The 144,179-nt window shown below is 43.5% G+C and overlaps 1 protein-coding gene and 1 pseudogene across 8 annotated transcripts; one reads left to right on the top strand and one right to left on the bottom strand.

Moving 5' to 3' along the window:
• The first annotated feature begins 21,706 nt into the window (after positions 1 to 21,706).
• LOC113035431 (uncharacterized) lies at positions 21,707 to 24,230 on the top strand (annotated as a pseudogene).
• Positions 24,231 to 50,696: 26,466 nt separating this feature from the next.
• hspa12a (heat shock protein 12A) lies at positions 50,697 to 123,059 on the bottom strand. 8 transcript variants are annotated; one of them, XM_026191209.1, is made up of 13 exons: positions 122,633 to 123,059; positions 91,174 to 91,250; positions 90,595 to 90,719; positions 85,512 to 85,698; positions 76,438 to 76,542; positions 75,353 to 75,469; positions 70,474 to 70,645; positions 70,314 to 70,322; positions 60,395 to 60,484; positions 58,788 to 58,892; positions 58,452 to 58,710; positions 56,474 to 56,577; positions 50,697 to 54,792 (listed from the first exon to the last, which is right to left on the bottom strand). In XM_026191209.1, exons 1-13 carry the CDS (start codon positions 122,670 to 122,672, stop codon positions 54,161 to 54,163), a joined length of 2,022 nt encoding a protein of 673 aa, XP_026046994.1. In that variant the 5' UTR covers positions 122,673 to 123,059; the 3' UTR covers positions 50,697 to 54,160. The 8 variants fall into 8 exon arrangements, with proteins under 8 accessions (XP_026046994.1, XP_026046992.1, XP_026046993.1 ...); XM_026191207.1 differs by having other exon boundaries at positions 90,595 to 90,722; positions 122,633 to 123,058; XM_026191208.1 differs by having other exon boundaries at positions 60,395 to 60,481; positions 90,595 to 90,722; positions 122,633 to 123,058.
• Between the last annotated feature and the right edge of the window lie 21,120 nt (positions 123,060 to 144,179).

Raw genomic sequence — 144,179 nt, 5'->3', positions numbered from 1 at the left:
AGTTGGTAGAGGAATCATCGGCCTTATCGTCAGCTCGGTTTCCAACTTTACAACCATCACGGCAGTCCCCAGTGCAGTCCCCAGTGCAGTCCCCAGTGCAGTCCCCAGTGCAGTCCCCAGTGCAGTCCCCAGTGCAGCCTCCAGTAGCACAGTCACCCACTCAACCACCAGCACCACAACCGTCACTACCTCTAGTTCATTCCCCTGTGAAGTCATTAACTCCACCACCTACTCCACTCTCACCACCACCGTTACTACAGACATCAGTTCAGTCCCCTGTGCAGTCATTTACTTCTCCACCGTTAGCAGCTCAGGTCCCCGTGTGTCCAGCAGCTCAGGTCCCCGTGTGTCCAGCAGCTCAGGTCCCCGTGTGTCCAGCAGCTCAGGTCCCCGTGTGTCCAGCAGCTCAGGTCCCCGTGTGTCCAGCAGCTCAGGTCCCCGTGTGTCCAGCAGCTCAGGTCCCCGTGTGTCCAGCAGCTCAGGTCCCCGTGTGTCCAGCAGCTCAGCTCGCACCTGAACCATTGGCCCAGTCCCCGATAGCAATACGGTCTTCTGTTCGGCTTAACATTCAGCCAGGGGTCCCAAACCTCTCTGGCTCTACATCAGCTCCTGCTGGAAGCTCGGATGAGCTCATCCAGGACTCCGCGGCTCCCACGCCGCCATCTACCTCGTCCGCTGGGGGTTCCAGTGAGCCCGGCCAGCACCTCCTCGTCTCCGCTGGAGGGTCCGAGAGGCCCGTTCAGCCTCCTGTCTCCGCTGGAGGGTCCGAGAGGCCCGTTCAGCCTCCTGTCTCCGCTGGAGGGTCCGAGAGGCCCGTTCAGCCTCCTGTCTCCGCTGGAGGGTCCGAGGGGCCCGTTCAGCCTCCTGTCTCCGCTGGAGGGTCCGAGGGGCCCGTTCAGCCTCCTGTCTCCGCTGGAGGGTCCGAGGGGCCCGTTCAGCCTCCTGTCTCCGCTGGAGGGTCCGAGGGGCCCGTTCAGCCTCCTGTCTCCGCTGGAGGGTCCGAGGGGCCCGTTCAGCCTCCTGTCTCCGCTGGAGGGTCCGAGGGGCCCGTTCAGCCTCCTGTCTCCGCTGGAGGGTCCGAGGGGCCCGTTCAGCCTCCTGTCTCCGCTGGAGGGTCCGAGGGGCCCGTTCAGCCTCCTGTCTCCGCTGGAGGGTCCGAGGGGCCCGTTCAGCCTCCTGTCTCCGCTGGAGGGTCCGAGGGGCCCGTTCAGCCTCCTGTCTCCGCTGGAGGGTCCGAGGGGCCCGTTCAGCCTCCTGTCTCCGCTGGAGGGTCCGAGGGGCCCGTTCAGCCTCCTGTCTCCGCTGGAGGGTCCGAGGGGCCCGTTCAGCCTCACGCCGCATCAGCTGGAGGGCCCGAGGAGCCTGTCCAGCCGCCATCTGCGACCGCCTCGTCATCACCTGGCCCGGCTACATCCGCCTGTGCTTCTGCTACGCCTGGCCCGGCCTCAGCCTCTGCAACCTCGCCTGGCCCGGCCTCCTCTTCAGAGCCTTCGTCTGCCGCAGCCTCCTCTTCAGAGCCTTCGTCTGCCGCAGCCTCCTCTTCAGAGCCTTCGTCTGCCGCAGCCTCCTCTTCAGAGCCTTCGTCTGCCGCAGCCTCCTCTTCAGAGCCTTCGTCTGCCGCAGCCTCCTCTTCAGAGCCTTCGTCTGCCGCAGCCTCCTCTTCAGAGCCTTCGTCTGCCGCAGCCTCCTCTTCAGAGCCTTCGTCTGCCGCAGCCTCCTCTTCAGAGCCTTCGTCTGCCGCAGCCTCCTCTTCAGAGCCTTCGTCTGCCCCAGCCTCCTCTTCAGCTGCTTCGTCTGGTCCAGCCTCCTCTTCAGCTGCTTCGTCTGGTCCAGCCTCCTCTTCAGCTGCTTCGTCTGGTCCAGCCTCCTCATCAGCTGCTTCGTCTGGTCCAGCCTCCGCATCAGCTGCTTCGTCTGGTCCAGCCTCCGCATCAGCTGCTTCGTCTGGTCCAGCCTCCGCATCAGCTGCTTCGTCTGGTCCAGCCTCCGCATCAGCTGCTTCGTCTGGTCCAGCCTCCGCTTCTGCCTCGTCTGGCCCTGCGCCCACCAGGCCATGGCCAGCACGCCTGAGACTGGAGGGCCGCCGCTGCCTTCCGCGCGGTCGGCCCCCTGAACTGCTCCGCCGTCTCCTTCGCCGCCGCCGCTGCCTTCCGCGCGGTCGGCCCCCTGAACTGCTCCGCCGTCTCCTTCGCCGCCGCCGCTGCCTTCCGCGCGGTCGGCCCCCTGAACTGCTCCGCCGTCTCCTTCGCCGCCGCCGCTGCCTTCCGCGCGGTCGGCCCCCTGAACTGCTCCGCCGTCTCCTTCGCCGCCGCCGCTGCCTTCCGCGCGGTCGGCCTCCTGAACTGCTCCGTCGTCTCCTTCACCGCCGCCGTTGCCTTGCGCACGGCCGGCCTCCTGAACTGTTTCCGCGTCGCCGCCGTTGCCTTGCGCACGGTCGGCCCCCTGAACTGCTCTGTGTTTGGGTTATTTTCTTGGGCTCCGGTGTTTGCTGTGCTCTTTTGTTTTCTGTTCCGGGCCCTCCGTCCTGGGCCCCCGCCGCCCGCCCTGGGTTGTTTTCTGTTTGGTTTTGTTTTTCTGTGTTTGGGCTGTCTGGAGCCAGCCCTTGAGGGGGGGGTACTGTCATGGTCCTGGGCCATGTTGGCCCAGTGTTCTTAGTTTCCTTGTATGTTTGTATTTTATTCCATGCTTCCCCTGCCCATTATGTCTAAGTTCTCCCCGTGCTCTCTCTTCCCCCTGTGTGCCCTCTATGTATTTATGAGCCCTCGTCCCCTTTCGTGTTTATTCCATGTCTCCCCTGCCTGTTACGTTGGTGTTCTACTCGTGCTCTCTCTCCTCCTGTACTTCCTGTTTCACCTCTCCCGTCAGTGTTCAGTTCACCCCGCCCTGTCTCGTTATGATTATCAGTGTCACCTGTGTTCCCCGTGTGTTCCCACTCCCCTCGTTAACCCTCTGTGTATTTCTGTCTGCGTCTCCCTCTGTTCAGCGTGACGTCGTCCCTCATGTTGTGTGGATCTCCCTGTGTCTCTCTGCGTATGTTAGTTTACTTTTCCCAGTTTAGTTTTGTATTTCCTATGTTCTGCCATTCCAGCATTAAAGCTGTGATTTTTGAGTTCATCCCCGTGTCTGTGAGTTTTGCGTTTGGGTCCTCCTCCAGCCTGCCACACAGCGATCCTTGACAAAACCAACATTAAGACAAGACAGACAATACGCTAACTAAGAATAGTACAATATATACATATATATACATACATAAGTCACTTATAAATAAATAGTTGGAAAAGAAACATGTGTAGCTGTAGCAGCAAACAGTGTGTTAAGTGGATGCGTTGTACAGGGAGATGGCCACAGGCAGGAATGATTTCCTGTGTCGTTCAGTGGTGCTTTTCGGTAATCTCAGTCTCTCACTGAACGTGCTCCTGTGACTGACCAACATGTCATGGAGTGGGTGGGAGGTGTTATCCAACATTGTCTTTATCTTGGACAGCATATATATATATATATATATATATATATATATATATATATATATATATATATATATATATATATATATATATATATATATATATATATATATATATATATACCCGTACCAACAAACCCGTGCATGCGCACACACATGAAAATATTAGACAAGAACACCCTACCTTTTCCCTGTACCCTGTAAAAACCATATCCTTAAACCGCTTTTTAAACTGCGCCATGCTTGGACATTGCTTCATATCTTTACTTAGTCTGTTCCACAGCTTCACTCCACACACAGAGATGCAAAAACTTTTTAATGTTGTACGGATACGAGGATGTTTTAAATTTAATTCCCCCCTCAAATTGTGTCCCCGTTCCCTTTTATAAAACATTTTTAGAATATTGTCAGGAAGCAGGTTATTTATTGCTTTATATATAATTTGTGCTGTGAGAAAATGAACCAGATCTGTGAATTTTAGAATTTTTGATTTTAAGAATAGTGGATTTGTATGATCTCTGTAACCAGTTTTATGGATTATCCTTATGGCCCTTTTTTGTAATATAAAGATTGATGATAGCGAACATTTGTAAGTATTGCCCCAAACCTCTGCACAGTAATTCAAATACGGTGCAATCAGGGAACAATAGAGAATGTGGAGTGTTTGTGGTCCAGAATGTGTTTTACTTTACTCAAGATTGAGACACTTCTTGAAATTTTGTTATGTATATGATTTATATGAGACTTCCAGTTTAATTTATCATCTATAATCACACCAAGAAACTTATGTTCAAGTACTCTTTCAATTTCCACACCATCTACATGAATCTGCACTTGTGCATTTCTAAGGGAATTCCCAAATAAGATAATTTTAGTTTTACTTAGATTTAGCGATAGTTTGTTCCTGTTAAACCATTTTTTAATTTTGCACATTTCTGAAGTAATTGTATCCAGCAGCTCCTTTAGATTCCCCCCAGAACAAAAAATATTTGTGTCATCTGCAAATAATACTAATTTTAATATATCAGATGCCTTACAAATATCATTTATATAAATAATAAATAATTTTGGACCCAGTACAGAGCCTTGTGGAACACCACAAGCAATGTCCAAGCATGATGAGGAATGGACACCCAGCTTCACAAATTGTTTCCGGTCACTTAAATAATTTTTCACGCAGTGCAGTACAACCCCCCTGATCCCATACCGTTCCAGTTTATTAATTAATATGTCATGATTGATTGTGTCGAATGCTTTCTTGAGATCCAGAAATACTCCAGCTGCATACTGTTTCTGATCTATAGCATTCGTAATCTCCTCAACTGATTCGATTAATGCCAGAGATGTTGATCTTTTTGATCTGAATCCATATTGACTGTCAGAGAGTAATTTATATTTATCTAAGAATTTGTCTAATCGTTTATTAAACAGGTTTTCTAGGATTTTGGAGAATTGTGGTAGTAAAGAAACAGGCCTGTAATTTGTGAAGTGGCGTCTATCCCCGGTTTTATACCTGTACCTGCTGCGGAGACTCAGGTCGTTTGGAGTGGAGGGCCCACTCCTGAAGACCTTCTATGACTCTGTGGTGGCTTCTGCTATCTTTTATGGCGTGGTCTGCTGGGGCGGCAGCATCTCTGCTGGGGACAGGAAGAGACTGAACAGGGTGATCCGAAGGGCCAGCTCTGTTCTAGGATGCCCTCTGGACCCAGTGGAGGTGGTGAGTGACAGGAGAACGGCGGCTAAGCTGTCATCCCTGATGGACAACGTCTCCCACCCCATGCAGCAGACTGTGACAGCACTGAGCAGCTCCTTCAGTGGGAGACTGCGGCACCCACGGTGTGGGACGGAGAGATTTCGCAGGTCTTTCCTCCCCACTGCTGTCAGACTCCATAATAAAGACTTTAACTGAACAAACACACACATCCACACATGTGCAATAATACTAAGTGCAATAATCCTTTCTGTCATCGTTGTATTTTTACTCAGTTGTATATAGCATTCGTATTCTATTTTTATCTTATTGTATATTTTTATTCTATTTTATTCTACTGTATATAGTATATTATTTTATTCTATTCTGTACAGCTGTGTACTGTATTTATTCTTATTGTATTCTAATTTTTGCGTCATAACTTTTGCACTGTCCACTTCCTGCTGTGACAAAACAAATTTCCCACGTGTGGGACTAATAAAGGTTATCTTATCTTATCTTATCTTATCTTATCTTATCTTATACAGCGGCACAACTTTAGCTATTTTCATTTTGTTTGGCACTTTTCCCGTCTGAAATGATAAGTTGCAAATATATGTTAGAGGTCCTACAATTCCTTCAATGACCTTCTTGACGATTTTCATGTCAATATCATTACAATCAGTGGATGTTTTATATTTACACATGTGTACAATGTCAATTATTTCTTTTTCCTCCACTGATGTGAGGAACATTGAGTTAGGGTTCCTATCAATCAGGTTTTCACTACAGTCTACTGATGGCAGTGACTCAGGAATTTGTTCTGCCAGTTTTGGTCCAATATTTACAAAATAATGATTAAAGCTGTTGACCTTATCAGCAGTGTTTTCCATAATATTGCCATTATCGATAAAGTATTGTGGATAACTTTGTTGTCCAGAATTATTTTTAATGATACCGTTTAAAACATCCCATATTCCTTTCATATTATGTTTATTGTTGTTCAATATTTTACTATAATACTCCTTTCTACATACACGTATAATATTGGTCAACTTATTTTTGTATTTTTTATATTTATTTTCAGCATCTTTTGTTCTTTGTTTTAGGTATTCCCTATAGAGTGTATTTTTCTTTTTACATGCATTTTGTAAACCCTTAGTGAGCCATGGTCTATCTGAATATTTGTGCTTTCTGTTGTATTTTATTGTTGGACAGTTTTTATCGTACAACTCCATGAATATTCTTAAAAATATGCCATATGCAATATCAATATCAGCTTCTTTGTACACATTGTCCCAGTCCTGATTTAATAGATCGTTCTTAAATGCAGTCATAGTTTCTTCTGTCCTTACACGTCTGTATCTCAGTTGTTCTTCATGCTGATTTTTCTTATAATTAGTGTCATAAACTGCAAAAACTGGTAGGTGATCACTGATGTCATTAATTAATATTCCGCTCACAATGTTGTTTTCCATATTGTTAGTGAAATATTGTCAAGTAAGGTGGCACAATGTGGTGTAATTCTGCTAGGCCTGGTTATTTTAGGATGTAAACTCAAACTGTACATAGTGTTTAGGAATCCGTCGGTCATTTTATGCTTTTTTGGATTCAACAGGTCAATATTAAAATCACCACAGATAAACATAACTTTTTGATTTGTTTTAGAGAATATTTCCTCTATGAAGTCATTAAATACTTGAATACTAGAGCCAGGTGTTCTATATATACAGCTAATTATTACATTTTTCTCTTTTTCCTTATAAATTTCAATTGTTATACATTCTAGTAAATTATCAGTTACAGTTGTCATACTTTCTACCACCTTGTAGTTTAGGTTTTTATCCACATACACAGCTACTCCCCCTCCACTCTTGTTCCTTCTATTTACAAAATTCACTTCATATCCCTCCAGTCCAAAGTCCATTCCTTTCTCCGCATTGATCCATGTTTCAGAAATGGCAATAATTCCAAATGGATTTGTCAACTCATTTAGATATTCCTTTATATTGTTGAAGTTGGCATACAGACTTCTGCTATTAAAATGGATTATTGATCATTTATTTTCCGTGTTGATGGTGTGCTTAAACTGTTCATCAGTGAAGTAGCAGCAGTTACAGCTGATGTTGTAGAAGAAATTATTTTCCGGGTCTATATCCTTTTCTAAGTCTAGAACATTATGGTCTGTGTATCGAAATGTTCTCAGTTCCAGATTATCATAAAGAGAATTCCAATGAGTTATGTTGATATTGTTGCCGGATGCAGATGAAGTTCTTTTGGACTGTGCCATGTGTTGTGTTGTGTGTCACGTCACATGTGTATTCATACCTCCAGAGTAAGTTGACCTCAGTATTTGTCCAGCTCTTCCATATTTCTGATGACCAACACTTTGGCTTGTTCCGGTGTTCCATTGAGTTTAATGAATACTTTGCAGTTGGTGGTCCATGTATTTTGAATTTTTCCCTGTTTCTTCAAGTAACGTGCTTTCCTGGCAATGTCCGCATTTCTTTTTATCAGATGTTCGTTCATGAAGACATCGGATCCTTTCAGTTTCCTTCCTTGTTTTAACAGTGCTGTTTTCTGTTTTCTGTTTGCAAATCTCACAATGATGGCTGGTTTGTTACTGTCATTTTTTCGGGGTAGAGGGTGGCAAGCCTCAATGTTGTTATAATCCACTTCCACACCTTTGGACCGTAGAAAGGTAACCACTTGATGCTCCGTGGAGTTGACATCTTCCTCTCCTGGCCCTCCTACATTGTCAGTGGCGACCGCCCGGGCGTATGACCGGGGTTTGATGCGAAGCCCCGTGATGATAACATCGTTCATCCGGGTGTCCTGCTCCAAATCCGCCACTCTGTTCTCCAGGTACGCCAGCCGCCGATCCTTCTCGGCGTTCTGGATGCGGAGAGCCTTAACTTCCTCGACCAGGACCAGGATGGCTTTCTGCTGCAGTTTGACAGTAGAAATCTCCTCTGTCATAAACTCCAGCGACTTCTTAATATCGTCTCCTTCCTCGGCTGACAGAACTTTTTTCGGGCCCATGCTGAGAGACGCTCTTGTAGCTTTGCCGTGACGACCGGCTAGCTAGTTGATGCTAGCGTCCTTCCTCTCACTCCTTCCTCACGTGGGTAACACGTTGAACCAAAAGAAATCTGTTCTTTTACTGATGTGAGATTTTTATAACTGTTAACATTTACAGGAAGAGCTGCAGCAAGCTGCACATTTGTGGAACACCAACAGAATACGCAGAAGCAGAGATGCAGTTGCTCCAAGTGGATGCGTGATTCCCACGTACACCATCCCTCATGGTTTTGGAGGACAGGATCCTCTGAAACAGTTCCTCGGGAGGCAGTGGATGCCAGCAGAGAGGACCTTATACCTGTGATGAACCCATTCTCACCTTGTGTTGCCTTATCATGTCAGAGAACCTCTTACTTCAACCAAGCACAGCAGATGAACCCAATGAATATCTTTTCCTATAATACAGAATGACTTATAAACCTGCTTTGGGAAATTTTGCTAACAAAAATGATTTTTATTATTTGTTTTGATTTTGTGTTCAAGATTGTAGCAAATGAATATGTTTAACCAAATCAATGTTCTCAAGTGAACGATCAAAGTTGAACCAGGTCCTTGACATGAACTGCCCCACGCCCACCCGTGACTACGGTTCCTGCACTGTTACCTTTCCATCCTTAGCTGAGATCTTTAGTTGCAGTGACAGCACTACAATCCAGTTTCTGGGACAGACACGGCTTATTTTTATTCTTTAGTTTTAAACAAAGAAAGAATTCATTGTTTTTATCTGATGTTAAAAACTGGTTGATTTGGGGATGTTAATTATTAATTTTTTTTACTACAGATAGCTTTATAAAAGTAGTATTGTTTTTCTTTTTTAATGTTTTGACTGACATATTTATGCAAACAACAGGCGTTTTTTTCCAGCTAAAGAAAACATTTTAAACCTGTTTATTAGGTGAAATGAAAACTTTGTAAATATTTAAATACTCAAAATGTTTAGAAAATAAAAGAATAGAAAGAAATGCATTTGATCCTGTTTGATTTCTGTTTTCAGATTAAACTGCTGATTTATACATTCGTTCATGAATTCTTGTTACCAGTGTTTTCAATATGACTAAACATGCTGTACAGCTGCTGCACACCCTTGAACAGTTTCTTGTAAACTAGTAAATGTAAAAGTTCAGGATTATTTATCGATAAACAAACACTGTTAGATATTAACCTGCATTTTATTTGTGTTTGAGGAAGAGAAAACATGACTCTTGATAAACACTACAGAACTTAGATGCCAGCCTTCTGTGTATTTTATTCTGGTCAACTATTGCATCGAACACACTCCGATGCAAATAAGTTATTCCTCGATACATGTTCTAAAACAGATGACTGGTGTAAAGGTTAAAAACACTTCATATTAAATCTCTTAAATTATGACTAAAACGAGATCCCCTCCAGCAGACATGTTGCACAACACAGACCCGGCTTTGACACGTCATCAGAACTCTGTCAGAATAAACACAGTTCCAACAATATGAACTGATTAGAGATGCTTAGTTAACATTTCAACTAGTAAAACTTTGAAGTATGAAACTTTAACATTTATGTTTTTCATGATGAACACAAATTGATGTTATTCCCCATTTTTGAAAAGAAATTCAAATAACATAAAAAGTTCCTGTGGGTTACTACAAAAACACATCCCTGAAATTTAAGCTCCTTTTTAATCCAATGATGTGTTTCCTATATGTGGGTGAAAACAAACAAATTAGCACCTCATTGTTCCCTCAAACCTGTCATCCAGAAACAACAAACTCTTATCCTTTGGGCAACTGAAGAACACTTGGCTCTTTGAAGCTACAGTCACTGGTGCAAATACGCTGATTACATCTGGGTCAAAATCAAAATCCATGAAGTAGAGTCGTTCACTGCTCACATTTACTCAGTGGATAGAAGGCATATTCGGAAAAGCACATGTCGGTGGACTGTGTGTTTACATCAACACAGAATGGTTACCGAGCACTGCTGATGGAATTTATCTATTTCTCCTGTTTTGGCTTCCCTTCATTGGCTTCCTGTTAAATCCAGAATTCAAAATCCTGCTCCTCACATACAAGGTCTTAAATAATCAGGCCCCATCTTATCTTAATGACCTTGTAGTACCATATCACCCTATTAGAGCACTTCGCTCTCGCTCTGCAGGCCTACTTGTTGTTCCTAGAGTATTTAAAAGTAGAATGGGAGGGAGAGCCTTCAGTTTTCAGGCCCCTCTTCTGTGGAACCAGCTTCCAGTTTGGATTCAGGAGACAGACACTATCTCTACTTTCAAGATTAGGCTTCAAACTTTCCTTTTTGCTAAAGCATATAGTTAGGGCTGGATCGGGTGATCCTTCCAGGTTTCTTCCTGTTAAAAGGGAGTTCTTCCTTCCCACTGTCGCCAAAGTGCTCGTTCATATGATTCTTGGGTGTTTCTCTGCATACATTATTGTAGGGTCTACTCTGCAGTATAAAGCACCTTGAGGTGACTGTTGTTGTGATTTTGTGCTGTATAAATAAAACTGAATTGACCTGAATTGAAATTGAGCTATGAATACAGTGTAGAGGAGTTTTTGACCATACTTCCTGGGAGATAGTTGATTGAATTGCTCTTGCTCCTCTTTGAGAAAGAGGGCACATTGTGAGCCTCGGCTGAACGAGAATATTCATTCTCTGACGTATCTGCAGACAAGCGCAGTGAAAATGAAAAGAAGAGGCACTCCAAGATCCTCTCCGGAGTTTCCTGAAATTCTTTGAACATAATGTTTAGTATCAAAGAGCTGTAAAGAAGACAAATCCTGAGTTTTTGTATCACCACCCAGGTCTCAAGTTCCTTGTATGGTTTTTTTTTCTCTTATTGATCTTCTGACTACAGATCAATATCTGTAGTTACATTAAGCAATATAATGTGTGAGATCTTATTGAAAAAACTTGTAACCTTATGCAGAGAACCTGTTGTTATTGACCTCTTAATATCCCCTTTATGTCCTGCTCTTTGTGATGAGTGTAATTATTATGTTCCCCTATTTATCTTATTTAATCCTGTTTTTATCACTGTTGGCTGTCGTATTTTAACTGTGGTCAACACATCTCTTAGTTCACGTGCAGTTCTCACTTTCTTTAAACATGCTATTGTGCAACCACTCTTAAACATGCATTATATAAACATTATTTACAAAACAGAACTCAGAGCTCAGCATGATAACATTCACAGAGTCCTGAGAAACTTTGAAGGCAGGGGACGGAGAATGTTACACGAGGGGAACACACAGGAAGTGATGTAACGGGGAGCCAGTGAGTCCTGGGGGAGATGTCCATCAGAGTGTGCTGTGGGGTGAGCACAGTGAGGGAAGGATGCAAGGTGAAACTCACATACAACCTCATCTTATCTTTGTCTAACATTTTAATTTGTTTGATCTGAAACATTTAAGTGTGACAAAATCAGGAAGTGGGGCACTTTTTCACACCAGCACATGATGCCATCTCTGACCTCCACACAGCACATCCAGTGTTTTCAGGTCTGTATCTTGATATTACTTACTACACATAACAAAATGACTCATACTTTCTTAATCGCGCCACTTAAAATGTAGATTGTCCTGTGGAATACTGGACTTGTCCCAATGGAAAAGCTGTAAAGAAATCCCAGGCTGAGTTATTCCAGATGGACCATTCTGCGCAGATATTTTTGATAAGGGATGATGATGCCCTTCTGAAATATGCTGCTGAGCAGAGAGGCTCAAGTGACAGCATTGGTGCCATTCCTGGGTCTGGAATGGAGGAGATGAGGGTGTTGTCACAGTGGTGACTCTGCCACTTTTGATCCTGTGGATAAGAGCGGGTGAGTGGGAGCTGGCGCTGCATAGTTCGAGGTCTTGGAGTGCCTGTTTTTCCCCGTACTGGAACAGAAAACAAAAGGACCCCTGACCTCTTTCTATGTCTGTCTCTGCACTGCACTGTCTCACATTCTTAGTCTGACTCTCAGATTAGTTTTAATGTTCCTACTCCTCTGTGAAAATAAAACTGAATTGGTAGATGTGAGTCATCTAAAATGCCAAGTGCTGCTCAGCGCTCAGAAATACTGATTTAAATTGGCTGTGAAACTAGAAATAATTCAGTTGATTCAAACTGAACTCATATTTTGCTAAGTGAAATTCAAGGCTTTAATAGTGTATGTATTTCTGTCTTTAAATATTGCTCCTTACCTGATAGCATCTCCGTCTCAAACTGATCGTTAAACACACCACGAGTTAGATCATTTTTATTTCTAAGACCTTTGAGCATTTTTACCCTCTTTAAATATATTCTGATAATAGAAAGAAAAGAGAGAGAGAACCCACTCAGTAAAAACATGCTTAAAAACCCTGAAGAGAAGTGAAAGAAGACTTTGCCAGATGTCTAAAAATGTTGAGATTGGGATTGCACCTCTGCAAACACCTCATAAAACAATCGATTCAAACTCCGATCTGTCCTGCTGTGAGGCAGTGTTGCTAATCACTACACAACTGCACATATATGAACCCATAAATGTGCTTTTTTATATTGCCATCTGGAAAGCTATGTTCTCCTATGCTCAGAGTTGTGTCACTGTCTGATAACAACCATTTCGCAAATAAAAACAAAAGTTCAAGTGTTTGCAACATGTACGTGTCATAGATCGGCTGTAGGCTGCAGGGTGGACTGAAATGCAGGAGACATCAGAATCCTGTCAGGCAAAAATAAACAAAGTCTAAAAACACGAGGAAAGAGTCGGAAAACATGGCACAAGGACTTGAAAGGAATTAAAACTAAACATCAAGCACAAGAAACAAAGACTGCCACGAATGAAATGGGAAGTAACGTACCACAGAGATGAAAATGAACAAGGATGCAGGAATATACAAGAACTTAAGGAATTAAATATACATCCGACCGTTACCATGAACAGAATTAGATGAGAAACTAAAACCACAGAATATAAATATAAAGAAAACAACCAGGAAACTATGTTATAAGAAAAATACTTATCATATAAAGCAGACCCAAGTCTGCCAGGTCCAAAGTCAGGGATCTTAATCGTAGGTGTTATGTAGGTGTCCCCTTAAATGTAACTTTTAAACCAAATAAAACAAAATTTTAGCTTTGATGTTGACAGTGCACCATCACTTTTCCCTTGACTGGAAGTCTAATCAAGACAAAATTGCTCAGTAGGTAAGTGTGAATTCAAATTTAGCTGATTTCAGGTCTTTGAACAACATCACACCCATGGCTTCATTACCCATGAATGCTAATTTCAGCCCTAAACACATGCTAGGCTTTGAGGCAACAATTCTAACAACTACACCATCATGCTAGCCAACCACTGGTGCTTCAGGGGACATGATCATAGACTGGGAATTATGAAACTATAAAATAGTGATCAGTTTAGTCGTCTTTGGAGACCACTCTCTCCTTATTTGTCACATAATGAGACTTGGTCGCTGCCCTTCAGTGTCACATTTGAAAGCACAGAGTATCACAGTAGATAACGTAATATTTCACTGACAGGCAAACAGGTGTATTGAATTCAAACCACGATGTAATCCCAACAATAACCTGCAATCTATGGTTGAACTGCTTGCAGGGGCCGCTGTTATTTTCATGGTGCTGGGTGTCTGACCTGCATCTTAAAATTCAGGCCTTGTAGAGTTTTTGCTTCTTTGAGTTTTATATTGTAGGTCATTGTTTTGCTTTTTGTACTTTAGCTCGGGTTACTTTTGTAGTGTTTCAGTTTAGTATAGCCTCCCCAGTGTCCTTCTGTTTCTTGTGAAGTCCTCATATCTGTTTCCTGTTTGTTACTTCCTGCTTTATTTTGGTAGTCTTTTGTCTCCTGTGCTTTGTATTGATTATTCAGTTCCTTCTTGTCTTGCTACCCAGATTCTCTTCACCTGTACATTATTTTCCTCAGCTGTGTTCACTTCCTCTAATTTGTGGACTTTGACTTAGTCCAAATCGTAAAATAAAGGCATGTTAATAGTTTATTCTGTTGCCTCAAAAGCCTGCATTTGGGTCCTCCTCCTGCAAATCCTTTATGCCTATCACCACTGACCAAAATATACTTCCTAAATATACTTTGGACCAAACAATTTTGTGTGTGCACGCATATTTCCAGAGGTGAGAAGTAACAAAGTACAAATACTTAAGTAGAATTTTAGGCGTCTTTAATTTTCTGCCAGCTTATATTTTACTCCCAACTACTCAGTGATGGAGAAAGAGGAAGATGTAAGAAACAGGACAGGAAAGAAAGAATGGAGATTGGACTGATTTTTGTGTGTGGTGGATGGGTTAATGTAAACGGGCATCCCCCATGGATGGTAGGGACAAATGTCCATGTTAATGACACTATATCCTTGCTTTGGACATGTGTCCCAATCAACAAAGAGCAAGAATGGCCTCATATGTATTCTACCATTCTGAGAGATGATAGCATCTCCTCGTTTATCTCACAAATGCTCTCTGCTGTTATTCCAGCAGGCCCAGCTGACAGCTGCACAGTCAGTCTTCTCCTATAGAGTAACTTACTGCAAAAGCATGAGACTTCCCCACATTTATATTTATAGGGTGGAAATCTGTAACATTTGAAGGAGTAAAAGGCCAAAGGTCTTTCAGAGTTGTCACTTTTTCCTGGACCGTTCACTGACAGGAGAAAATTCCTACACTCGATCACAGGATGAGCTCATTCTTGACACCTCACGATGCCCTTGTCTTCAAAGGGAAAGTGTTTCCCATGTGCAGACAATAATTGTCCACTGATGAGCCATTATGTTGACAGGTTTACTGACTGATGGCATTTTCAAGATGAAGTACTTCCTCAGCACAGACAGTTCAAAGCCCTGTCCTTTCTCCAATACAATATATAGATTTGACTTTCACACAGTTTGTAAGAACTCAGTGTTTAGATTTCACTATAAAAAGAGATGGAGATATACCTGCATTGTTTTCCATTCTTTAAGCTCAATGATGACGGACACTAATTCCATTAAATCAATTTTGTCACTTCAGGAAACTTTGCACAGTAAGACCAAGGCCCTCAGGAGCACACATGTAACAAAACACTAAAAGGAACCAAAACATGTCATGTTAATTACATTTAGGGACTTCCAGTAATGGCAGGTGAAACAACTGCTGGAGATGTAAGGTAGAGCAGAACAGAAGCTAAATATAGCCTAACTTTGTGGTAGTACCAGCTGAACATATGGGGGGGGGGGAGATGAGCAAGAGTTAGTTCTCCATCATCAGCCTGACAGTAACCAACTGTCAGGTGATATTTCTAATGAGAAAAGTCAGCTGCTGCTCTATGCTGCTGACTATGTTGCCATCAGTTTCACCGGCTCTGCAGACCCAAGTGGAAGATGATGCGGTGGACAGTGGGAATGAGCATGCCTGAGCAACATCTGGGGATGCCTATGTAGGATGCCCCCCTCAGTACCTGGCTACGCAAACCAGGGGTCTCACCTGTGGCACCTCCTTCATGTCTCTGGTCCTGGTCCAGCGGATCCAGCAGCATTGCCCAAGACTCCCTGCTCAGGAAAATGTCGGGCCTGGTTAATAATACCTGTGCATACTGGACCACAATGGGCAGTGCATTACCAACAATCCTGTTGTGTTTTACGTTGCACTGTTGTTATTTTCACAGTTTGGCAAGTGGAATAGGTCAGGCCCCCCAAAATTGCGTTATGGAGTTTGTTACAGACATGCAGTTACAGTTGGGATGTTCTGAATGTTTTATTTACATAACTGAAATCATCTTGTTTGTACAAAACAAATGCTGGGGTGCCAGCATAAATAAAGTGCAACTATGTACATTAGCTGTCTGTGAACATGACTCAATCCTTTTTCTGCTCCACTGGCTTCTCAAGGACACCTAGCAGCCTGTCCATCCTCTCGGCTCTCCGTTCCTCCATTTGACGTTGCTGTGCCATGTCCTCTTTTATTAGAGCAATGAGTTCATCCTTCCCATCCCTCCTCCTTTTTTGCCACTCGTGCCTCGTGCAAACTGCAATGTCAGGCAAAAAATTTCTTGTGGGACAGGGGCAGCACTGACTAAGGCCACACATTTACTTTTTCAGGCCCTAGGTTGGGGTCAGGGGGTTCTGACATGGCAGGTGTGATAACCTTTGCAAATATATGATGTGCTGCAGACACAGATATTTGGCGTGTACACAGCTACATTCCTGCCTGGTATATGTTGACATTTCTGTTTGTGGCCCAGGAAGGGTCATATTAGTACAATTGATTACACGTGTAGTGGTGATACTTCTATTCACACTGCCTTCTGTCTGGTAAATGATTCACGGATTTGTGGGACTGTGCATTTACGGTCACGTGGGTCCGACAGGTGTCACAAGATTCACCTTGACATTTACTGTTCAACTTCCACTGACTTTTACATCTTGGTATTTGTTTCGCTCCTTCACACATATCTTACATTTTAGGGTGTTGCTGTCCTCTGCCGCCGTTTCAACCTCCTCCGCCGCTGATGCCATCATTACGCACTGACCTGGCTGCGTCGCGCTATGCATTGTGGGATATATGGGACCACAAAGCGTGCACCGGACCACGCTTGAAATTTGGGGAAACCGACGGCACATTTGGAGTACGCATTTGGAGTACACTTCGAATTGGGACAGCCGACGTTGTGTCGCTGTGACGTAATAGGTCTCAAAATGCGTACTCCGGAGCGTGCGGTCGCTGAATTGGGACACAGCCTATCTCTCCACACCGTTACATATTCCATATGTACGGGTTACGAGCCCCCTTGTCCGTGGCTTGTGGATATTTCTTTAAGACACTCCGGCACACCCGGCTGTGCAGACATGACACCAGTGATTGTTTGACCTCCACTTGTGTTGTGTGTGTGTGTGTGTGTGTGTGTGTGTGTGTGTGTGTGTGTGTGTGTGTGTGTGTGTGTGTGTGTGTGTGTGTGTGAGTGCCTTGAGAGTGCTGTATGTATGTGCGTCCGTTAGGAGCGTGCTTCGGCATCCTCCGTGGGCACTGCCTCTCCCCCGGTATTCCCCTGGTAGCCCCGGTATTTCCGGTATGCCCTGGTATTCCTTAGCTTGGTTCCCCCTAGCTGGCCCTTTTCTTCCCCTTGGTTGGTCTCTCTTCCCCGGCTTATTGCCTTGAAAAATAGGCTTATGCGCCGGTCGGACCATGCTGTGCGGCTGCTGGCTAGCGAGTAGCTTGGTTACAGTGAGCAAACACAGCAGGGACACAGCTTCAGCGTTCAAGCATACGCTGTTGCCCGGGCACTGTGCAGCTCGGCTGCAAAGTATGTAAACACAGAGGGGCTTCAGCATTCCAAGTGTTCGCTGTTGGCCTGCTTAAAACTGTGGGGAATGAACAGTGGGGAATTAGGCTACGGTTCGTGCTGGCTAATTGTTAGCCGGCCTGCGAGTAGCATTCCAGCCAGTTAGCCTGTTTGGCGTGTCGCCGGCACTAGCGACACTGCTCGGTAGCAGAAGTATGGCAGCCCACACGTCCCAAACATGTCTGTGTATGGCACTTTTGCCTTTTGACGATAGGCATGAGCAGTGTTGCTGTGCCTGGGTGAAAAAGGGAAAATAACTAACTACATAAAAGCAGCCTAGAGCATGCTGTGCTGGCTAAAGAAACTGAGGCTTGCATGCACTGCTTTGTTGCCAGCACGAACTAGGCAGACCATGCTTGGTCTTCTGACATCATTAAATGGCCTGCCCCTCCCCCTTCTCCTGCCTCCAAAAATGAGAGAGCAGGCCACTATGGGGAACATGGCTGCCACTGCTGTGCCACCAGTTAGGCAGGCCATGGGTTGGGTCCCCTCCCTCCCACACCTGTTGCTGATTCACTGCTGGCCCCTCCCACAGCGTACCTCCCATGGCTCCGCCTCTGTGAGGCCTTGGCTGGTGGAGGTTGACTGCCAGGTGGCGGATGTTGAAGAAGCTTCCATCCTCTCCTCCGGTGTTGCCCACCTGTCCCTGGGCTGCCCCCTGCTGGTCCCCAGGCACAGTGTCGGGCGAGATGGGTCCCTTCAGCTCTTGATTGGAGCATGCCGGGTGTGGGAATTAGCCCTTCCTGAGGTGCCATCTAGTAGAGTGGAACTCAAGGTTGATGCTGTCACGCTGCCTCAACGCCTCCTGTCTAAGGTGCCGCTGCTGCCTGGTTGGCCTGGTTGCAGGCAGTTGAGTGCCCTGCCTCCCAGCATTTATGGTCCCCTGCCCGCAGTTGGTTGCTGCCGTGCATGGTGGGAGTAGTTACCTTTGGCCCCTCCCCAGATAGCCCTCCCCCAGTCCCTAGTTGCCCCTTCGGGCCTTTCGTGGGCAGGGGGCGGCATGCCCTAACATGGGCGTGAGGGTTACTTATGCCCTGCTGGTGGCCAATTTGTCGCTCCCTCTATGGGATGGAGCTTGACACGACAGCTTCAGGTGGGCTGGGCATGGAGAGCCCGCCCCAATCCTGTGCCTCTCAGGCTAAATGAGGTTGATGGCTGCAGCGTTCCATCCCATGGCACCTCCTCTGCGAGGCTTGGGCTGGTGGCGGTTGACTATCGTGGGGTGGATGTTGAAGAAGCTTCCATCCCCTCTGGCTGCCACTGGAGTGGGGCCCCAGACGAGTGAACCCATTTCTGGGTCGCCTGATTCCGGGCCCCTCCGACAGCATTCCCTCCCATGGCCCTGCCTCTGTGAGGCCTGGGCTGGTGGAGGTTGATTATCGTGAGGTGGATGTTGAAGAAGCTTCCATCCCCTCTGGCTATCACTGGAGTGGGGCCCCAGACGAGTGAACCCATTTCTGGGTCGCCTGATTCCGGGCCCCTCCGACAGCATTCCCTCCCATGGCCCTGCCTCTGTGAGGCCTGGGCTGGTGGAGGTTGATTGTCAGGAGGTTGATATTTATGACGCTCACTTGGGCCCTCAGTGGTCTGAGCCACCAGCCCCTCCCGTGTCGTGGATGGTGCAGGTCAGCTGCTCTGCTCCTGGGACAGGCCCTGGGTCTCGTCCTACCTCGGCCATCCACTGAGTGGCCGAGCTGCTGCAAAAGGCTCTCTCTCCCTGGCACTGTGTCACTGCCTAGTGCCAGGTGGGTATCTGTTGTGTCTTGACATCTCCAGCCTTCCCGTATGGAGCGTCATCCTTTTTTTTTTTTTTTGTATGGAGCGTCATCCGCATATAGCGGCTTTCTGTCACAGCGATAGCCAGCTGCTGTGCTCGAGTGGCTTGGTAGGCTGTGTTCCCCTGGCGGTTCACCCGCGTTCGCCGGGTTACACGCCAGTCTCACCTCGCTGGGGGTGAAGGAGGCAGGACAAAAGACACGCTGTCCAGGAATAAATAACTGAATGAAAAGAGGTAAGAAGAAACACCTCAAGTGCATCATGGGAATCCCCTGGCAGCTGATCCAGCCCTAACTATATGCTTCAGAATCAGAATACTTTATTGATCCCTGGGGGAAATTATTTTTTGTTACAGTGCTCCATTTTAAACCAACATTAAGACAAGACAGACAATACGCTAACTAAGAATAGTACAATATATACATATATATACATACATACATACATAAGTCACTCATAAATAAATAGTTGGAAAAGAAACATGTGTAGCTGTAGCAGCAAACAGTGTGTTAAGTGGATGCGTTGTACAGGGAGATGGCCACAGGCAGGAATGATTTCCTGTGCCGTTCAGTGGTGCTTTTCGGTAATCTCAGTCTCTCACTGAACGTGCTCCTGTGACTGACCAACATGTCATGGAGTGGGTGGGAGGTGTTATCCAACATTGTCTTTATCTTGGACAGCATCCGCCTAAAAATAATTTCCCCCAGGGATCAATAAAGTATTCTGATTCTGATTCTGATTCTGATTCTGATGCTTTAGCAAAAAGGAAAGTTTGAGCCTAATCTTGAAAGTAGAGATAGTGTCTGTCTCCTGAATCCAAACTGGAAGCTGGTTCCACAGAAGAGGGGCCTGAAAACTGAAGGCTCTGCCTCCCATTCTATGTGTGTGTGGAGCAGGATTTTGAATTCTGGATTTAACAGGAAGCCAAAACAGGAGAAATCTGCTCTCTCTTTCTAGTCCCTGTCAGGACTCTTGCTGCAGCATTTTGGATCAGCTGAAGGCTTTTCAGGGAGTTTTTAGGACTTCCTGATAATAATGAATTACAGTCGTCCAGCCTGGAAGTAATAAATGCATGAACTAGTTTTTCAGCGTCACTCTGAGACAGGATATTTCTGATTTCAGAGATGTTGCCTAAATGCAAGTAAGCTCCCCTATATATTTTTTTAATATATGAGTTGTGTCATAGCCCTGGACCTCCCAGTGGATTTTTCCTAGAGCCACAAGGTGAAGGACATATGGTGGCTAAAAATGACTACACTTTCACACAGTGTTACTGGAGGCCAAAGTAATGCCATCCAGTGTAAGGGTCTGGTTAGATATTGTGTTTTGAAATTTTTTAGGTTCAAGGTTTACAATGACCTCAGTTTTATCTGAACTTAGAATCAAGATATTAAAGCTCACCCAGGCCTTGATATCTTTAAGACATGCCCATAGCTTAAATAATATGTGTGCATCTGTGAAAATGTATGCTGTGACTTCTAATAATATTGCCCAAGGGAAGCATGTGAGCTCCTCCACAACTAACTCCTCTGGGTTAAGAGATTCCCCATTTCCACCTGGTGTAACACATGGTGCTCCGTGGTGTACTGACGTATGGAAAGTGAAAAAGAGGTGAATGAAGTTTATTAGATATGAGTCAACACATGAAGCACAATTCCTTTAATAGCTATGGTATGTTGTACTATCTGTAGTAAAATATTGTGGTCAGTGGCATCAATGCTGCAGTGCAGTCTACAGAGGTCCATGGTCAGAGACCATAAAGAGGATATTAGTAATTTTCACCAGTGCTGTTTCTATACTGTGACCAATTCTGAAACTTCAAGATTTTGTATATAAAAGGAAAGCTGAAGGTTGGTTTATAATAACAGCAGGGCCAAATAAAGGCCTTTTTAAGTAATGGGTTAAATTATAACATCTCAAAAGACTAAGCTACATAGCCCCTAAAAAAGACAGATTAATCACATTAAAAATGTATTTGTAATTTGTAAAATTGTATTTTGAAATGGATTTATCTGATAGGATACATCACTGAAGATGCATACCAGTGCATCTAGGAGATGTGTCTTTATAGTTAAACTCTGGCTGAGCCAGTGACGCTTAGGAAGAGTCTAGGTGACAACCAAGAAAGTTTGGTGACTACTGGAGAGACAGATGACAGCTCCGAAAGACGGCTCCAGGGGTAGGGTGGGCTAGCATCCCGGTCTGCAGTTTTCGTGAGAAAGCACCCCAAAAAGCTATGGAAAGCCCTAAAGAAAGATACCCCCAGGAGATCCCGAGAGGGGGGGAGGATGAGGTCTCCAATCGGACGGACTCAAGGTTAACGACCAACGCAATGGAAAGGACTACGAGTAAGACATGTATCTGCGGCAAGCTGTGTAAGAACCAGCTTGGCCTAAAGGTCCATTAGGCTAGAATGAAATGTTTGGAGCGGGAGAGTGAGGTGCAACGCACAGGTCCTGAACCTGGTGAGACGCAGGAGGTGCCCGGCCAGGAGGCACCCCACAGAGCCCAGTCCCTCCATGCACTGGACTCTTCCAATCCAAGCAGTGTAGTTCCACAACAGCAGATTAAGTGGCCCCCAGCCAGCAGCCGGAGCGAGTGGCAGAAGTTTGATGAGGATGTCTCCAACATCATACAAGCTGTGGCCAAAAGAGATGCCGACAGCAGGCTTAAAACAATGACCACCATCATAGTCAGCTACGCCTCAGAAAGGTTCGGCCTGATCGAGAAGTGTAACAACAAGACCCCTTACACCATGAACCGCAGTGCCATGAAGATTCATCAACTGCGCCAGGAGCTCAGGAGCCTTAAGAAGCAGTTCAAGAATGCTGATGTGGAGGAGAAGCAAGCTTTAGAGGAACTGCATAACATCTTGCGGAAGAAGCTGATTACCCTCCGTAGAGCAGAATGGCACAGGAGGCGAGGAAGAGAGAGAGCCAGGAAACGTGCAGCTTTTATTGCTGATCCCTTTCGCTTTTCCAAACAATTGCTTGGGGTTAAGCGAAGCGGGCAGTTGGAGTGCTCAGCAGAGGAGGTGAATAACTTCCTTCATGAGACCATGAGTGACCCACTGAGGGAACAAGACTTGGGACCAAACGAAGCTCTCATCAACCCTGCCCCACCATCAGTAGAGTTCAAGTTGACGGAGCCAAGTTTGAAGGAGGTGTGTGAGGTCATCAAAGCAGCCCGCTCAGCATCCTCCCCAGGTCCCAGTGGCGTACCCTACCTTGTTTATAAGTGCTGCCCAGAGCTGCTTCACCACCTGTGGAAGATCTTAAAGGTGATATGGCGGAGAGGGAGAGTTGCTGATCAGTGGAGGTGCGCAGAGGGAGTCTGGATTCCCAAAGAGGAGGATTCGAAAAACATAAACCAGTTTCAGAGCATCTCGCTATTGAGCGTGGAGGGGAAGGTGTTTTTTAGCGTTGTCTCCCGGAGATTGACCGAGTTTCTCCTTAGAAACAATTACATTGATCCATCAGTTCAGAAGGGGGGGATCCCAGGAGTTCGTGGTTGCCTAGACTCATTAAGTCTGGCTCATTAAGGTGGATAAGTCCGGCCTGCCTGGAAGATTTAAAGCCTGGATCTACCAGCATTCCATCCTGCCCCGAATCCTGTGGCCCTCGCTTGTCTATACAGTTCCAATAACTACTGTGGAATCCCTTGAAAGAAAGATCAGTGGCTTTCTTCGTAAGTGGCTGGGACTTTCCCGCAGTCTCACCAGCGCTGCCTTGTATGGGGCAAGCAACAGCGTGCAGTTACCCTTCAGTGGTCTCACAGAAGAGTTCAAGGTGGCTCGCACACGAGAAGCCCTACAGTACAGAGATTCTAAAGACTGCAAGGTGGCATCAGCAGGTATTGAGGTAAGGACAGGAAGAAAGTGGAAGGCTGAGAAGGCAGTTGAGGTGGCGGAGTCACGCCTAAGGCAGAAAACACTGGTGAGGGTCTTAGCAACAGGGGGAGCAGGCTTGGGGTACGTCTCAAAGGCCCACGTCAGCAGGGCACAGGGAAAGGAGACACACCAGCGACTCTAGGAAGAGGTCCGATCAGGTGTGGAGGAGGAGTGAGTAAGTAGAGCTGTAGGCCTTAAGCGGCAGGGAGCATGGACAAGGTGGGAGAGCACCTTGCAGCGCAAGGTCACCTGGGCAAACATCATGCAGGCAGACTTCCACCGGATCCGATTCCTAGTGCAGGCAGTATACGACACTCTGCCAAGCCCAGCAAACCTCCATCTGTGGGGAAAGAGCGAGACACCTGTCTGTCCCCTGTGCTCTAGAAGAGGCAACCTAGAACACCTCCTTAGCAGCTGCCCAAGGGCCCTGGCCGATGGTCGGCATCGTTGGCGGCACGACCAGGTGCTCAGAGTAGTTGCTGAAAAGATTGCCTCAGCAATCAGCACCAGCAAGCATCATCATGCTCCGAGGAAGGCAATCTCTTTTATTAAAGCTGGAGAGAAACCCCAGGTGCGCCCACATTTGACAACTGGCCTCCTCAACACAGCCTCTGATTGGCAGCTACAGGCTGACCTGTGTAAACAACTAACTCAGAACATTGCAAAAACATCACTCTGGCCAGACATGATAATTATTTCTGAGGCATCAAAACAGCTGATCATGCTGGAACTCACAGTGCCCTGGGAAGAGCGGATTGAGGAGGCCAATGAAAGGAAATGAGGAAAGTACCAGGAACTAGTGCAGGAGTGCAGGGGAAGGGGCTGGAAGACTTTCTATGAGCCCATAGAAGTGGGTTGTAGGGGCTTTGCAGGACGATCACTCTGCAAAGTCCTAGGCCGGCTGGGCGTGGCTGGGGCAGCCAAGAAGAGGGCCATCCAGGCTGTGAGTGAAGCGGCAGAGAAAGCCACAAGGTGGTTGTGGATCAAGAGGGCTGATCCGTGGGTAGCTACTGGTACGCAAGTCGGGGCCTGATCACCCCCGGCTGGGTCGCCTGGGCAAGGGTGTATGATGTTGTGAGACCCGAAACACCTGATGACCCTAGGATACATCACTGAGATGTGAGATGTGTCTTTATAGTATAGATCTGAAAATGGTTTTTGAAGTGAGGTTACTATTGAGAGCTTTATCCTGTTTTTTGTGAAATCCATGCACCATTTGAAGCATTTATTAATGGAGTAATAATTACATCAAAATATTGATTTATAATTAGTGATTTTAAATACATTATTAAGTAATACATTACTTAAGTAATGTAAATGAAAGAATTAAAAAATTTATTTTAAATAAATTCACTAATGCATATTTTATTGCACAATTCATTATTGAAGCATGAAATTCTTTATTTTGGTGTGTGTTACCCTTCTGGTCAGGCTTTCAGATGAATATAAATTTTATCGAGGTTTCTGATCAAAGTGCTGGAGGTAAAAGCTGCTGCCCTCCTCAGCCTGTGCTGTGAGAATTCTGCAGGCTAGCAGGACTTGTGGGTGTTGATTTGTGGGCCCTGATAATGACACCCTGTGAGCCACTGCACCAGCTCCTGGTTGATGGAGCAGCACACCAGGCAGACCAACCTGAACACTGGACAGACTACAAGAAAGACCAGTAGTGGCTCACGCTGATATTGGAATACAAGGCAAATAGTGCACTCATGGCATTCATCAAGCACTCAATGGGACTGTGAAGACAACACTGGAGGCCAACTCAAGAATGGATAGAGATATCGATTCAGGAGAGGACATGGATTGATTCTTACAGAGTGCTTTTTCACTCAAAGTGCTTTACACAACATGCCACATTCACCCATTTACACCAGCACTGTTTGAATACCATCAGAAACCTCCTGTACATGGATGATATTAAGCTGTAAGCCAGGACTGAGCGACATTTCGACTGACTGATCCATCATGTCACCATCTGTATCGAGGATCCGGGAGGGCATTTGAATTGGATAAGTGTCACCAAATGGTTGCAAAGAGAGGGAAGGCAACACAGCTGGACTGATTTTTTATGTTTGTTTGTTTTCTTTAATGGTATAAACAATGAAAGGTGGTGGATTTGCCAATTGGTCATGATGGGCTCTGGGCAGGACCAATTACAATACATCATTACTGAGGTGAAGAGGAAGCGATTGGTCCTGTACTTCAGCTAGAATGAAACCAAGACACAAAGCTGGATTTATTCTGTCTTTGCTGCGCTGCTGCCTCTTCTTCTCCTCCCCTCCCTCTCCTGTTCATACATCATGAAACTGATTAATGATCAGCTGATCGGCTTTTCTCTCTCATTTGTTTATTGCCCACTTTGCGTCAGAAAGAGGAAACCAGCGGATAAACCACAGCAGCACGTTTAAGCTTAATAAGCTGTTGTTAGAATTGATTTAATATCACTGTCTAGTATCAGCTGATGTTTGCTGGAGCCACAGCCCTAAAGTTGCTGGTCATGATGTCGGTTTGGATATGTGGTGAGAGGGAAACATGAAAATGAACCCAGGAGATGTCCTTAAGTGGCCATCTGGTGTGAACTGTATAGAAATCATACATAAATACCAACAAGACTGTACGTCACTGTCACAACAGCGTTTGTTTTCATTCAAAGGCTTTATGGTTTTTCCTGTAAACCTGGTGGGCCGGTCTCTAGGGCCAGCCCAGCCCTGGAACGTGATCTGGATTTAAGGGGTAGAAAAATTACTCTATTAAACTTTATTCAGTTGTATTTCTATACTTTCAAATCACAACATCAGCTGCCTCAAGATGTTTTCTATCATAAGGTAGTGTAAGGAAGAGGCCTCCCTTACTACTATTTATTTATAATCTGTTCAGCACCTTAGAAGCACCTTTCACTTTATTAGAAGCACCTTATCTAGCACTTTATTTAGCATCGCACTTTAAGCATAGATTTGTACAGGAAGAACAGTTGCACACAAGGAGTTTAATTATTTATTGAATATTTATTGGGTATTTTAAAATCAGTTGGTAGCCTTGTTTCAGGTCCTGCACAGCTGCTGCTTATCAAGGATTGTGGTGGTTGTCTTTAAAAAGGCAAAGGTTGTGATTGAGAGTAAATAAGGTTTACCAGTAAGGAGAACTAATGCATGTGTGTGTGTAGAAGTCTAGAATTAAAGGGGGGGCAAAGAAATGATTGTAAGATGTGATTACTCACCTTTCTTTCCTGGTGTTTGGGCAAATTCTTCCCCGGGGGTCCAGACACCATGGGTTAAGAGAGTGTGGGGAATCTCTGGTGCTTGGGTTTTGGGGGTTTTATAATAATGGGTGTGGTGTCTGATTAAAGTGTAAAATATTTAATAATATGGAAATATGAAATGTATGTATATCTTTATTCAAATTGTGTTGTATACTGTGGTGGAAGGTTGGGATTTAAGAATTTACCTGTGAGTGGAACAATGTCTGTGACAGCTGAAGGTATTTAAGGCTGCCAGTTGTCATTAGAGAGGGTGTTTTGTTTGGGAGGAGAGCTTCATGTTTGTTCCACTAACACTTGTCTTGGTCTGCCTTGCAGTAACCCTACGATATGAAGGATAACTAAGATCCCAAAGGGGTATGTTCCCCTGACACATAGAGGAAGTGGCAGTGATGAATGAATCCATCATTGACTAGAAAAGGTTAGAACAAAGGCTCTAATAATGGCAGCACATGAACAGGCACCAGATCTATGGAGGCATAGGCAAACCACATCCCACAGGACGCAGGTTGCAGACTGTACAAAGGTACGCTATAGACTATCTGACACATAGCAGCAGGATGTGAGATGCAAACTGAGGCAGGGGACACTGAGAGGCACAGCCAAGCGGCTGGGATAGTGTACAAGAAGATCTGTGCTGTATGTGGACAACAAGTCCCAGCGGGAGACGCCACCAAGAGTGACTGAGAACAAAAGGGCTCAGGTGTATGGGACTTTCTGTGTCAATCCCCCGAAACCCAGGTACAGTGCTTCCGAGGTGGAGCTGCAGATAGGCAAAGGAAATAAGACGTGACTTTGTCTTTTCTCTTCATGTCACAGAGTGAAAACAAACCCTGATTAAAGATGAAGAGAAGAGATTTTACAGTTTGGATATAGAATTGAAAAAATGATTTACTTTGCAATGAGGAAAAAATCCATCATTTATTAAACTAACACACTTTTTCTCATTTTAATCCATGGCCACATTCAGCCCACTGATCTCCAAAACAGAAAACACAGTCACCTGCTGCATAATAACCTGAGAACAAAAAGCAAAATGCCCAAATGTTTGGGAAATGTTAAAAATGGATAGCAATGAATAATAATAAATAAAACAATGTTATCGAGTTTTACTCGGCCAAAGAAGAGTGCAACTGCTTATTCTAAATGGTAAATGGTAAATGGCCTGCATTTGTATAGCGCTTTTCTAGTCCCTAAGGACCCCAAAGCGCTTCACACTACATTCAGTCATTCACCCATTCACACACACATTCACACACTGGTGATGGCAGCTACATTGTAGCCACAGCTGCCCTGGGGCGCACTGACAGAGGGGAGGCTGCCGGACACTGGCGCCACCGAGCCCTCTGACCACCACCAGTAGGCAAACATGGGGTTGGTATCTTGCCCAAGGATATTTGGCATGCAGCCAGGAGGCAGCCTGGGATCGAACCACCGACCTTCTGATTTGTGGCTGACCTGCTCTGCCACCTGAGCTACAGCCACCCAAAATTAGTGGAAAACTTATTTTGTATCTGCTTTTTTCTCTTTTAACCTTTTATAGCTATCAGCTGTGTCCTCATCATCCATTTAATGTTGATAGTACGCCTCCTAGTGGTGTCAGGAATAATTTCAGAATGGAGATTTTAAAGATGTGATTCAGGCCCTTATCTCATTAAATAATGACTTGCTTGTTTTGTTTTTTATGATTTTGTTTCTCTTACATGCCCTTGTATGAACAAATGTACATGGATGCTGTTGGTCCAATAAGTCAGAGACAACACACAGCCAGCATGTTTGTGTCCTAATGCTGGAGGTCACCTGGGCTGTAGAGAGGCTGAGCACCCTGATAACTGTAAGGAAAGCAACACAAATAGATTTATTTGGAATATAGTGAAGGTACTTTTTCCATAAACAACATGCAACATCAGAAGTACTAAAGTAAGTAATGACTATCCTAATATTAATATCCTAACACTATTTGTATGAAATCTAGAGCAGTCATGCACTTCTGAGTTGGTGAAACACCAACGTGTTACTATGGAGTAGGAAAGGGAAACTGGGATGTGTAAACAGAAATCCTGACAGAGCCCCACTGACTCTGTGTCCAACTGCAGCAAGTGCTCTGTCAAATGAACTCACTAGAGGGCAGCATGGGACTGTCTCTACTGCCACCTAGTGGTGACTGGAGCTGGAGGACAGGATGGGGATGGGGTGGTTGATTAGTTTTCATGATTTAATTTCATTGGTGACTTTTTTGTTACAGTACACTTTCAGTTAAAGAAGAAATGCTCGGGGAAAAGATTTAGAACAAATCAATTTCAATTAAAGGTGCATTTGTTATTTTTATAATTATCTGAGTTATTACATCTCAGATTGTGAGCACATGCATATTTCAAACATTTACTGCATAATTAGATTTATTTCTCATAAAAATGTCAGTGTATTATTATATTCCATTGCTATTTATACAACAGTAAATTAAACATGATAGGTAAATTAAAATATTCACATTCTTTGCTGCAAAGTCTTATTCGGTCTCTGTGTATATCTCATTTTATTCCACAATTTCTTCTTTTGTGGATGTTGGGAGAAAACTCTGTAAAAAACCCAGGAGAAATAAAGACACAATGAGACAAAGTTACTTTCTTTGCTAAATGTGTACACGGGTGAGCTGCTGAGAACAACTCACACCATGAACAGAGGCTTGGCACTTTTTATAGGAGAGACAGTGAGAACAGGATAAGAAAATAATAAACAGATAAAATAAACAACTCCATATGTGGTGCTAGTCTCGTCAGCAGAGAGCTGGGAGAGAGCTGTGAGAGATAAAACAATATGTCCCAAAACAATATGTCTTTGCTGGGAAAGTCTAAAAGGATAATTCTAAACTAATCTAACCATAGACAAAGGGCATCTTTGTACATTTAAAAGAAGGTAAAGAAACATATAATCATTTTTCCTGTAACAGTGGAACAGGAAATGTTGAGAATCCAATCCAGCCTGTGTTTCCAAGCCATGCTTAACCAACCACAATCACCATTTCACTTTAGCTTAAGATAATTCATTTAAACATAATGTGCAGTCTGAGTTTCAACCTCATGGATGTAGTAGGTTTATACAGTTACTGCACAATGACACAATGACAGTGGGGTGCAGCGAAAAAGGCAAAGTCAGTCCACATAAACAAACGTCCTTACTGCATCTTTGTCCTGAGGTTGGGTGCAAAAGCAGGAAATGCTTAAAGCTTTGTTGTTTAAAAAACCCAACAGAATAATCAAAATTATTAATAAGCATTCTACTAATGTTCACTGGAAAGCACCAAACAGTTGCTTTCTTTACAGGAAAACTCAACCTGATCTTGGTCTAAACATGTACCGAAAACTTTTAGTGAGAGTACAACCAAAGAAACATGTAGAAGAATATACAGAGAAAACTGTTTTGTGTCATTCCTCCCGCCATGTGGTTAAAATGGAAAGCCTTTCATAAATATGCTCATAGTTGTAGATGTAACATTTTCTGCTATTATATTCTGATTACTACAGGGAGTGCAGAATTATTAGGCAAGTTGTATTTTTGAGGAATAATGTTATTATTGAACAACAACCATGTTCTCAATGAACCCAAAAAACTCATTAATATCAAAGCTGAATGTTTTTGGAAGTAGTTTTTAGTTTGTTTTTAGTTTGAGCTATTTTAGGGGGATATCTGTGTGTGCAGGTGACTATTACTGTGCATAATTATTAGGCAACCTAACAAAAAACAAATATATACCCATTTCAATTATTTATTTTTACCAGTGACACCAATATAACATCTCCACATTCACAAATATACATTTCTGACATTCAAAAACAAAACAAAAACAAATCAGCGACCAATATAGCCACCTTTCTTTGCAAGGACACTCAAAAGCCTGCCATCCATGGATTCTGTCAGTGTTTTGATCAGTTCACCATCAACATTGCGTGCAGCAGGAACCACAGCCTCCCAGACACTGTTCAGAGAGGTGCACTGTTTTCCCTCCTTGTAAATCTCACATTTGATGATGGACCACAGGTTCTCAATGGGGTTCAGATCAGGTGAACAAGGAGGCCATGTCATTAGTTCTTCTTCTTTTATACCCTTTCTTGCAGCCACGCTGTGGAGTACTTGGACGCGTGTGATGGAGCATTGTCCTGCATGGAAATCATGTTTTTCTTGAAGGATGCAGACTTCTTCCTGTACCACTGCTTGAAGAAGGTGTCTTCCAGAAACTGGCAGTAGGACTGGGAGTTGAGCTTGACTCCATCCTCAACCCGAAAAGGCCCCACAAGCTCATCTTTGATGATACCAGCCCAAACCAGTACTCCACCTCCACCTTGCTGGCGTCTGAGTGGGACTGGAGCTCTCTGCCCTTTACCAATCCAGCCACGGGCCCATCCATCTGGCCCATCAAGACTCACTCTCATTTCATCAGTCCATAAAACCTTAGAAAAACCAGTCTTGAGATATTTCTTGGCCCAGTCTTGACGTTTCAGCTTGTGTGTCTTGTTCAGTGGTGGTCGTCTTTCAGCCTTTCTTACCTTGGCCATGTCTCTGAGTATTGCACACCTTGTGCTTTTGGGCACTCCAGTGATGTTGCAGCTCTGAAATATGGCCAAACTGGTGGCAAGTGGCATCTTGGCAGCTGCACGCTTGACTTTTCTCAGTTCATGGGCAGTTATTTTGCGCCTTGGTTTTTCCACACGCTTCTTGCGACCCTGTTGACTATTTTGAATGAAACGCTTGATTGTTCGATGATCACGCTTCAGAAGCTTTGCAATTTTGAGACTGCTGCATCCCTCTGCAAGATATCTCACTATTTTTGACTTTTCTGAGCCGGTCAAGTCCTTCTTTTGACCCATTTTGCCAAAGGAAAGGACGTTGCCTAATAATTATGCACACCTGATATAGGGTGTTGATGTCATTAGACCACACCCCTTCTCATTACAGAGATGCACATCACCTAATATGCTTAATTGGTAGTAGGCTTTCGAGCCTATACAGCTTGGAGTAAGACAACATGCACGAAGAGGATGATGTGGACAAAATACTCATTTGCCTAATAATTCTGCACTCCCTGTAATAGAAAACATGTTGATGCATTCGTTTTAAAATTTGAAAACTCTGCCGTTTGATACCTGAAAACAAAACCTTTAAAATGAGCAGCAGAGCTTACATGCATCAGTTTTTTATAGTGCCATTACTGCAGTGTTATCATTGTCGTTTTAACCACCTCAACAACTGCAGAGTACACACCGCACATGTCCAACTTGCTCCTTCTCTGCTTAACAAAGCCAACGGCCCGCTGATGCCTGTCAGGGCAAATATCATCCTCCTAATGTTGCGATATCGTTTGTGCAAACACAAATCAACAGTAGATTATACGGTGAGGTAGCTGCTTTCTCCTGTTCGTTTGGATACAGAAAGGTGCCAGACTAAATCTTGTCTAGTGTGTCACATATATCTGTAATTCCAAAGGTCCTTTGCATGTATGTGTGTGGATGCAAGTGTGTCTGCAAAGCACTTATTAATCTGTCCATGGCCTTTCCCTAGCTTATGAAGTGCTGATTGTTTGTCATTGTTTTGGCTTCATTTATTTGAACACACACCCCATAATCACGCTTGCAAATATACAGCTTTAAAAAGGCGAGCTGCCATTTTCATCATGGCACTAACAAAGTGCATTTGAAATCACTTTGACTTCCCCTGAGCTGAGCCGTGAGTGCTTGCACAATACCAATCAGAAGAAAAAACTCTCGGCTTCAAAGCTTCAAGCTTGACTACATTAATAATATTAATAAAACAGCAAATTGAATATGTGGGCTCAGAGGTGGGGGGAGAAAACGTCTTAATCCTCTAAAGACATCCATCTTTGTCTGCGACTCTTGTTTCTCTTTTCATTATTGGCTCATTGAAAGTGAAGGCTAATGACAAAATAGCAGGCTAATTCCTGTAATTATCTGTATTTGTCAGAGGAATTTTTGGAATGACAGTGCTTCTTTTTCTAATCTTTAAGCCAGTTGTGAGGGGTGGCATTGTTACTAACAAAGCATTTATAGACAGGTCATGAATTAGCGAGGTATAGATGTAGGTGGCAAGAAAAATAGCTTCCCTGTGGAATGCTTGCACAACAAACTTAACCCCTGGCCGTTAGTGTCTATTGCAACAGGAGCAATTCAACACTGACGGAGAGGTAACGAGAGAGCATTTTTGCAGGAGGGTGCAACATTGAGGAACAACCAATAAATGAATGTTGACTAAAAGCATAACAGGACACATTATGCTCACAGACAAACCTGAAAGGAGCAGAGACCTCACACTGAACAGCAAAACGTTCAACTGTTCACTGTCTTCCCACATTGCCAGCAGAAAGATTAGGTCTGTGTTACCCTTATAATAAAACAATTTTAAATACCAAAATGTGTTTCGATCTTCATAATAAATGATTCCAGCAGTAATATGAGATACACTAAGAAGTCTGCATAGTGAGCAGAGGCTGAATAAAATGTTGTCACACACAGTCAGAGCAGTGTTTTACAGCAGCTGCTGAAATTAGCTTTAACTTGTTTTGTGCTGATACTTGACAGCTTGAGAAGACAACCGTTGCTGTGCTTCTGCAATTCATTCACACATGAGGGTATGTAAGGCTGCACATTTCTGTAGTCTAGATATATATAATCTTATATCTGTGCTGATCTTTATGTCATTGAAGATAATGTATGGCAAAAACTACCGTTCTCCAGACTATGCCTGGACTACTGTAAGTTATTGTGAGAATATCCTAAAAACTCCCTGAAAAGTCTTTCTTCTGTGCTGCTTCTGTGGAACCAGCTCCCAATTTGGATTCAGGAGACAGACACTATCTCTACTTTTAAGATTAGGCTTCAAACTTTCCTTTTTGCTAAAGCACATACAGGTGTGAACAAAATTGTTGGTACTGTTACGTTTCGGTGTTGTCGGTGTGTTGTTTTTGGCGTGACTGTTATGTGTTTCCTGTTTTACTTTGAAAGTCTGTGTTATCTTAGTGTTTTCAGTTTACGTTTCCCTGTCTCGTCAGTTCTAATTTGCCCCAGCTGTGTTTCCCTCCTGTTGTCCATTTTCCTGATTGCTCCCTCTATGTATTTAAACCCTGTGTTTCAGGGTGTCATGGTCGCGATCTCCCCCGTGTTGTAAATAGTTTGGTGTTTTGTTGTAAATAAATAGTTTGTTGTAAATAGATTTGTCGATACTTTCGTTTCGGGATTTTGGTGGTGAGCTTTAGTGGGGGTTTTTTGTGTGTTTTTTTTTTTTTCTTTATTTTTACTTTTTTCGTGTTGCACTCCGGTTGCCTAGGCCGGGGTGTAACATAACGACAGCCACCAGCGAGAGGTCCCGGGTTCAAATCCCGGACGAGCCCCCAATTATGTTACGTTTTTAGTCTAGGCAAGTAATTAAACGCAACAAGAAGTTTTCCCATCCACACCCCACCCAAGCAAGAACACCAACAATGATACCTTTTAAAGTGCTAAGCAGCCATTTATTTACTTCGGCAGTGAGCGATGCCAAAAATAACAAACAAAACTCCCTCGTGGTCCCTGCGCTTCCCTACACAATGTGAAAAAAACCAAACAAAAGACAATTCACTTACCTAGCTTTCTAATGAGAAAACAGGAGAAAACTTATTCAACAAAAATGGCTTCTCACGCCTACTACGCTGCTGCAGTGAAGGATATATACAAAGTGAACAAAACGTACGATCGCTACTTGACAAATCTATTTACAGCTATTTACAAAATGGACATAATAACGCCAGACATACACACGAAAACTCTACACTGCAGTAAATCAACACACAGGTTCTTGGTTAAGTGGTGGAGGTTCGGGGAGAGAGGCCAGGTGGCTGTCATCCGGTAGTTAAATACTGGAGGTGATCCATCAATTATCCAATCCGAGGATAGGCAGAGATTCCACCCAGATCCCTAACAGCCACGCCCAGGTGTCCACCTCCTAGAAAAAAAAGGGGGAAAGATACCCACAGCCATCCTCTGGTGGGAGGAGTAACACAAAACAAACACATCACTGGATCATAACATTTCCCCCCACCCAAAAAAAAAAATCAAACATTTAACCCCACACAAAAATGTTTGATTCAAGACCTAGAGAGGGCATCAGCCATGACATTCTCTAAGCCCTTTTTGTATCGGACTTCAATGTTGAAGTCCTGGAGGAGTAAGGACCAGCGCATAAGGCGCTGGTTGCTGTTCTGCATCCGAGTTAGGAACTGGAGAGGGTTGTGGTCAGAGAACACGACGGTTGGAACAGGACTGGATCCAAGGTACACTTCAAAGTGCTGCAAGGCCAGCAATAAGGCTAAGGCTTCCTTTTCGATCGTGCTGTAATGCAATTGGTGTTTTAGGAATTTTTTGGAAAAGAAACAGACTGGATGGTCAATGCCATTTTCATCCTCCTGCAAAAGCACTGCCCCAGCCCCCAAGGCACTGGCGTCCACCTCAAGCTTGAATGGACGTGCGAAATCAGGGGCGGCCAGCACAGGAGCACTACAAAGGAGAGCTTTGACAGCTTCGAAAGCAAACTGACATGTCTCAGACCATATAAATGGTGATTTTGGACTGGCAAGACTGGTTAACGGGGCTACTACCTCAGAGAAGTTCTTGCAGAATCCACGATAATAACCTGCCATGCCTAGAAAACGCCGCAGCTCCCGACGGGTCTGCGGAGCTGGAAAATCTAATATTGCCTGCACTTTCACAGCAACAGCGAGGACCTGACCCTGTCCGACTTGTTTCCCCAGGTAGGTTACAACAGCCTTTCCAAACTCACATTTAGCCAGGTTTAGTGTCAGAGAGGCATCACGCAGACGGTCAAATATTTCGCTAAGGGTTTTGAGGTGTTCAGTCCAAGTGGATGAATAGGCAACTATATCATCCAGATACACTTCACAATTTCTGACTCCATGTAGCACAGTGTTCATCAGCCGCTGGAAGGTGGCTGGGGCATTCCGTAGCCCGAACGGCATGACGGTATACTGCAAAAAATGGTCAGGCGTAACAAAGGCACTGATTTCGGATGCACGGTCCGTTAACGGAACCTGCCAGTATCCCTTTAGGAGGTCAAGCTTGGTCACGAAGGTTGCTGATCCAACACGGTCGACCAAGTCATCCATGCGTGGGAGTGGGAAAGAGTCTGGTTTTGTAACAGCATTTACCTTTCGGAAGTCATTACAGAAACGGGAGGTTTGATCGGATTTTTGGGACGAGAAGTGATGGTGAGCTCCAAGAGCTATTACTGGGAAGAGCAAAACCATGGTCGAGAAGATACTGGACTTCCTGCTGCATTATGGCACGCTTAGTGGGATTTACTCTGTAGGCATGTTGCTTGATGGGCTTGTGATCACCCACATCAATATCGTGACTTAGCACATGCGTTTGAGTGGGGATATCACCGAAAAGAGTTGAGTAATTTTTAATGAGCTCACGGACATCGGATTTTTCGGGATCAGACAGATGTGCTAAATAGGCATCCAAGTCAGCCAAGATTTCAGAGTTCCTAAGACGCACCCCAGAGACAGAGCTGTTCCTATCCTCCAACCCATCATCGCAGGGACTATATAAGGGTTGAGAGACGGACACCGACACAATAGGTAACACAGCAGGTGACAGACTAGAGCATTCGCGATCAATGTATTCCTTCAACATGTTGATGTGACAGACGCGACTTTTCTTCTTACGATCAGGGGTTAACACAACATAGTCAGTTTCACTTAGTTTGCGCTCAATGACATACGGACCGGAAAACTTTGCCTGCAGGGGTGAACCAACGACAGGCAAGAAAACCAACACGCGATCACCTGACCGAAACATCCGTGCTACAGACTTTCTATCAAAGTGGGTTTTCATTCTGACCTGAGCCTTTGCTAGCGCGCCACGAGCAAAGTCACAGGCATTATGCAGCCTCTCTTTAAACAAACTAACATAGTCCAGAATGTTTTCTTTCGGACGATGTCTATGTGGGCTAACGGAGGTCTGTGGGCTGTGAACAGGGAATGAAAACACCGCTTTGTGTGTCAACACAAACTCATCAGCCTGTACAGCAGCAGCGGCGAGAGTCGTAACCTTCTGTTCATTTAAGTAGGTTACCACTTTGTCTGGGAGTTGACTTTTAAACTCTTCTAACATCACCAACTCACGCAAGTCATCTAATGTTTTTACTTTTGTAGCATGACACCACTTATCAAATAGAGTTTTCTTTTCTCTGGCAAACTCCACATACGTCTGGTTGGCAGATTTTTTCCCATTCCTAAATCTTTGCCTGTAAGCCTCTGGCACAAGCTCGTATGCACGCAGGACAGCAGCTTTCACAATATCATAGTCCAAACTGTCCTCCAGTGAAAGAGCGGTGCATACCTCTTGAGCTTTCCCCACCAATTTGCATTGAAGTAAAAGAGACCATACATTCTTTGGCCAGTGTAGTGCACCTGCAATGCGCTCAAACACTGTGAAATAAGAGTCTACCTCAGTTTCTCTAAATGCTGGCACTAATTTGATGTGTCTACTTACATCAAAGCTGTCTTCCGGCTTAGGGGATGGTGACTGCGGAGCTGACCGAGGTGTAGGAGGACTGGCAGATACAGAGGTTCCCCTCTCTATCTCCAGAGCCCTCACCCTTAAGTGCATAGCTTCCACCTCCACCTGCTGCTTTTTTAACTCCACTTCCCTTATGCGCAGCGTTAACTGCAGCTCTTCCGCAGAAAGGCTAGGTTGAGAAGGGAGATCTTTCAGTGGGGCAGGAATACCAGCAACCGCCCCCAGCTCGACGCCCTCTGCAGGACCCGGCTCACCAAACAACCCCCTTTCATTCAGTTTAAGACACAGGAGCTCTTTAAGCTCTTTTTTCTTTGCATTCAATGGCACAGTCACATCAAAGAAATTGGCAATAAGAATGAGGTCAGCCTTTTTACATCTGTCCAACTTTTCTTCAGTTGGGCCTAAAGTGAAATCCCCCAACTTAAATTCCATTTTAACACACACCCACCCACACAAGAAAAAACTGCCAACCAGAAAAGTAGAGACAACCAAGAACACAGACAGCCGATCCGCGACAACAGCCACGACAAAGAACAAACAAAAAGAACAAACCAAAAGGACACACCAAAAGAACCACAGAAAAGACGAGCCCCCAATTGTTACACCCCGGCCTAGGCAACCGGCGTGCAACGTATGAAAATAAAAATAAGAAAAAAAACACACGAGAAACAAACTAAAGCTCTCCACCAAAATCCCAAAACGAAGGTGTCTCAAACGAAAATATTAACAAACCCATTCACAGCTATTTACAACTACATGAGACAATAAACACCCAGGCTGAGATCTTCCTCCACCTCTCCTGTATCTCCCCCTCCTGCAGAGGGAGCTCCTGAGGAGAGGAAAGCTCCTGCAAGATGTGACAATCTCCCCCACCAGTTGAAGAGCCCCCCAGGTGGCTCGACGCACCGGCGGCACCCTGCTCCAGGGCTGGGCCCCCATGCATCCACCCGCCCACAACCCCGGCAACACACCAACCAGGACCCAAGCCCCCGAGGCCCGGTCCGGGTCCCAGCCCAGAGACGGAGCGCCCCCAGAACCTCACGCCCATCCCGGACCCACCCAGGGGCAGCCAGGCTACCAGGTCAGTAACCCACGTCCGTCAGCACAGACCCTCCCCTAGCCCCGCTGCACGCAGCCGCGCGGAAACAGTCACCTGAGAGCCAACAGAGCCCCTAACCGGACATGACCGCTACCCCGGGTTGAGCCCCCCAAGGAAGATGCCTCTGGGGAACCCCCCGACGCCCTAAGCCTGTCCCTACCCCCACACCAATCACAACAGTGAAGGCGGGACCAAACTATGACCCCCCACCCCCACTAGGTGATGGAGCTGATCAAAGGAGCCCAGAGCAATTGATCTAAAGAACATATTATCAACGTTTGAGGAGGCTGCACCTGTCGCTCTATGTGGGAGCGCCAGTGCTACGGTTGGTTGTCTCAGTTACGGCTGAGTGTACATGACTGTTTGTTGTAGCGTTCGCACGGTGATGAAAAGCTTGAAGAGACACTTCTTGTTCAGACATTTAAACTTATTTCATAAACACATTTTGGTTCATTTTATTTCATGGCAATACCATTGGGTTTAGAAAAGTTCTATACTTTGTTTGGATGTCGATATATGTATGTGTATATATATATATATTTTCTTTTTCTTTTTCTATTTTGTTGACTATTTTTCTTTGTAGGATATGTTATGTCAAGCGGCCAGCGGGAGCCTAAGAGTCTGGCTTATAGTAACCCAAACAAGCACTAGGCTATATGTGTGGATCTGTTTGCAGGGGGTTTGGCAGTCACCATGTTCGATCTGGTGTAATTGCTCATTGTGTTCTTGGTTTGGGCTTCAGCCAGATATGTTTATTTTACTTATCAATGTGGTTTTTTTTTTTGTTTTGTTTTTTTCTTTCTTTTTTTTTTTTCCTTCTTCTTCCTCCCCTCTCTTTCCTCTTCTCCTATGACTGTTGTGCATCTGGAGCTTTCATATTTTACTATTTGAGCAGGGATGAGCACAGCGCGATCATTTAGTGATCGGGTGGTAAATTTTGTAAGCTGGAATGTAAAATCACTCAACCATCCAGTCAAGCGGAAAAAGGTTATTACTCATTTACAACGACTTAGAACGGATATAGCATTTTGGATATAGGAATTTTGTTGCTTCTAATACTGACTGCTTTCTGTCCTGTCCACCACCATCCCTTTTGGATGATATTTTTGATTTTAAGCCAAATGCTAAGCGGGTTATAAGTGATGTTTATGAGCTGTTGAGTAATTTTAGGCTGTCCACATTGCAATCACTTAGGGAACGATGGGGAAGTGATCTTGGCCAACGGATTACAGATGAGACTTGGCACAAGATAATCAATAGCATTTCTTCATCATCTATTTGCCTTAAACATGTGGTGATTCAGTTCAAAGTTGTTCACCGTCTCCATTGGTCTAAAACTAGACTGAGCAAAATCAAGGATGGGTTTGACCCCACATGTGACCGGTGCAAACGAGAGCCTGCTTCCCTATTTCACATGTTCTGGGCGTGTCCAAAACTGGGTAGCTTTTGGAAAAGCATATTTGAAACCATATCCAACATATTTGGTGTTCCAATTGCACCCTGCCCGTTTATAGCTATTTTTGGAGTGACGCCTTGTGATGCCAGTCTTTCCAAATCACACTCTGATCTTCTGGCCTTCTGCACTCTTTTGGCCCGTAGAATGATATTATTGAAATGGAAAGAGCCACTTCCACCTGTATATGGGCAATGGGTTAAGGATGTCATGTACTATACTCAGCTGGAAAAGATCCGCTACACTGTAAAAGGTTCGGTTCAGCGGTTCTATGACACATGGCAACTTTTTCTTACTTACTTTGAAAGATTAAGTCCGGATACTATTGCTTAATGTGCGTGTGAGTGGGGTTTTTTTTTGTTTTTTTCTCTTGCTGTTGTTCATTTATTTTATTATTTACTTTGTATCTGTAACTTTATTTTATTTTATGTTATTTTGTCTCTCCTTTCCTCTCTGGCTGGGTTTTAGTTACACTGTTCTGGGGGGGGGGTGGGGGCACAACTGTTTGTTAATTTTGCCATAATTGTTGTTGGAAGCAATTCTTTGTTCAATAAAAAGACCTTGATCAAAAAAAAAAAGAAATGTATATTTGTGAATGTGGAGATGTTATATTGGTGTCACTGGTAAAAATAAATCATTGAAATGGGTATATATTTGTTTTTTGTTAAGTTGCCTAATAATTATGCACAGTAATAGTCACCTGCACACAGATATCCCCCTAAAATAGCTAAAACTAAAAACAAACTAAAAACTACTTCCAAAAACATTCAGCTTTGATATTAATGAGCTTTTTGGGTTCATTGAGAACATGGTTGTTGTTGTTCAATAATAAAATTATTCCTCAAAAATACAACTTGCCTAATAATTCTGCACTCCCTGTAGTGTGTAACTTGAAGGCCCTGAGTACTTTCTCCCACACTGAAAACACTGGGATGATCACATTATTTGAACATTACCTAATAAGACTGATTCAGCACAGACAGTTATGTTAAACTTTCCTAGCAGTCCTTCACAAACAGGGAACAGTCTGTCTATTCTCTCCATCTGTCAGCTGCTGCTGGCTCTTCCTCCTCCTCTTCCTCACATACTGCTGAGTTTGTCCTGGTGGATCATCAGGGGTGCAAAGCCTCACAGATGATGTGCAGCAGTGGGTCCCTCAGTCTGTCCTCACTCTGGACACTTGCAGTCGTCACACATGGAAATCAAATGTGTGATAAGCTGCAGGATTCAAACACAAGTGTAACTTATAAACACATGTTCATACTTTTATTCCACAATCAGAGAGAAAGAAACAGAGAGTGCAGGACAGACAGACAGGTGACAGTCTCAGGTGTACACACTGCTACACAACAGCACAGAGAAGCAGGATTTAGTGTTTGTGTCATTACGAGTGTAAACAAGAAGAGTCCCAGATGGTACAGTGGACACATGTGTGACTGCTGTGATTAAAGCATCTTTCTTTCAGCTTAACGAGTGAACCGTCAGCTCGTTCAAACACACGTTAAAGTGCGTTTGGCTCGACACCACCGAACAGAGGCAGCAATATAACATAGCTCACATTAACAGTGCAGTGGATCCTGCTTGTGCCGTGATATTCAGGACTGCAAACCGAGCAGCATCACTGACTTTCAGCTTGTTGTGTTTGTGGATATATGACTGACTTTAATTATCCATGAAATCATCACAATCTCTGTAAGATTAAAGTCAGCTATTGAACGGCGCATATTTTGAAGTAAAGGCTTTAAAACCAAGTTAGTACAAACATCGCTAATGTCACATAACTTTCCCGACATGTGGCCAACAGTCATGTTTTAATGTTCTACATTATAAAAACATTTGCGCATAAATAAGTGACATAATATTCAGTACTTACTTCTGAAAGTTTACTCTTCGTCCGCTCCGCTTCTGCCGTTTTTTTTTCGGCAAAATTATCCACACCACCGCCGCGCTATGAAGTCTGGGATATGTTGGGCCATGAAGGCAGGGAAATTAAGGACGCATTTGAGGGCCGCATTTCGAGCAGCCTTTGAATTGGGACAGCCTTCGTCGTGTCGCTGTGACATAATCGGCCTTAAAAATATATATATTTTTAAATTTTTTACTTTATTTAACAAACAATGAGTATACAACATACAAACAGATGAAGTATACAAAACAACAGAACATGAACACAAAAAGCCAAGGGTAAAAGAAAAAGGTAACAATTATAAGATTCACATACATATATTGTTTTGAGAGGCTTTTTGTTGGTGCAGTCTGATATTGATTGTATGTACATTTTCACATCCTTAAAATAATGAAAGAAATATGGTGTTTTGTTAGTAAACATTTATGGATAAAAACTTTAGCTAAAAGTATTAAGAAATTTATCATAAAAAACATTTCTCATACTTCTTGGGGAACTTAAAGAAACAGAATAAAACATTTTCCCATCGTAAAGAAAACTCCCTTAAAATATGGACAATAACAAACCTGCTAAATTCCTTCCAGAATCTCTGTGTAAAAGAACAGTACCAAAAAAGATGTGTCACAGTTTCTGGATGATCCCCACAGAAAGTACAATTAGTATTTATGTCCCTTTTAAATTTGACCATGTAGTGACTGGCTGGATAACATTTATGTAGAATTTTAAAAGAGACTTCTTTCACCTTATTTACAATCAAATATTTATGGGGGACCATCCAGACTGTCTTCCGCTTGATATCTGGAACATATCGGTTCCAATAAGATATTATATATGGGAGAGAGACGATATCTTCTTGGCATAAACTACGTATTCTCTTATTGCTGTTACCAAGTTCCTGTGAAAAGCAGATTTTTCCTATTGGTGACTCAGCTGGATCAGGGAGAGTGACTGAGGTAGAGATCGAGCTGTCAGTGTTTTTATATAACATTAAAGTCCCTGAGGGTATGGCACCAAGCACCATTGAGAATTCCTGAACACTGATTGGAAAATTATATAGTGCAATAAAGTCGTCGTATGTAAGTAGTTGTCCCTCTTTATTAACCAGCTGAGCCACCAATAGGATCCCATTGTGGACCCAAGTTTCCAGGAAAAGTGATTTATTTTTCTATAAAATATCTCTGTTGTTCCAGATAAGGTATTTGTGAGGTGAGAAGTTGTGTTTATAAATGAGGGTCCACGCTAAGAGGACCTGCTTATGGAAGGATGAAAGCTTTAAATCGGCCTTAAAATGCGGCCTTTAAGGCTGCAGACCCCAAATCCGGTCATTAGTGCTTCCTGGCTTGTGTAGTTACTAGGTAACAAAAGCTCAACACTGCCCCTAGCGTCCTGGAGCACTTCCGTTGTGTTTTGGAGTTTGCAGTTATTTATTTGTAAAAAATGTTTGGAATCATGTCTGATTTTCGTTCCACTTCTCACGTGTGCACCACTTTGTGTTGGTCTTTCACCTGGAATTCCAATAAAACTGATTCATGTTTGTGGCTGTAATGTGACAAAATGTGGGAATATTCAAGGGGGCTGAATACTTTTGCAAGCCACTGTATGCAATTTCAACAATGTTAAAGTGTTCGGTTAATGTTTTTGCTACCGTTATAATTATTCTGCATGCATACTCTGACATGATGTGAGGATAGTCAGCACTACAACTACAGCACACACTTTAATCCGCTCGTGCTACACTGTCAGTGTGACAGTCCAACCAGATTAACACAGGTGATTAACAGGTGACACCCCCACCGGGATTCATTCTAACCAGATTAACATTTCCTGTTTCATGTTAAACACATCAGATACAACCGCTACAGCTGTCCATCTTTTTGTATGTACTACCCTCTTATAAACTAAGATATATATAAAATTTCTGTGTTCCAGCTCCCTACTTACCTCATGTGTTTTAGAGTCCTCCGTTTCCCTCTGTTGTTCATCAGATTATCATCATAACTCTTCATGTCGTGTGGGCTCCAGTCTGTCAGTGTCTGTGTCAGTCTCTCAGTCAGTCAGCTTCAGGTAACTCTGCCTTGAGTTTTTGCTAAGCTTCCCAGTGCTAGCTAATAAAGCTGCATTTTGAATTTACCTCTGTCTAAGATATCCTGCATTTTTGGTCCCTCCAACTAATACACAGCACCCTATGACATGTGCACACTACAAACAAAAGTATCACAGAAAGTTCATTCTCTTCATCTGGACATAGCGTTTCATCATCATCAGGTGACTTCTTCAGTCGTAGTTGACTGCAGGTTTCCAACCTTATGAGCTTAATGAGTGAAATGTTCACCACTGACTAACAATGGGCTGAGATCAGTTTCATGATCATTAATATGAAAATGATGTCTGCACTCTGTGCTGGATGACAAAGAGACGTGGAGTGTAGAGGAAATAAGATACACAAGTAACTAATTTCAACAATGTCAAGTATAATATAATATAATATAAACCAGAAATATATAATATTATATGTGTGTGCAGTGTATATAAAACTAAGATAGCTCATGTTTCATAAAAGTGTTGGTGTATGGGGTTACTAATGTCATAGCTGTGAGCTAGCACCACTGACCAACAATGGGCTGAGGTCAGTTTCATGATCATTACGTTTTGAAAATCAATCAAGATCTAAAAATATTACTAACAAATTACTCTATATACCAAAGTTTACAAGTTTTCAGAGACTATGTTTTCAAAGGCACGAGCAACAAAGAGGATTGCAGCAGATAATTGCAGGAAACCTCAGCAAATGTGCACAAGGCCCAGTAGGGGGCACAGAACTCAAGCAAAACAGCTTCCTCCTAAAGTGCTTTGAGTGGATGGTAAAACTAGTGATGTACTATATAAATGTTAGTACAGTCAGGGGTAAGGGCAAAGCTGGTGGTTGTCCCACCCCTGCACCAAAGGAACCAATCAGGAGTAAAAATGGAAAACATATGGATCAATCATGTTGCTACACTGATGCAAGATTTCATTGAGGGCAATCTTGGCTTATTGTATAGATAACATCAATCAAATGGTAAATGGACTGCTTCTTATGTAACGCTTTTCTACTCTGAGCACTTAAAGCGCTTGAAAGAATGAGAAAATTTATTAGAATTAACATGAAGCTTCTGCTTTGTGGGATGATTGTGACGGCACGCATGAGGAGGAGGAGATGAGGGCTTTTGGCATTTTTATTTTTTACATTTTTAAAAAAAAATATGAGATTCTACAGATGCACTTGTTACATACCTCCAGCCATAGAAATGCAGGCTCTGTCCTCATTCATTGGGTTGAAATTGGGTTCAAAATAAGTGCCTCTGAAAATATTAAGAGCCTCAGAATTTCTGATGATCATGTTGCTAGGCAACAAACAGGGAAAGGCTTTGCAAGAACTGACCAGGTTTGCTAGTGCTGGTTCTTGTTGAAGAAATATTTTCACTGATTACTGCCAATCTAAACAATAGAGAAGGTCACAGAATGGAAATAACATTTACACATTATGTGTGTAATATAATCATGAAGCATGAAAAAACATTTTTACTGATCACTGTCAACCTGAAGTGCAGATAAGTCATTGAAAAAAATAAATAGTATACATTAGATTATTCAAATAAATGTCATTGTGACACTGTGGAGAATCAATGCATGTGATTATGTCAACCGATTTTAGACTGGAAGGTGCCAGTTTAGCTCAGTGGGCGAGCAGGCAAGTACATGCTGCATGAAGTAGAGGCCTGGGTTTGAGTCTAACCTGCACCCTTTGCTTCCTCACTTTCCTGTCTGTCTATCCAATAAAGAGCAAGCTAAGAAGATTGCACCCTGTCAGAAGCTTGTTTACAATTTTGACCTATATATGTACCTTGATTCAGTTTTTTCTTAATAAATCCAACAGTAACTATGTGAAATAATTAATATCAGTATATGATGTATGTGCTTTTTCACTTCATCTGTGTTCACCTCTTAATACTATGACCTGTGGTGCTCTCTAATAGATAATAACACAGTCTTTCTCCCTCAGTGAGCCTGTGTTTGGTTCCTTTACAGGTGAAAACTTCCTGATAATTTAAGAAGGTTACACAAATTTTCCATTAGGTTGTTGAACTTAGATTCTGTCTTTTTTTCATGACAGGAATCATTAACGAGCACGTGTGTCAAGCTGCCTGTTATTGTCCTGTGATTTCATTGGTTAGTCATATTGCTCTGAACTCTGCCATTAACTGCAAGAGAACGCATAAGTGAGAGGGCAGCTAAGCTGGCAACTAAAAGGCCATTTGGAGAGTCTGGGTCCCTCCACATTGCTGTAGCAACTACTCTGCTTCATTGTTACGTGAGGGAAGTTGGCCACACCTATCCAACTCTCTCACCCTTTCTCTACAGGCCCCTTCTACTGACCCTGGCACACACACACAAACACCATACCCAAGCTAAAAACAACCTTGCCCTGTAAAGGGTCGAGTAGCTCTCTACCTGCACTTGTGTAAGAATAACACACTCTGCATAAATGTGTTCTGGTTACTGAATAAGTGGTTGTGTTTAGTTTTATATTCAGCTGAGTGAATCACTGGTGGTGGTGTTTGAAGAGAACTGAAAGAGAAAAAGCTGAATTTAATGGAAAATTGGTTCCTCTATGGGGGTTTGTAACCTTTAAAGCACAGCAGAAACAACAGCTTGTTTTGTTCTTTCTTGTTTAGCAGTCAGATTTACTTACGACCATGTCTTTCTTATTAAAACGGAAAATACACCCATGAGCCTTTATACTGAGCTCCTCACATCTGTGGATATTGTGTAAATGTCAGTGTAGTCATTTTGGTCTGTACAGAGAACTGTAATGTTTTGGTTCAGATGGTTGTATGCAGGTTGAAATCCTTTAGCTAACAAAATGTTTAGGCTGTTAGATTTGGCCCACATCTTAGCCTCCATATCCTGTAAGTGCAACACAACATTATTACACTGGATTAGAATAGATTTGCCATATGAAAAGATACAAAGAGATACAATCTTGCCTTGTGGTGACAGTTGTCGTAATTTGGCAATACATAAATAAAATTGAATTGAATTGAACTTAATTTCTAAGACTGTAACATAACAATATCAAAGAATGCACACACACACACACTGAATTCAGTGAATTAATCTAAGCGTCATTAGTTTAAATTCATCTCTGCTACACTTGATGTTACCTAACTCTGCCCATGAACACAACAGCCACTATGCAGCAGTGCAACACAGTGCTTTACTGTAAATTCACCACAGTACTGCAAGCAAAGCTATTTGTCCCGCACTGAACTGCTGAGTGTTTTGAATAACATAATATATTTCAGTTTGTTTTGCAGGACATTTTACAATATAAAAAACACAGCATTACATTAGATTCATAGTTACTTTATGATTTAAAAAAGTATTTAAAAATGCATGGTCAGGCGCTTCCTGGTCTTGATGTCAGTGGCTTCTATCTCCTCCTTTGACCAGCTTATTATCTCAGCAGGGTATCTGATCACGGGCAGGGCGTAGGTGTTGATAGGCCGGATCTCATTGTTAACGTTTAGCTGACTGCTCAGGACTTGGCTGACCCTCTGCGGGTACTTGGTGGTTGCAGCTTACCTTGATCTTAGCCTCTAGCCTTCTCCATGGAGGGTACTGCCCCCTGTGGCCATTTAACTTTGTAGCCAAGCATCTCACTGATCACTGCTGCCATATTGTAGATCAGCTTGTTAGTCTCGGTATTGGTAGCTGTAGGTATCGTCCGTAGTGCTGTATTAATGTCATCTAGCAGACCTTCTGAGGGTACCCTATTAGAGCACTTCGCTCTTGCACTGCAGGCCTACTTGTTGTTCCTAGAGTATTTAAAAGTAGAATGGGAGGCAGAGCCTTCAGTTTTCAGGCCCCTCTTCTGTGGAACCAGCTTCCAGTTTGGATTCAGGAGACAGACACTATCTCTACTTTCAAGATTAGGCTTCAAACTTTCCTTTTTGCTAAAGCATATAGTTAGGGCTGGACCAGGTGACCCTGAATCCTCCCTTAGTTATGCTGCAATCGACGTAGGCTGCCGGGGATTCCCATGATGCATTGGGTTTTTCTTCTTCACTCACTATGTATTAACAGACCTCTCTGCATTGAATCATATCTGTTATTAACCTCTGTCTCTCTTCCACAGCATGTCTTTATCCTGTCTTCCTTCTCTCACCCCAAACAATCACAGCAGATGGCCCCGCCCCTCCCTGAGCCTGGTTCTGCCGGAGGTTTCTTCCTGTTAAAAGGGAGTTTTTCCTTCCCACTGTCACCAAAGTGCTTGCTCATAGGTGGTCACATGATTGTTGGGAATTTCTCTGTATCTATTATTGTAGGATCTACTGTACAATATAAAGTGCCTTGAGGCGACTGTTATTGTGATTTGGTGCTGTATAAATAGAATTGAATTGAATTACTTCACGCAGTCTTGGTAACCGGCCAGGTTTCAAGCTTGGCCATGATCCTACCTTTCAGGTCAGTTCCTCTCACACTCAATGATCCTTCTCCTCTTGCACTTGGGGCGTGGTACCCAATCTCAGGTGGGGGTGATGATATCTCCCCCACACAATCCAGGCAAGTTAAGCCCACCATCCACCTGAGCATCTTCATCTCCACAGCAGTGAGGATCTGCTCATGTTTCTTGGTGGCTGGCCAGCATTCTGGTACTATAGGGCCACCGGCCATATGACTGCCTTTTAGATCTTAGCTTTGAGGTGTTCGGGCATCCTCTGATAACACAGGATGCAGGTCGATTCACGCCATTTAAGCCATGCTGCGTTGACTCATAAGAGCACATCCGCGAGGGTCTCACTGTCCACGCAGACCATGGTATTCAGTGGTCTTCTTTAACTCCTGGCCATCGATCTGGATCAATCCCAGAGTTCGAGGGCCACATTTTAGGTACTCCATCTTCTTGGTGTTCAGGTGCATTCCACTTTCTTCCAGCCAGTCCTTCTACTCCTGCAACTGCTCTTGGAGGGGCAGGTGGTCTGGGTCAGCAAATGCAACATCGTCAGCGTAAAGGAAGCTCCAGTGTATTCGTGATTGTAGGTCGGCCGTTGCTGTGTCCATGCAGAGGATGAACAGCAGGGGTGACAGGGCTGAACCTTGGTGGACGCCGATGGTGATGCTAAACGGTGACGAGGTACCTGCAGGGCATATGACTTTGCTGGTGACATTTTGGTAGAGTAGCTGCATCCATTGCACTTATTCTTCTGGGATGCTATGTGACCTAAGTGCTTTCCAGATAAGGATGTGTGGGACGTGGTCGAAAGCTTTCTCCAGGTCCAAGAATGCCACATGCGCCATCCCGTTCATCTCCCTGTGCTTTTCCATAAGCAGTCGAGCAGCATGAATGGCATCCGTGGTGCTGGAGCCCTTGACAAATCCACACTGGTTTGGGGTAAGCTCAACGATATCATGAAGGCATTTATTCAGGATTCGCTCAAAGATTTTCATTGCATGACAGAGTAGTCGAATCGACGCAGAGTTGGTGCACTGGCTGACATTCTCCTTGCCTTTCCAGATCGGCATGGTGGTGCTGGTTGTCCAGGCCTGGGAAGGCTTGTTCTCGGCTGCAATACGATTAAGGAGATCAGCTAGGAACGCATCTTCCATATTTTGGCTGGGATGTCATCTGGTCCGGTTGCCTTTACATTCTTCATCTTCTTCAGTGCCTTCCGCACACAGGTACTGGGCGGGGAATGGGCGGGGGGACTTTGGATCGGCGGGTGTGGGAATTCCTGATTGGAGATGCCAGCAAGCATCTAAGATAATTTGAGATTTCCAGTTACAGATGGACAAAATGGTGATGGCCAACCAACCGGACATTTGTTAGCTAGAATCAAAATCAGTGACTTTTTGCCTGCCCAACAAATACTTTTAAGTATTAGAAGGCTCAGACAAATAAATTAAAGAGCCTTTAAAATTAGGAGAGAGTGGGGTGAGTTGTGCCAGTTTTTACTTACAGTGAGGCCATGACAGTAATGCTTCCAACTAAAACATGTACTTATATTTCAGGATGTTTCAGGATGTTGTGCATCCCTGGGAACAATCACTGTGGATCCAAAACAAAGTGGTCTTGTGGCACACCTTGCCCCCAGTGCGGGGTAAGTTATAAAAGCAAGTTGCGCCACATGAGCACATCCAAAGTCAATTTTATTAAACAAGGCCTAGCGCCACACGGCCACATGTTCAGAACAAAATGAAATTCAAATGAAGACGAAATGAACTGCAATTGTCTTCACAGATCTGGCCTACTTCATAACATCCCACTCTTTGATGCTACCCACTACCACCAAGTTTTTGTGATGTGGGTAGTGTTTTTATACACTAGGGATGACTCCATCATCATCTTCTTTGAAAGTGAAGCTGGGCTTTCCATTCACAGACCTATTACTACTTGACCTTAAAAACTTGCACCACTGTTGGAACCATCAACCATCTCAACCAATCCAGCGTAGTCGTAGGATTTGGCTTTGTTGCAATGAGGCTCTCTTCCTTGCAGGATGAGTAAAATGGTTGACTCTTCAAAAATGTGCAGTCACATGACCAATTTCCTCTATGGCTTTGCAGAAACAAGACCACTTTCCCCTACACTTAAATACAGTAAAGTATTTTTAATTTGTAACTTCCCACTTCTGGTGCAGTTCCCACATAATCTCCTAAATAATTAACTAAATTCAATGAAAATGGAAATTACTTGCAGCCTTTAAAATGAGGTCTGCAGTGCTTTGAGAACTCATGTCAAAAATAACATGCTAGTCCTACGAGCAAACTTTTTTTCTTTTAAAAAAAGTGGAGTCCTTGACGTCTCACAATAATAAAACCAGGGTAGAGCCAGCTCATTCCTCATTAGAGCCACTTGGTGGCAGTGTTGCCTCACAAACATGTAGCCATTGTTCTTCAGATTGTGTCAGCTTGGCTCTAACAGACCTGCTGATAAAACCTTAAAGCGTTGGTCGGTGTGTTAGGAAATACAAAGGTCTAAATCTAAAATTAGATAGCTAATCATACAAGTAACACGCAGGCTGTGGTTGCACATGTTAGCATAGATAAACACACTTTGCGTAACTTTAACATTTTAATTGTTGGTTGCCTTGGCTCTGCTACTAAGACCTATGAAATGACCCCATTTTAACTAAGCTGAAGAAAGTACAGCAAACAATTTGAAATAAACATTTTATTAGTGACAGTGAATATCTGGCATTGGTAAAATACACATAGTACTGCATGAAAAATAATAAACATAAAAATGTCTTTGCTTAAACAATAAAGTTTGCTTAGTTTTTGCGTTCCAGAGTGGCTAAGGTGATCCTTACAACAAGCTCTGTGATTTTAGCTGCGAAATCTTCTGAATTCTTGGATTTTCTAGAGAGTCTTAAGGAGATGCTTAAAGACAACGCAAGCTGACTAGAGTGCTACTCAAATCACATCCAAATAACCTGAAATCATTCACTCATTGACCAAAAATGATGCTTCACACACCAAGAATAAAGTCAGCTAAAGTCAGCTAGTCAGCTAAATCTTGCTAATCTTGTTATAGCTTTAGGTAAAAAGCTGCTACATAACAGTACCCTGTGCATCACATAACACTCAAAGGTGTACAAAACACATAGCAATCATCTAATGTTAAACAAGAAAACCACGGTGCTATTAGAGTCTTACATTTATGCTTTGTGAACACAGAGACGTGTAAAATAAAAGGTTATTAGTTCAGTTATCAGTAATGTTTGTTATGAGCTGCCATCGCTTGAGCTCAAACACCAGAGCTCAAAAAGAGGACACTACCAGAGTAAACCAGTAGTTAAGCGTGGTTTTGTGTATTAGTAATAGCAGCCATTCCTATGTGACACATGCAAAACGTGCATCGCAGAAAGAGTGCTGAAGACAGCAGAGGGCACTGGAGCTTGTGCAGCTTTGTACACTTACACTGAAAGGCGAGACCAGCTTTAATTCACAGTTTAAACAAAGGATCAAAGGAAATCCATAATAATTCAGACATAACTCATAACTGCTGCATATCTGGACCATGGCAGTGAAAAAATGAAATTCAAAAGTGTGATTATATAATTTAAGGGAGTTTGTTGCAGCTGAGACTGAGTGTTTTTCCTCCTAAATCTCCTGCTGACTGTCAGTGTGCTCCACACGTGCCACTCTAATGATGGCACCTGGGGGTGCTGATGTATACTGAGTATACGTCAAAGTACTTGTACTTTTTCTTAAAGTATGTATTTGTAACTTTCCAAAGCATGAAATTTAAACAATAATGTGGCCCTAATGCAACGACTGTTAAAGGGCAGACTGCCTCCTACATCTGTGCAACACTGAGACTAGAAAGGCCAACAGTTAACGTCTGAATCTTATGGACGTTTCAACAAATTAATCTTAAGTCAAAAACAGGCGAAGCTATGAAATCAGGTTTTGCACGTTCCAATTCGATCGTTTTCTGCTTATTCAAATACGGATCTTCCTCCATTGCAGGGACGAACGGATGTCTTTATGAACCGAGCTGCAGGTGAAAGTAAGCACTGAACATCACATTTATTCATGCTAGGCACTATCATGATTGAGACTTTTTTGGAGATCTGGAGATTTTACCTGTATGATTATTGGTGACTGTGCCTCACACTTTAATGAAGAGAATCTGAATGTGTGCGGTCCAACTGGGCCGTGCACATTCAGATCGTGGAACCATGCAACCCTACGGGCTGAAATATTTTTAAGGACAAAGGTATTCAAGCTTTTTTGTGTGATTGCAAAGTGACAGTAAGGTGACGCATCCAGTCTTTGAAGGAACACAACAAAGCCTCTAACTCTCACGTTCTGGCTGGTGAGAAAGAAATGTTGAGGATGTCCATGTGACAGAACATGAGCTTTCTTCTCTCCTTCATGTGCACGTACACAAAAACACAGACATATGCACTCTTGGCTTTGAAATTGCTCGTACAATGCTAAAAATCTGTACAATATTTAAATACTGTATTTACAGAAATAAATACACTGTTGTTTGCCTCAACTGGCCTGCTGCACCTTATACGTGCAATCAAAGAGGTCGAGTGGGCGGGATCATTCTTTCCACAGCTGATAATCAGAAGCAAAAACTAATAAAGGCCACAGTTAAGCAGATTGATGGTTGTTCTTTCTTTAGGATTGAGCTTGCAGCACATTTCACATTACTGGAATCAGATATAACACTGGATTACATCAAAGGGCCAAGCTGGTGCATTTGCATGATTCAGCCTAATGGTAAAGTGGCTATATACTTTATAAATATACTACTATAAATGTAGTTGCAATAGAATCACCACACCTTCAGCCTTTACACGGGTTCCCTTCGTCTGTGTAGTACTGGGTCTAAAGGCTTGATCATGAAACCAAAGCATGAAGAGGACAGCATGTTTTTCCTGGTAGAAGAAGCTTTCCACTCCAGCGGTGGACAAAGGCTAATAAAAGTTGAAAAAATCAGCAACCTCGGTTGAGTAAAAACCCATATTTCTACAGATGGTACAGTGACTACCATGAGTGCACCAAACCCTACATGAGGCTGTAAACATAAAGTATGTTGCTACAGGCGAAGCACAAATATGATCTCTTATGTATGTAAGTATTAAATGTCTATGCAGGATGTAAAACACGTGTTTCATAGATTGTAATAATGAAATCTATGAATGAATGAGCCTGACAGTGAGAGTCCGCCCAGCTGGAAGCTGAATTCAATCTAAAAATATGAACTACTCTCACATCTCCCATTAATGGAAAAAAGAGCAAAATGACTCAAATTAATATTTTTGCGTGCGTTCTCAACGCATTAAGAATGATATAGTGTATATTTGTAACTTTAGTTTTGGTAAATGTTAGCGAGTCAGCGTGGTTTCACTTGTAGCGGCTACCCAAAGATGTCACAGCGTTAACACTTTGCATCAATCCTCCATAGCTGAACATTTTTACATAGTAATGCTAGTTATTTTTAAGCTAGCAATCTCACAAATGGAAGATGACTGCAAGTCGTCCATTTGGCAGACTGGCCATGTATAAGGAAAACTGTGTGTTTTGCCCTCGAGGGAACCATTCAAAGGGCTGAATATTGCAGAACTACTAACATGACACGAGTTTATATAGAAGAACATTAAGATATTTTTGTGTAGCTCTTCTGAGGATGTTTACTGACCCTTTCATAGTCTCAGAACAGAACAACAACAAACAAAGATGAATTCACTGTATGTGTTCCTCTCTGTGCCAGAGGCAGTAGATCTGCATAACATAGATTAAAGTATGGAGAAGCTTCTGTCAGGAGCTTTTAAGCCTCATCACTGGGTTCAGGGGTTTCCTTGGAGGGAATGACCACTAGAATGCTGCTTATCCACGAAACCTGACAGATGTGGTGAAGTGACGAACCTAAAACATACTAAGCTCTCATTAGTGCCTCTCTTACCTCGATGATACGCGGATTCTAAAGCTGAATGTCTGAGTTTAAGTTAAGTTTGCACACATCATCACTTTAGTGCTTAAATGAAGAGCGACTGAACCTTCCCGGTACACGCCCCTACAGGTGTGTGTTTGTATGTATGTGTAAGCTGTTAGCGTCCGTCTCCACAGCTCCGGACTGGAGCACGACTTCTCTTTTGATACTTAATGGCTTAGGAAATCAATGCTAGCTTTGACAGTGCGTCCGGTAGACACGTCCACTGCCATGGCTCGGATCTCCGTGTCGCCGAACTGCATGAGCGTCTGGATCTCTCGGCGTGCCGCTGTACTTTCTGTTCCGCTCACGTCTAAGCGCAGTGTCCCACACTTCCTGACACCGGGCTCGCTGATGAAGCTCGCATTCTCCTTCTCAGAGCAGTAAACATGGATGACAATAACCTGCTGGGAAGGTTTAGCCGGCGTGTAGCTCCGCTTGACCATCTCGCCAAGCGCCACAGACTGGTCCGCAGCTATGAAGGTGTCGAAGACGTCCGTGCACCAGCGCGTTCCATCTTTAACTAGCAGCTTCTCCGGTGGGTGCTTCCCCTCCACAAAACGATTGAGGACACCAACCCCGTATGTGAGTGGCGAGCGGCGGACTTTAATCACACTGGGGTCCAGGCCAAACAGAACAGCGCCTTTCAGGATGGTTAGGCCAACGTCATGGGGAATGATAATGCGGCTGCGGCCCTGAAGCATGTTCTGGACAGCTTGCTGCAGCAAGGGAGACTCGGCAAAACCTCCCACTAAAAACAGGAACTTGATGTCACTGACTTCTGGCTTCTCGAAGAGCTCAGCTGCAGGAGAAACACAGAAATGCCTTTTACTCATACCCAGTGAGTGCACTGATACACAGCTGTTTATATCTTCCTTTCACTGATAAACAGCTGAATTTGAATTTTATGACCACCACCAGTCTCTGAGCCTGGTTCTGAAGGACGCCTTATTCTCCTCCCACTGTTGCTCATGTGATTGTTGGGCTTTTCTGTGTATTGCACGGGGTTAACCTTTCAATATAAAGCACCTCAAGGCAACTGTTGTGATTTGGTGTTATGTAAATGAATCGAATTGAACCTGTCACCAAAATAACATGGTTTATGAGGCTTGGCCTTGCTGTTCTACAGATCCTCATCATCTGGCCATAGCAGGTTTCCTCTTGTAAAAGTCTTCATGCTTTCCCATTTCTAGAGAATCCTTCCAATCAGATAATCGATGTTATTATCTCTCAGTGTTTTCGCTCATCAGTGCGATTCATACACACGATGATGGCAGGAAGTTGTCACGCAAGGCTGAAAAAACAGGACTTACTCATTTTAAATTGGTTCTAACACGGGAGCAAGAATACAATTACCCGTTTTGGTGTTTAAACTTCATTAAGGTTTGTGGATTTCCTTTGATGTCTTTCTTGAGACAACGTATGGATATTAGGCAGATTGTTTATTAGATTCCTCACTTTGGGGCTTAATGAACGGACAGAGAGCAGGTCTCTCCCACGTTAGCTTCTCTTCTTTGGCGTCCTGTTAAATCCAGAATTGAATTCAAACTCGTTCTCCTCACATACAAGTGCATGTGCCGCAGGTTTCTTCCTGTTTAAAGGAAGTTTTTCCTTCCCACTGATGCCAAATGCTTGCTCATGGAGGATTGTCTAACTGCTGGGTTTCTCTCCACTACTGTAACATATTTACAATTTGAGGCAGCTGTTGATGTGAGTTAGCACTTTATACATTAAACTGAATTAAATTCAGTTGTAGCACTGTCTTTGCAGTGTTTTCAAATGCGTTACAAATGTCACAGAAAAACAGGGGTTTTATTTTATTTATGTTATGCTATAATAAATTGCTATAATCACTATCTGTATTGAAGCAGGCCCATCCATCCTTAAGAAATGTGACCTACTTTCATGTGGTTGAGCAAACTGTGGATTATCTAGGCCAGGCAACGCCAGGCCTCGAGTGCCGGTGTCCTGCAGGTTTTAGATCTCACCCTGGGTCAACACACCTGAATCAAATGATTAGTTCATTACCAGGCCTCTGGAGAACTTCAAGACATGTTGAGGAGATAATTTAGCCATTTGAATCAGCTGCGTTTGATCAAGGACACATCTAAAACCTGCAGGACACCGGCACTCGAGGCCTGGAGTTGCCCACCCCTGATCTAGGCTGTCTGGAGTTTACGAGTGACCAACCCTGTCAGTTTGAAACTGAGCAACAACAACACATTGAACAGAATGTTACTGATCCCAGTGAAGATTTTTGACACTCATTGTTCAATACTTATACGATCTTTTGTACACGTAAGGGTCATTTTTCCCATTAGTTACTTGAGAGTAGTGGCACAGTGACTAAAGGTTGTCTTAAAAGTTGCATTGCAGTTTTAATGTATTATTATTAGCAATACAAATACTATTATTTACTTTGCAACTTGCTTGACTCTAAGGTGAGCGATATGTGTTTATGCAGGTGTTATAATGTAGCTTACTGAGATGTTGGATGATGTGGTCTATGGTGGGCTTAAAGAGGGAGTTCATAGCATCTGGATTCATCCGCAGCATCCCCTGAGATGACCACTTCACAAAGTCCACACTGGAAAGAGAGGAGAACATCTGTTACATACACTGTATTCATTTCAGTCCACAGGCAGATCATTAGTTAGTTACAATAAATTATCAAATCAAAACATCACTGAACTGTCAAATTTCACAAAATGGCAAAGACTCATATTTATAAATGACAGCACAAAATGTAACTAATGATACAACTGAACTGTTGTTCACTTTATTCTCATCCAGATACAACATGTTTGTTACAAATGGGACTAAAAATGCAAGAGTTTAACTGTTTATTAATGCAAGTCAGAGATAGAAATCAAAAAAAGACTTTTGCTTCAGGTGATGGTCCAGAAAATGAAAGCATCTCTTAGGCTCTTAACATGTTAGCACAGCCTACAGACAGCCACTAGCTACAGCAGTATGAAAAAGTAATTGCCCCCGAAACCTAATAAGTGATTAGGCCACCCTGACAGCAACAACTGCAACCAAGCGTTTCTGCTAACTGGCTGTTACAGTGCTGTGGAGGGTTGTCGAGGTCGCCTTGTCAAGGTCATGTCACAGCATCTCCATCAGATTCAGGTCAGGACTTTGACTAGGCCACTCCAAAGTCTTCATCTTGTTTTCCTTGAAACATTCAGAGGTGGACCCGCTGGTGTGTTGCGGATCATCGTCCTGCTGCAGAACCCAAGTGTGCTTCAGCTTGAGGTCTTGATGGCTGGACAGTCTCCTTGAGGGTGTTTTGGTAGACGGCAGAATTTATGGTTCCATTTACCACAGCAAGTCTTTGGGTCCTGAGGCAGCAGGACGGCCCCAGAGCATCACACTACCACCACCTTATTTTACTGCTGGCAACATGTTGCTTTTCCCAAAAGTCTTGGGACTCATCAAGATGATTCAAGATCAAGAAACTGAGAGGGGTCTTTATGTTCCTGTTGCTCGGCAGTGGTTTGGAACTCATTTTTTGCCCAGTGTCTTTCTTATGGTGGAGTCATGAACTCTGACCTTAACTGAGGCAAGTAAGCCCTGTGGTTCTTTGGATGTTGTTTTGGGGTTCAGTGACCTCTTGCAAGAGTTGTTGTTGTGCTCTTGGGGTCATTTTGGTTGGCCAGCCACTCCAGGGAAAGTTCACCACTGTTCCGTGTTTTCGTCATTTGTGGATAATATCTGTCATTTTTGGTTCGCTGGAGTTCTACAGCTTTAGAATGGCTTTATAACATTTTGCAGACAGAGATTTCAGTTACTTTGTTTCTCATTTGTCCCTGAGTTTCCTTGGATTGCGTCATGGTGTCTGGCTTTTGAGGATCTTTTGGTCTACTCCACTTTGTCAGGCAGGTCCTATTTAAGTGGTTTATTGAGAACAGGTGTGGCAGAAATCAGGCCTGGCGGTTGCTAGAGTAATTCAACTGAATAAAGGGGACAAACACTTTTCACACTTTTAAAATTTCATCTTAGTCAAGATGTTGACAAGCTAAAAAAAACTATTATATGTGCCTAATCTGTCTTGATGGATGCTCAATCATCCAGGTCAGTAAATCCCAAAAGGCAGCTCATCTGGACTTAGCGTTTAGAATGGTACTGAGGAACTGGCCTCCCAGCCCATTGTTCATCAGTGGGCTAGGAGATGTCCCCTGATGTCCTGTTCATAAGGTTGGAAACCTGCAGTCAGCTGAGACTGAAGAAGCCCCCTGATGATAATGAAACGTTTCTGAAAACGTCCAGATGAACAGAATCAACCTTTTGGATCATGTACAGAATCAAATGTGATCAAGAAATATTGCAACATGAAATCACAGAGTCAATATAATTCAGATTAAATCTGTATCAAAAGCAAACGAGCGCATCTTTTTGGTGTCAGGATTATAGAGACGCTCATGTCAGTCCAGGATTGGGTTTTCTGTTTACACTCACTTGCTTTTGCGCAGAGCATGTTCCACACTGTGGCCCCTGAACTTCTTGTAGTAGTCAATGAAGGAGAAGGGCAGGTTAATATTGAGAGGATTGGTTCTGTCAGGGGCTGCAGCTCTCTTTCGAGACTCAAATGCAATCATCAGATCCACCCACGCAGCTGGCCTCTTTATCTTAAATTGGTCAATGAAATCTTGGCCAAAGATCTTACACAGCAGCTTCTCAAATTCATAGTCAATCCCAATGGACCCATAGGGGCCACCTGAGAAAACAGACAGCTGTGAGTCACATGAACACGGTCTGATGCTTTAGCAAAGTGTTACGCTACACGTGCTGTACCCGAAGCCTTGTAGAGCTCTTTCAGATGTCCTTCTGGAAGACGGATCTGATGGACAGTCAGGTCAACTGTTCCTCCACCACAGTCCACCACCACATATCGGTCACCTGTGCAGAGAAGTGAGCAGGTGAGAAGCGTGGCATGAGACAAAGTGCATGCACTGTGTTGTTTACAGGAACATGACTTTGTCTGGCACTCCTGCTTCTGGAGTGAGGCCACAGAGAGCACTGCTGACCTGATCCTTGTAAACTCAGTTCTAAGGCAGTGTAGAAGGAAGCAAACCACTCAGGACAGGTGGAGCTAACAGGTTTAATAGCCTCTATTAACCCTGTAAGACCCATCACAAAATAGCCAGAAAATTCAGATTTTTTAGAACTGAGATGTTTATGAACCCTTATAACAAAATCCACAAAATGTGTTTATTGCTTTATCATGTTGTGTTTGATAGATTTTTATTATGTGTATGTTTTGTATTGCATTTGATACATTGAGTGTTTTTGACAACTGTTTGATAACAACGATGTTAATTTTAGACAAAAAAAGAGTTTTGTCCATAACATTTTGAAATGATGGCAAATATTGATCATGTTGATGCAGGTCTCAGAAACTCATGTATCAAATATGATACAAAAAGTTTATATGTATCCATGTTGAAAGCAATAATTATAGTCTTTGTATTAAAGTCAGTCTTCAATTTTTAGTTAGAACTTTTAAAGATGAAGGGTGTGTAACAGCACAGCCACTCGGCTGTGACATGGGAACAGCACAGAAACCACAGCTCCCGTGGTTATTAAAGCTCGCTAGCAGGACGGCGTTTAGCAGACTGATACTGTCAGCTGCAGGTAAGCATTTGTCCAGTGTTCAAGAGCAGAGATGCTAATGAGCTATCAAGCCTGTAAAGCAGGGTTTCCAGTGGTTTGTGCTGTGATTGGTTGTTTGCTAACCAGTCAAATGGTTTATGTGTTAATTTAGCAGAGCTGCACATGTGCCGCTGATGGGTATCCCGAATAAGCCTTAAAACCTCTTCAGCTGGGCTCTTTTCCCACCTAAAAGGAAAGGTTTGTAAAATAAATGAGCTCAGTTTAAAGTGGCTCTAAAACCACATGTGTGTGTTGAAGGAACAGAAACTAATTTTATAGGGAGGCTGTAATATCCTGTCAGGTGACTGTTTATTCTGATATGACCAACAACATAACAACCAACCACAGCAATGCGTCCCTCTGGCTGATCCAGCCTTTCCCAGTTAGTGCAATCAAATGAACTTATTTAGCAAACTGCATCAGTGTTATTTGGCTCCATGCTGGACACACATCCCCGCTGTGGTTGTGTCAGAAGGGTAAGAAACTGCCAAATCAAATGTGTGGCCCTACCTTCTGCCAAGCCAGCAGCTGAACGATGCTTAAACTATGTCGGTGTTTCTGAACACTTGAGTTTTTTTATTTCTTTATACGTTTGGTGCCAATTCTCTAAATATTAGGTTTATGATGCTGGTTTCTTAATCGGCATCATAATCTCTTAATCTATGACAGGATGACAGTACATGAAAGAGCCAAAGGAGGCAGCCTAAAGTAAAAGAGAACAGATGAGTAAAAGAAGAGAGAGACTCTACCTTCTTCCAGCTCCGACCAAAGCTCCCCTATGACATTTTCCACCAAAAACGTGCGACTCTGCCGGTTGCGCCGTACATGCTCCTTAGCTGCTTGTTAACAGAAAGAGAGTGTTCTGGTGAGTCTGACCAAGGCAGGAAGCGTTGCTATGAGAAGTTGTGGGGCTCATATACAGTGGAGTGTGAGACAAGCAGCAGCCTGAGATGAATCCATACTATGAGCAGGATCTCTATAGAGATCTTTTCAGGAACAGTTTCATTAAAATGCTTATTAAATGGGTCATTTGGTTGGCATACATACATACAGTCACTACAGAACATGATATACAACGTCATGCACAGAATCTAAGTGGAAAATGGATCTATTCAGTCTTATTTATATAGATGCGAATCACAACAGTCACCTCAGGACACTTTAGCTTGTAAGTTAACGACCCTACAAGAATACAGAGAAAACCCAAACAATTGGACAACGCTCCACGAGCAAGCAGTTTGGCGACAGTGGGAAGGCAAAACTCCCTTTTCGTCTGCAGATTAACTCTGTTTATGTATTTTCCATTATCACCACAGACGGTCTGCAGCGTGTTGGTGATGTCACCAACCCTGAACTACAGGTGCTGCATACCAGTGATTGTTGCATAATGGGGAGGTTAGGTCTTATCAACCAATCAGCATTTGCAGTCGCAAACTTGATCCACTGCCAGCGACATGCAGTTGGGATCTGAAGTCCCACAGATGTGTCCATCCACATGTTTGGTTTGGAATGAGCCGGAAAGACGATAAAAGAATAAAGCATGAAAATGCAGATTTTTAACTCTCGCTTACACTCCAGCTTTTTGTATGTTATAACCAATAGCAGCACAAGTAAGAGTGGCAAACCAGCAGTAACACATGCTTTGTGCACTGCCTCCAAATGACAACAGAAGACGGGCCCTGGAGCAGGGTGGCCACCCGAGCGCTCTCTCTGCTCGACCACACATTTAGCTTTAGCAAACCGACTGCAGGGTCCTTTACAGGGGCCCTCTTCTGTGTTGTGTCATCTACTTAGCTTAGACCATTCAGCTTCCCTGATGTATAATTCATGGCGATCATCCAGGCACGTCACCGTGCATACTATATCACTCTGTGCCGGGTCCCGATCCGTCATGTGTGGACCAGTTTTGATGCACCGTGTTATGGGGTTCAAACAGTGTTTAGAGAAAACGTCACAGCTGTTCCGACAGTCCCACTAAAGACTTTTCTGTGGGCGAAAATCCTCTTTTTCTCTGTTTACCTGAACGTTGTTTGCTGTTTTAGCTGTTTTTGTTGTTTCATGGTTGTTTCATGGTTTTGTGGGGTTTTAGCTGAGATTCTGATGTTTCCATGGATACCACACATCTATGTTTAAATATCTGTACATCCTGTTAAACCAGCTGTTCTCCCTTTTACCCCCGGTAAGGGGAATGGAGGTTCAACAAGTTAATTGTTTATTGCTTAATTACTTTGTTAAGCTGAGGTTTAAGGCCTGGACAATTGTCAAACCTTTTGTTCTCCATTATGGAAAATTGCTGAAAATAAAAATGGTTATGACTTTAGCTCCTGATTCGATCAAGTCTCCACGTCACTGAAATGCAGACAGGTTCCGCTCACTTTATGTTTTCGCTCGTTGCCTTTTTTTACCCGACCCACTTGGGTTTAAATGCCTCAGTGTCTCTGTGTACCTGGCCTGTACCACTACACCTGCTGTTTTGGAATATCTGCCCCACTTCCTTCTTTCACACAATGGTATGATTCCAGTCTGCCTTTGCATGTGATTGGCTGCATGATGTGTCCGTCAAAGTCTCACCCTAACCTGCATGGATTCTCAGCAGGGCTGAAGATTCGGCTCACACATAATAATTACATCGTGTGAAACCCATGACCTAGAGCAATATTTAAGTGCGTTCCCAGCTCTGACAAATGTTTTTAACTGACTTTAGCAAGGACTGCCTAAAGTTAGCACATGAGTAGGTGTAAAGGCCAGCCAGCAGACCTGACATCCATCACACTTTCCTGTTTTAGAAGGTGGCGTGGCCTGGAAGAAAGAGATGTGCAGCTGAAAAGCTGCTATAAAGAAAGACCATGTAAATAAAATCACTCATCCTGCAGCACTGTGTGGATGGGTCCTTTTTGTGTTACAAATGGGAAGAAACAGGACCAGGCTTGGGAATGAGGCTCATTTGACACAACCAGCTGGGGAAGAGGGGCGAGGTCAAAAAGACAAACGCTGAAACAGAGCCAGGAGATCACAGTAATATAAATGTATGCTATGTCTTCTAATGATGCTGCCTAAGGGAAGCATGTATAATGTAAACAGAATTGGTCCTAGCACTGAACCCTGTGGAACTCCATAATTAACCTCAGTGTGTGAAGAGGACTCTCCATTTACATGAACAAACTGGAGTCTATTAGATAGATATGATACAAACCACTGCAGCGCAGTACCTGCAGCATGCAGCTACTTCTCTAATAAAATGTTATTGTGAGTAGTAACAAACACTGAGGTTTAACAGGAAGCTTAGAGATCGTTCTGTGATTAGCTGAGACAGCTAATGATGCTTTTTAAGTAAAGGTTTAATTCCTGCACCCTCCTGTGGTACTTAACCTGTTAACAGAGAGACTCAGTGCTATCTGAGTTCATCGTTCTAAAAACATTTAGTGTAAACTTTCATTTTTACCAGAGCAGGTCCCTTTGACGATGAAAATGTTCAGTCCAACTATAAAGAATTTTAATTACACATGATGCAGAGAGGGATGGACAATCAGTAGTTATGTACAAGAATCTCAGGCTAAATGATACCTGAAAGATCAATCCAAACCAATCAATATAGAAATAACATAAACATTACAAAACATTACAGATGTGTGATTTGGACTAAACCATGTGAGGAAGAATATGCTTCAGTGGGAATGCACATCCAAAGGAAACTGCAGTCGTGTTCCAATAGTCTTTAATATTCTGACAGCTTATTTATTATGGACTCATGTGTGTACTATGAGATGAGATGCATGCACCTGACTGTTCACAGGGATCCTCCAACAGAGTGTTGGACTAACGGACTCTCCTATCTCCAAGGAAAGCTCAGAAAATGACAGAACTGACACCCAAGTCTTTAAATCATCTTTAAACCATTGTTTCTAATAATACTACTCTGAGACGTATTCACCGAGGAGTGACCGTCACCACTTACAGGACAGTTTGTTAGGTAGATTTCTAATCAACCATTCTCATGGCAGCATCTCACTGCATTTAGGCATGTCAACAGGGTTAATATTATTAGTTATTTTTGTTGTTTGTACTGGGGGACCATTTCCAAGGCATCCAGTTACAGCTAGAAATATGTTCTCCAAATGCAGTGACACTCGTTTCCTGATGTATTCATTGTCACCTGAATTGTACAGTCTGTTGCAAAAACGCACATTTCAAAGGTCCGTTTTCAATTGCTCTGAATCTTTGAAGCCCTGAGTGCTTCCTGCTTGAATATGACAAAACCAATGAATGGTTTCTCTACGATTACAAACTGTCATGGTCCTGGGTCATTTGACTCAGCATTTTGTGTTTATTATTATTATGATCTTGTGTTCTAGTTCGTTCTGATCATGTTTTTGTGTTTTGATGCATGTCCCTCTGCTCTCTGTCTGTACCGTGTCTCTGAGTCCAGTCTGTGCATTTCCTGTTTTACTTTGAAGGTCTGTGTCTTATGTCAGTGTGTTCAGTTTTGTGCTCTCCCTGTCTCATCTGTGTAATTAGTGTCAGCCGTGCCTCCCAGCTGTTTCCTCTTAGTCCTGTTCACCTCTTGTATTTAGTGTCTGCGTCGTCCCTCATTCGACTCCGTGTTCTGTTTGCCTGCCTGTTAGTTTATTTGCTTTGTTTAGTTAGTTTTCTGTTCAGTATGCAATCTCCCAATAAAGCCGGGTGTTTTCACATTCGCCTCCGTGAGTCCTGCTCTTGGGTTCACCATTCCCTCCTGCCTTCACACAGCTATGGCACAAACTCTGTGATTTTTCTATTCATTTCTGTGTTTTATAGCATGCCTGCCTGTAGCCGAGGTCTGAGCTGCAGGCGGTGCCAGCACTCACACTCTTCTATTCTGAACTCATGCTTGTGTTGCACAGGCAGTGTACTGTTTAGCATTAACCCTACAAACTGAATGGAACATATGTTACTCTAAAGCTTTGATGATGCCTTTTAGGAAGTGAGGTGTTAGAGCGATATGATGATGCGTGCTCGATCATCCAGGTGAGGAAATCCCAGAACGCTGATTTTGTTCATCTGGACGTCGTCAGTGTCAGAAACATTTCATCACACATCCAAGACTGAGCCTGAGACTCAGCTGGATTCAAGTTTCCCCCCATTATACACAATAAACTAGCACTATTTACTTAATAATGAACAATGGCTTCAATTTCATAATGATTGGTAGGTAAACTGTCAACATTGAAACTGCCATCTTCAGACGAACAGAATCGGTTTTCTGGCACTGTGATACATGCAGTATACATGCAGTATACATGCAGTATACAAGCAGTATACAAGCAGTATACATGCAGTATATATGCAGTATATTTGGTCTTGTGCACGTGTATAAAAGTGTGCTGCAAAGGTGCACAACTAGAGCAAACTCATTCGTATCCATCCATCCATCTTCATCCATCCATCTTCATCCGCTTTATCCGGGGCCGGGTCGCGGGGGCAGCAGCCTAAGCAAAGAGGCCCAGACCTCCCTCTCCCCAGCCACCTCCTCCAGCTTATCCGGGGGAACACCAAGGCGTTCCCAGGCCAGCCGAGAGATATAATCTCTCCAGCGTGTCCTGGGTCTGCCCCGGGGCCTCCTCCCGGTGGGACATGCCTGGAACACCTCACCCAGGAGGCGCCCAGGGGGCATCCTTATCAGATGCCCGAACCACCGCAGCTGGCTCCTTTTCGATGTGGAGCAGCAGCTGCTCTACTCTGAGCCCCTCCCGGATGGCCGAACTTCTCACCCTATCTCTAAGGGAGAGGCCAGCCACCCTTCGGAGGAAGCTCATTTCTGCCGCTTGTATCCGCGATCTCGTTCTTTCGGTCACTACCCACAGCTCGTGGCCATAGGTGAGGGTAGGGACGTAGATCGACCGGTAAATTGAGAGCTTCGCTTTTACACTCAGCTCCCTCTTCACCACGACGGACCGGTGCAGCGTCCGCATTACTGCAGCTGCAGCCCCAATCCGTCTGTCGATCTCCGGCTCCCTTCTCCCATCACTCGAGAACAAGACCCCGAGATACTTGAACTCCTCCACTTGGGGCAGGAACTCATCCCCGACCCGGAGTGGGCACTCCACCCTTTTCCGGCTGAGAACCATGGCCTCAGATTTGGAGGTGCTGATCCTCATTCCCGCTGCTTCACACTCGGCTGCGAACCGCTCCAGTGCGAGCTGGAGGCCCTCACCCAATGAAGCCAACAGAACCACATCATCTGCAAAAATCAGAGATGAGATTCTGAGGCCACCAAAGCGAAAGCCCTCCGCCACTAGGTTGTGCCTAGAAATCCTGTCCATAAAAATTATGAACAGAACCGGAGACAAAGGGCAGCCCTGGCGGAGCCCATCACCCACCGGGAACGAGTCCGACTTATTGCCGGCAATGCGAACCAAGCTCTTGCAACGGTTGTATAGGGATCGAATGGCCCGTAGCAATGGGCCAGACACCCCATACTCCCGCAACACCTCCCACAGGACACCCCGAGGGACACGGTCGAATGCCTTCTCCAAGTCCACAAAACACATGTAGACTGGTTGGGCAAACTCCCATGCACCCTCAAGTATCCTGGAGAGGATAAAGAGCTGGTCCAGTGTTCCGCGACCAGGACGAAAACCGCATTGTTCCTCCTGTATCCGAGGTTCGACTAACGGACGAACTCTCCTTTCCAGCACCCTGGCATAGACTTTCCCAGGGAGGCTGAGGAGTGTGATCCCCCTATAGTTGGAACACACCCTCCGGTCCCCCTTCTTAAAGATGGGGACCACCACCCCGGTCTGCCAGTCCACAGGTACTGCCCCTGATCTCCACGCAACATTGCAGAGGCGTGTCAACCAGGACAGCCCTACAACGTCCAGAGCCTTCAGGAACTCGGGGCGGACCTCATCAACACCAGGGGCTCTGCCACCAAGGAGTTGTTTAACTGCCTCAGTGACCTCGCCCCCGGAAATTGGCGGGTCATTCCCCTCATCCCCAGACTCTGCTTCCTCCTCGGAAGACGTGTCAGTGGGATTAAGGAGGTCCTCGAAGTATTCCTTCCACCGCCTGACAATTTTCTCAGTCGACGTCAGCAGAGCTCTGCCAGCACTATACACAGTGCAGGTAGAGCACCGCTTTCCCCTCCTGAGACGCCTGACGGTTTGCCAGAATCTCTTCGAGGCAGTCCAAAAGTCTTTTTCCATGGCCTCTCCGAACTCCTCCCACACCCGAGTTTTTGCTTCAGCCACTGCCCGAGCCGCATTCCGCTTGGCCTGTCGATACCTGTCGGCTGCCTCCGGAGTCCCACAGGCTAACCAAGCCCGATAGGACTCCTTCTTCAGCCTGGTGGCTCCCTTCACCTCTGGTGTCCACCATTTGGTTCGGGGATTACCACCACGGCAGGCACCAACCACCTTGCGGCCGCAGCTCAATGCAGCAGCTTCGGCAATGGAGACGCTGAACATGGTCCATTCGGACTCAATGTCCCCAGTCTCCCTCGGAATGCTGTTGAAGCTCTGCCAGAGGTGTGCGTTGAAGATCTCGCGGACTGGGGCCTCTGCTAGACGTTCCCAGCACACCCTCACTACGCGTTTAGGTGCACCAGGTCTGTCCAGCGTCCTCCCCCGCCACCTGATCCAACTCACCACCAGGTGGTGATCAGTTGACAGCTCAGCCCCTCTCTTTACCCGAGTGTCCAGAACATATGGTCGCAGGTCTGCTGATACGATTACAAAATCGATCATCGACCTACGGCCTAGAGCGTCCTGGTGCCACGTGCACTTATGGACACTCTTATGTTCGAACAGGGTGTTTGTTATGGCCAAACTGTGATTAGCACAGAAGTCCAATAACAAAGCACCGCTCGGGTTCAGATCAGGGAGGCCGTTCCTCCCAATCACGCCCCTCCAGGTCTCGCTGTCGTTACCCACGTGAGCATTGAAGTCTCTCAGCAGGACAACAGAGTCTCCAGGTGGAGCACCCTCCAGCACCTCTCAACCTCACGCACTAACTCAGGCTCCTTCCCCACCAGAGAGGTGACATTCCATGTCCCTATTGCCAGTCTTGGCAGCCGGGGGTCAGTCCGCCAGGGCCTCCGCTCCTGGCCGCCACCCGGCACACAATGCACCCGACCCCTATGGCGCCTCCTGCGGGTGGTGGGCCTGCGGGAGGATGGGCCCATGTCTCCTCTTCGGGCTGTGCCCGGCCGGGCCCCATGGACTAAGGCCCGGCCACCAGACGCTCGCCCTCGGGCACCCTCCCCGGGCCTGGCTCCAGGGCGGGGCCCCGGTAACCCTATCCCGGGCAGGGTAAACTGTTCCCTCGGTGTCCTTTTCATAAGGGTCTTATGAATCGCTCTTTGTCTGCTCCCTCACCCAGGGCCAGTTTGCCATGGGAGACCCTACCAGGGGGCAAAAGCCCCCAGACAACATAGCCCCTGGGATCCCTGGGACACACAAACCCCTCTACCACGATAAGGTAGCGATTCAAGGAGGTTCTTTTGTGTATCCATGGATACACAAAAGAACCAACAATGCAAATGGAAACAAGCAAGGCCAAAATGAGTCTTTGAATGTGGAGTTTGTCTTTATGCAGACTAACAATAGGACTGATAAACCTTGTAAGTCTTCTGTTTTGGTTGTGGTGATGAACACATGCTTTGCACCAAATACAACTTAAATATGTGAGAAAGAACGCACAGAGAGCTCATTGCTGTTTAACATTTTCACTTTGCATCATTGGCACACTGCTTGATAGACTAGAAATGATTCTGTCCTGCTTTTAATGTGGAAGCATAGAAAACAGGCCACATGTTTAACTCGTTCCAGGCCTAATAAAACCATAATTAAAGTCCTTTTGCTCAGATGGGAGGTTGAAATTTCATGTAATTTCACCCCTAATTACTATTGCACAGATTTCGATTGCAAATGACATTCCTATGTTTTGGGTTAGTGGGGGCAACATGAGCAAGCATTTGGTGGTCTGGCCTTAGCCCGCGGAGCCAGCCATGCTCAGCCCGAACGAGCCACATGGTTGTACCCCTTCACACAGGAGGGGCTGCAGGGGACCAGTGCGCTGTGGACCAGGCAGCAGCTGAGGGTGGACATATTGGTGATCCAACCCCCAGTTGCTGAAACTGGTTTTAGATATATGTGACGTCCACTTTTTGGTGGGAGAGCGCCCAAACTGGTGTTTGAGGGCGAGAGACACTGGTCCCACCTGATGACTCGACTGTCTTACTGGTGTTGAGGTTTACATTTATAATCTTAAATGCTTATATGCTGATTATATTGCTTTATATAAGAAAGGCCTAACTCTGAGTACACTCTGTGCCAAAAGTGCTGACAGGAAACTGCATGCGTTTGCAGAAGCGTGGTAACTGCAGTAGAAAGTGAAACCAACTAGGCTGTTTGATCGAAACGTAAAGTGTGGTGTGACGTAGAGAGCAAGTGCATAAATACCTAGGCTTCTGTTTGTGCTTCAGACCTGGGGTTGTGTGTTTTGTGTTCAGGACCACTTCTGAACTGTGTCTTTTTGGCCGTAAAGAATACAAAAGAACCGAATTTAATACTGGGAAACTTTAACACTAATGTGGAGGGGATGTGACTGCAGGGACTGACATGCTCAGCCGTGAAGCAGAGTGTTTTCTATCCAACATCCAAGATTCACCCTGACTTTCCCAACTTTCTGTTGCAGTTTGCATGGCTGACACGCATCTGCAACACTGCAAGGACACTGCCTCTGGACTGGCTGACCCTCTTCAAGAGGGTGTACCAGAGAGTGTGCTGCAACTTTTGGGCCTCAAGCTTCTCAGCCCCCTGGGAGGATGTATGCCAGAGAGTTGGAGAGGATCTATTAGTCAAACCTCAAGGAAAGGAGCCATTTCAGGCATCTAACCAGGATGCTTCCTGAGCACATCCTAGGTGAGATTTGCTGGGCATGTCCCACCAGGATGAGACCGGGGAGCAAACCCAGGTCAGACTGGAGCAATTACATCTCCTGGCTGGCTTTTGAACATCTTGGTGTCCCCCAGAGGAGCTAGGAAAGATAGTGGAGAGAGGGAGGTCTGGGCTCTGTTTAGACTGTTGCCCCCGTGACCTAGATACAGTGGGGCAAAAAAGTATTTAGTCAGCCACCGATTGTGCAAGTCCGTGTTGCTCGGCGACAGCCCCAAAACATCACTGCTCTCGAGAAGATCTGCATGGAGGAATGGGCCAAAATACCAGCTACTGTGTGTGCAAACCTGGTAAAGACCTATAGTAAACGTTTGACCTCTGTTATTGCCAACAAAGGTTATGTTACAAAGTATTGAGTTGTATTTTTGTTATTGACCAAATACTTATTTTCCACCCTGATTTACCAATAAATTCTTTACAAATCCTACCATGTGGATTCATGGATTTTTTTTTCACATTCTGTCTCTCACAGTTGAAGTGTACCTCTGGTGCAAATTACTGACCTCTGTCATCATTTTAAGTGGGGGAACTTGCACAATCGGTGGCTGACTAAATACATTTTTGCCCCACTGTACGTGACAGAAAATGTACGGATTGATGGATAATAAATCTGAAGAAGATGATTAGTACAACACAATTCTCAGAGAAGAAGCAAACATAAAGGGAAATGTGAAGACTCAAAAGAAACGAGTTGGTGTACGTTTGAATCGTTTTTGAAAAGTTGTGTAATAATTACCTGGTGATGCTATAAAGAAAACAACATAAGGGAAAATGTTATGATGCCAGTAACAATGTTGCCATCGGAAATCAAACACTGAACATGACTGTGTGCATGTATGAATGAAAACATGCTCGTGGCTTCAGAATAATCTCTTATATCTGTTAGTGAGACATACCTTGGCTCATCCCACTGCCCACATTGTCAGAGGGGCTGAAGCCATTCTGTGTGGTCTGGGTGCCCAGGTCCACCATCTGGTGGAGGCGGAGCTTGCGGCAATAGATCGATGCTGCTTCAGGTTCTAAGGCGATGATCAGCTGCTCAGGGTTTTCCCGGGATACCAGACCAGACTAGACAAGAGCATGCACAACACAATACGCTTCAGCTTTAAAGGACAAGAAAAGGTTTCTTTTGTCTTTTCAGCTTCTTCTACTGTGTCCACATGTAGTATACACTGAGGTACCCCGTGTTTGCTGAATTATTAGTCACAACTGTACCTCACCTTTGACCCTGTGACAGGTGGGATAGGTTACAGCCCCCTGAGAAAATGGGGTTTTCTCTTTTAATCTACAAGATCATCCGGTCTCTTATGCTTTGTCACAATTAAAATATTTACAATTAAAACCTTCCTCTTTTTAGTCTGACACTTTAACTATTTCACAATTTAGCGTATATAGAAGTTTTTCTTCTGGTTATTCGTACATGACTACATCACTCATGAAGAGAGCTGCAACAATTAAAAATCCACTATTTGTTTTCACTGATGCCTAATAAACCCTTTATGGACTGGTCACTAGACAAGCATATGGATTTTTAAATAGAAAAACACACCATCAAGAATAAAAGTTTAAAAAACAAAAGCCAGAACACAAAGCTGGAACAAACACTCTGTGGAAACGTAACACTCTCTGCTTTGCCTTTCATTAGCTTTAGCAGTAAGACCTGTAACAGCGTTAAAGGTTTAGCATAAACACCTCTCTGACAGACTCAACACCAACTTACAACAATATATTGACCAGAAAAAGAAAATACAGCCACCCACCCCCACTAGGTGATGTAACTGATCAGTGGGGACCAGAGAGAAACAAAGTCATTGGTTTTTTGAAAAAGCAAAAGTTTCCTCCTGATTAATTTGATCATGCAGTAAAATTCTATATAGATGGACACATAAGCAGTTTTTTGGTTTCCAGTTCATCAGAACAGTTTTCTTGGCAATGTATAAGGAAGTAAGGAGTATAAATGATGTATTTGCTTCCATGTCTAGCAAAGACATCCCAGCTGGTGAGGCTGGGTGAGGCTCACCAGCTAAATTGAATTCTCTTTCTAGAAAGAGAATTCAATTTAGCTGGTGAGCCTCACCCAGCCTCACCAGCTGGGTGAGGCTGGGATACCATACCTAAACCATGTGTCTTCACATATTCACTGCCAGAGCATTTGGACAGGCGTGCAGGACCATATAACATGGACACAGCTTGCAGCACAGTTGCTGCAGGCTGCTCACCCACACTTCAGAGAGGGCTGATGTGGTCTGGGTCTGGGACTTGCTGACTCCTCACTGCGCCCTAGTTTGTGGTCTGGGATGGCTCAGTCTCTTCTACGTGGGAGGTGGATCTGCTTGGTGTTGGGTGGTTTTTGGGCACCTGCAGCCCCGTTCATGCTGGGATGGCTGGCCTATGGCAGGGTGGGCTGCCCCTTGCCTCTGGTCTTCTAGGGCTCTTGATCTTTAGCCATGGTGCTTCATCTGGGCCTCCCTCTTCTTAGTCCTGGGGTGGACACGAAGTTGTCATTGTGATGTGTAGCCTCGGATCAGTACTCTATGGTCTCCTGGGTCCTGCGGCTCCTGGTTGTGTTATTGCAGCTTCTCACTCTCACTATAAGGATGTCAAAGACATCTACACAAACACTCACACATGTTTGTTGCACATTCTTTCCAGGTCTGTTTGCTGTTGTATATATGCAGCCGTTGGCGACTCATTTCACTTTCTTATTAGTGCACCTATCTTGGAGTCGAGCTAAAAAAGCAAATTCATGTATTTATAGATTATTTAATTGATCATCATCACTACCAGAGTACTTCAGTCTCAGACCGCAGTTGTACTTCTGGTTTTTAGGATTTTTAAAATTAGAATGGGAGGCAGAGCTTCCAGTTTCCAGTTTGGATTAGTGAAACAGGCACACACTCAGCTTTAAAGCTTTCCTTTTAGTTAGTGCTGACTGACCACCTTAATGCTCCAATAGGCTTAGGCTGCTGGCAGGCTTCCCATCATACACTGAGCATTTGTCCTTCACTCACCTGTTTCGACACTACTTTATTTAATCATGAGTAAATATTAAACTCTTGCTCTTTTTCCCGTAGGCCGCCTTTTGTCCTCACTCTCTCTGCTCTAGTTGTTTTATCCTCACCCCCAGCGGGTGCCTCAGTCTGGTTCTACTGGTGTTTCGTTCTTCTTATAGGGGAGTTTTCCTTCCCACTGTTGTTAAACACTGACTTAGAGACTTAGAGCTTTTTATTGTCATTGTGCAGTTTCTTGCACAGCGAAATTGGGTAGCTGGACCACAAAGGTGCAAAAGAAAGAAGAGAAAACAAAATACAATGAGGGGAAAAAAATAATATAAATAAAATAAAAAGGTGGATGGAACATTGTTTGATTATCTCTCTAACAATATGCCGAACTTTAAATACAGAGTTCATTGAGGTGCCTTGTGTTGTGAATCAGGACTATAAGAATAAAACTGAACTGAAAATAAATCTGACTACAGCCGTCCCAAGTTAAATACAATAAAGTTCAATTAACAACTTTTTCTACTCACAGGAAGCAACAGGCCAAGGAATGCAATGAATGCATAACATGGCGATTATACAAATCTGCAATCAAGAGTGAAGAATGTGCTGTGACTAATGCTGCACATTAGCTGTGATATGAAGCAGTGATTAAGAACTGCTGGTGAGGAATGACACGTGCAGTGTAAGCACAGAACAGAAAACTGCAGCTGTTACAAATCACAGTCCACCAAAACAAAGATGAAAGTGATAACGACTGCATCTCACATTTGTGTCGTTGTTCACATTTCCTTTAGTTTTCTTTCCTTACTTCATCTCATGGCTACTTTAAATGCACAAAATCAGCTGCTCTGCTTTGAACAGAAAGTCCAGAGAAGCTGCACTGAAGCAGTTAGAGACGAAAGCAGTGGCTTTACTGTAACTAATGCTGCCACCAATTAAAAGCAGCTGCTGACATGTGGAAAATGTAGGAGCTGAGTGGCACAGTGGAAACCAAATTTGTATTGACCCAAACTTAGTGATCTCCAGCAGGGCAACAACTTTCCCTTCAGCTAACTTTTACTTGGACAGCTGCAGCACATGTGTCCAGCGCATGTACCAGGCGCATTCAGCCATGGTAAATGGACTGATTCTCATACAGCGCTTTTCTACTCTGAGCACTTCACACAATTTACCTCCTTCACTTTTTAATAAGCTGTTTCAAATGTCTAACATTTACGTTCCCTGATGGCATCAGAAAAACGTAGGAATAGTACCTTGCCCGAGATATTTGGCATGCACACTGGGATCAAACCACTAACCTTCTGGTTAGTAGGTGACCTGCTCTACCACCTGAGCTACAGCCATACGACGGGTTTGGCAGTCAGAGACAAACATGATGCAGTGGTATCAACAAAGACTCTTACAGATCTTGTAAATGTCACCTGAAACAAATTTAATACCAAAAGTCTGCTTTGTAAGAATTTCCATTTAGTGGTTTGAACAGTTAAGACTTGTTTCAACCAAGCAGTTTGTTGTTAAACTTCAATTTTCCTCATCATCTTCAGGGTTTCCAACAATGTATTTCAAGTCTGACTTGAGCTAATTTATCATCTAAGCATAACATTAAGAAGATGTTTTTACAGATGCAAAGCCTGAAACACTGGTTTTATAACACATGGTCTCAACAATGCATTCAGACGTTGTCCTCTAAATGTGCAAATTTAGTTAGAAGACCTAAATGCCATGTTGCAATACTATACTGCTATGGTAGCCAACGTTTTAAATGCAAGTTTGACAGATTTGTGAGTGTACACTTTATCCAAAACCTAGTGACGGTTTACTCATCGTTGCCAGTGGGTAGCTGTAGCTCAGGAGGTAGAGCAGGTCACCTACTGATCGGAAGGTTAGTGGTTCGATCCCTGACTGCTCCAGTCTGCATGTCAAGAGTGTGAATGTGCATGAATGTAGTTAGGAAGCACTCTGTTTAGAGAAAATTATGTGACTGGGTGAATGTGGCATGCCGTACAGAGCACTATATAAGAGTCAGTCCGTTCACTGTCTGAACAGAGTTTCGTCATGTTACTTTTGCACTATTATGTTCCGGCACATGTCTTGGTTAAGCTACACATTAGGCTGACATCTGGGGCCAGAGCTGAAACTGGTCTGGGCCAGCACAGGGCCAGCAGTGTGTCTGCAACTGGCCCGTGGCTGCACACAACTTACACATGGCCCATATACCGCAAAGAATGACGGCCCTTTGGTGGCCCAGATCAGGTTTGCCAGAGGTAATCCACACATGGGCCAGCACAGGACCACCAGCGTGTCTGCAACTGGCCTTGTGCTGGCCCATGTGTTGGCCACCTCTGGCAGACCAGATCTGGGCCACCAAAGGGCCGTCATTCTTTGCGGTATGTGGGCCATGTGTAAGCACATTGTGTGGGCCAGATCGGGGCCATACCAATTTTGCTATGTGGGGCACACCCAACATCTTCTAAGTGAGGTGTTTTTGCCATGTCCAGCTGGCAGGAGGATTTTTATAGATTCGGGACACATTAGAGTAATTATATCTCTGGAGTGACCTCAGTGTACCCCAAGAAGAGCTCCAGGAAGTGGCCAAGCAGAGGGAGGTCTGGATATCTGTGATTAGATTTTAGCCCTTGTGACTGGGAACCCAGATAAGCAGCAGAACATGGATGTATGGATTTACAGGTATGGATACAACGACACTCAACAGTACTTCTACTTAATGTTAAAATCACCACTACATTTGTGGGTGAGTGGGGGAAGAGTCTACCTTGTAAGCAGCTTCCCTCATGAACTGCTTTGCAGGCATTTTCCAGATGGCAGGAACTGTGATCACCCATCTGACATCACTGTTGTCAAACTCGCCGCCTGTCTGATCACTCAGCTCCTGTTGAAAGAACATTTAAACGCGCCATTTAATCCTTATGCATTTCAAGTTGCTATACATCAATACAACCATTATAGCCCAAATTTTAATAATATGTATGCATTAAGTGCATAGTAATTACATAAATTGCAAAAAAGTGCAATAAACTACAAAAAAATTGAAAATTGTTTTTTGTTTTTTTAACATATATTTCTAGTTAGAGAAATTTAAGAGGCTTATCCCTCAAAACTGTAAATACAAAAAAGTTGCACAAACTAGTTTCCCACCACAGGAAATTTATTTTGAGTGTCTTCATAGTTTTATTTTTGAAATAAACCAATTTTCATATGCTGCAGGAAAAACGAAAATAAATATTATAATGCAAATTTGCAAAATAACAGCATATGCATCAAAATAAACTATTTCCGGCAGTGCAATATGAGTCCAAAGCATCCCAGAAACGACACAGAAAGTCATAAAGTCAAACATAACTTTTAAAAACACCAGTATAGGCTTATGAGGCCTTGATGGTAAAAAACTACATTTCCGCAAAATGACGTCACTTCCGGTTTCGGGCAGGTCATGGCGGACATGCGACAGTTCACGCTAATGGACGTAGGAAGTGTTACAAACAGCTGATCGGATCGGCAAAGCGTGTTTCTGGAATATTGTGTTTTTGTTCCTGCAAGTGCTTTTTATGCAGTTTTTGCAAAGCTATATGTGGAAGGAAACCGTGACCGAGGACAAGCTGATGGCATAAGATCTAAGTACAACTCCTCCGGTTTCATATGCAAAAAAAATTATTGTGCTAGCTTACGTGGTTGCAGAGCTACCGGGATTTAAAAATAGTTATGCAAAATGGAGCGTGCCCGCTCCGACCGGCTTTAAAGGGTTAAATTCTACACATCTTCCAATGTTTGTCAACAGAAGCTTAATCAAAGGAGAAAATATTACTTTGCATGAGTAAGAGAACAGAAAACATGTGTTACCTTCAGTGCTTGTTCCTTAAAGAAAGCCAACGCATAGGCAAAGATGTCCAGAGCTTTGACACGCTTCCCATTAGCTGCATGGAGGTCAGTGTTGATGGACAGGTTCTGATTGCAGAGAGAAGACATCACAGTCAATATATCACTGCTAGTTTCTTTTCTATTCCCTTTGTGGATTGTCCACACGCATCTACTACCACGCCACACTGTACAATCTACTCCATACATTCTTAACGACCTCTCATCCATGACCAATTTAGACGTATCAGTTATTGTAACATGCATGAGTCACGGGTAAACATCTAAACTTGACAAAAACAGCTGGGGTAAAAAAGTGTCTGTCTGTGAAGTGACACCAACTATTCTGACACTGAAGGACTCACAGCCATTGGATGCACTCAGTTTCATAATGTATGTAAAAAAAAGGTCTATCAGATGTAACAGCATGTTTCAAGTAGCCACATATTTAAGCTCATGGTGGGCTGAATGGCAGTGGTCTTTTTTTGGATTTTCAAACTTCACATGTCTCACGTCTGTACCTGTACTTGCTGGGAAAAAAATAGAAAGTGAAACATTTTGACATATCCCTATAGTGGGCCTATAACTCAGAAAACTCCTAATCATAATAATATTGTACAAGCCGATTATGAGAGACTCAGATGGAGGGACTCCCTGAATATCCACGTAATGATCCTTTTACTTCAGTAACTGTTGACTGTGGGAGAAAAGTGTGTTGTAATTATGAGCAGTAACGGGCTCTGAGCCAAAAGCCATTGGCAGAAATACAGAGCACAGCAAAAATATTTGCCCCCTGGTTATCTCTTTATTTTTGCATTTCTCACACTATGTTAGACACGTTAGCCGTTGATGTTAACGCAATTTAGTATCCAGTATACAGAACTGTTTTCTGTGAAAAACAAAGTGAAGGTGCGCCCAACTTATTTGAACCTTTGGCTTCTATAATATGTGGTTCTATAGGGCTTTGGAGTTGACGTAAAGCCGCAATGCATTGTGGGAGCGCGGCACTCTTTTAGCAGGCCATGAACCAAAACAAACACAGATTTCAGCACAAGACCCCTGCTTGGTTTTGCTGGCGTGCAGGGAGAGTCGCAGCTTCAGTGATGCATGCTGTACTTGCTACAAGTTTGGACACACCAGTGTTGTGAATCGTGTGTGTAACCTCGAAAAGTCTGTGTCTACTGTGCAAACAAGATCTTACACATGAAGAGGACGCACGAAAGGCCTACACCGAGACAATGGCAGCAAAGTTTATGCGGTTTTTTAGTGAACACAAATTTTCCAGAACTCGGAGCATCTCCAGACGGACTCACAATGTGTGACTGTTGTGGGAAGATGTATCTGGAGATTAACTGTCCACAGCATAAAGCAGGCATTGGCTGCACAGGACACAAACTTCTGCCTTCGGCCACAAAGAGAGTTTGCTGTGATACGCATCTTCCCTGATGTGGATTTCTGGGAACCGCGTTTGAAGAAAGCACAAGACTTCTTCCAAAAAGTGTGTCCTCCTGAACTAGTGGGAAAATATTTCTCAAAAGAAGGGCTGCTCTAAATAACCAATAGTGTTTTATTTTGTGGGTCACGATTGATGCCAGCTGTGCGTAGCCATGTTAATAGTTTGCATTTCAAGTACATCTGAACAAGTCTTGAATAAAAAAACTAAAAAAACATATGTCCTTTCCGTTTTATTGAAAGCACTTCATAGAAAGTTACATGGGTTACAATGAACTGTACAAACAACACAGCATTTTAAAGAATATTTAATAAGAGCAAGTTTCATTTCACCGAGGTTTGACAACCACACTTGGGCACATATTTATCAAAATGCAGCAAATCTTAACTATCTTATCCAGCAGCACACCAACAGAAATCTATGGTAGAGAACTCCATATCAGCTCGTCTCACCGCTGCTATCCAGGCCTGACGTCTTCTTTTGGTAATATCCGATACATGTGATGCCTGACGTTGCTTCTAGAAGGGGAAACGATAAAAAGAGAGCCCATTTTCCCGATTGTGCGATCTAACACTACAACCAACAACACGCCAAGTACGAACCATGGCTCACATTATCCGTGTGCTTTCACCCTTTGTTTGGCATGTTCAAATGGCCCCTTGACCAAAACTCCTGGCCACGCCCCCTCCCGTGACATCAGGCTCCAAAGCCCTATTGCGTGCAGTGTACATAACCTAATGTCAGCTAGATCAATATTAAAATGTATAATATTGTTAAAGTCACTAAAATTTGTGACGTGAGCTCTATGTCTGCTTGTGAAACTCAGAAATTCAGTAGAGCTGATATGTAGCTATATTAAATATTCACATAAGTATTTTAAATGTATAGAAATGTTTTAAATGAATGAACGTGTGTCTTTGACCGTTATTGTGTAACTTACTTTCAGACTAGTTAATCATAGGGGATAGACATAGGGGATTTCTGTGGATTTCTCCTGTTTCTTTCCTTGTTTTTACTTCTGTTGATTCTCCTGATTCTTTTCCAGTTGCTGACCAAACACAAAACCATCCACTGAAGTGCACCATACTTCCCAGCTGACTGGCAAGTTAGGGATTCATAGTTTTCGAGATTAGCTTCTGATTCTGATCTTTTCCATATCTCTCGAGGAATACTGGATTTAGGTGAGGAGCGTTCTGCAGCAACTACTGGGAAATCGTTTATATGTGAAATCAGAAAAACGTAAGTTTCATGCCACCACTGTCTCATTCATGGGTCACATTTTGGCCAGGGGGCAGGTGACGTCCCAGAGTCTCGAAAACAGCTCCAGCGTTTTCTAGTGTTTGCCAATTCCCACAGGTAATTCATAAGAAACTACAGCCAAGTCGCCGCTCCGCTCCCTTGGTTCGCTTCACTCAAGGTACCGTTCACCTGGTCCTCCCACCACCTGGTTGGTGTAGGGGCATACTGTCTCACAGGTCTGATCCCTAAGGCAAACTCCAGCCGAGCGCCTTTTTCTCCCACTGCAGAACAAAATTATGATGTGGGAAATATCCGTTGGGTTATGGATGTGCAGAGTTGGCCCAATGGATAACCGCTGTTATCTATTGGGCCCATTGGGTTATCCAAGGTTCGTGTGCCACCCAGGAGTGAGAAGGACAATAACTTTTCTCAGACAACATTTCTGGTGGCCATCCCTAAACAAAGATGTGAGAGAGTCTGTTGCCATTTGTCCTGCCTGCGCCTGTAACAAGTCCTCCACCAAGCACCTCAGGCCTACTCCACCCATTAACCACACCAATCCAGGGCGCATGCGCACGCAGCGACCGGCAGTGAGCGAGAGCTTGGCATCCTAAGTTTTTAAGTGTTTAAGTTCTTATCGTTTCTTTTCGTTTCTATCGCTGGCATGTGTTTTGGTTGAAGGAAGTGACAGTTTTCTTACAAAGTGACGCTCCACAACAGTGAGAACATCATGGATTCTTTTTTCTTCATTGTGGTTGGATTTCTACTGTGCTGGCTTGTTTCCGATGATGTGGGCGAGGCCGTGAGTCAGCTGAGGATTGTTTGCTCCCGTGACGAACTGTTAAAACTTGATGGTAAGGACCTCACCTCATGTATGCCGGATTTTATACATAGAGACTCTAACAGAACGAGTGAGAAGAGGAAAAGAGGGAGACGTGGAGGTGTTAAATTGCGTCTGAGGAGACAACAGGTCAGTCGGTTTCCCCTGCCGTCTGTTATCCTTGGAAATGTTCAGTCTCTTAGGAACAAGCTGGATGAACTCCAGGGAAACGTCAGGTTCCAGCTGAGTGATGGCTTTTTCCGAGACATGGCCGACGGAGCTGGACCAGGACGCCGATTTTTCAGTTGACGGTTTTGGAGCTCCCTTTCGCCAGGATCGGGATGCACGGGTAACAAGGAAATCTCAAGGAGGGGGAGTATGCTTGTATGTGAACAAACGTTACTGTAGCGCTGTGACTGTTAGAGAGTGTATTTGTACACCAGATGTTGAACTTTTATCCGTGTCGCTGCGCCCTTTTTATCTCCCTCGTGAGTTTCCACAACTTTTTATTACCATAGCTTACATTCAGGGCTCACCCCGCCTCCATCTGCAGCATCATCTCAGACGTAGTGCAGAAGCTGCAGGCGCTCTCTCCTGACGCCCAAACTTTATAATGGGGGACTTTAACCATGTCTCTCTTGAATCAACTTTGGGCAATCTGTATCAATATGTATCCTGTCCTACCAGACGGGATAAAATGTTGGACCTTTGTTACGGATCGGTGAAGAATGCTTATAAATCCCTCCCGCTTCCTCCTCTGGGATCTTCTGACCATAACTGTGCATCTTCTGCCCATCTATAAAACGGTCTTAAAACGAGAGACAAAGGATGTTGACATATGGTCAGAAGAATCTGTGCTTACAGATTGGGAAGTTTTTATTCAGTCTTGTGGAGATGATCTCGACGCTTTGGTGGATGTTACTAGCTCTTATGCAGTATTTTGTAAAGACATGATTATACCCCGTAAGCGCGTTAAAGTCTACGCTAACAATAAGCCGTGGGTCACTAAAAGCGTCAAATCCTGTTTAAGGAAAAAGAGACAGGCCTTTAAAGAGGGGCTGTTACTGATTTTCAGACAGCCACCAAGGACCTGAAAATCGAGATTTTGAAAGCAAAACAGAGCTACAAAAACCTTCTTGAAAGCAAATTTGCTGCAAAAAATTTTGGGTCTGCCTGGACTTGTATGAAAACCATAGCAGGGTTTCAAACTCCTCAGAGCAGCAGTCAGGTCATTTTAGATGGTTTTAATTCAGACAGAGATTTTGCAAATGCCTTAAACATGTTTTATGCTCGTTTTAGTTCTTCTGATTTTAGCGAGGATATTTCTGAACTGAAACAGAAACTGAGAGATACTCAGTACTTTATCATTGAACTCAGCGATGTTAAAAAGGCCTTTCATACAGTCAATGTGAACAAGAGCCAGGTCCTGATAATATTAGTGGCCGCCTAATTAAATCTTGTGCTGATGAACTCAGTCCTATATTTCAGGTTATTTTGAACAAATCCTTGCAAACACAACATGTGCCCTCTCTTTGGAAAGAAGCAGTCGTGGTTCCTGTCCCTAAATCTAGTCGTCCAACAATTCTAAACGACTTCAGGCCTGTTGCCCTCACTTCAGTTGTCATGAAAGTCTTTGAAAAAAATCATCAGAAATGTGATTATGAAAGAGACTGAACATCAGCTGGATCCAATGCAGTTTGCATACAGGCCCAACAGAGGAGTGGAGGACGCACTTTTGACTTCACTAAATCTGATTCTTAAACATGTAGAGAGTAAAGGGACTTTTGCAAGACTTCTTTTCATTGATTTTTCTTCGGCTTTTAATACAACACAGCCCCATATTTTAATTAAAAGACTTTTAGAACAGTTTGAAATCAGGAAAAACCTGCTGGGCTGGATTTTAGATTTTCTAACTGACAGGTCACAAAGAGTGAGAATAAATGGGGTTCTGTCTGACAGGTTCTCCTCAAGGCTGCGTCCTATCGCCCTTATTATTCACTCTCTATACAAACATGTGTCAGAGCAGACATGAAAACAGGGACATTAATACTAATTAATAATTGTTAATACTTGTACAGCTGCTGTTATTGTGTATATATTTATTTATATTTCTTCATACATTCTTATATAGTTCTATATTGTGTATTTTGTTGTACAGTTATTTTATTTTCAACTTTAATTTATATATTTTATCTTATTCTTCCCAGTTAAATTTACCCTTCATTCTAATTTGTGTTGTACAGTTATTTCATTTTTAACCTTAATTTATATTTTATTCCTTTCTAGTTAAATTTACCCTTTTTAATTTTTCATATTTATTTCCTATCTTATTCATAGCCTTTTCCTTTTTTGTTTTCTTTAGGTCACGAGCAGTTGTCCAAGCATTTCACTGCATATCGTACTGTGTATGACTGTGTACGTGACAAATAAAATTTGAATTTGAAATTTGAATTATTAAATATGCAGATGACTCTGTTATTGTCAGCTTACTGAAAGAGGGTGAAATTAACCACGGTCCAGTCATTGATGACTTTGTTCAGTGGTGTGAGGAGTCTTATCTCCAGCTGAACATATCTAAAACAAAAGATATGGTTGTTGATTTTAGGAAACAACAAAATGGGCACGGAGTCACTTTAACTAAAGGTCAGAAAATAGAGCAAGTACAATCATATAAATATCTTGGGACCATAATCAATGAAAAACTGAACTTTGATCAGAATTGCAAATCAGTTTGTAAAAAGGGTCACCAGCACCTTTATTGCCTTAGGAAACTTGCTCATTTCCACATTGACCAAAACATTTTAACTTCGTTCTTTCATTGAGTCTGTTTAATCCTTTTGTTTGGTGGCATGGTTCGGTCAGACCTCTGTCACAGAGAAAAACTCACTGAATCAGATAGTGAGATGGTCCAGTCGTCCGATAGGTGAGCCACAGTCTTGTTTAGCCTCCCTGTACTCCAAGCAGGTACAGAGGATGGCTTTATCAATCCTTAAAAATGGTTCCCATCCGCTAAGGGGTGAATTTCAGCTTCTTCCCTCAGGACGGAGGTTTCTATTTCCGAGATGCAGGACAAAGCGTTATAAAAACAGCTTTGTCCCCGTTGCTGTCACTGAATTAAATAAGAACTGTTTTTGATTCGAAATATTAAATTACTATATATGTGCCACAGTGAGGTTTATATCTTTATTAGGTCTGTGTGTTTTTGAAGGGATGCCAAATGCTGTCATTTTTTCTGTAAAGCAAATTTAGCTATGGGTATGAATAAAGTTACCTTGACACCACACCGCCCTTGGTCACACGTAGGCTTAGATTTCTTCACCGTCTCCCTGCCTCTTCGGGGAGGAATGTCATTCTCACCATCGTAGAGAGGTTCTCTAAATCAGCACAGTTCATTGTACTAGAAAAATTGCCCACTGCCATAGAAAATGCTCAGCTATTAGTCGATCATGTTTTCAGACTCCACGGCATCTCTCAGGAAATAGTTTCAGATCGAGGTCCCCGATTCACTTCACAAGTTTTGAAAGCATTCTGCACAGCTCTGGGCGCCAGAGTCAATCTGAGCTCTGGGTACCACCCACAAACCAACAGCCAAACAGAAAGGCTAAATCAGTGCGTGCTGTCACATAACCCCTTGTCCTGGTCCACCCTGTTATCATGGATTGAGTACACACATAATTCACTTACCACTTCTGCTACTGGTCTGATCCTGTAATAAATGCATGAACGAGTTTTTCAGCGTCACTCTGAAACAGGATATTTCTAACTTTAGAGATGTTGCACAAATGGAAGAAAGCAGTCTTACATATTTGTTTAATATGTGCGTTGAAGGACATGTCCTGGTCAAAAATGACTCCAAGGTTCCTCACAGCGTTACTGGAGGCCAAGGTAATGCCATCCAGAGTCAGGTACTTCTGATTAGAGACCTTAGTTTTCACAGGAGCTACAGTATCCAGAGTCGTACGCAGTGAGGAGGTGAAATTATTAACAAGATGATCGACCTCTGTTGGGGTAGCGTTCAGATAGCTGCTCTGCTCTATGTTGGTACAGGGCATTGGAGATGATAACAGTGGGTGGATTATATTCTTAAACTTAGTTACAGCGCTTTCAGAAAGACATCTACTTTGATAAACGTCTACTCTCCACCGCTGTGTAATCAATTATTGTAAATGTAAATGTTATCAGGAAATGATCAGACAGCAGAGGGTTTTCAGGAAACACTGTTAACTGTTCAGTTTCGATGCCATATGTTAAAACAAGATCTAGAGTGTGATTAAAGTGGTGGGTGGGTTCTTTTACATTGTGAGAGAAGCCAATTGAGTCTAATAACAGATTAAATGCCATGTTGAGGCTGTCATTCTTAGCATCTACATGGATGTATGGATGGATTCAGAATTTGGATTTCGTCCACTATCACTGCCTTTCACCTGCCCAACGTTTGCTTCAGAGCTCTGGATTTGCAGCTCGGACCATTCCTGCTACAAAACCACTCACTCGGGTTAACGACTCCTCCTCCCAACGGGAAAAATGCCTATATGGGGTTTGGTTGAAAGGGCAGCTGCCTACACAGAGAAGCCCAGACCTCCCTCTCCCCAGCCTATACAGGGGAACACTGTTGCATTCGGACATCTTCGGACACCTGTTGGGACATCTCGCCCACTAGGTGCGCAGGTGGCATTCTTATGAGATGCCCAGACCACCTTAAATGGTTCCTTTTGATGTGGAGGAGTAGCAGTTTTACTCTAAGGAATCCAGCGACCCTCTGGAGAAAGCCATTTCCACCACTTGTATCCACGATCTCATCCGTTCCGTCACTACTCAAAACTAATGACCACAGGTGAGGGTAAGGCTTAGGGGCAACAACTCATCACCGATTGGGAATGGGCACACCAACCTTTTCTTGCTGAGGACCCATAGCTTCTGAAGGGGCTGATTCTCATTCCTACCATTTCACACTCCACTATGAGCCAGTGCAAGCTAGAACACATCACCTATAAAAATCACAGATGAGATTATACGGCCACCAAAGTGAAAATCTTTAAAAATACTGGTGGTCGCCTGTAGATACGCCTATGGTGTCAATTTCAAAATTGCCTTGCTCTTGAGCTATTCCTTTCACAAACTTGGGTGTCCACACTGAACGCCCTCCTTTTACACCTGAGCAGTAAAAACTGCATTTTGTATTTACTTGGTTCATCTTTGTCTGATATTAAGATTTGTTCGATTAGCTTGCCCGAACAGCAGGACCGTCACATTTTCCATCAGATGAGTCACTGAGTGGTGACGACGGAGTGTGCCTGTGCTGATCCCGCCTGGAAGAAGAGTGACCTAACGAGCTGCTATGCTCATGATGTAATGTGTGTATATGCTACAGTATGTGTTGGGCAAAATACTGAACAATGAATGACTCTGAATTCCTCTGTTTTGTATATTAGTGTGTGATTTTAAGTAGTATGTATAGAATAATGCTAATGACTGGCTATCCTTACTGTGAAGCAGTATGAGTGGTCAGGAAGACTAGAAAGTGAAATTTAATGTCAGTGTTCTTACTGCAGTGGTGTGGAGCTTCATTTTGAATTTTTCAAGGTAAAGCCAGTGTTTGGATTCGCTGGGGTCCAGGTCGTGATAGAAGTCACGAGCCGCATAACCAAAACTGTGGAACTTCCTGTCTGGAGTGAGAAGGATGGTGGTCGGGGTCTTCTGATTGGATACGCCTGGGTCCCCACCCTCCCAACGCCTGGAAAAAAACGACAGTTATCAATATATGTGCAGTAAATCTGCTTTTAAGTGAATACAGCAGCTAAACTTGTTAACGATTGTCACAGATGTTGGGTAAGGACTGATTATCCAGGAAGAATTAAGCATCATTCCACAACTCACGGCAAACTTGTAAATAAACCTTTAACTCGTTCTTTGAGTTCTCTGAGGCCTTATGAACCCACTGGCTCACTCACACCCTGGCACGTATGGACAAACAGAGGACTTCTATTATTAGGGCCCTATTGTTCCTGCGCCTCTAAACCTTAAAGTGTGAAGGCCCTGTTGTAATCACTGTTTTATTTTCTGTCTTTCACTGCCTTTTTGAAGGATTTAACATACTGACAAACTCATTAAAATTTGCACATGCCTCACACCTGTTCAAAGTTTTTTTAATTATAAGTTACGATCTTGCCATAACCAGCCACTGTACTTTTGGGATTTTATCGGCTTCATATTTGGTCAGTCTAAACCACAGCCCCTGAACACATTTCAACTGATTTATTTGACAGAGGGCACAGCGCCACCTAGTGGGAACATGAAATGCCATGTTTTACACTTCGGGGTACAGTTTTGAGGTGGTTGACCCCAGCAACTTGAAATTTGTCCAGGAAAGCCTTAAGGAGTTGGTCTTTGGTCACATGTTTTCATCAGACTTTTGATGCACTTCTCCTCCAAGGTTGAGCCCATCCACCTCAAAATCACACAAAACAAGCAGAATGCGAACACTTATCGTTTCCACAATTGCTTTCTTTAGTATTTTTAGACCTCTTTCCCTGTTTTAGTAAAGCCAGTGACTCTAGTCTCTGCCCTGGACCTGTGATTAATTGTCCTGAGGAAAAAATTAAATAAACTTTGCATTCCTGTGAACCTTCCCATCTCTTCAGTCTGCTTTTGGCTCCGCCTTTTCCCCTTTGGCCTTCGGACATATCCAAGCTAAACGCTTACAGGTGTTTTCATTTTCCTTTATATAATTTGTCTGCAGCGACTGGTTCTACCGGAGGACCAGCAGAATTTGGGCACAAGTACAGATCACACTTTTTAAAATAGCAAATTTCCTGCTGTTTGTAAATGCCAGCAGGCAGTGTTGGAGCAGCTTGGAAAAATAAATGCAATCCCTGGTGACGACGAGTCTAGACAAAGGGCTGTTCAGCTGTTACGGCTCTCGTAATACATGCATACCGTTTTAAACAATACAATAATTATTGTGTCTCTAAGTCAAGGACTTTAGAGGTTTTATGGTCATTCCAACACATGTCCTCAAAGTTTTTTTATTTTTTTATTTTTATTTTTCACAAAATGGATTTTATTGGTGTTTTCGTACGATTTTTAAGAGCCAGAAAAAAAATAAATCTTTCGTATCTCTTTGTGTAATAAGCAAAGTTGTGGTTATGACTTCACAGTAGCCTATTTAATCTTTTTTAGCCAGAACACCAACTCACTCGAGCCTCCCCTCACATGATGGTAATGTCACGTGTGATATAGGATTTCTTCTGTACTGTTTTGTTCGACCGCTGTGTATTCAGTAACACATACTGAATTATGTGGTAAACAAGCTAAAATATGTTTTGTATCTGATTCCCAAAAGTGATCACTACCTCCAGTTTACCTCATTAAAGGCTGCGTCTTCTCTGTTTAATTCAATTAAATTCAACAAACAGCTCTATTCAAATACTAATAGCTTAATACTTAGTAATATTAATTACTTAAAGCAAGAATAACATAATCAAATAAAAACAGAACTTGAACAGAAATCACAGTTTACAGCTACCCAAGGACAAGATCAGGAAGCCCATAAAAGTTCAAGAGCTGTGAAAAAAAATCCTTTCAGGCTGAAAGATGCAGAAGATATTTAACATTTCAAAATGAATTTAATATATCAAAATGTTTTTGCCTTTGTGAATGTTTTATCTGAACTTTTAACTGTTTATCAAGTTTTGGGATTTATCCTCTTTCACTCTTTCACGTACAGCTCTCTTATTTCTTTCTTTTTTGGTAATTTTGAGGGACATTCAACACAAACCTTTGTATCAAACTGAAGACATTTCAGGGTGTTGTTGTGGAGTTACGACCCCACCATCATCACAACAAAACTCCTTGTATTGTTACTTTTAATATTTCATTAACACACAATGAAAAGCAAGAATTCATTATGTCTTAGTTTTCCATGGCTTTGCTTCAAAGCTGACAATCCAGCATCCAGGAACATTTATAACTTTCTAATATGAAGCTGTGCTTCTAAAGCTTTAAGCGTCCTAAAAGATGCACGCGTAGAATTATTTGAAAATCCTAGGTGACTTCCTGCCTAAGCTGTCACAGTCACAAGATTTTCAGAGAACATAACCTCTGACCTTGACCTTGAGTACAAGACTCATCCAAGACCTGGTAGGGTCTCCCCAAGACAAATTGGTCTTGGGTGAGAAGTTTTCATAGGAAGCTGAAAGTCACTCATCCAAGCGACTTCCAGTGTTCCTCTCTCTCCAGGACGTGTACATCCTTATCACTAAAAGACTGGCCACTGAAGAAGTCACTTTGCTGAGTGATGAAACGTTTCTCCCAGATGCACAGAACTGAGCATCAAGACACCTGGTGGTGCGTTGGATCAGGTAGTGGGGGCGAGTCCTGGACAGACCGAGCGTAGCATGCCTAAACGTACAGTGATGGTATCATAAGGAGATCTGGAGCGGTGTCTCTGGACTGACAGACTGGGGTGATAGTTCCTATCTTTGAATAAGGGCCCGGAGTATGTGCTCCAACTCCAGGGGACAACACGCTAAGCCTCTCTGAGAACAGTCTATGCCAAGGTGCAGAGTTTGTTTGACCTTGGATACAAGAGGAACAATGCAGTTTCCATTCTGGAACGTTGGGCCAGTTCTAAATGATATTTGAGGGGGATTCCCCAACTTGTCTACATGTGTTTTGTTAATATGGAGAAGGCATTCGACAACATCCCTCAGAGTATCCTGGGGGGGGGGTGCATTGGGAGTATGGGATGGCCAGCACGTTGCTACGATCCCTGTACAATGTTCCCAGTCTTTCCAGTCTGTCTTGTTGAGGAGGGCACAAATAGTTAGCTGTCAATTACAGAGCACAAGCATTCGAGCTTTGTATAGTGACGGAAAGACAGAGATCATGGATACAAGCAGCAAATTTTCTCTGAAGGGTGGCTGGATTCTCCCTTGGAGAGAGAGTGAGGTGCTCAGAGTAGAGCCGCTGCTCCTCCACATGAAAAGGAGCCAGTTCAGGTGGTTTGGGCACCAACATGAAAATCCTAGGTGACTTCCTGTCTAAGTTATCACCTCGAGGTCAGACATGAATATATACATATACATCTGTATATTAGGACTGAGCGTTACTAGTCAACTAACCAACTAATCGGCACAATTGTTGTCACAGTCCTGGTTCGGTGACCCAGTGTTTTTGGGTTTTGTACTTTTACTTTTGATGTTATTATGAATTATGAGTGTTTGTGTTTTGGTTTCTGTCCCAGTATTTCTAGCTCATAGTTTTGTAGAACTGCTGAGTCCTTGTTTTTAGGTTTTGTTATTTGGTTTCCCAGAGTTACTCTGTGCTCACACTTCTCCGCGTTCCCTCCGTCTGTCCATGGTGTCACTCTGCTTGTGAATCTGTTAAGTTCAGTGTCTTGTCTGGCTCTGTGAGTTTCCTGTTTTATTCTGAAGGTCTCTGTCTCATGTGAGTGTGTTCGGTACGTTTCCCCTGTCTCGTCAGCTCTGACTTCTCCCAGCTGTGTTGCCCTCCTGTCTCCCATCCCTTGATTACTGCTGTGTGTATTTACGCCCTGTGTGTTCTCCAGCCTGTTGCCGGTTCGTCTGCGTTATTTCCCTCCGTCAACCTGTGTATCTGTGTGTTCCTATGTTTTTCTCCTCGGGTCTCCAGTTGACGTTTCAGGTTTGTTTTGTTAGTTTTTTCCAGTTTAGGTTTTGCTTAGTTTCCTCCATGCCGTTTCTGTTTGTATCTCCACCTTCAATAAAATTCCCCTGCATCTCAGCTGCCAGCATCTTGGGTCCACACGGCTCATCCCGCGAGCCGTGACAGTACAAACCGACCAGCCCGCCGGAGGACGTTCTGTCCGGCCCGTCGGTCCAGCCTTCAAAAGGGAAGCGGCGATCATGCCGACGCCCTTCGCCTCAGCTAGACCCGGAGACTTCTGAATTGCTGGCTGTGGTGAGCGAAAGAGACGTTAATCATGGGTTTTCTGACTTTGGGACTATTTACTCCGGGGCCGTGCCCAGCAGCATTCAGCTCAGTCTTCAGTGTCCCTGTTACCTGTAGCTCAATCTCCAGTTCTGTCGCCCTCTCAGCCATCCATTATCTCTATGCAGGGAGAAAATCTCATTCCCACCCAGGGTGTTTCTCACAGTTTAGCTGCTTTAGGTACAGTTATTCACTCCAGGGCCTCCCCAGAGGCTAGGTAGCCCCCGAGGAACTGCACGCGGCGGCAGCGCTGCCTGGGCGGAGCCCTGCGCAGCTCCAGTTACCTCTGTGCCTGCCAGAGGTCTCCGCACACAGTCTCACAGATTAAAGTCCAACAGGCAAACAAAAGCACTGTTTTTATCTTTATGCTGGATGTTCATCATGAAATGAATCTTTTAAATTATTTGCGCAATCGATTAAACATTAAAAAGTAACTTTAGGTTAATATTCTTCCTTCTTTTGTCTGTTTTGCTGACACTTTTCTGTGTCACATGTCCAATTAGCTACATTTAGTTTTCATTTGCCTGCCAGAACACCTTCCTTCAGCCTTGGTGATAAAAGACTGTTTTTAATTTTTGTTCACAGCCGAACTGATCAAGTTCAGTGCACCACCAGCCCACCATCACATTCCACCTCAGTTTCCACTGCAGTGTCAGCCTACCTCATGGTGTGAATGCACTCTGGTTCCTTAGCAAAGGCGTAAGCATAACCGCTGGATGTGGTGCCAAAGTCAATGGCAACTACGACCACAAAGGACGGCCCTGACGGTACCTGGTCTGTATCATTCTGCTGTGCACAAAGAGGAACAGACAGTTTGATGGTGTTAGGACATATGATGAGTTCAAAACAACCAATCAGCATATGCAAATAAAAAATAACAACATCAAAATGGTAAAGTGATATCACAGGTGAGTAAATATCTGCAGGATGTTCAGTGTTCACTTTGGATGGCACCGTGATGATGGAGACTGCAGGTTTATTTCTGCATTTACTCAGTCTTGGTGTCCTGCTGTTATGTAACATATATGAGTGAAGAGCAGACGGTCTCTACCTAACAGTTTGTAAGGACTTTGCTGTTACTGCTGTAGGATATGTTAAATAGATCATGACCCTCCAATGCCAGGTGTTGTGGCACTCAAGCATGATACAAAGGTAATCAGATTACCAGAATGAGAAGAAACGTGTCAGATCACACTCGTCCTGCAGGAACAATAATTACAAACATGAACACATGAGTCACCTGAGTGTGTGAAGGAGAGAGAGGTGTAATTCCAGGGTCGCCCATGCTCTTTGCTGGAGAAGGATCAGCCATTGCATCTGTACATGAAGACAGCAAAGGATTTATTATGCAGTCCTACGATGCAGTTCACTTTCTATTGAGTATTTATATAAAGTTGCACGCTGTCGTGTCATTTTTAAAGCATGTCTTTATTTGAACATCAGTAGGAAATTTATTCCTTTTACACGTTTTCATTTTATGCACCTTCTTTTTATGCCGTGCATTTGTGCAGCTGTAAGCTTTTGCTACTGTGTAGTGAACAAGGACTACAGATCTGCAGGTCATCATTTATACATCTATATGCAGTGTTGGGGAGTAACAGAATACATGTACCGGTGTTACGTATGTAAAATACAATATGAGTAACTGTATTCTGTTAGTTTAAAGGTTACCATTTAAAAAGGTGGCATTCAGTGCCTGTGTCTCAGTCTCGTGGCCCAGGTCACCTCTACAGCCCGCATAACGACGTAAAGAAATATTTGAAGCATGTAAATATAATAATAACCACTGCAGCCAAACAGAGAGCCTGACGAGCCCAGCTATTAAGACTCGACTGTACACCGTGTTCGTGTTTTCCTCTGAAATAGGGCTGCTTAATAAATCAAATTTTAATCTCGATTACGATCTGGGCTTTCAACAATCATTAAAAAGGACTGAGCCGATTATTAGCCCCTCCCTCGTGCTTTACTTGTGCTTGACAGTCTTTAAAGTCATTATTCAACACATTGTTATTGTTAAATAAATATGTCAAATAATCGAGATCTCAATTTCAGTGAAAATAATCGTGATTATCATTTTTGCCCTAATCGAGCAGCCCTACTCTGAAACAATAAGTTCTGTTGGAGTCTTTCAACGCCTCTCTCTGTTTCTCACTAGCAAAGTTGACCCAGACAACAAAGTAAAGCTAGTTTTCAGCTATGAGCCGACACGAACCTGACGTATTAGTCAGAGGTCCCTTTACTACAGTTCAGAGCCGCGGACCTGTTTTATATACGCGAGGAATAGTTTCTACACGAGATCGCTGCAAAAAGTGCAGCCTTACCTAATGTCCACCTACTGTTACTCATTTATATTAAGATTTAAACATCTAGCTGGTGTTGGTGTGGAGAGTAGCCTTCAGTAATAGTAATAAATCACACAGCAATAGGACATTCATGTAGCTGTAAAAAGCATGGTAATATATTAAGTAATCCAAAGTACTCAGTTACATTACTCTCATTGAGTAACGTAACAGAATACATTACAGAATACATTTTGGGGCATGTAATCTGTAGTGGGATACATTTTGAAAGTAACCTTCCCAGCACTGTCTATATGATATAGAGCTAGTTAAATGAACATTTTTATGATAAGGGTTCATTTTCTCTCCTGCTCATCTTTTTTATCCCAAACTGAAACATTCAATGTATCTCCTTGCATCTTCTGACCTTTCACATTACCCACAAACGAGCCTCTAAGGCTGAGGCCATACGCACTCTTTTTTAAATGTTACATTGTTGGAGACAACCATTCATTCATCTACAAAAACAACATGCACAGCATGCTTCCTGCATCAGTCGACTCCTGACTCAACCCTGCGATGCAGCCATACTCCTGTTAGGGGACAACTTTGAGATATTATTTTATTTAAAAATGACAGACTTACATTAACTTAGTAATTAGTACTTAATTAAACCTGAAAATAAACTTCCTGTTGGTTAAATAATCAACTGACAGCCACTATTAGCAGGTTTGTCCTGATCTCCATCCAGACGACACCGTAATTTAAAGGACACTGCTAACAGAAGCCTAGCTTAGCCACTGACTTAAATTAGCTCCACACTTTAAGCACAATACTACGATAAACATAACAAATTGTTATCAAGGCCAGCTGACTAAAGATTTCCATGGTCACACTGACTTTTTTCTTGAACATAAGAAGGCAATAAGGCTCTGAAACTAAGACATGCTGCTTCCATAGTTGGTAAGCACCAAAGAAATGACCCAGAACACCAAAGAAAACCGTGTTCCTGCAGAGGCTGCTGACCATGAACTCTGTAAATGGCCCAGAAGTGAAAGGATGCTGCTTTGTGGGTGTCAAACAGCCAAATGACAACATTTTCTGTGTGGAAAGTGCAGAAAATGTCTGTTACACCTGTCTTCAAAACACAATGGCATTTCAGTAGAATAGGAGATTGTCTACCCATTTGCTTCCATCATTTTCATTAGTCTGGCTTAATAACCTTCAGTGAAAGTGTTCTTTGAATGCATACAATAATAATACTCCCCAGACATATTGTAAGTGTCTGGCAGAATTGTCTCACGGCGGGACATCGTGTTATCCATCCTATTTTTCCAGCTCATTCACCCTTTTCTCTTGCCATCCCCTACAGAGTGGATGAGTGGTCTGAAGACCCATAATACACTTTGCCAGGCAATTACAGTGCAGAATTACAGACCACCTGTGGCTAGACTCCATCTAGCCACAGTCCACTCTCCCAAATCACTTGACAGCCTGGAGTTTTATTCCCAACAAAGGGTCGAAAAATCTCATCACAATTAGCAAAGTAAAGTAACGGTAATCTTATAATAAATAATATTTCAATCTTTCTGTGCCAGCAGAGTGTTCACTTCTGTTCAATGATTCATTTCATGTCTAAGGCATGTTTACGCTGAAATTCTAATTCTTCCCCTCCAGCATTCATCCGTTCTCTCATCCGTGACAATCACACAATAATTTAAGTCATCCTGCGGCAACCCTGTGTCGTCCATACAGTGATAAGACTGCTGGGTTTGTCCAACCACGTCATCATTCTTCCCCATTAATCACATTTCTATACTATCTATATGAAAACTAACGATTGAAAATATTTTAGACAAACAAACATGATGAACTGTTAGTGCACATTAAATTAAACTGCATTCAATCCACTAAAAATAATTAAAGTTCATTGAACTTTTTATAGAGTTCAAGTCGCTGAACTTTAATTCACAAATCTATCAATTTTAAGACAAAATAGAAACTAAGCTTTAAAAACAAAGTGTTATTTATTACATTTACTCTATATGATGTTCAAACCTAAGATTTCATTTTCCAAAGTAAAGGTTAAACTATTAGTCATGCCCTTATGTTTCCAAATGATCAAACAAGAAAATGCAAAAACTAACATTTAATCAACCAGTTAAACAAAGAGACAAAAGTCTGGTAAATTAGTATGAAGAGTCCACACAGAGGGCACGTTGTAGTGGATGACTGGGTCAAACAAGTGACAGGGGACTGAGATCCACAGATTAGAAATGTGTTTTTAATCGTTTCATTTTGAAAATATTCTTAGTTTCCTCCTGCAGTTTGCTTAGGTGCAACACAGGAAAGCCTGTGGTCAGGGTTAGATCTGTGCATCTGGCAGAAAACCCTCCAGATGACCATGCTTTGTTCAAGCCAACCAATGACAACCAAGAGGGTAGGGCTGCTCAATTAATCGAATTTTAATCTCGATTACGATCTGGGCTTTCAACGATCATTAAAAAGGACTGAGACGATTATTAGCCCCTCCCTCGTGCTTTACTCTCGCGCTGCTCCGTGTGGCAAATCGAGCGCACCTCTCTGCATTTCGAACACGTGTCACAACAATTAAGAGCAGCGGTCTCCAACCTTTTTTGCACCACGGACCGGTTTATGCCCGACAATATTTTCATGGACCGGCCTTTAAGGTGTCGCGGATAAATACAACAAAATAAAACTAGTACCGGTACTGAAAAAAAGAAAATTTATTCATAACACACGTGAAAAGACCCAGGAAAACAGAGTTGACTATAAAAACGATAACAAAATAACGCTGAAAACCGATAAAAACCCTGAAAACTATACATTTCACACCTGAGCCTCAACTTTCGCGGGTACCGGTACCGGTCCGAGGCCCGGGGGTTGGGGACCGCTGATTAAGAGGACCCGAGGGAAGCTCGGAAAGCTAAACAGAAGTTATTTGGAGAGGAGAGTGACTGCCGCTGGTTGAAAAGAGGTAAAACAAAACTTCAATGGTGTGGAAACATTATGGGTTCAGTCAGACGTGGATCAAGTAGACACAGTGTGTAAACTTTGCTACGGTGTCGTAGCTGCACCACAGAGCAACACTGCAAAGTTCACTAAACATAGATGTTTACATTTTTCATTTATTTCTTATATTGAAAACATTTGCACTGTTATCAGTATTTGCACACTATTTTATGACAATCTTTAAAGTAGGGCTGCTTGATTATGGCAAAAATGATAATCACGATTATTTTCACTGAAATTGAGATCTTGATTATTTGACAATATTTATTTAACCCTTTAAGACCTACCATAGAACCAAGTCCGCCAGAGCTTATTTTATTTTTTTACATGCTGTGGAGCCATTTTTGGGAGCATTTCAAGTTGCTATACATCAATACAACTGTTATAGCCCATAATATGTATGCATTAAGTGCATAGTAATTACATTAATTGCAAAAAAGTGCAATAAACTACAAAAAAATTGAAAATTGTTTTTGTTTTTTTACATATATTTCTACTTGGAGAAATTTAAGAGGTTTGTCCCTCAAAGCTTTAAATACAAAAAAGTTGCAAAAAATAGTTTACAACAACAGGAAATTTATTTTGAGTGTCTTCATAGTTTTATTTTGGAGATACAGCAATTTTTATATACTGCAGGAAAAACAAAAAACAATCCTATGATGCAAATTTGCAAAGAAAACAGCATGTGCATCAAAATAAACTATTTCCAGCAGTGCAATTCGAGTTCTAAGCATCCCAGAAACTAGTCAGAAAAGTCAAACATGACCAGTATAGGCTTTTACGGCCTACAAGTAAAAAAAACTACATTTTCTGCAAAAATGACGTCACTTCCGGTTTCAGACAGGAAATGGCGGACATGCAACATTTCGCCTTGACGTCTGTTTCAATGTGGGAAGTGTTACGAACAGCTGATCGGATCGGCAAAGCGTGTTTCTGGAATATTGTGTTTTTGTTCCTGCAAGCGCTTTTTATGCAATTTTTGCAAAGCTTTATGTGGAAGGAAACCGTGACCGAGGACAAGCTGATGGCATAAGATGTAAGTACAACTCCTCCGGTTTCATATGCAAAACAAATTATTGCGCTAGCTTACATGGTTCAGGTTCTACAGGGATTTAAAAATAGTTACACAAAACGGAGCGTGCTGCTCTGACCGGCTTTAAAGGGTTAACAATAACAATGTGTTGAACAATGACTTTAAAAAATAATATAAAATAGTGTGCAAAAACTGATAACAGTGCAAATGTTTTCAATATAAGAAATAAATGAAAAATGTAAACATCTATGTTTAGTGAACTTTGCAGTGTTGCTCTGTGGTGCAGCTACGACACCGTAGCAAAGTTTACACACTATGTCTACTTGATCCACGTCTGACTGAACCCATAATGTTTCCACACCACTGAAGCTTTTTTTACCTCTTTTCAACCAACGGCAGTCACTCTCCTCTCCAAATAACTTCTGCTTAGCTTTCCGAGCTTCCCTCGGGTCCTCTTAATTGTTGTGACACGTGTTCGAAATGCAGAGAGGTGCGCTCGATTTGCCACACGGAGCAGCGCAAGAGTAAAGCACGAGGGAGGGGCTAATAATCGTCTCAGTCCTTTTGAATGATTGTTGAAAGCCCAGATTGTAATCATGATTAAAATTCGATTAATTGAGCAGCCCTACTTTAAAGCCATTATTCAACACATTGTTACTGTTAAATAAATATCATCAAATAATCGAGATCTCAATTTCAGTGAAAATAATCGTTATTATCATTTTTGCCATAATCGAGCAGCCCTACAAGAGGGTAATACTACTATAAGGGACTGTAGAGCACATCGAGTTAAGTACAATGCAGGTCGGAGTGTTCCTGCTTTTCTTGCACGCTTTTTAATCCCACTGCCCTTTTTGGTCAAATAAAAGCACAAGCAGGGCAGAGTCTATATCTTTATTGTTCTCAAGGAACACAAGCTAAAGTATTTGTTTGCCATAGAGCACCCCAATGGCTTTTAGGATTGTTAACGATCAGGACATGAATATTATTATGTACATCCAAACATTCCTTTAATGCCAGGCGTTCTGTAAACGACCTTTCATTGTCATGAGTTTGTTCAGTACATATTTCTGGATTGTGAGAGTTGAGACAGTATGAGCACGATTATCCACCACACAAAGGAAAGACGTTTAGGTTTGGTAAATGAGAAGCTATCAATATGTGCAAGTATCAAATACATATTTGTCATTTTTATCCATACATGCCCCTGAAAAGAAAGCTGCGTTTAACATGGCTTAAAATGTTACTAACTTGTCACAGCTTTGCACTAATGTGCAACACAGTTCCTGCATCGCTATCACTGAAACACATTTCCATAAAAACAAGGTGAATAAGGAGAAAACAATATAGCTAAGAAATTTATCAGGTGATAGTAAATAAGACAATGAAAACACATCAGATGTCAATGTGAAATAATCATGCTTCACTGCTATGGATGGTGTAATGTGTTAGGAATGTGAAGCATGCCACATCATTTGATGGAAATGATAAGAATCACAAAGGGCTGAACTCAAAGATGTTTCAAAAACACTAGAAAAGACAAACTTGTCAAACGTTTGTTACAGAAATTCAAAACTCTGATCAATTTTAATGGAGGGATTGGCCGATTACGTCCGAGATGAGATGACTGGATGTGAGGCTCCTGAGACTGAATGAGACCGTAGATCTCACTCTAAAGACATACCAACGAGTTATGTGACGACCTTGAAGGGTCTTTAAACACTTCTGCTTCCAGAGAGCTACAGCTGCACCGCCTCTGGCTTCCTGCTCAAGGAAGCGTTTCACCTCTCTCGAGGTCTCAACTCCACTGACCAAAATCTAGCTTCTCTACATTCTGTTAACCCCGGTCGACCGTTTCATTCCTGTCACTTCACACACACTTCAGATCCCTACCCAATCTGATACCAGACCAGTATCATGTTCACTGGTCCAACCAACATGTCCTACGACATGGCCATCGAGCTCCCCATGGAGCAGTATCCCCTCGTGGTCACCTGCTCTCCCTATCCCCTAGGGAAAATAAGGCTATGGAGGAGTACATTACAGAGGCTCTCCAACAGGGCTTTATTTGACCCGCCACCTTCCCAGCCACCGCTGGGTTCTTCTTTAAGAAGAAGGATGGCACAGTTGGCTGCTGGCAGAGCCTGTGGGCACGCCACTGCAGCCCCCTCTGACTTCTGCTCCGTGGCTGCTGAGTGACCCCTTGTCTCAGGGGCACAGATGCCTCTCCGATGATCCTCCTTGGGCTCTCGCACTCTGGGGCCTGGAGAAACCTTTTGAATACATGTGCTCTCATCCACACAGGTGTTCACACCTGTGTGCACATCTGTGAGCACACCTGTGTGCACACAGGTGTGCTCACAAGACTGAGGCATTTTTATATCATAAAATAAAATAAAACTCAGCATAATTTGGACCATTAAGGATCACTGTTCACTGGATGAAAAGCTGAATAACATTATAGAAAGAAACAAGAGTGAGCTGGTGTAGCTGCAGCATTACATTACTTTAAACCACAGGTCAGCATGCATGGATAAGGAATGATAATACGGAATGCCGGCACGGGTTGTGCTTTGCACACAGCTGTCTCTCAGTGTACTTCCAGTTTCCCATCAAAAAATCTCTATTTTCTGCATTATTTGCTTGTTATGCACCAGGCGCTGTTTTTTTTATTTCAATGAATTTGACAAGAAAGTCTGATTTCTGCTGTTTAACAGCAAAGACTTTTACAAATGATTGCTTATCAGTGTCTCAAATCAAACCTCTGTAACTTTGCTCTGCTTCACTTCAGCAGCATCAGGTAATGTTCACATATTGATTCATGGTATTTTACCTGCTATAAAAAGCCAGGCCATCATGTTTTTCTGTTTTAGCCTCAGTTACTTTGACACAAAGGCATCTGCTGTGATGCTCACACCTCTGATGAAGTCTCACAGTGTCAGCTTTGTTTTATACCAAGATAGTTTACACCGAGTTTGTAATTGCAGAGAAACAGTCAAAAAAAATGGAATTAAATATTTAGAATTTACAAGCTTCTTTCAGCAGTACGTATCCAAGATAAATGTAATATTTCTGCCTGTCTGAGTCAAAACTGAAATGAATTCAATCAAATCGAAATCTTGTTACTCCGAACTGAATAAGTTGTAGAAATCAGTGATGACACCCAGCACTACAACTGGCCTCTCCACAATGTGGAGGCTCTTCTCTGACATCATAATAACATAGCTGAACAGGCACATTCAACATTTAAGATCATATACTTGTCATTGTAGAAAGATACAAAGACATTTTGTTTGGTGACAATTAACCAGCAAAAAGGGATAAACTTCACTTTAAAAAGGCAAAAAACTAATATAAAGATCTAAGAATAAAAAGAGCTATGTACGAACAACAGGAATATTTGCAAACGTTGTGTTGTTGTTATGAGAGCAAGTGCAGACATTCTGTTTTTTTATATGACTGCAAAGATTGCAAAGTTGTGCATGTGCCCGTGCACTAAATCAGTCCCAACAGTTTGCTAATAAAGGCCACAGCCATGAGGAGGAAGCTGCTTTTCACTCTTTCCTGGTTTTAAATGTCCAGTATCTATTCCCCCAAGGTAAAAGTGTAAAAAGGTGATGACCAGGTATGTCGACTCTCTGCTTATGAAGCTGGCTTTCTGTTTAAAGCGGTCAGCATACACAGTGTGCCATTGTTGGAGTATTGCTCCCTCCCTCTGGTTGCCTCGACGACACGGGTAAGGTGTTTTTTGTTTTGTCTGCTTAGCAAACCACACTGTAACACACTGAGTGAGGAGCTGAGTGCGTTACAGTGAGTGAGGAGCTGAGTAACACACTCGGTGTTACACTCATGAGGGCGTTACAGTGAGTGAGAGCCGAGGGCGTTACAGTGAGTGAGATCCGAGGGCGTTACAGTGAGTGAGAGCCGAGGACGTTACAGTGAGTGAGAGCCGAGTGCGTTACAGTGAGTGAGATCCGAGGGCGTTACAGTGAGTGAGAGCCGAGTGCGTTACAGTGAGTGAGATCCGAGGACGTTACAGTGAGTGAGATCCGAGTGCGTTACAGTGAGTGAGATCCGAGGGCGTTACAGTGAGTGAGAGCCGAGTGCGTTACAGTGAGTGAGGAGCTGAGTGACACACTCGGTGTTACACTCATGAGGGCGTTACAGTGAGTGAGAGCCGAGGGCGTTACAGTGAGTGAGATCCGAGCACGTTACAGTGAGTGAGATCCGAGGGCGTTACAGTGAGTGAGAGCCGAGTGCGTTACAGTGAGTGAGATCCGAGGGCGTTACAGTGAGTGAGAGCCGAGTGCGTTACAGTGAGTGAGGAGCTGAGTGACACACTCGGTGTTACACTCATGAGGGCGTTACAGTGAGTGAGAGCCGAGCACGTTACAGTGAGTGAGATCCGAGGGCGTTACAGTGAGTGAGAGCCGAGGGCGTTACAGTGAGTGAGATCCGAGGACGTTACAGTGAGTGAGATCCGAGGGTGTTACAGTGAGTGAGATCCGAGGGTGTTACAGTGAGTGAGATCCGAGGGCGTTACAGTGAGTGAGAGCCGAGGGCGTTACAGTGAGTGAGATCCGAGGGCGTTACAGTGAGTGAGAGCCGAGGGCGTTACAGTGAGTGAGATCCGAGGGTGTTACAGTGAGTGAGATCCGAGGGCGTTACAGTGAGTGAGATCCGAGTGCGTTACAGTGAGTGAGATCCGAGGGCGTTACAGTGAGTGAGAGCCGAGGGCGTTACAGTGAGTGAGATCCGAGCACGTTACAGTGAGTGAGATCGAGGGCGTTACAGTGAGTGAGATCCGAGGGCGTTACAGTGAGTGAGATCCGAGGACGTTACAGTGAGTGAGATCCAAGGGCGTTACAGTGAGTGAGAGCCGAGGGCGTTACAGTGAGTGAGATCCGAGGACGTTACAGTGAGTGAGATCCGAGTGCGTTACAGTGAGTGAGATCCGAGGGCGTTACAGTGAGTGAGAGCCGAGTGCGTTACAGTGAGTGAGGAGCTGAGTGACACACTCGGTGTTACACTCATGAGGGCGTTACAGTGAGTGAGATCCGAGCACGTTACAGTGAGTGAGATCCGAGGGCGTTACAGTGAGTGAGAGCCGAGTGCGTTACAGTGAGTGAGATCCGAGGGCGTTACAGTGAGTGAGAGCCGAGTGCGTTACAGTGAGTGAGATCCGAGGGCGTTACAGTGAGTGAGAGCCGAGGGCGTTACAGTGAGTGAGATCCGAGGGCGTTACAGTGAGTGAGATCCGAGGGCGTTACAGTGAGTGAGATCCGAGGACGTTACAGTGAGTGAGATCCGAGCACGTTACAGTGAGTGAGATCCGAGGGCGTTACAGTGAGTGAGAGCCGAGGGCGTTACAGTGAGTGAGATCCGAGGACGTTACAGTGAGTGAGATCCAAGTGCGTTACAGTGAGTGAGATCCGAGGGCGTTACAGTGAGTGAGAGCCGAGTGCGTTACAGTGAGTGAGGAGCTGAGTGACACACTCGGTGTTACACTCATGAGGGCGTTACAGTGAGTGAGAGCCGAGGGCGTTACAGTGAGTGAGATCCGAGCACGTTACAGTGAGTGAGATCCGAGGGCGTTACAGTGAGTGAGAGCCGAGTGCGTTACAGTGAGTGAGATCCGAGCACGTTACAGTGAGTGAGATCCGAGGGCGTTACAGTGAGTGAGAGCCGAGTGCGTTACAGTGAGTGAGGAGCTGAGTGACACACTCGGTGTTACACTCATGAGGGCGTTACAGTGAGTGAGAGCCGAGGGCGTTACAGTGAGTGAGATCCGAGCACGTTACAGTGAGTGAGATCCGAGGGCGTTACAGTGAGTGAGAGCCGAGGGCGTTACAGTGAGTGAGATCCGAGGACGTTACAGTGAGTGAGATCCGAGGGCGTTACAGTGAGTGAGATCCGAGCACGTTACAGTGAGTGAGATCCGAGGGCGTTACAGTGAGTGAGATCCGAGGGCGTTACAGTGAGTGAGATCCGAGCACGTTACAGTGAGTGAGATCCGAGGACGTTACAGTGAGTGAGATCCGAGGGCGTTACAGTGAGTGAGATCCGAGCACGTTACAGTGAGTGAGATCCGAGGGCGTTACAGTGAGTGAGAGCCGAGGGCGTTACAGTGAGTGAGATCCGAGGACGTTACAGTGAGTGAGATCCGAGGGCGTTACAGTGAGTGAGATCCGAGGGCGTTACAGTGAGTGAGAGCCAAGTGCGTTACAGTGAGTGAGAGCCGAGGGTGTTACAGTGAGTGAGATCCGAGGGCGTTACAGTGAGTGAGATCCGAGGGCGTTACAGTGAGTGAGGAGCTGAGTGACACACTCGGTGTTACACTCATGAGGGCGTTACAGTGAGTGTAGGGCTGCCACAAACAATTACTTTGATAGTCAACTACTCACTGATTATTTTTGTGATTAGTCGACTAATCAGATCATCATCCATTGGACATAAAACCTTCAGCTTATTGCACCAGCAGCATCTGCTCTTATATAACTATCACTAGCTTACAGCTTTAAGTGTGTAAGGTATGTGCTAACTAAAAATAAAGACAAGATGACAGTTTATTAAATTTTAATGAAATCTGCAGATTGTTTCGGTGAAGTTTAATAAACTCCTTGCTATCTAAAATATAACAGGACACTGGAGTATATTAGGGCTGCCACAAACGATTATTTTGATAGTCGACTAGTCACCGATTATTTTTGCGATTAGTCGACTAATCAGATCATCATCCATTGGACGTACAGCGTACAGCTTATTGCACCAGCAGCATCTGGTCTTATATAACTATCATTAGCTTACAGCTTGAAGTGTTTGTGCTAACTAAAAATAAAGACAAGATGGTAGTTTATTAATTTTTAATGAAATTTGCAGATTGTTTCGGTGAAGTTTAATAAACTCCTTGCTTTCTAAAATATAACAGGACACCGGAGTAAATTCTCGAGCATCTCACACTTCTGATAATCAGCTGTCTGCTTGACAGTTTTAGCTGTGCAAAAACTATAACTTTAATCTCAGCCAAACCGATTTACTCAGGAACAAATAAAATACTAAAGAAAGCCAAACAATAACATTAAGTTATCTAAGTGACTCATATATCATGTTTAACCTGAGTAGCGAAAGACGGCGGTGGGTTTGAAAACGATTTGCCGGGAGTCCGGTGTTCTCACGGCTCTAGTTAGCCTTGCCCCCGCCTAGCTAACGAGCTAGTGGGTAACAGACATCTCCGAAAACGTCGGAGCGCTTTTGAAAATATGTGGTGTCTTGATAAACTGAGCCGATATTTGAGGTTTACACAGCTACATTCTCGCCTGAAAATATGTTAAACGTTTATTTTGTGACCCAGAAAGAATAATAAGAGTAATATTAAAACGAACTAGCTGCCGCCATTGTTGACAACTGTGCTGGGCTGCGCTATGAATTCTGGGACACAGCTTCTTCTTCTTCGGGGTTTAATGGCAGCTGGCATCCTTGTACATGTAGTGCTGCCATCTTCTGTTTCAGTCCGTTATTACACTCTTAAATCCTACTACTCATTCCTGCGTCCTTTGTGATCTTACAAAGCTTCAAACGATGCGTCGACTATTAAATTAGTCGTCGACGATTTTAATAGTCGACATAATCGTGACTAGTCGACTAATCGTGGCAGCCCTAGAGTATATACTCGAGCATCTCACACTTCTGATGATCAGCTGTCTGCTTGACGTTTATTCAGCTGTGTAAAAACTATAACTTTAATCTCAGCCAAACCGATTTACTCAGGAACAAATAAAACACTGAAAAAAGCCAAACAACAACATTTTTAAGTTATCTAAGTGACTTATATATCATGTTTAACCTGAGTAGCGAAAGACGGCGGTGGGTTTGAAAACGATTTGCCGGGAGTCCGGTGTTCTCACGGCTCTACTGAGCCTTGCCCCCGGCTAGCTATCGAGCTAGTGGGTAACAGACGTCTCCGAAAACGTCGGAGCGCTTTTGAAAATATGTGGTGTCCTGATAAACTGAGCAGATAGTTGAGGTTTACACAGCTACATTCTCGCCTGAAAATATGTTAAACATTTATTTTGTGACCCAGAAACAACAATAAGAGTAATATTAGATATTAATAATTATATAATATTTATTAATATAATATTTATATAATATTAAAATGTAATAAATTCTGTTTTCATGGATGCCTGGATGTTAAACTTAATTGTTACACCTGGTAAAGAAGCAACGCTGACCATTTTATTAAAGATGAAAGAATTTAGACAGTTTAACTCTCAGTGATGCCGCAGTGTTGGTTTGACTTTGGGACCTGAAGCGGACGGAGTTTTGGACCCAGAAACGGTTAATGAGTTACAGACCGGATAAGTTATTGAGTTCTCTATGTGCTGTACTCAGTTCCTTCAGAATATTTGTTGAGCCCAGCTGTTTATGACGTTTATTCAGCTGTGTAAAAACTATAACTTTAATCTCAGCCAAACCGATTTACTCAGGAACAAATAAAATACTGAAAAAAGCCAAACAACAACATTTTTAAGTTATCTAAGTGACTTATATATCATGTTTAACCTGAGTAGCGAAAGACGCTAGCGAAATTGTTCTCCAATTCTTTTTGTTTGGCTTGTATACGCTATCATTCGTTCTTGAAGGTATGTTTTTGCACAATCCCAAATTATAAGGGGAGACATTTCTGGAGTGTTGTTTACAGACATGTATGTTGAATACGTGGCAGTAAACAATGCTGAATGAGGCTACAAAGAAGTGAAGTCCTTATCATTTAAAGTGGATGCATATTATCTCCACTGCTCTGATTGGTCCTTTGTGTTCTTTGTTCCAGAGGAGTAGGGAGTGATCTTATAATGTTATTGGGAGTGTCTCTATATTTCCAATTCTATACAGCTCTGAATTTGAGCTGAAAAATAAGTGGATTCTATAGGATCCGCGTCTACTTGAGTAAAACATGAAATCCCTTCTCTCAGGAAACAGAGCTCCAGACGTCCACTAGGCCTGCCTCTGTACTTTGATTTTAAAGCATTCTCCTCCTCTCCTCAGATCACTGCACAAAAGAAACATCTTACCACTGTGCTAACCAGCAAGGGTTTCTCCACCATGTGCCAAGTTGTGTTTTGCTTGGAATTCAAATACTTATAAAATCATTTATAACTTTCATGAAATGCATTTTTTCTGGATTTGTGGTTCCATCTCTCCACCATACTACATACCATAAAGAAATTAGAGAGCCTTTATTTCTTACTCGACAGCCAATCTTACCAACAATGTAACCCGACCCTATTATGTGTGTTAGTTCACTTTTCAGTTCGCACTAAACAGAAACAGAAGATTCTTGATAGAAAATAGCAGCATATGAAAATGCAAAGATGAGACACACACAAAGATTGGCAGCCATTACAATAGCAGAAGGGGGACCTCATTAAATTCACTGAAGCAAACCAGAGGGCACAAACACAAAACACATCAGCTATCAAAGAGCCACATTCATCAGGGGCAAGAACAAAATGAGCATGAGGAGAGAATGTGCTGTTTCTTCTACCATCTGAGCACACATTCATAGAAGCTAAGCAGAGACCCCCACGCACAGTCGTCCTGGTCGTGCCAGAACAGCCTTTCAGCAATTACAGCCACTGCATGCTCCTACGTACGCGCTCCTACGTACGCGCTCCTACGTACGCGCTCCTACGTACGCGCTTCTACGTAGACGCTCCTACATACGCGCTCCTACACACACGCTTCTACGTAGACGCTCCTACATACTCGCTCCTACGTACGCGCTTCTACGTAGACGCTCCTACATACGCGCTCCTACACACACGCTTCTACGTAGACGCTCCTACATACGCGCTCCTACGTACGCGCTTCTACGTACGCGCTCCTACGTACGCGCTTCTACGTAGACGCTCCTACATACGCGCTCCTACACACACGTCCCCTTCCTGTTTTCCTTTTTATATGTTGATCACACTTAAATGTTTCAGATCATCAAACAAGTTTAAATATTAGCCAAAGATAACACCAACCACATTTCACTGTTGATATGATGTTCCTTTTCTCAAATGTTGTGTGTGTGTGTGTGTGTGTGGTTGTATTGAGTAAACTGTGAGTGATAAAGTTTTAAAGAAGTAAATATTTCGATATAACTGGATTGAGAGGGATTATGTTGGCTCACTAACTATCAGCTCAGAGTAAGTTAATTAGATAACTACACTTAGGTGATTTAATCATTATTTTGTGACTATATGTCCCATCCTCTACACCCTGCAGACCCACACTGTCATAGCTGGACTGGCCATCGGGCATACCGGGCATTTGCCTGGTGGGCCGCTGACGATTTTTTGTTTTTAATGGGCCGATCGATTTTTTTTTGGAAGGGTATAAATAATGAAAGGTGTTGGATTGGCCAGTTGGTCATGATCGACTCTGGGCTGGACCAATTACAGCCGAGGAGGTCGAATGCTGGACTAGTAAACGGGAGGCCAAACTCAAAACACGACTTTATTAACAGAAAGGCAAAGACGATACGAAAGTACACTGGGAAGAACTAAAACTAACTCACAAGGAGGCGGGGAAACCACAGGGAAATGCCCACAACACTGAGGGACAAAGCCACACAGAACAGAGGGAGATTCTGACATAAATACACAGAAGGTAATGAAGGAAGTGGGAACACATGGGGAGCACAGCTGAGGACAAGTACGCATAACGAGACAGGAAGGACACAGAACTGAAAATACTGACCCAAGACGCGGACCTTAAACGTAACACAGGAAGAACACAGAGATGCAGAGAGGAGGGAGAGAGATAGCAAGGTACAGGAACTCAGAGCTATATGAACACAGACACACAGAGGAAGATACAGGAGCAAAGACACGATCCGACAACCAAAACCATAACCACCTAAGGACAAGGACTCAACTTTAAACTAACAAGGTGGACTCAAACCAAAATACAAACCCTCAAAGACCCCCACACACCCCCACACAGTGTGAAATCCAGAACGTCCCGACTCAACAACTCCTTCCTCCTCACTGCTGTCAGACTCTTGAACAGCTGACCTATTTTAACAGTAATAATAATTTTTGCACATCAGGTCATCTCACATATTAAACCAGCATATTGAGCTCATAGCTCTTTTGCACACACATCTATTTAACACTTCAATTTTTGTCTCCATTTATTTATTTATACTATTTGTATTTTACCTGTTCTAGTTCTGTTTGCACATATTAATGTGTGGACAGCAGAGAAAGACTTTCATTGTACAGAGAAATGATTTCTTTGTGCACATGACAATAAACACTTTGAATCTTGAATTATTTGGTCCTGCTGTTGCTAAATTTGTTAAATTACTTTAATAAATATCCTTCAAGTAAAATCACTCCCTTCTGAACCCTTTGTACAACAGTAAAGGTAAAAACAGTATTAAAGATCCTCATTAGTATAAAAGGTTAGTCCAGCACTTTAAAAGTAACAAGTTCTAACTTAGTTCTAATCACTATATTCATGTGCACTGTTACCTCTACGTTGTCTCCTCTTTTGAATTTTGCATCTTCATCTGATGATGACGTTATAGTGTTGAGGTCCTAGTCGTCCCTTCTCCCTTCCTGCTCACCGCCATTAAATAATTGACCGTGTGGCTTTGAAGCAGAACGACTGTGAAAGACTGTAGTTGTGCTTCGTGACTGGGCGTGGCCCATCAGCAGAAAGTGCCTGTGTGACTGGGTGAATGGGGCAGGTTGTACAAAGTGCTGTGAGGGATCAGGTCGAGCAGAAAAGTGCCATATAAGAATGAGTCCATGAAGCAGCTCATAACAAAGGCATTATTAGGTCCTTCCTCTCAGCTTGTAATATATTTCTCTATCACTCAGTAAATAAGATGATGAACATGAGAGTGAATATCTCCTTAAACTCTTCTCCCGCGATGATCCTGAGTCATACTACATGACATCATTATTAATGGGAAAGATGAAACGAGCAACATGAGATTTCAGCTCCCATCTTCTCTTAGCAGCATGTCTCCACCCCTCACAGCTCCCTGAGTTTAGTTCCTGCCCGTTTTAAACATCTCATCACTAATTTACTTAACAAACTAATCTGTTTGGTTCACACTCACGCTCCTCTTTCTGTTTCTTTTCCCATTTTTGTCTCATCTAAGGAACACTTAGAACATAAGCTCTAGTTGGCAGAAGTGGAAACGAGTGATTCTTGCATTTGTGTCACTGTGCTTTTTGTTCGGCTTGTTTACTGGTATGGAGAAATTCTCTTTCACACAGTGTTACTACACTGCTCAGGGGTCACATTCACATAGATTTTAATGCTTCTCCTGCATCAGTGAGAAATGTGGCTTTTGTGCCAAAAACAAGGCCCGGATGAGTCTGACGGCGAGCAGGTCAATAAATAACTTTGATGTACAGTTCTTTGCTGTACTAAAATGAAACTATGACGAAAAAGAAACTGTTCCCTTTTTTGTAAATGAAATGCAAGTTAACGATATTTGATTTGATAGCCTATGAATATCTTCTGCTGTTTCCTCTCTTTCCTCCACAATTTACACTTTATACATCCATCCAGCTGCTTCCACTTCTCCTATTCAGGGTCGCGGGGGCGCTGGAGCCTATCCCAGCTGTCATTGGGCGAGAGGCGGGGTACACCCAGGACAGGTCGCCAGTCTGTCGCAGGGCCAACACACAGAGACAGACAACCATTCACTCCCACATTCACACCTATGGGCAATTTGGATTAACCAATTAACCTATCCCCACAAACTGCATGTCTCTGGATGGTGGGAGGAAGCAGGAGTACCCGGAGGGAACCCACGCAAACACGGGGAGAACATGCAAACTCCACACAGAAAGACCCGGCCTGATGGTGGAATTGAACTCAGGACCTCCTTGTTGTGCGGCAACAGTGCTAACCACCGTGCTGCCCAGTTTACACTTTAATTAAAGGATATTTAATAAAGCAGATTAATAAAGCAAACGCCAAATGAATGGAACTACACTGATGTAATTAACCTACTCTGAGCTAATGCTGATTATTCTCTTGTCCTTTGAAGGACAAAGGCTGAAGCAGGTCCAGGCCTGACGCTGCACCCATCTTATTAAATCTATAATCTAACACAACAAAGGTGAGAAGAAAAATCATCTGAACATTCAACCACATGGATATAATTCACTTCATGTTTCATTTGGTTTGTGTCTTTAGCACCTTTTCACATTAAGATTCATTTTAACAACACACCGACCCCTGAGTCCCCGTGTTTTTAACTCGGTGGGCGTGATTAAGGATGCCGTGCAGGTGCGTCCGCCCTCCCTGCACCGCAGACCACGCCCCCCCTACTTTTAAAATGTAAAATAAAGCATTCCCCCGTGTTTGTCAGTTGCAGTAAAGCCAATACAGTTTCCTTTTCTTAAATCATACACTTTAAAAGTCACACACACAGACATGCGTGCGTGCGCACACACACACACACACACACACACACACACACACACACACACACACACACACACACACACACACACACACACACACAGCTTCCAAGGTTGTTTCTATAAAGGCTCCAGAGAGGCTGTTAGAATCATTTCACAGATCATATGTTCTCATTTATTAAATGGGTTAAACGTAATTATTTGTAATATACCTGATTATATTCTGATCAGTATTATGCATAATTAACTATGAGCAAACTCACACATGAAACGTGATTTCTGCAGTCACACACAATCTGCCAAAGCTGGATCGCGTCCACACACACACACACACACACACACACACACACACACACACACACACACACACACACAGAGATGTCCGACACTAATCTTTTTAACGACTCTGTTTTAGAGCCTTTAAGCCTCTCAGATGTGATGACAGGGGAAGCTGCAGGACTTCCAGTCTCTCTGTGGCCCACCTCTCTGGACAACCTTCATTATTAGAGCACAAAGTCAAAGCTGACATTGAAGGTCTTTTTCAAGAAGCCATATTATATGAAAGGGCATGGAGAGAGAGCTGTACAACATACTTTTTATCTTTTCAATACAACCCCTGTGACATGACAATGGTACCAAAACAGCCATAACACAGGCAGTCTGAGGCCTTCTTCATACTGAGGAATCACACTGGTATTGGATCAGTACTATGGCTATACTATCACACCTGAACAGGAAAAAGTGCATCCCTGTACCACTGCGTTTGGCATGATGACCCTTTACACTGCATCGGCAATCATGTTTAGTAGGGCTGGCACCAACACGTCTAACTGAAATGGCTCATACCACCGGACCAAAAGCACCCTCTGAGGCAGTGGTGTCGTGTAGGTCTGTGTCTGCAGCAAATCCTCATATCCACCCACTTGCTTCCTAAGCGCTCCTGGCCTTAGCCCCTCTTAGCCTTTCACATTTTTATATTAGCATTTAAGTTTTCGGGTGATGTCCAATAACATTTGGATCTGAATTCTTTTTACCAGGAACTTTAGCACCACCTGCTCAGTGGTCACAGTAATATGATTAGAGACTGCCAGCTACCCTTTACATTTCTTTTCTTACACCAAGTACTTCAAACTCGATTCACGATAAAACTTAAAGTAGCCACAGACATCATAACCTTTAGTGTAATATTTAGATTTGAAAGACCCAATTTGTTGTACACTAAAATAAAGACTTCTATAAGTAACGACGTAGAAAGATGGCAGACAGAAAGAACGCAGCCTCCTGAAGAGGTCACACTAAGGAAATGCCTTCAAACTCTCTGCAGAACAATGGCTTTCCTTCCTGCCTGTCTGTAATGGAAGAACTGACATCAACAAAAGCTGCACTCAGATATGGGCTGAGCACTGAAGATAACTCCCTACACCCAGGTTAGATAAAAATAGAGCGCTGATATCATCATTACCTGGAGTTATTTTTGACTCCATCAAACCTGCATTAACAGGAGCCTGTTCATAGTTAGCATGTCTGGACTTCTCTAACTGTATCACATGCATGTTTTTAGATTCTGCAGCCCTGCATTTCCTGGAATGTGTGCATATTGAAACACAGCATGAATTATTTAAGACTGAGGAAATATTCATAACTAGGCAACGAGGCTTCACATTTGTGGGACAGATTCACGATGGCTGTAACCTAGAGTAGGGTTAGGGTAAAGCTGACAGTATTTGTTGGTGCTCTGCTGTACTACAGAACCAAGAAAACACATAAACCGACATCCACGGATTCTGTAACAATAACAATAGCTTAGTACAACACAACATGTTAAATGTATCCAACAGTCCACGGCTTTGTAAGTAACAGACTAGAACCCGGGGCAGCATAAACATCTGATACCTGTGTGCTAAATGGTTAGCATAAACGACTGATCAGTCTAAAGTATAGCCTGTATAGTTCTAAAAAACTTGTTATAGTATGAACATGAACAGTAGCTGCAAGTGTAAAGATTATTTTCTGATGCAGCATATATATATACTGACAATTAAATGTTCTGTTCTAAAATTTACAAAGCAATTTACAAAACTTGTTATTTTACAGTTTATATATACACAACCTGTCAAAAGCTTCAGAACAGCCCAGTTCTTCCAGCTGTTTATTGCAATTCAAGTTGTTCAGGTCCAATCAACATCTTGAAATGGTCCAAGGGTAAGTGGTGAACTGCCAGAGGTTAAAAAAACAGGTAAGGTTACCCAAAACTGAAAAACTATTTACATTTCAGAATTATACAAAAGACGTTTTTCAGGGACAACATGGGTTAACAGTTTAAAGCTGTTCTGCAGCAATGGAGGTTGATCAAGTCTTGTAAGCTGGTGCTACTAATTCCTACAGCTGGTCCAACTTTTCTGGATTACTTCCCCCTCTGTCTGCATATAGCAGTGTGGTACCAGACCCTCATGAGCATCAGCTGAATAGTACTGTACTGCAGAAAGTAGTGTTTTGGTACAGAAGTGGTGAGAAAAAGGCGATTAACAATGGAAGAGAGACAGACCATCATAACACTTATAAATGTCGGTCTGTCCTACAGAGAGACTGCAAAGAAAGTCAAGGTGTCAGTGAGTACAGGCACTCAGAAACGAACTCTGGCAGGAAGAGGTCTGGCAGACCCTAAGACACAACTGAATCAGTGATAGGCGGCTCACAGGACAACAGCTTCAAGCAGCTTAGTAGTGCTTGTAGTAAGCAAGTCTCAGTTTCAGCTGTGAAGAGAAGCTGCAGGTTTGACAGGACGAGCTGCAGCAAGAAAGCCATTGGTAAGACAGAACAAGACAAAGAGGCTTGTCTGGGCCATGAAACATTGGACCACTGAAGACTGGAAGAAGGTATTATGGACTGATGAATCAAAATTTGAAATCTTCAGTTCATCGATTCATTTGTACACCGTGGAGTAGGTGTAAGGATGGGTCCACAGTGTTTGGCATCAACTGTCAAACATGGAGGAGGAAGTGTGACGGTCTGGGGCTGTTTGCTGGATCCAGGGTCGGTGACTCGTACAGAGACGCTCCCTGAACCAGAACCACAGCACTCTGCAGCTCCATGCAGGACCCTCTGGTATGCACCTAGTTGGTCAGGGCTTCATCCTACAGCAAGATAATGACCCAAAACATGAGTCCAAGCTGTGCCAGAACCACCTCAGGAAAAAAGAACAAGACTGTAAGTTTGGAAACACGGAGTGTCCAACACAGGCTCCAGACTAAAACCCCATCGAGCTGGTTTGGGATGAACTGGACAGAAGAGTGAAAGCAAAGCATTTTGGTCTATAAACTAATTCCATGATTTATTTTTTAACTCCAGTTGCTTATTTGTACCATGCTTTCATTTCAGAGTGCAATGAGACATTAAACCGAGTAATTTTCAATAAAAAACTGGAAAAAATGAGGTGTTGTAAAACTTTTGACTGGTAGTGTGTATCAACACACAACTCTGTTCTGATGTTTTTGCTAAGAAGATGTCATGAAACTTTTCTCGTCTGATGGCAGTGGTCTCTGCCACAGTGCTCACTGACTGTTAAATACACAATGTTCATTATAGTCACCAGCTGAAACTAGCATTTACTACACATGACACTTCAAACTGGTTTTTCTTAGAGGTTTTCTACTATTAAAACATAATAGTGAAGTATTACTATTAGTAAGGTTGGTGGTTCAATCTCTGGCTGCTCTAGTCTCCAAATATCCTTGAGCAAGACACTGACCCAAACAGCTCTCTGATTGGAGTGTGAATATTAGACAGACGAGAAAAAGGTGCCTGTGTGAATGAGGCATGTTGTACAAAGTGCTGTGAGTGCTCAGGGAGAGTAGAAAAGCGCGGTATAAGAACTAACAAACTGATGACTTTTAGACATCAACAGGATATGAAACAACACATGAAACTGTGCATTTAATGTTGTATAGTTTGTAGAATCATGCTGTTTGACTGGGCAGTGCAAAAGAAGACAGCAGAATGTTAAGAGTCGTGTAGGAATACGGCACAACGCAGACGTCCTAACAATGTTTTGTTTCCAAATGAGCTGTTTCCGCACTCCCTCCAGAAAACTTACTATCTGATTGCCTGACAGAAGCCCCTCCCCCATCCTGTGACCCGCTCCGCTGCAGATCAGCCCCTCCCTCAACACATGGATTATGTCAGAGAATGAATCCTGGAAACAGCCTCTGGCTCCCATTTACTCTCCAGCATTCCACGGCACATCTTTATGGGAGTGGGATGATTCTTCTTCTCCCTCTTTTTGGTGTTTTGCTCAGGCAGGGCGGTGATTGATTAACAAATGTCTTCATATGTATTTTGAGGTTAAGTTCCACAAAGCCCCTTCTAACCGTAAGTAGAAGGGGCTAAGTATCACCGCTACATCCTTTCTCCATGGGGTGTGGCCTGCATTGGCCTAGTGCAGGTAACACACTGGCTCTGAAAGCTTATAATGACATATAACTGAGTGAACACCTAGTTATAGTTGACAGTTAAACATGAGAAAGAAATGTGCAAAGTGTTTCTGACAATGTTTTCCACAAGCAGTAGCTCCTGCTGAGGACCAAATGCTTTTAAGGAAGATAAGTGATTTTCTCCATGTGAGAGTGAATATAGTTTTGTGTTTGTATCTTAAGGTGTGGCTATGGCTCAGGTTGTAGGGCCATCTGACCCCTGGCTCTCCACACCTACATGTCAAAGTAACCTTGGGCATGATACCCACAACACCCCGATGCATGTGTGTGATGCAGTCTGTTCCTACTTTGTTCTTCTGGATTTGTTCTTAGTTTCACTTTGTTTCCAGAGTCAGTTTTCTTTTTTTAGTTCAGCTTTAATAGTTTCAGTGTTGATATTAGTCCTTGTAATTATTATTGTATGGATGGCAAATGCCTCGGGGCAGATTTAGGAAAAATATAGGTATTACAATAAAAACACAAAACTGTTTCAAAGCAGCTGACTTCCAGTCTGGTAACATGTCCATCAAAGCCAGTGCTTCAAAATCACATCACTTTGATTTTAGTTAACTAAAACGCTGTTGCACATCTAATTTTGGCTTTTACTTTAGTTTTCGTTAACTATAATAACCTTGTTTGATTATAAGATCCACAGGACCACGCCTCCATGTTGAAGCCGTGTAACGTCACCTGAGGGATGGTGGCAAAAATATCTGGAGCGACTGGTTATGTGGGGTTTGCTTCTTTATGTGTTCATCCTTTCCAGTGTCCACAAAGCGCTTGTTCATTTGGGGGTCGTCTGATTTTGGGGGGTTTTCTCCGTATTGTTGTAGGTCTTTACCTTACAATATAAACCACCTTGAGGTGACTGTTGTTGTGATTTAGCGCTAAATAAACAGAACTGACTTGAATAAAAAGGTCAGCTGTGCTCGACTGGTATCGTGGTCACTGTATGAAGATATTAACAGGCCTGTGTTTGCTAACTCCTGACTGACAGCTGAAGGTTTGGGTGTGCTCAGTGCTGACGATGACAGTCTCACTGTTTGTACTGCTATGAATAACACAGGCCCTGGATTAGTAACTCCCTTCATCACATTCAGATGATACAAACGTTTCACACATACACTGCACCTTTTTCAGACACTTCCAAATAGAAGTGATGAGGCGTGGGAACACATGTCACAAATGAAGCATCATTGTGGAGAAATCTGTTCATCTAGGCTGGAACTTTCTGTTAACGCTGTCATTATTATTATTGTTATTGATATTATTGTTATTATTATTATTATTATTGTTATAATAATAACAATAATAGTGGTTGGTGCCTGCCGTGGTGGTAATCCCCGAACCAAATGGTGGACACCAGAGGTGAAGGGAGCCACCAGGCTGAAGAAGGAGTCCTATCGGGCTTGGTTATCCTGTGGGACTCCGGAGGCAGCCGACAGGTATCGACAGGCCAAGCGGAATGCGGCTCGGGCAGTGGCTGAAGCAAAAACTCGGGTGTGGGAGGAGTTCGGAGAGGCCATGGAAAAAGACTTTCGGGCTGCCTCGAAGAGATTCTGGCAAACCGTCAGACGTCTCAGGAGGGGAAAGCGGTGCTCTACCTGCACTGTGTATAGTGCTGGCGGAGCGCCGCTGACGTCGACTGAGAAAATTGTCAGGCGGTGGAAGGAATACTTCGAGGACCTCCTTAATCCCACTGACACATCTTCCGAGGAGGAAGCAGAGTCTGGGGATGAGGGGAATGACCCGCCAATTTCCGGGGGCGAGGTCACTGAGGCAGTTAAACAACTCCTTGGTGGCAGAGCCCCTGGTGTTGATGAGGTCCGCCCCGAGTTCCTGAAGGCTCTGGACATTGTAGGGCTGTCCTGGTTGACACGCCTCTGCAATGTTGCGTGGAGATCAGGGGCAGTACCTGTGGACTGGCAGACCGGGGTGGTGGTCCCCATCTTCAAGAAAGGGGACCGGAGGGTGTGTTCCAACTACAGGGGGATCACACTCCTCAGCCTCCCTGGGAAAGTCTATGCCAGGGTGCTGGAAAGGAGAGTTCGTCCGTTAGTCGAACCTCGGATACAGGAGGAACAATGCGGTTTTCGTCCTGGTCGCGGAACACTGGACCAGCTCTTTATCCTCTCCAGGATACTTGAGGGTGCATGGGAGTTTGCCCAACCAGTCTACATGTGTTTTGTGGACTTGGAGAAGGCATTCGACCGTGTCCCTCGGGGTGTCCTGTGAGAGGTGTTGCGGGAATATGGGGTGTCTGGCCCATTGCTACGGGCCATTCGATCCCTATACAACCGTTGCAAGAGCTTGGTTCGCATTGCCGGCAATAAGTCGGACTCGTTCCCGGTGGGTGATGGGCTCCGCCAGGGCTGCCCTTTGTCTCCGGTTCTGTTCATAATTTTTATGGACAGGATTTCTAGGCACAACCTAGTGGCGGAGGGCTTTCGCTTTGGTGGCCTCAGAATCTCATCTCTGATTTTTGCAGATGATGTGGTTCTGTTGGCTTCATCGGGTGAGGGCCTCCAGCTCGCACTGGAGCGGTTCGCAGCCGAGTGTGAAGCAGCGGGAATGAGGATCAGCACCTCCAAATCTGAGGCCATGGTTCTCAGCCGGAAAAGGGTGGAGTGCCCACTCCGGGTCGGGGATGAGTTCCTGCCCCAAGTGGAGGAGTTCAAGTATCTCGGGGTCTTGTTCGCGAGTGATGGGAGAAGGGAGCCGGAGATCGACAGACGGATTGGGGCTGCAGCTGCAGTAATGCGGACGCTGCACCGGTCCGTCGTGGTGAAGAGGGAGCTGAGTGTAAAAGCGAAGCTCTCAATTTACCGGTCGATCTACGTCCCTACCCTCACCTATGGCCACGAGCTGTGGGTAGTGACCGAAAGAACGAGATCGCGGATACAAGCGGCAGAAATGAGCTTCCTCCGAAGGGTGGCTGGCCTCTCCCTTAGAGATAGGGTGAGAAGTTCGGCCATCCGGGAGGGGCTCAGAGTAGAGCAGCTGCTGCTCCACATCGAAAGGAGCCAGCTGAGGTGGTTCGGGCATCTGACAAGGATGCCCCCTGGGCGCCTCCTGGGTGAGGTGTTCCAGGCATGTCCCACCGGGAGGAGGCCCCGGGGCAGACCCAGGACACGCTGAAGAGATTATATCTCTCGGCTGGCCTGGGAACGCCTTGGTATTCCCCCGGATAAGCTGGAGGTGGTGGCTGGGGAGAGGGAGGTCTGGGCCTCTTTGCTTAGGCTGCTGCCCCCGCGACCCGGCCCCGGACAAAGCGGATGAAAATGGATGGATGGATGGATGGATGGATGGATATTATTGTTATTGATATTATTGTTATTGATATTATTATTGTTATTGTTGTTATTGTTATTATTGTTGTTATTGTTATTATTGTTGTTATTGTTATTATTATTATTGATATTATTATTGTTGTTATTGTTATTATTATTGTTACTGATATTATTATTATTGTTATGGTTATTATTATTGTTATTGATATTATTATTATTGTTATTATTATTGTTATTGATACTATTATTGTTGTTATTGTTATTATTATTGTTATTGATATTATTATTGTTGTTATTGTTATTATTATTGTTACTGATATTATTATTATTGTTATGGTTATTATTATTGTTATTGATATTATTATTATTGTTATTGTTATTATTATTGTTATTGATATTATTATTGTTACTGATATTATTATTATTGTTGTTATTGTTATTATTATTGTTATTGATATTATTATTGTTGTTATTGTTATTATTATTGTTACTGATATTATTATTATTGTTATTGTTATTATTATTGTTATTGATATTATTATTATTGTTATTGTTATTATTATTGTTATTGATATTATTATTATTATTGTTATTATTGTTATTGTTATTGTTATTATTATTGTTGTTGTTATTGTTATTATTATTATTGTTGTTATTGTTATTGTTGTTATTGTTATTATTATTGTTGTTGTTATTGTTATTATTAGTTTTGAAAAATGAGATCGCAGATGCAGGAGAGGAAACAAGCTATGTGTGTGTGTGTGTGTGTGTGTGTGTGTGTCTCTGTGTGTCTCTGTGTGTCTCTGTGTGTCTGTGTGTGTCTCTGTGTGTCTGTGTGTGTGTGTGTGTCTCTGTGTGTGTGTGTGTGTGTGTGTGTGTGTGTTGTGTCTGTGTGTGTCTGTGTGTGTGTCTGTGTGTGCGTGTCTCTGTGTGTCTGTGTGTGTGTGTCTCTGTGTGTCTGTGTGTGTCTCTGTGTGTCTGTGTGTGTCTGTGTGTGTCTCTGTGTGTGTCTGTGTGTGCGTTTCTCTGTGTGTGTGTGTGTGTGTGTGTCTCTGTGTGTCTGTGTGTGTCTGTGTGTGTCTCTGTGTGTGTCTGTGTGTGCGTTTCTCTGTGTGTCTGTGTGTGTGTGTGTGTGTGTGTGTGTCTGTGTAAAAGTCACCGTCTGATGACTAATAATGTTCCTTCAAGATGTAAAATACTGTTACAGTGTTGCAGTGCATTATGGGATTCCATTGTGCTGGTGGACACTTCATTCAGTGATATATTAGAAGTATGTGCATCTAAATCCCAGACAGAAAACTGTTAATGTTGTTCAACCAGCAGCTCCTTTAAACTCGACACTAATTTAAAACAGAGACACGTTCATCAACTACACACGTGAAACACATCCAACTCTACAACTGCCTACATCTGCAGAAACATGCCTGATGCAGCCACCAGACAGAGAACAGCATAAATGGCAACACCAGTTATCCCAGCAGTTCTTATCTGGCGTGAGTGAGTTTCCTTTATCGTCCTGTCTAACTGCTGATTCTGCTGTGAAGCTTTGTTAAGCCTACGATGTAATCAGCAGCAATAAAGCTGATATGTGCAGTTTAACATTGTGTAAAGCTGGGTAGGTCTACATGTGTGAGGTTCTTCTCTCTCTCCAGGACCCAGCTATCCCCACTCGTTATCCTCACTGTCATAACAAACAGCCCACAGTGACCCCCACAGCACAGAGCTCAGAAAACTGCTGAAATACCAAAAGGCCCACAGGGGGAAAAATGTATATATGGTCATTCAATGTATCAGAAAGTTGTTTTGTAAAGATGGTGCTGCAGACTGACAGAAACACGGTCAAGCTGAACTTCCATGTACAGATGTGTGTAATAACTGCACAGCGTTACCTCAGCCAGCCTTCCATGGCCTCAGCAGCACACAGGCATACGAGCCGCCATGGCAGAAACCCCTGTTTATTAATTCGCACAGTGAGTCCAGGCCAGTGGTAGGCTGCCCATTAGCAAGTTGTTTTTGGTCTAGTATATAGATCCAAGACCCCACCCCAATATAATGAGGGAGCCACAAGCCAGCGTACTTTTAGTATTGCTCCTAAACCCAGCATGGGTTGTACCAGGAAGGGCATCCAGCATCTCTGACAAATCAAACATGCTGATAATCGCTAACATTTCCACACTGGATCAGTCAAGGCCTGGGTCAACGATGACCACCACGGTGGAAACTGTGCTACTTTTAGCCAAAGACAAAGGACGAGAGAGGGGAGGAGGAAAAGGAAATGCGGAGGGTTGGTGTGACAGCAGAGGATCCTAAGGCCAGGGAAGGGGTGGGCAACTCCAGGCCTCGAGGGCCGGTGTCCCTGCAGGTTTTAGATGTGTCCTTGAACCAACACAGCTGATTCAAATGGCTAAATTAGCTCCTCAACGGCTGTGTCCCAATCCAGGCTCTGCAGCCTTAAAGGCCGTATTTTAAGGCTGATTACATCACAGCGACGCGCCGAAGGCTGTCCCAATTTGAAGGCTGCTCGAAATGCGGCCCTCAAATGCGTCCTTCATTTCCCTGAATTTTAAGGATGTGGCGGTGTAGACTTCGTGGCCCAACATATCCCAGAATGCATAGCGCGGCGGTGGGTGTGGATAATTTTGCCGAAAAAAAACGGTGGATGAGGTGCGGCCGAAGAGTGAACTTTAAGTACTGAATATGACGTCACTTATTTATGTGCAAATGTTTAATAACGAAGAACATTAAAACATTCCTGTTGGCCACATGTCGGCAAAGTCATGTGACATTAGTGACGTTTGTACTAACTTGGTTTTAAAGCCTTTACTTTAAAATATACGCCGTTCAATAGCTGAGCTTCATCTCACAGAGAATGATCAAAGCTCATGTAGAAACAAACACATGAACAAAAGATTTTCTCCTTCATTTCTGTCAAACAAAGCTGTATGACACGTTTCCAGCTGTTAGTATCATGGTTGCTAGGCAACCTGGGCGGCGCGACGGAGGCTAGACCGCCCATTTCACAAGCCTCGCACTTCCGGCCTTAGCGGTCTTTAAGTACGCGGCCCTTGTGGACCGTTGAGGCTGCAGACCCTGAATTGGGATACAGCCAACATGTCCTACAGTTCTGCAGAGGCCTGGTAATGAACTAATCATGTGATTCAGGTGTGCTGACCCAAGGTGAGATCTAAAACCTGCAGGACACCGGCCCTCGAGGCCTGGAATTGCCGCTAGGGTGATATGAAGGCAGATAATCCAGACTTACCTTCATATGCAAAAACATATTTCTGAAAATGTTCAACTCTGTCTTTAAAGTACACGGTCTATACTGTTTAGGGAAGTAAAATTGTAGTTAGTATGCCAGACGTGCCTGGGTGTGATGTCACGAGAACATTACCAACAGATAGAAGCTCCGATTTGTGCCTAATTTAGCTCCTGAAACTGAAAGTGCTACAAACAGCGGGAACAACATCATAAATAAACCTAATAATATAATAAACCTTAAACATGTGGCCCACCACAGCAGGTAGTGCCACATGTTTAAGGTTTTTTATGCCATATTCCTTGAATCATAGCCCAAAGGGATTTGTGCCTTCTCCCAGGACTGATCCAAGTATCTTTTCCTTTTTAGGTCAATCTGTAAACTACTGACTGAAACGCCAAAACTCTTTGTTCTTAGCAGGCTAATGTTGTCTTTTTGATTCAGCCACAAAGTGTTGTTTTCTTCCTTCTATCTTCTAGAGCAGCAAATCAGGCATCATTCAGCTGCAGACTATCATGGCTGAGTGAGTCATGAAGAAGTGTTTGTATCTTTGGCAACCTTTCCATTTTTTGGGAACTGTGTGAACTCCTACGAAAGTTCATCCAGCAACCAAAGTGTTGCTGTGAAGATGGAAGATAAACACATGGTCATATGACTTTATTACCTCACAAGTTAGGAGATTAACTCTCACAAGAAGTCGTTTTTAGCTGAGTCCAAGCCAAACAAAGTGTTCTATGAAGCTCTGATTCCTGCGAGACATCATCAGGGTGGAGTCTCTATGGCTTTCATTCAGTGACGTTACATAAGTCTGGAGAGCTGCCAAGTCTCCGGCCCAGGCTTTTTCATTTTCTTTTGTTTTTGTGAGGAAAGAGCTTCTGCACACTCTAACCAGCCAGGCTCTGGAATTTCTGCCTAATTTAAACTCGTCACAACACAAACAGCACAACTTCAGCTCATATATAATACAAGAAATCATTAAAATGCTATAGGTAGAGAAGTGCTGGTGGGGGGTACATCGCATAAAATGGTGCCGGATGACCCCACAGGTTGAAACTGTCAAAATAAAAGTCTTTCTTATGTCTGTAAATCTGTAACATATTGTATTGTTAAATATTTCTGTTACTATAGTGGAGCAACTGTAACCCACATAATGTCCTTAGGGATTAATAAAGTGCGCTGATTCTGATAAATGTTGCTTGGTATGCTTAAATGTACATCTGGAGTGCGACACACAGAACTGCTGACAATTGTGTTAGTTCAGCAAGCAATAATAAAATGACCGACTTCAAGCCACTGATACCAACTTTAACACAGCAGGCTCTATGCACGCCGCTGATGTGAACCACAGCTCAGGACTCCAGCTCCATCACACGCCGTGCCAGCGCCGACTGGGCGGGGATGAGCAGTACCTGAGGATGTGGTGCAGACTTCTTTTTTTGCTGCATTGAGTCACAGCTCCGGTGGGATGGGCCACGTGACCAAACCCCGCACCGTTATGGAGGACAGACCTGGTCTGTGTCTGCGGTAACGACCTGCCACACCGAGCTCAGTCGGAAAACACGAGCCAGAGAAAGCGAGAACTTATAACATCGCCATGTTCGTACATGTCCCTGCTCGGGGCAAGTCCGCGGGCGAGGTCCTGCACAACACGAGTGCCCTTGGAAATCCCAGGCAGGGTTTCAAAGCGCACACAGCCTCTCTGCACTGCAGCAAAGTGTCGCATACGCGTTTTGGCCAGAACTAGACCGAAGCGCGGAGTGCCACCGTCGGACAAATATCAGAGAGTTCCGCGTCTGACAGGCGCCTGCACCGAAAAGCAGCTGCGCAACTGCTATCAGAGCACCGCGGCTTGTACCGACAGAGGTGTTTGTAGAGGCTACGGGATAAGCTAACTCACCTGAGATTATCTTCTCTGACGATGCGTCTTTCTCGGTCATCGTGTCCCGCAGTTTCACCTCCTCTCGAGCCTTCTCTCCGATACAGCTACACCAAGCAATTTTCCTGGTTGCTGAGGCGCACCGGGCCAAAGTGGGGAAAAATCAAACAAAATGTGGTTTTCGTCACTAACGCGGTGCCCCCCCCGAGCTTCGCTTTACCGCCTGTCGTTGTGTGCATAAGACCTGGAGATATTCGTGGACAGGGTTGAGGTTCGTGAGGGTCTAGAAGCAGGAGAGGTGCAGAAAAGCTTCAGCACAGAGGATGTTGGACCCCAGATTTGCTGCTGCTGCTCTGTCCGCCCCTCCCATCACATTCATGGCTGTCCTGACCAGGAATGCTGCCCCTGTCCGGTCTGAGGCAGCTTTGCTCGGTGCAGCCGCAAAAGATGCAGTACTACCCACTGTACCCCACTACCGCTGTACCCCCCACTACTGTACCAGCATTCAGACTAGTGTAACGAAAACCCCATGAAAAAATTACCAAACGAGTGAATACGTGAAAGACATTCAGGTTAGATTCATACAAGTCGATCGTTTCCCCCCTCCACTTTAATTACTTTAATTAAAAAACAAACAAACGTTTGCATGTTTGTTGCATGGTCCCGAGTCTTCTGATTATTATTGTGTTTTGGGTTTTTCAGGAGGCCCGGGGTAGACCCAGGACCCGCTGGAGAGATTCTATCTCTCGGCTGGCCGGTGAACGCCTCAGTGTTCCCCGGACAGGCTGGAGGAGGTGGCTGGGGAGGTCTGGGCTTCTGTGCTTAGGCTGCTGCCCCCGCGACCCAGTCCGGATAAGATGGATGGATACTTCTGTTTAACTGTCTTTAGGTTTGGTTATTATTCTACATGTGTGTGATTCTCTTTGGTCCAGTTCACAAACACAATCTGCATACCCCATACAGATTGTGACAGTCTGTGTGAAGTGGTATACACGGCATTATAATACAGGTGAGAGGTAAGGAAGTGCAAATACGTCGTTACTGCAGGTACGTTATTTTCAGGTAGCTGTCTCTACTTGAGTATTTATTTTTCTGATGTTTTTCTAGATCCTAGATTTTAACAAAAGTATCTGTACTTTGTACTTTTTACATTTTCAAACCAGGCGTAATACTTTGGGTTTCAAACATTTGAAGAGAGCGCTGCTGCTGCCGGGTGTTAACGTGGGCCAGTGTTGTTTTTGGGGGGGGGGGCACGATACCGGAACAGTGCAGATGTCTAAAAGTTCTAGTCGCAGTACTTCAGCATCTAGCTAGCCCTACAGAAGAGAAGGAGGAGTAATGCTTCTTAAGTGGCAACATGTTGACTTGACATTTCTTGTTTCCAGTAGGGGGCGCTCTAAATTTTGCTGAGAGTGGGCATATCAGTGTGTTCAGGGCAGGACCGTCATCCTGTGGAGTTTGGACTAGATTTCTATGTGTTATAGAAATATGGCTCATCGTGGCAAAACATCAAAGCTCTCCATGCTGCCAGGGGTGTATCTTTTGTATGAAAGCTCACAGTTTACAGTGTAACACAAGTCCAACTTCTTAATGTTTTTCTGGACAAATTTGTGGTTGCTGGGGGCACGCACCTTCAAACTGTACCCCAACATGCAATACGTGACATTTCCTGCCCCCGCTACGTGGCGCTGTGGCCATTGTCAAATATTACAATTGAATTGTGTTCAGGAAGTTACAATGCGTGAGAAGTTTGATCGAGATTGGACAATGTATCTGTGAGAGGCGTCTTTGCCACGGCGCCCCGTCGCAAAGACTCAATTCAGTACAGCCCAAGTTAATTTTTATTGATCAAAGTTTCAGTTTACCAGCAAACATGGCAGCTCTGAGAGCACCAGTGGCCTCTTTGAGCAGCAAACAAAAAACGCCTTCTGCATCTGTTTGCAGGATGATTGTTGTCAAAGTCAAGGCTGTGGAGAACAGGCTGGGGGATTATGGCTTCTCTCACATTCCTCTGTTCAGTGTACCTTGTTAGGACCCAATTTCTTGCTGAGGTCATTCAACACAACTTACTCTCTCTGCAAATCGGGACACAAATGTTTCTATACCATCCAGCCAGGCCTACAAAACCTCTCACCTTCCTCTCAGTGGTGGGAACAGGAAATGATTGGGTGGTGTCCACATATCCTTTATCCAAACGTCACCAGTTCTAGGATGAAAGTTAGAAATGGCATTTATTTACCAGAAATCAATACAAAAATCTTTCTGTTTGTCAGAACAGTGGGGATGCACCACTAGCTACTGGAAACTTTAGTTATTCCCAGTTCCAGCACTTTCTGCAGCACTGGCACCAAACTTTTCAGGTGAACTGGGGCATTCTCCGTAATCTGTATCTTGTACTGGAAGTGGTGCGTTTGAGTGACTCATGCATGAACAGAAGACTATAACTGATGGAAATTAACTTACATTTATTATTAAGATGACTATATGCATTTGTGTATAAACGTTTACTGCACACTAACAATCACACTACGTTCTTGACTGCCCAATAATTCTAACGTTTTATTATTAAGCTACATGATCATAGCTGATTTATGTTTTGACTTTTAAGAGTTTTATTGGTTAAATGATTCACAGTTATGGTTTTAGACATGTGGGAGTCTTACAGATCCTTACTGCGCAGTATTTATTATATATTACCCGTATTTTAACAGCTTTTACATACTGTAACTACTAGTTGACCTGCTTATTTATGCTACCAAAGACAGTCTAATAAGGATTATAAGACACTACACACTGTGTCAATTTAGGAAAGTACTATGTCTTATTAGATTATGGATTTACAAGGAAATAAATTAATATGGTTACAGTGGGTGTGTTGTTTGTTTGTTTTATTTGTTGTGTTGTTTATTTACTGGGGGGAAAAGCGCCAAATACTCACCATCTGTTGTTTTGGTAAATGACTACAAAACTACAAACGGGTTGTAAAAAGGAAGGAAAGGAAAATAGTCAGCGAGAAGGAAGGATGTAGAGGTACAAAGAACAAGGACCAGATGGAAAAAGCACTTAGCAGGCTGGAATCCAAATAGTCCAACTTGTCATTAACGGTTCAGAACGAGCCAAAACAAAAAAGATCAGTTCTCCAATATGAAGGATCTGTCCTGGGATCTTAGTCATGGAGAAGGTTCATCAGACTCACACGTTGTACCTTAATGTTAATCCTTCAATGGAACGCCAGGAACTTAGCTGCAAATGGACAGGCGCTTCAGGGCACAGATGTGTTCATTAAATTTAAATCCAGATATCATGTGTACACAAGAAACATTGGTTTAAACCAAATCTAGATTTCTAGAGTTAGCTCTTGATGATAAAGATGTTGATTTTGATCAGCCAATTAATCAGTTAAACTTTAAAGTCTATCCCAAAGAAAAGAGGTAACAAAAAGGAAAAGTTAGTGTGTTACATTCTTGTGTGTTGGACACAAGAATGTAAAGCATAATTAAAGCCAGGAATAAAGCATTTAAAACACTGAAAATAATAATAATGTGTGTTAAAAATGTAAGGCTCTAAAAGGAAACAGGCAGAAGTTAGAAGAATAATTAAAATGGGAGTAAGAGGGAATATTGCATGAAATACTGTAACACTTTGGAGAGAGTCCGGACAACTAATAAATATATGTCTGTCTACGGGAAAGAGTATGGTTATCCAATAATGAAAGATAAATAGTTGATAACAAAAGTAAAGCCGAACTATTGGCAGGAACATTTGCAAAGTTCACAGCATAGAAAGTTTAAATAATGCAGAAACACAAAGGAAAGGAGGCCCTACAAGAAAGAGGTGAACATGAAGGACTGATAACTGTCATGTTTTCAATAGCAGAGTTACATAATGCGTTAAAGAAAGTAATACAGCTCCAGCACCAGATCTAATTAGTTACTGCATGATTGAAAACCTTGGTAAGTTTGGTAAGAGTAGAATAGTAAAATTATCTAACAAAATATGGGGTGAAAGTAAAAAAATCAGTGGGAAAAGGCTGTTGTTGTTCCATCTGTAAACCAGGAAAGGATCCAAGCTTAGCTGAGAGTTACAGGCCAATAACTTTAACATCTCATTTGGAGAAAATAATGGAAAAAATAGTGAATGAAAGATTATTTCTTAGAAACTAATGGTAAGATCAAATATTCTCATAGTGGTTTTAGGAAAGAAGAAGCAAGATGGATCCAGCTCTGTGTCTACAACATGTAGTAAGACGACCCAAGGAGAGAGTACAGCTGTGTTTGTAGATACTGAGAAGACATATGATAGGATGTGAAAGAAAGACTCCTGGTCAAGCTGCATCAGATCGACAGGAAAAATGTAGAAATGGATCAGGAATGTTTGAACGAGTAGGAAAAGAGTTCAGTACAGGTTATGAGGTACAGAATGGTAATCCACAAGTATTGTTAGTCCAATAATATGTTCCATATTGATTAATGAGGTATTTAATAATATAATCAATGGGAGTTTCATTGTTTCCAGATGATGGAGTCATTTGGAAGAGAGGAAGAAATATAAGGTTCATCATGACTGAAGTACAGCAAGAACTAAAAAAGAGGAGGATTGGGCTCTGGGATGGGGATTTATGTTCTCTGTTACAAACGCAAAGTGGATTATTTTGACATAAAAGAGAGTAGATTAGCAGTTTAATCTCAAATTCTATGGAAATGAAACAGAAAAGGTTGATTTATTTTATATTTAGGTATCTGGTGTAATAAAAGGCTTACATGGAAAACACATATTGGGGAAATAACTGAAATGTTAAAAGGTTTTGAATATTTTAAGATATTTAAAAGGCAGCGAGTGGGGTGCAGAGTGGACAGCATTAAAGGCTTTATATAAAGGTCTCATTAGATCAGTTCTGGTTTGTGGTTCAGCAGCTAAAACATTGTTAAATAGCTTTAAATTAAAATTCTGTATCAGGCGCTGAGGCTGTGATGTGGGGCCATTCAAACTACACCAGTGTCCACACTGTGAGTTTAAAATGGGTAAACAACTGCTAGAAATCAGAAGACACCAAACTGCTTTAAATTACTTAGTAAAGTTAAAAGGACATAGCATATATAGCACAGAGTATAATTAAACCTAGTCAAGAAAAAGGAAGTGTACAGATAATCAGTTTTGGTTGGATTATAAGGGGAAAATGAATGAGAGACAAATTAGTAACAAAAATATTAGTCCAGCAGTACCATTCTCAGTTTTATTGCCATTGCTACAGTGGGGCAAAAAAGTATTTAGTCAGCCACCGATTGTGCAAGTTCCCCCACTTAAAATGATGACAGAGGTCAGTAATTTGCACCAGAGGTACACTTCAACTGTGAGAGACAGAATGTGAAAAAAAATCCATGAATCCACATGGTAGGATTTGTAAAGAATTTATTCGTAAATCAGGGTGGAAAATAAGTATTTGGTCACCTCAAACAAGGAAAATCTCTGGCTCCCACAGACCTGTAACGTCTTCTGTAAGAAGCTTTTCTGTCCCCCACTCGTTACCTGTATGAATGGCACCTGTTTGAACTCATCATCTGTATAAAAGACACCTGTCCACAGCCTCAAACAGTCAGACTCCAAACTCCGCCATGGCCAAGACCAAAGAGCTTTCGAAGGACACCAGGAAAAGTATTGTAGACCTGCACCAGACTGGGAAGAGTGAATCTACAATAGGCAAGCAGCTTGGTGTGAAAAAATCAACTGTGGGAGCAATCATCAGAAAATGGAAGACATACAAGACCACTGATAATCTCCCTCGATCTGGGGCTCCACGCAAGATCTCATCCCGTGGGGTCAAAATGATCATGAGAACGGTGAGCAAAGATCCCAGAACCACACGGGGGGACCTGGTGAATGACCTGCAGAGAGCTGGGACCAAAGTAACAAAGGTCACCATCAGTAACACACTACAACGGCAGGGAATCAAATCCCGCAGTGCCAGACGTGTTCCGCTGCTGAAGCCAGTGCATGTCCAGGCCCGTCTGAAGTTTGCCAGAGAGCACATGGATGATACAGCAGAGGATTGGGAGAATGTCATGTGGTCAGATGAAACCAAAGTAGAACTTTTTGGTATAAACTCAACTCGTCGTGTTTGGAGGAAGAAGAATACTGAGTTGCATCCCAAGAACACCATACCTACTGTGAAGCATGGGGGTGGAAACATCATGCTATGGGGCTGTTTTTCTGCCAAGGGGACAGGACGACTGATCCGTGTTAAGGACAGAATGAATGGGGCCATGTATCGTGAGATTTTGAGCCAAAACCTCCTTCCATCAGTGAGAACTTTGAAGATGAAATGAGGCTGGGTCTTCCAACATGACAATGATCCAAAACACACCGCCCGGGCAACAAAGGAGTGGCTCCGTAAGAAGCATTTGAAAGTCCTGGAGTGGCCTAGCCAGTCTCCAGACCTCAACCCCATAGAAAATCTGTGGCGGGAGTTGAAAGTCCGTGTTGCTCGACGACAGCCCCAAAACATCACTGCTCTCGAGAAGATCTGCATGGAGGAATGGGCCAAAGGTGCCGCCCAGGTGCCTGGTGCCGCCGGTGCATCGAGCCACCTGAGGGGCTCTTCAACTGGTGGGGGAGGCTGTTACATCTTTGCAGGAGGTCTCCTCTCTCCAGGAACTCAATCTGCAGGTGGGGGAGAGATATAGGAGAGGTGAAGGATGAACTCAACCTTGGTGTCTATTATATTGTGTAGTCTGGGAGATGAGTGGATGATGGGGTGGGTGCAGTTTTCTCTGTGGTGGGGTCGGGTGGGCTATCCTGGGCTCTGGGGGGCCGGGCAGCGCTGCTGAACTGGGCCCCGGTCCGGATGGGTCTGGGCCCCCTTGCCCTGGTGGCGTCCAGAGTATGGGGGTGTCTACTGGGGTCAGCGGGTGAGCTGGCCCCAGGGAGTGGCCACTTGCTTCTCTCCACCCCAGGGAAGAGGGTAACACTACCTGGGTCTGAGTGCAGTTTCCCCCTCTAGGGGCAAGGGTACCTAGATCTGTGGTATAGAGTACGCTTGAGGAGTGTGATTGTGTGTACAGTGTCTCTCTATGTCTGTCTCCACGTTGGGTGAGCTCACGGGCGCGTCACTGCAACTCCCCCTGGCTTCTGCTCCGCGGCTGCTGAGTGAGCCCTCATCTGGGACTCTCCTCAGCTCTTTCTGGGACAGTGGCGCGGCTGCCCCTCTGTTGGTCTTCCTTGGTCTCTTGTGTTCTGGGGGCCTCTGGATGTCTGGAGTTTTGATCTCCTCCATACCTGCTTCATGCCCTGGAGGACGGGGCTGTGGCCCCCCCACACCCTCTAACAGATCATTACATGAAGGAACCTTTTAAAAACAAGCGCGTCCATGCTCACAGGTGTACACACGGGTGATCACACCCACAAACTACACCCTTTTTGGCTCCTACCTCAAAGCACACTGTGTTCTGTTGATCTTATGTGCTGCACAATAATGTTTAATATTTAGTATTTAATTCTTTATTTATTTACTGTCATATTCCCATATATCATTGTGATGTTGTTTATTGTATTACTCTTGTTCTCTTCTGCTTGTTTTCTTTTTTCTTTCTCAGCAGGCGATCCAGGTGATTGATATATGCATTTTCTTTTTCTTTTTTTCTTTTCTGCCCATTCTGTTGGTTTTTGTTTTTTGCCCTTCTCCCCCGTCCCTCTTCTCCGCTGTTTTTTCCCCTCTTTCTTTCTCCCTTTTCTTTTCCTCATTCAAGTCTGTCCCGTATCTAGCAAGTGAAAATAAAAAATAAAATAAACAATAAAAGGTGAATCAAATAGACCATTACGGCAAGGCTGGGATGGTCCATTTGGTAAAGTAAATCCGTTGGGCATCTTTCTTCGCCTTTAGACAATAATTCTGATGCAAAAGAAGCAAACAGGACAGGCAAAAAGAAAAAAAAAGGAACCACTCAGTTTAGAGAAAGTTCAATTCAATTCAATTTTATTTATATTTATTTATATAGCGCCAAATCACAACAAAAGTTGCCTCAAGGCGCTTCATAGATACAGAGAAAAACCCAACAATCATATGACCCCTTATGAGCAGCACTTTGGCGACAGTGGGAAGGAAAAACTCCCTTTTAACAGGAAGAAACCTCCAGCAGAACCAGGCTCAGGGAGGGGCGGGGCCATCTGCTGTGATTGTTTGGGGTGAGAGAAGGAAGACAGGATAAAGACATGCTGTGGAAGAGAGACAGAGGTTAATAACATTTATGATTCAATGCAGAGAGGTCTGTTAATACATAGTGAGTGAGAAAGGTGACTGGAAAGGAAAAACTCAGTGCATCATGGGAATCCCCGGCAGCCTATGGCTATTGCAGCATAACTAAGGGAGGATTCAGGGTCACCTGGTCCAGCTCTAACTATATGCTTTAGCAAAAAGGAAAGTTTGAAGCCTAATCTTGAAAGTAGAGATAGTGTCTGTCTCCTGAATCCAAACTGGAAGCTGGTTCCACAGAAGAGGGGCCTGAAAACTGAAGGCTCTCCCTCCCATTCTACTTTTAAATACTCTAGGAACAACAAGTAGGCCTGCAGAGCGAGAGCGAAGTGCTCTAATAGGGTGATATGGTACTACAAGGTCATTAAGATAAGATGGGGCCTGATTATTTAAGACCTTGTATGTGAGGAGCAGGATTTTGAATTCTGGATTTAACAGGAAGCCAAAACAGGAGAAATCTGCTCTCTCTTTCTAGTCCCTGTCAGGACTCTTGCTGCAGCATTTTGGATCAGCTGAAGGCTTTTCAGGGAGTTTTTAGGACTTCCTGATAATAATGAATTACAGTCGTCCAGCCTGGAAGTAATAAATGCATGAACTAGTTCTTCAGCGTCACTCTGAGACAGGATATTTCTAACTTTAGAGATGTTGCACAAATGGAAGAAAGCAGTCTTACATATTTGTTTAATATGTGCATTGAAGGACATGTCCTGGTCAAAAATGACTCCAAGGTTCCTCACAGTGTTACTGGAGGCCAAGGTAATGCCATCCAGAGTAAGAGTCTGCATCTGGCCTTGTACTGGCCCATGTGTGGGCCACCTCTGGCAAATCAGATCTGGGCCACCAAAGGGCCGTCATTCTTTGAGGTATGTGGGTCACGGGTAAGCACATTGTGTGGGCCAGATCCGGGCCATACCAATTTTGCTATGTGGGTACTGGGTGTGTGAGCATAGCGGCAACCATGGAATGCTGCTAGCGTAGCTGCTGTTGTTTTCTTCCGTGCTATGTCTTTAAGAATCTACAGGTCCTTCCTGATTGGAGAGCTGGTGGCGGCTGATTGGTCCCCTAATCATGTGACTGTTTTGAAAGGTCCCTCACCAGCAGTTGTCAGCGGCAGCAACTGGCAGCAGGAGCAGATCTGACCCTGGCTTCCAAACCCTTTGTTTTGTGTGTGTTATTCCTGAGATTTACAGAGGTTGTATATAGTGTGTAAATTAGTTTTCACTTGTAAATAGGCGCTGAAACAGAAAGGGTGAGCTGCGGTAATTTTTCTTGTATTGTTTTCTTCTGTTTATTTCAGTTAGGGTTTTAGGTGTAGCATTTGTCTTTTGTTTGTTTTTTGCTTCACCTACGGTTTTAGATAGCACTTCCTTTCCTGGCTTAGCGTGTTTTGTTTGTTATTTTGGGCTTTGTTCACCCCGGGGTTAAGTTTTCAGTGTAGTCACAACTAAACTACACTTCTCTTCAAAAATTTGGCTTCTGGGTATGGTTTCGGAGACCAGGGCGGGGTCACTTCCTTTCTAACCCTTATGTTTAGTTCCTGTACCCCTAGACTGTGGCATAACACCCAGTCACAAAATCAAGTGCGATATGGGACCACGGTCTGGAGAGTGTAGACAGAGGATAGAGTTGTCCTGCAGGCGGCTGACTTGAGGGTTTATTCCGGGTGCAGACTGGATAGGCGGAGACCTATTCTTGAGCATCCCGAGTGAGAGATGGCCACCGGAAGTAGCGTTGCAGAAACCTAATAGTTCTGTGTACTCTTGGGTGGCAGGTGAAACGAGCAATATGGGCCCAATGCAGAACTTGAGACCTAACAGTATGGGGAACAAATAGCCGCCGGGCTGGCCCTCCTCCAGTGTTGGGTTCCATTTTCTGAGCCTCCTGAATTGCCGCCTCTTCTCCCAGGGAATGACTGCCACGGTGCAGGTGGCAGGTAAAATGGGAACGAGGTCGGTCTTGTCCTCTGAACCAGAGTATTGACGGGATAGGGCGTCGGGCTTGAAGTTGTGAGATCCGGGTCTGTAAGAGATCGAAAACTGGAAACGGGTGAAAAACAGGGCCCACCTTGCTTGTCCAGCGTTGAGTGTTTTGGCAGTTTGTAGGTTGGCTAGGTTCTTATGGTCTGAAGACAACGAAGGGTTGAGCTGCACCCTCTAGCCAATGCCACCACTCCTGCAAAGCGAGTTTGATTGCCAGTATCTCCTGGTCTCCGACATCGTAGTTTCGTTCTGCAGGGATGAGACGGTGAGAGATAGAACTGCTCCAACTCTGGAGTCAGAGGCATCGACCTCCACCACAAACTGCAGTGTGAGGTCAGGCTGGACGAGGATGAGCGCAGAGGCAAATTGCCTCTTGAGTTCTTGAAAAGCTGACTGGGCGGCATCATTCCACTGGAAGAGAATCTTAGAAGAGGTTAATTGGGTGAGAGGTGAGGCAACCTTAATGGAATCCCGAATGAACCTTCTGTGGAAGTTCGCGAACCTGAGGAATCGTATGTAACTGGCACCGATTGGGTGGTTCAGGCCATTCCACCACCACTTTGACTTTGGCCGGATCTGGACGAAGGTCCCCCTTCTCTATTATGTAGCCCAAAAAGGCAACTGTGGAGACATATAACTCACACTTTTCACTCTTGACGAATAATCGGTTCTCCAGAAGATGTTGCAGGACCTGTCTGACCTGGACCTCGTGCTTGGACTGGGATTTGGAGAAGATCAGAATGTCATCAAGGTACACAAACATAAACCGCTTGATGAAATCCCTTAGAACGTCATTCACCAGTGCCTGGAAAACTGCTGGGGCGTTAGTGAAACAGAATGGCATGACCAAATACTCGAAGTGTCCCAGGTCAGTATTGAATGCAGTTTTCCATTTGTCGCCCTCGCGAATATGGACCAAATGGTAGGCATTTCTCTGATCCAGCTTACTGAAAATTGTGGCCCCCTGGAGGAGCTCAAAGGCAGATGTGAGGAGCGGCAGCGGGTAATTTGTTCATAATTGTAATGTTATATAGTCTATGCACGAAAAACCTCCACAAGGTCGTGATAATGTTCGACAGATTGGAGGACACAGGCAGCTCAGAGGAGATCAATGCGCTGGGAGGTGACGCAACCTTAAGGCAGGTCATGTGACAGCCCCCCCCCATCCAGTAATGCATCCCTTCTGCCAATTAACGTGAGGGTTGTGTTGCTGAAGCCAGGGGTTCCCTAGAACTAACGGTGTCTGAGTGACTTTGAATATAAAGAAACAAATCTCCATCAAAATGGTTGCCGGAAAGGTTGAGGACTAATGGCTGATGTGTGTGATGTCAGGAAGACGCTGCCCTGATAGAGCAGTGGCACGCAGGGCATGAGCTAAGGGTTTTCCGTATTCAAACAGAGTTGCTGACCTAAATCTTAATCAATGAAATTCTGTTCTGTTCTGGAATCAATCAAAACAGAGAGAGAATGACATTCAGTGTGGACAGAAATCTTGGCTGGTAATGTCAGGTGTGGAGGAGATTTATTATGGCTGAGTTCGCCCACCAGTACTCCTACCCTCACTGGCGGGCATGACCTTTTACGCAACTCCCCGGCTGAGATGCGATGCTGGCGCTCTGCAGCTGCAAGATGTGAGCTGCCAGTTTGCATCGGTTCCCCCCTGTCAGCGCCCTCTGGTGCCCGAAAGGGTCCATGTTCAGCCGATGAGCCCGCACCGAGTTGCCCCACGGCCTCATGGGAGCTGTCGTTCCATGGCGTCTGGCAAGCATGCAGCTGCCCATCCACCTTGATGCACAGTGACATTAATTCATCAAAAGAGGCAGGGACGTCACGCACGATTAATTCATCATTCAGTTCCAACGCGCTCCGAAATGCCTCCGGCCCCCAGCAGGTTACTTCAGCCAAAATCCAAAAATCTATGGAGTAATCAGACATGCTCCGCTTAGCTTGTTTGAAATTGAGCAGGCGGAGTGCAGGGGCTTCAATGCTGGAACCTTTATTTAACACCATCTTGAATTTAGACAAAAAGTTAACATAGGTAATCATAGGGAAACATACAGTTTAGGCATCAACCACTTTGTAGCCACAGTTCAGTGCAGCAGCCTCATCAATGGAGGTGGTGAACATGGTCCATTCAGACTCAATATCCCTGTTCTAAAGGCGGGACTGTGATGCAGTTTTCTTCCTCGGCACTAGGGGGCGCTGCCGTTTTGTGAGTAATGTTTTGACTGGGATGAAAAATGGTGTTCATGGAGGCAGTGTGAATCACAAGTTATGCTCGGGAGCAGTTTTATGTGGGTTCAATGAGAGTGTGCGTCCATAAGACTGGTGAGTTACAGGACATTTCTTGTGTAAGAAGGATAGCCTGTATGTTTTATCGCTCTGGACATCCTCTGACATTTTCTATAAGCTAAGCTAAGCTAAGTTTGCCTAGGCCAAACTGAGTTCGGTTTGAGTTGGTGATTTGTTATGTGTATTTGCCTTCTTTAGTTGGCATCATAAGTTAGTGAGGCACAAGAGTTCAGACTATAAGTAAAGGCCGCCAGCTTAGTAGCAGGGCCTATAAGACAAATATGTGGCTGTAATATGTTATATGGTGATTATTGTTGTCTATAATTTGATTGTAATTTGTGTTCTGTTTTTCCATTCAGTTTGTAGAACCACACACACACACATACCCACACCCACGCTAAATCTGCCATTAAAGAGCCGAACGATCATCCCCTGTCCTCGTTATTTTCTGGAGGGTCATAGTGGCACTTGACCTGTGCACACCCTGCGATCACTACCGTAGAACTGAACCTCATATCAGAAATCATCATAACAATCCCCAATCTCCCTCAGCTGCAGAAACTCTGCCAGAGGTAACAGTTGAACATCTAGTGGACTGGGGCTTCTGCTGGCATTCCCAGTCTAACCCCACTATACTTTTGGGTGCAGCAGGCCTGTTCATTGTCCTCCCTCACCACCTAATCCAACTCACCACCAGGTGGTGATCAATTGAAAGCTCACCCCTCCATTCACCCGAGTGTCAAGAATGGCCACAGATCTAATGATACAATTACAAAATTGATCATCAACCTCAGGCATTGGGTGTCCTGATATGGAGGACCACAATAATAATAATAATTTAATTTAAAATACAAACACTACTTGTAAATCAATATTTCCAAACAAAGTATTAATCCATAAATAAATACTTCAAATCAATTAATAAAACCTCATATCAAAAACCATTTTCAATTTTCAAATTTAAAAAATAGATTTTTAAAATCGTTTATTTTTAAAACACAATTTAAAAAACAGAAATAAGTAAATGGATTTAAAAATCAAAGATTTATTTCTGACATTTAAAAAAGCAATTCCACTCCTAATTTGAAAATCCATTTCCCTTTCCTGTTTGCTAATCTATTTGCTATTATATTAGCAAATAGATTAGTTTTGGGATTAACTATTGGATTAACTACTGAATTAGCTATTTTATTTCTGAAACCCTGATGCAATGCAAATTAGCCACGCAGTGTGATGTAATGAGCTCGCTGATTGGTTGGACAGACACACTCTGGCTGCCTGGAACTTTCTACACTGCTGTTTGTGCTCGTAGCTTTGCACTCCTAAGAGGTGTGAGTGCTTGTAAAAAGGTCATTAAGCCTTGAGATTTACACTTTGTAAATCCCGACCCTTCAGTCCTGCAGGGTCCCACCTCACAACAGCTCAGCATGGGACGTGCTAGCATGTCCTACAGCATCCACAACAGCCAGGAGAACTTTTTCTACTGACACTGATGTTGGAATGAAAACTCGCCAAGTAGCAAGGACCCTTTGTGGTCACACAGCGAGTGGGGGATGCTGACTGTGAGGTGGTGTGTTCAGACAAGAAAGGAGACACAGGTATATCACCTTAACCTCCTCAAAGCATGGAGAGAGACTGAAACCACTTCTTTGGTGGGCCTGGTGAAGGGGAGAGCAATGAGTTGGGGCTGGAAGTGCCAAACAACACCATTCCTGACCTCCATTGCGATGACCATCTCACACAGGCCCACAGAGCAGATGTTGCTGCAGTGCAACAGCGTTTTGGAGACATGTTCTCCCCCCTGCCTGGTCATACCAACTCATAGAGCACTGTAATGAAACATGCCCAGGTGTGCTGGTGCATATCGACATCGACTATAGGTTAGTCTCTTGGCTCTTTTAAAGGAAGAGCACCCAGCCACTGGTACAGATATGTAGACGACACCTGGGTCAAAATCGAAACACAAGAAGTGGAATCCTTCACTGCGCACATTAACGCTGTAGATAAAAACATGAAGTTGACCAGGAAGATACAAAGGACGACTGTTTGCCTTTCCTGGACTGCGCGGTGCACATTGAAGAGAACGGCAAACTCAACATCGAAGTTTACCGGAAGCCCACACACACGGACCAGTACCTCCTGTTTGACTCCCATCACCCTCTGGAACACAAACTTGGAGTAATTAGGACCCTACACCACCGGGCAGAACATGTTCCCTCTAAGCCTGAAGGAAAAAAGAAGGAACACACACATGTAAAGGAAGCACTCAAAACGTGCGGCTATCCTAAATGGGCGTTCTTAAAGTCAGCAAAGAGGCACAGAAAAGAAGACCAGACACCAGCGAGGGAGGATAAGAAGGACAGACGCAACAACATTGTCATCCCCTATGTAGCCGGTGTATCAGAGAAACTCAGGAGAGTTTTCTCCAAGCATGACATCCCAGTGTATTTCAGACCCAGCAACACGCTCAGACAGAAACTGGTTCACCCGAAAGACAAAACGCCAAAACACAAACTTAACAATGTGGTGTTTGCTGTACAGTGCAGCGAGGAATGCTCAGACCTCTACATCGGAGAGACCAAACAGCCACTTCACAAGCGCATGGCACAACACAGAAGAGCCACCTCCACAGGACAAGACTCAGCAGTCCATCTGCATCTTAAGTATAAAGGACACTCTTTCGAGGATGCCAATGTTCACATTTTGGACAGAGAGGACAGATGGTTTGAAAGAGGAGTGAAAGAAGCATCTATGTCCACTGTGAGCGACCATCTTTGAACAGAGGCGGGGTTTATGACACCAACTCTCTGCCATCTATAATCCAGTTTTGAGATCCTTTCCAGACGCCTTAACGCCCACTCACATCCTGGGCCATCTGACCTCAGGAGTCAAAGGAGCTTGCAAAGAAAAGCGTCTGGACTTCTTTAAGTTACTTGAAGACGTTTCACCTCTCATCCGAGAAGCTTCTTCAGTTCTAAGGTCAAATGGTGGAAAGTCCCAGATATAAACCTAGTGGGAGTAACCCCCCACAGAGGGACAAAAGGACCCCCTGATGATCCTCTAATCGCCTGAGCCAAGGTGTGAAACTAGGTGTGGGTCCCAATCAGCCAGAGTTTCGGGTGTGTTCATTGTGAAACCTGGCCCCACCTTATCATGTGATGTCCTGAGGTCAGATGGCCCAGGATGTGAGTGGGCGTTAAGACGTCTGGGAAGGGATCTCAAAACTGGATTATAGATGGCAGAGAGTTGGTGTCGTAAACCCCGCCTCTGTTCAAAGATGGTCGCTCACGGTGGACATAGATGCTTCTTTCACTCCTCTTTCAAACCATCTGTCCTCTCTGTACAAAATGTGAACATTGGCATCCTCGAAAGAGTGTCCTTTATCCTTAAGATACAGATGGACTGCTGAGTCTTATCCTGTGGAGGTGGCTCTTCTGTGTTGTGCCATGCGCTTGCAAGCTCCTTTGACTACGATGACCTGGATGACTGAGAACCTTCACAGACATACTGACCTCAGGAATTCGCATGATAAGGTGGGGCCAGGTTTCACAATGAGCTCACCCGAAACCCAAGGCTGATTGTGACCCACACCCAGTTTCACACCTTGGCTTGTGTCATTAGGCAGAGGATCAGTAGGCGGTCCTTTTGTCCCTCTCGGGGGGAAATTCCCACAGGGCTTAAATCTGGGACTCTTCACCATTTGACCTTAGAACTGAAGAAGCTTCTCAGATGAGAGGTGAAACGTCTTCAAGTAACTTAAAGAAGTCCAGACGCTTTTCTTTTGAAGCTCCTCAGTCTACGATGACCTGGATGACTGAGAACCTTCACAGACAGGTTACTTGAACCTATTTGCAAATAATTCAGAGGGAATTGGCTGTTATGCTGGAGATCAGAGTAATAGAAAGATGCCACAGCACATGGAGCAACCCCAGAGCTCTCGTGGTGAGGAAAGATGGGTCTGTTAAACTCTGAGTGGACTACCACAAGTTGAGGAAGTGTCACAGTTTGATGCATACCCTCACTGGAGCAGTGAGGCGCTGCTCGTTTTTTTCATGACACTGGATTTAACTAAGAGCTACAGGCAGATTTTCTGGTCTCCACCGGGGAAAAAAACAGCCTTCTCCACCCGTACAGTTTGTACCAATTTGTTGCATTTCTCTTCGGCTTGTTTGGAGCCCCAGCTACTTTCCAGCCATTGCATATGCTAATGCTTACCTGGATGAAGTTACCATCCATATTGGCACTTGGGCAAAACATGTAGACTGGGTGACCGCAGCCCTGGAGTACCTGAGTGCTCACGGCCAACCTGAAGAAGTGTGCGATTGCACAGAAAGAGGTACAGTATCTGGGCTACCACTTGGGAAGCAGGCAGGTGTGTCAACAGACCCGGAAAACTAACGCCATTGTATTCTGCTCGTGTCCCAGGACCAAAAAGGAGGTGAGGGAGTTTTGAGGGTTGGCTGGTTCATGCTGGGCTTTGTGAAGCTGAGCAGCGCCTTATCCAATCTCACCTGAAAAGGTGCCTCAGATCCAGTTCAGTAGATGGAGCAGTCCTAGGCGGTGTTTGACCAGGTGAAAAAGGCTTGCTGTCCCTGCTCCACACCCCTAACTTTTCCCTGCCTTTTATTCTGCAGGCAGATGTCTCGAACATGGAACTGGGACTGTTTTGTCCCAGGAGGTAAGGGAGGTCAACCACTCTGTTGTCTACATCAGCCAGAAACTATCTAAGAGAGAGGGGCCAGATACAACACAGTCGAGAGGGAGTGTCTGGCAATCCGGTGGGCGGTCAACTCTTTTCATTACTTACCCCCTGGCATGCCCATTCACCCTCTGTGCAGACAACTGAAATGGTTTCACCTAATTAATGATGTCGACGCCCGGATTAGATGGTGCTATCTGGCTCCCCAGCCTTGTAAGCTCAAGATGATCCATAGGCCAGAGGCACAGATGGTTTTGGCTGATTTCCTGTTACACCCTCTGGGACGGGAGGTGGAGTAGGCTCAGTCAGATGGCTCCATGCCCTCAGTTGGGTGGTGGAAGTATGTGGCGGTGTGTTGTTTGTGGCTCCCCTGCAGAGGCGGGGTGGTGCAGTACCAGCAAGGCTGGCAGGGCAGCTGAGAGTAATTTGCTGATCATGCTTTCTTTTTTTTAGTAACCCCGTTTGGACCGGAGAAGGAGGGCTGAGCATAAGACACGTTGACTGAAAAGCCTCCATTATTGTTGTTGTCGCTGTCCTGGTGGCTATTGTGAATAAAATGGACATTCAAGCTGTTTGTGTGTCAGGTCCTTGCCACATATGCCTGTTGGTGAACATCTACAAGCTTTTTCTGAGGACGATGAAGAAGCCCTAAATGCCCCTGAACTCCCTAGAAAAAATAAAGACAATTAAAACGATTTAAAGAGTAAATTAGTAGTGGTTACAACTCACTGTTGGTAAATTCTTAATATACAAGCAAATGCTATTGATAACATGGAATCAGTATGCCTATGACTGGTGAAAGATTACAAAAAAATCAATTAGAAAATAAATGGACCTATTCTTAAATGACTGAGTTAAGGCTAACATTCCTGTAACATTTTGGCATTGGGTTGCCAACAATCTAAAGGATTTTATTTGTATGGACTAATGTCCTGACTGGACAAAATATTAAATGTCTATTGTGTCTATATTGTGTTCAGAGTCCAACTCATCCTCAGAACGATCCCTACAAAGAGATAATAACCCATATTTCTCCAAGAAGACATTTCTGATATCGTTGTCCTGATGCTCCCACCTAGCCTTCTGATATAGATAAGGTGCTGTCTCATCTCCTTTACCAGAATTAATTTTTCCTCCTGATGTCAAGTTTGCAACAAAAATCTTTTTGGTAAGAAACGATTCTGAAGTCACAAACACCACATGTCAGAAATTGGCAAAGTGTGCAAAAAACAACAAACAGAATCAGAGACAAAGAAGAAGAAACCAACCACAAATAGGAGGATGTGGTTCTTTGTATCATGGCCCAGAGATAACAAGTGTTTATGCAACACCACTATGGAAAAAATTTTAAAGTGTCACTTGAACACAACAAAATGCATAAAAATTACACAACAATGTAAAACCTACTAGATAATTATGTGGCATATGTAAACATTAGCATGCCCAACATATTATCAGTTTACTTAATCACACACACACTGCTACATAGTGTTGCTGCGCGCTTCCAATGGCCCATATTAGACCAACTGTGTCTCCTCTCACTGCACCATGTGTGTTTTCGGGCTTCCCCACAACGATGCGCTTTTCCAACACGTTCTCACTTCCGAGGTGTAACATTGTTTCAAAGAGTTTTGGTTCAGTCTTTAGAAACATAGAAACAAACAATAAATATGATGCACAAGTGTGTGTGCACAGATATAAAAAAATGTAAATCTAATCGTCCTAAAGATAAATACTTGAATTAAATTAACAAATAAATCAAAGCCATAAAAAAAACGAAAAAACGAAGACAAACCTGAGTCTACCTCGTGGACCTCCCTGGCCAAAATTAACCCCTCATTCACTTACGACCATTTCAGTCCACAAACTCCAAATGTGTGCACATTTAGACAGCTTAACCCCCTAACCAAAGACAGGATATATCAAACTGAATTGTAGCTCTGATAACACTGATGCTTGTTTTTTAAAGGTTTTCAAGGAGTGTAGTGCAAATCAATAGAATGTGAGAAATGAAGTGATGGTCACAAGTGCTCGAGAAAGCTGCCAGACCTCCACTACACTGCACCACTAAAGTGAGATCAGTAGGACCTGGTGTATTTCTTCTTCTGTTTTGTGTGCTTGTTTGTGTTTTATCCTCGGGAAGATCCAAAGTTTGAGGTTGGCATCGTTTGAGGATGAGTTTTGTTTCACAGGATGCTCAGCATCTTACTCCATCTAGTGGCCGCTCAGCATTAGGCCTTCCCCACTTGTGTCTTTCAGTATTGTTTCACACTGCCTATGTCTTGATGTGTTGTGGCGGACAGATGAGAGAAACTTTAGTTCATTTGATGTCCACTTGAAAACAGAGAGGGCAGAGGTTGCTTCTTGGCTTTGCACTCCAAGGACAGTTCCAGTGAAAATATGACTTTTTGTCTTTTCTTCCTTCTTATCCAGAGAGATTGAGACACTTTTTAAAACTGTAATTTTCTTATGCTTTGAGTAGTAAATTGGGGTTACAACAAAAAACTTAAGAGGGCGACATCCTCCAAAAAATCTTGCACATAAAACCAAAACTGTCGGCAGGATTGATTCCACAAAGGGTAAGTGAGTTTGACTTGTTTTGCTCACGTGCGTGATTTGAGTATAATCATAATGTGTTCATTTATAGAGAGCTACCCAGTTCATTAAGAAATTGCAATTGTATGTTTAAGGTTTATGGAATTATTACATTTTTAATTAATATTAAAAACATAAATGTCTTGTTAGCAGTTTTTGAGCTATTGCAGTTTTTACTGAGTCTTGTCTCTCTCTCTCTCTGTGTGTGTGTGTGTGTGTGTGTGTGTTTATTTAATTTTGTAAATTAATTTAGCCTATTTTAATTTCTTAAGCTCTTTAAAAATAAATTTCTATTATGTGAATGTTGGATTTTCTCTCCATGAGAGAAAAAATAGACAAGGTCCTAAAATGTGTAGTAAAATAAAAAAAATCTGCGAGTAATATTCTGCACATTTTGTCAGATTTCTCTTTGTCTTCATGCACAACACTTCACATGTACAGTATTATCACACTGATAAAGCACTTTTAACTTAGCACTGACAGTGACCACGATATTTACAAATGGACCCTTTAACTGATGTCCTTCGTTGCAAAACTAAAGCAGTGGTTTAATTAAAATGGTCTTTAAATTTACAAGCATGTTTCTACTTTATCATTATAAAATAAAAAACACTAAAGCCACCGTGCAAAAAAGTGCAGCGAAACAAAAAAACACATTTGAAAAATACACAACGATACAATTTACTAAACCTACATTGACTTGTGTTAACCTTATAATGTAGGTTATATTTGATAAAGAAGAAGAGAACAATATAGAAAATATTCTTTTACAACCCAGCATTTTCTTTTTCATTGCTTCTGCTTCCTGTAATTCAACATGGTTTAAAAAGGATCGTGCATTTTACAAACCTGACTTCTTTTCATAAAGTAGCCTAGATTACTTGATTTTAGATTTACAAAATTTACAAAATAATGTCACCAGAAAAAAAGAAATAATAACTAATTTTGTGTGTGTAAAATGAGGTAAATCCTCCTCTTATAAAGAAGTGTTACACTGTGCCACCGAAGTAAATTCCTGCCTTAATATTTGTCTGCTGAGACAAATAGGCCTATGTATACATTAGTCTGTGTGTGTGTGTGTGTGTGTGGTGTGTGTGTGTATGTATGTATATATATTTACACACACACATATATGTGTGTTTGTGTGTAAATATATATACATATATATACACACAGAAATCTCTCTGTTTTTGTACTTCAAACTTTACACTATGTTATGGGATGACGGTAAAGAAGATGAAGTATTTGTGTGCGCCACTAGAGGGCGGTACGTGCAGAAAGTAGAGACACCTTGCTGGCCTGAAAGAAGTATTTCATTATGACACACACATACACACACACCCATATATATATATATATATATATATATATATATATATATATATATATATATATATATATATATATATATATATGGGTGAATCCATTTTTATTTGCATCTCGCTTCAGCCGACACACACACACACACACACACACACACACACACACACACACACACACACACACACACACACACACACGCACACACACATAAATCCCATATCCTCGATTAAGGGGATTTAGGCTGCTTAAGTACGCGTGGAGAAAACATAGGTGTGTACGCAGAGAAAGCACGGCTGATAAATGACGACATATGAGTGCGTTACAGTGGTTTAAATTTAACAAGGTTGTTTAAAACATGTCTGTGGACTCTTAAGCCTTTTGATAATCTGCAGTTGCCTCATAATTCATGGGAACTATAACATTTATGGAAAAACT

This window comes from Astatotilapia calliptera, chromosome 13 (genome assembly GCF_900246225.1).
Source record: "Astatotilapia calliptera chromosome 13, fAstCal1.2, whole genome shotgun sequence".
NCBI classification, from domain to species: Eukaryota; Metazoa; Chordata; class Actinopteri; order Cichliformes; family Cichlidae; genus Astatotilapia; species Astatotilapia calliptera.
Note: the sequence above shows the minus strand (reverse complement) of the source record. Positions and strands in the feature narration are given on the sequence as shown.

Coding starts and splice junctions, on each gene's coding strand:
- hspa12a (XM_026191207.1), bottom strand. CDS start 122,672: ATGACCGAGAAAGACGCATCGTCAGAGAAGATAATCTCAG. Junction 76,543..85,511: donor TGAAGCTCCACACCACTGCA/GTAAGAACACTG, acceptor CTCTGCAATCAG/AACCTGTCCATCAACACTGA. Junction 56,578..58,451: donor CATGCTCTGCGCAAAAGCAA/GTGAGTGTAAAC, acceptor CTCTCTTTCCAG/TGTGGACTTTGTGAAGTGGT.